General features: G+C 38.1%; 2 protein-coding genes and 1 long non-coding RNA gene across 5 annotated transcripts in view; 2 read left to right on the top strand and 1 right to left on the bottom strand.

Moving 5' to 3' along the window:
* The window catches only part of LOC148132816 (uncharacterized), a 6,367-nt gene extending 3,678 nt beyond the window's left edge, over positions 1-2,689 (top strand). The window contains exon 3 of the long non-coding RNA XR_015749510.1: positions 2,616-2,689. This is a non-coding gene — a long non-coding RNA (uncharacterized LOC148132816). The remainder of the gene's footprint in view (positions 1-2,615) is intronic.
* A 12,448-nt stretch (positions 2,690-15,137) lies between these two features.
* TOGARAM2 (TOG array regulator of axonemal microtubules 2) lies at positions 15,138-76,877 on the top strand. 2 transcript variants are annotated; one of them, XM_087965138.1, is made up of 19 exons: positions 15,138-15,273; positions 26,721-26,852; positions 35,068-35,334; positions 36,451-36,677; positions 40,863-41,041; positions 42,066-42,115; positions 45,502-45,683; positions 48,042-48,198; positions 51,625-51,789; positions 52,289-52,430; positions 54,971-55,076; positions 59,148-59,383; positions 60,027-60,185; positions 60,271-60,388; positions 60,767-60,870; positions 63,583-63,781; positions 64,971-65,187; positions 71,308-71,394; positions 75,144-76,877. In XM_087965138.1, exons 2-19 carry the CDS (start codon positions 26,825-26,827, stop codon positions 75,398-75,400), a joined length of 2,880 nt encoding a protein of 959 aa, XP_087821264.1. In that variant the 5' UTR covers positions 15,138-15,273; positions 26,721-26,824; the 3' UTR covers positions 75,401-76,877. The 2 variants fall into 2 exon arrangements, with proteins under 2 accessions (XP_087821264.1, XP_087821270.1); XM_087965144.1 differs by lacking the exon at positions 15,138-15,273 and adding an exon at positions 20,776-21,041.
* A 19,970-nt stretch (positions 76,878-96,847) lies between these two features.
* Positions 96,848-108,369, bottom strand: PCARE (photoreceptor cilium actin regulator). Of its 2 annotated transcripts, XM_087965129.1 has the most exons (2): positions 104,515-108,368; positions 96,848-98,797 (listed from the first exon to the last, which is right to left on the bottom strand). In XM_087965129.1, the coding sequence occupies exons 1-2, from the start codon at positions 108,117-108,119 to the stop codon at positions 98,668-98,670; spliced, it is 3,735 nt and encodes a 1,244-aa protein (XP_087821255.1). In that variant the 5' UTR covers positions 108,120-108,368; the 3' UTR covers positions 96,848-98,667. The 2 variants fall into 2 exon arrangements, with proteins under 2 accessions (XP_087821255.1, XP_026536048.2); XM_026680263.2 differs by lacking the exon at positions 96,848-98,797 and having other exon boundaries at positions 104,511-108,369.
* Positions 108,370-115,867: the final 7,498 nt, after the last annotated feature.

Below are 115,867 nucleotides of genomic sequence, written 5' to 3'. Positions count from 1 at the left end.
CTAAGCATTGGATTGGAGGTGCTTTAGCACCCATGTTTAGAAGGCATAAGTCAGTGTTTTTCAAACTTAGCAACTTTAAGATCTGTTGACTTAATGCTGTTTGGGAAATTCTGGAAGTTGAAGTCCACACATCTTAAAATTGCCAAGTTTGAAAAACACTAACACAAATGGATGCCACCTTCAACTTGCCTCAGACTCATCATGGAGGCAACTAAGAGAGAAACTAAAGAGATTGGGAAAGTAATAAAAGGCAGAATAAACTTAAACAATCATGAGATAAAAGGAAATTACCTAGGGAATTTATCATAGGCACTTTATTGTATAAAAGGCAACTCAGAAACCTAGGAACAATCATTCCAAATCATTCAGAGATATTCCACCTTCATGAACTCATTTTCAGTGGGGGGATAGAAAACCTTTTTGCAATTTCCAAGATTTGATATTTACCCCAAGACCTGCATTAAAGTACCATAATGGAGTCTATGTAGTTCTTGCTCTCTTGACCTTGCTCAGTTGTGTGGGCTTATCAGCAGCCTGTACTTGGGTTTCTACTTCCACTTCTAAAAAGTTATTTTCCAGTTTCTCCCAGAACAAGGTGCAATGGACATTTAACAGGCCTCCTACTGAAGAAAGTCAGGAGACAATGACCTGACATGCTCCATATTGGTCACATGATGATGGCATAGACCACATTTTTTCCAGCTTGGCAACTTTAAGAAGTATAGTCATCAATTCCTAGAATTCCTCAGCCAGCCTGAATCCTCAGATCCTACAGAAGTGATGACCCTATGGGATCAGAGAATATGCAGCAAAGTAGTTACTATACTTCTTTTCTGCCTGGAGGAAGATGCTAGTTCTTTGATCCAGCAGAGCATTCCCTTCATGAAATTGGAGAACCACAGCAGAACACTTTCAGGTTTTTTCTCCTACCAGTAGCTGGCATCCATAGAGACATTCTCCATCCCACCATGTCCTCATTCCTCCTTCGAATGAAAACAGAATTTTTATCCTGCTTTGTTGCTAAAGTAGAATAGAGATTGAAAGAATGGGCAGCCAATTTTTCCTTTCAGTTCCTGAAAATACTTAAACACAGCCAAAAAGAAGAGTCTATAGCAAAGATATAAAGCAGCAATCAGATCAGAAAGTTAATGCTCCATAGGAATTGAACTTATCAAGATGCCTCTCTTGATGTCTTGGGAACACCATCTGAGAAAGGGGGAGGGCATTATCACCCCAAAACATCTGGAAGATACCAGTTTGGGAAAAAACTAAAATGGACCTTATCTGTTTGCATTATAATAAACTGACCGGCACTCCAACGAACTTTTCAGATTCTCAGAGGCCTAAGCATGATAGTGCAATAGTAATGAGAAAGTTTCTTTATGCATACATGCAGATATCAATATATTTTATCTTGCATTTGAAATCTCTCTGTTTTAGAGGCAGAAATATTAGACAAGAGAATAAGACTCAATGTCAAATTTTCTGTGGTGGAATCGATACAAAGAACGACCAGCCCTTATAAAATTCATGTAATTTTCCCTGTTGAAAGTCTCAATAGTAGGGATTTAGTAACTGAAGCACCATGAGTCAGGTTTGTATTTGTAAGGATGCCATTAATTTCCAGAATTGCCGCTGAAATGGCAAAAAGGATTAGTTTTAACTAACAGCTACTAGGAAGGGACAACAGTGTGAGATTTTGGCTCACTCCCCTTTCCACCCTCCTATCCTTCATCTCATTATAAAGTATTCCTGCAGAAAAGAGCTGTTTGTAAACCAAATAGATTTTTCTTCTTGTCCCACTGTGACTGTCCTGCTAGAGGCAAAATGCTTGCTATTATTCTCTGTCTTTTCAGCAGTTTATTTCCAAATTCCATATAAATCTATCAGCAAATAGATAATTGCAATAGTGGCAAATATCTATAGCTTGGGTGTAGAATAAGGGTGAAGGAGCTTGTGGGTTGGATTCCAAACATTTTGTTACCAAGCTAGTTAATGAATAATTGCAGAGGCCTGGGTTGCATATATTTAAAAATATTTTTGGTCCAATCATCTACAGTACTTTTTAATCTTTCTTAACTTCCATGATAGTTTAAGTTTGGAGTTTGGCAGAAGCTTTTTTTCTTTTTTACTCTATTGGTATGTACTGTGGTTGATGGCCCGAGTTAATCTGAAAGACTAAAGGCAAATTGTTGTGATGGATTCGACCTTGAAGGCAACAGTTGCATACAAAATGGAACATAGCCTTTCCAGTTTACAGGGTGCAGATAATTCCACATTCCTAGGTTTTAGAAGTACAAAATGAAATTGGAAACGTAATGTCCGCTGGTGAGCCAAAGGATATTTTTTACGGAATATATAATTGAATATAAATAAACCTTCCAAATTGGTTTTGTATTGCAGTGGTGTTGAGTTCCATCTTGCTGCAGCAGTTAATATAGCCACTCACTCTGCTGGCCAGGGATAAAAGGACCTGTATCCTTATGCTATCGGGTAGAAGCACATTTTGAAAAGCTATTTTAAATACAGCCAAAACTTTCATTAGGGTTCTTACTATCTGAAGTCTAACCATGTTCAATCCGATTTACAACTGGCCATATTCAATTTCTCAATAGATTAAATGGAACAACACCGCAGTGACTGGATTCATCTTATGGGATACTGTTTATATCTGACTAGAGATATAAGGTGAACAAGATTTTTCTCTAATCCATAGACATTCATATTAATCACATGATAACCCCTATTAGGGGAGTGGCATGAATTTATGTACCAAAAGCATTTCTAAGATGTGTGTCTATTATGATGCTCTAAATATATTTTATATGTATTATAAAGGCTCAGTTCATGATCCTTCTAGAATGATAGAAAAACTAGGAACTTATTACCCAGTCTACTCTAATCCAGACTTCAGTATTAAAACCCTCCTTGTTAAATACACTGTATTTCTAAGTCAGCCCAAATTAGATTCTTCCATTGGCTGCTGAATCTCCAAAAATATACTATCACCCCTCCTTAATTAGTATCAATGGAATTTGTTCTGTCTGATTTTCACAACTGGAGGAGTCCCCATTTCTGAAGTTAGCCAAAAGAGCAGACGAAGCTAACTTTCTTCTTGGTTTTTCAGGTTGTGGTACAGGACAGAAATGGTGCTTTTGGTTATGTGCTGTTAATTTTTTTTGTGCAGACAGACTTGTAGTGCTGGGAGCAATGTGGAGAAAGCCAGCCAAAGGCCAGCTACATATTTAAAATGGTAGTTCAAGGTCCGTATTTCCTGTTCTTTTCCAAATTTACAAAGTTTGACAATGCAAAATTACTATTTGGAATGGAGTGTTGTTGATCAGCAATTAAATCAGGGAAGATATGAAGGATTAAAGCTAGCTTGAAGAAGGGTTAAAATCCCCCCCCCATTTTCCAATCTTAACTTTCCTAACTAAGAAAGACTTCATAATGTCCAGTCTGTAGGGGTCAAATTTACATGAATAGATCCTTAATGATTAGGAAATCTCATTTTTCACATCCCCTAATTTTAAGCATTGCTTTGTAAACAGAAAGTGCCTCATGTTCCATATAATAAATATTGGATATAAAAGATTGGCTCAGGCCATGTCCTAGCAACATCTCAAAAGAACAACAGGGAACCATTTCTTCATGTTTATTAATGTTCCAAGCTTAACTCTTTTTGGAACCGATTACAAGTCTATTTTCTCCCTCGCCCCTTCTGTCTTAGCCAGAGTGAACACATTCTTTCCAAGAGAAATTGGACACTGTGCAATTGGCTGCAAAGCTAAGCTAGCCATGCATTTAAGACAATACGTACAATTAACTGGATTAATGAAAGAGGGAGCCTAATGAGGCTCTCTCCAGATCATATGATTTCTATATCCACAAGCCAATCAAGTGGCAAGCCGATTAAAACATAGCTGGTGGGAAAGGTACCCTTGATTGTTATATACAGCCCCTGTCTTTCCAGTTATCTCCCATCAGTGAACTTGCTGTATTTACTTAGTTTAGAGTTTGGGCAATGATCTGTATAGAATAAAGACACGGCAAGCTCCTTCTGCCAACAGATGAATCCAGTGTAAAATGTAAATCCAATACAGCGTTACTGGTCCTTCTTCTTTCCACTGCTGTCCCTGCCAACATTTTCCATTGTTTGGGTCACGGGTGACCCTCTGTATAGGGACATGGGATGGGGAAGAGTCAGAAAAATCAAGATGGGGAAGCAAAAGGGAAAGGGCAAAGGTAAAAATTCCTCTCACTCTTATGGTTGTAAAGAATCAATCACATCACAGCTTTTGCCCTTCTTTGCAAGGCTTTTCTACTCTGAGCTGCTGCTTGTTTCCTGAGCGGAATTTGTAATGTTCCCATTATTTCTTCTCTCCTCCTCCCATTCTTTTTGTTCACATACTTGGTTGCTTTGTTAGCTCGTCACCACAGTATAAAGCTTTCTTGTTTTTCTTTCCTGTGTGTTCTTCCAGGAAAAGGCATTTATAAAAGCTGCAGCTTTAAATGAACATCTTCAGAGTTGCAAAAAGCCCTTTCCCAAAGGTTAATTCAAACGTCTGGCAACACATGGTTACTGGCTTTGGCTCTGATTAGATTGCTGCCACACAGATTACCCTTGATGAAAAATTGCCCTTGCTCGAATTAAAGATCACTAAGCCAGGGATATTCATGAGAAGCAGGGGATCAAGATGATGGCTTGAAACACGTAATCATGGATACCCTCTTGACTTTCCTCAGCCCTGATCTGAAGTAGAAGAACAAGCTTTGTGGAAAAATCAGAAATGTTTTGTACAATGTTACCTGTGGACTCTGCTTGATATTTCAGCTAATATGTTATTTTCATGAACATTGATATTAGCGCCTTAACAAAGAATGTCCTTCAGTCGTATCTCAAGCGGACATGTTCTTATATAAAGAATAGGCACCTGTTCTGACAACCTCTTGGCTATAGGAGAAAGTCTAGCAAATCCCATGGCCATTTTCTGCCAAATATAGGATTATTTATGTAAAAAATATGGGTATCAACTCCAGTTTTAACAGCAGTTACAGTACATTTCAAATTAGTGCAACAATTGAATCAATCATTAAAAATGTACATTCAAACATGATCTCATTGAATAAAGAACAGGTGCAATTCTGATTAGCATTTAGTACACCATGGTTATTGTTCTGTACGGTCATTACCATTCTTGTAGAACCGCGCAGCGATTGGACAAGACGCGCGGCGAACTGATTGGCCGAGTGAGCCGCCCGGATTTAGCCGCGAATCTCCGCGATTGGTGGAAACTAATCGCGGGAGATTCAAAGTGATGCCATTGGCCGCGAGGCCCGGCGCCAAAGAATAAAAGCCGCCGCTTTCTTTGGAAGCCGAGCCGATCTCGGAGATCAAATAAATGAGCTGAACCAAGTCACTGGCTCCGAGTCTCATTCCTTGCGACGGACACGACACTGGCGACGAAGGTGGGATACAAAACTGATCCCCATCGTACACGTGTCCAGAGGAAACGAGACCGACGAGATGGCCAGCATCGCACCGCCCGCACCTTTTAACCCGGCTACTGAGGATTGGGAATCATACACCGACCGATTCCTGATGTTCCTCGAAAGTAGCAATCTCAAGGATGCAACCGGGCAGAAGAAAAAGAGGTTTTCCTCACGCACTGCGGGCCCGCAGTGTTTAAAATGGCGAAAGCCCTCGCGAAACCAGAGGACGTGAAAACAATGGACTGGGCCGATCTCGAGCCATTGCTCCGAACCACTATGCCCCCGACGTGCCCACCCTTATCCAGCGGCACGACTTCTACCGACGAGACCAGCGAGCGGGCGAGAGCATCGGCGATTTCGTGGCCGATCTGCGGAATCTCGGAGGCATGTGTGGCTTCACGGACATGGACGAGGCACTCCGTGATGCGTGCGTCCTGGGACTCAGAGATCCAGTTCTCCAGAGCCGATTGATGGCAAAAGGCGACATCGCCCTCACCAACATCCTCACAGACGCCACCGCAGCCGAGGCAACCCGGGAAGTCAGCGGCCCGGATGCGGAGGCCCGACACCGGGACCGAAATGCGACCACCGAGGCAGGCACGGCAACCGAGACGCGTTCCGGCAAGCCGCCGAGAGACCACCACACACCATGGCGACCTCGACTCCGCCTCCGACACCACCGACAGAGAAGAGGACGTGCATCGGCTCCAGACAGACCGAGATCAGCGATCGACGGGTGGTAAGTCGGGCAACCGTGCGCCGGAGCGGAGGCGACCACCCTCGATCGGAGTGCTGATTCTTCGATGCAATATGCCAGCACTGCGACAAGAGAGGCCACATCGCCCGAGTCTGCCGACTCAAAGAGAACTACAGTCCCGGTGGCGGGACGACAATGACCGGGAGACGAGATGGCACCCCCAGGCCCAGAGACCGCCAAGCCGAAAGCCGATGGAGCCAAGATGGACGGGGCTGACGAGACGGCGGGAACAGGCGGAGAGAGGAAACCCACCAAACAGTCATCATCGGCCACTCCTCCAACACAGATGCCCGGAAAGTATATGTGGAGGTGGGCATCGAGGGCGAGCCATGCAAGATGGAAGTGGACTCCGGGTCCTACCTCTCCATGGTTGCATGGTGGGAAATCAAGCGCCTGGTGCCTGCCATCCACAGAGGAGGGCTGGAAAGCCAAAGCCTAATCATCAAGGACTACTAAGGGAATCGCATACCAGGTAGTTGGGACAGGCCAGTTCGAGGTAACCTTCAAGGGCGTGACAGCAAGGCTCCCCTGACGATCGTGGACCGAGACTCCCTAGCCTTTGGGACTTCAGTGGTTACGCGCCGCCGGAATCGAGGTGATGGGCATCGACCACATCGGGAGGCCGACTGGGAGGAACAACTCATGAAGGACTTCCAGGAAGTGTTCGACGGCACCCTGGGCAAGTACCGAGGGCCCCTATTTCATTCAGCCTAGACCCCAGCATTCCCAATTCGCCTGAAACGCTGGCGAGTACCATTCGCACTCCGCCAAAGATTGATGAGCAAATAGACAAGCTCATCAGACAAGGGGTCCTCGAGCCAATCGACCATGCCCGGTGGGAGACCCCATAGTCACCCCCAAGCCCGATGGGTCGGTGAGGATCGGTGGGGACTATAAGGCCACCCTCAATTGCGCCTTGCAGCAAAGCACCTACCCCGTCCCAGTAGTGCAGCATCTCCTGCACTCACTGGGGAGGCAAGGTCTTGCGAAGCTCGACCTGGCACAAGCCTATCAGCAGCTACCGGTCGACGCAGAAACGGCCGAGGCGCAAACCATAGTAACCCACCGGGGGCTTTCCGTTGTAAGAGACTCCAGTTTGGAGTCAGCGTGGCCCCAGGGATATTCCAGAGCCTCATGGAGAGACTCCTGCAAGGAATCAAGGGGTGGTGCCCTACTTCACGACGTACTGGTGTCGGCAACCAACCAAAAAGAGCTAGAGGGTCGCCTGAGGGAGGTCCTAACAAAATTCAAAAATGCGGGGCTGAAGGTTAAAAAAGAAAAATGCCAATTACACACCGAAAGGGTCGAGTTCCTGGGGTACCTCTTAGATCGCACGGAATTCACCCAACCGAGGAAAAAGTCAGAGCAATCAAGGAAGCCCCCAGGCCGAAGAATAAACGGAGCTACAGGCATTTCTAGGACTGCTTAATTTTTACAATGTTTTCCTGCCCCAGAAGGCAGCATCACAAGCGGAACCTTTGCATAGGCTCCTGAACAAGGCGGCTCTGTGGACTTGGGGAAACGCGAGGAAGCCGCCTTCAACAAAACCAAGGACTTGCTCACCTCGGATGCCGTCCCTCATCCAATACAACGAGACCCTATCGCTTAGCTGTCACATGCGACACATCACCCTTCGCATCGGCGCCGTCCTCAGCCACACTCTCCCCGATGGAAAAGAAGCACCCATCGCTTTTCAAGAACCCTCACCAAACCGAAAAGGAACTACAGTCAGATGGACAAAGAGGCCCTGGCCATCGTGGGCCGCCGTCAAAAGGTTCCACGAGTACATCTACGGCCAAACCTTCACCATCGCCACCGACCACAAGCCGCTGCTGGGAATCCTAGCAGGGAACAGGGCCACCCCGAACATTCTATCCCCTAGAATGACAAGGTGGTCCGAATTCCTCTGCCGCCTACAGCTACCGGCTCACGCACCGACCCGGTAAGACAATCACCCACGCAGACGCCCTGAGTCACACGCCGCTACCAGACTTCGACGACCCAGCACCCACGATGACCACCTCAGCATAGAGACTCTGGCCGATCTACCCATAACCGTGTGAGACATTGCCGGGAAACTAATAAAGACAAACGTCTGGCGGGTATTGCATTGGGTAGAGAAGGGTGGCCGAAAGGGACGACGATGAAAACTTCAGAACATTCCGAAACCGACAAACAGAACTGTCATTGCAAAAGGTTGCTTACTTTGGGGGACCGGGTTGTTATTCGGAAAAATTACAGGGAAAGGTTTTGGAATTATTGCATGAGGGACACCCAGGCATCGTTAGGACAAAGGCCTTGGCCAGAAGTTACGCCTGGTGGCCAGGGATGGACAAACAAATCGAGGCCTGGGTGGCAGCGTGCAGCAGGTGCCAGGAAACCAGACCCAGCCCTCCCGCCGCCCCAATCCTGGAATGGGAAACCCCTAGGGGACCATGGTCCAGAATCCACATAGATTTTGCTGGGCCCACAAAGGCCACACCTTCCTCATCACGGTAGACGCTTACTCCAACTGGTTGGAGGTAAGCAACATGAGAACTACCACCATGGAGGCTGTCACCAAAGAACTCAGCAAATTATTCGCAACCCACGGCCTCCCAGACGTCCTCGTATCCGACAACGGGCCCCAATTTACCTCGCTGGAATTCGAAAAATTCCTAGCGGAGCGGAGATACGACACGCGTTGACAGCGCCGGCACATCCGGGCTAACGGGAGGGCGGAACGGATGGTTCAATTTACCAAAAAAAACTATCCAAAAAATAGAAAACGGGAAATCCAAGAGAAAATAAACAAAATGCTCTTTATACAACACATAACCCCGAATACAACAACCAATAAAAGCCCGGCAGAATTACTGATGGGGAGAAAATTAAGGTCCCCACTTGACAGACTGCACCCACATACAACCCTGAAAAACCCCAAACTCCTCAAGCAAAGACCGAACCTTTAAAACAGGCGACGCGGTATACACAAAAACCTCACCAGAGACCCACTCTGGGTACCAGCAACTCGTAACCCAAGTGACAGGCCCCGCTCGTACCATTTACAGACAACCGACGGATGAGCATGGAAACGACACATCGACCAGTTAAGGTCTAGAACAGCCACGGGAAACACAACCAACACGCAAACAGAAACAAACACAGAAGGAACCCCCAACACAAACCAAGAGGGAGGAAAGCCCAAAAGACCAAACCCCACTAGAAAGAAACCAGGAATACTCACCAGCATACAGCCAGCTCGACACCTCACCAGGAAGAAGCAGCCAGGCCAGCTCAACCAGCCCGGAAAGACCAGGCGGGAGCGGCAACTGCAACTCAGCCAGCCCGGGTAGACCGGGAGGGAGCTGCGACGAAAGGCCCGGCCCAGCCTTCCAGACGGTTCCATCAACAGGACAAGGAGCAACACAGAACCCGACTGAACCGGCCGGGAGCCAAGCACCAACTAATCTGCGCAGGTCAAGTAGACAAGTATCGTAGCCCCGCCTACTGCTACGGGACTACGTTACGTAGGACCCTACCAAGAGGGGAGGGGTTCTGTACGGTCATTACCATTCTTGTAGAACCCCCGCAGCAATTGGACAAGACGCGCGGCGAACTGATTGGCCGAGTGAGCGCCCGGATTGGCCTGCGCAATCTCCCGCGATTGGTGGAAACTAATCGCTGGAGATTCAGCGGTGCCATACGAGCGCCGGCGGCAAAGAATAAAAGCCGCCGCTCTTTTCGGAAGCCGAGCCGATCTCGGAGATCAAATAAATGAGCTGAACCAAGTCACTGGCTCCGAGTCTCATTCTTGCGACGTACACCATGGTTATGTTATTCAAATTTAATTGGAGAAGGATATTTGTGATAATACATTAAAAGCTGAATCATACAGAATTCCGGCTTCTGTGAATTGGGAATGAACAGATAATGCAAACATATGCGTGGATGGGAATTTTATTTCCCCTGAACAATTTAGATGTGTATTTTAGCTATCTAAAGCATAGCATAAACAAACAAAACTGAGATTAAATGGGAATAAGATTCTGAAGGAGAAGAGGAATGAACTTACCTTCCCACACTTTTTAATAAACATGGATTGTTTCTTTCTTGTGGTGTAAATTAACCTTCAATTTTCATCTTTTGATCCCTCTGGATCTGCAGATTGTATTTGGAGAATAGTAACACCTTTTTCATTCTTCCGCTGGTGATTCATGGATGCTTCCATTTAATTTTATTTAGCAACAATAAAATTAGTGGGGTGATATCTCACTAACAACTTCTGAATATTTATTTTCAACTTCCCAGCCTGGTTTATGCCCTTAATATTTCCTGGTTCTTTCCTATTTAAGTGCTAATCAGGTCCAATCTTACTTTGCTTTTAGCTAAGATCAGCTAGATTCTGTCTACTCTACTACAGGTAGTCCTTCATTTAGTGACCATTCAAAATTACAATGGCACTGAAAAAAGTGACTGATTACTATTTTTCACATTTATGACCGTTGCAGAATCTTTGATCAAAATTCAGATGCTTGGCAACTGATTCATATTTAGGATGGTTGCAGTGTCCAGGGCTCATGTAATCAGTTTCTGCAAACTACAAAAGTCAATGGGGAAGCCAGATTCACATAACAACTGTGTTACTAACTTAACAACTGCAATGATTCACTTAACATATATTTCACTTAGCAACAGAAATTTTGGACTCAATTGTAGTTGTAAGTCAAGGACAACCTGCATAGTCCTTCTTTTGTTCCGTTCCATCATTGATCAAATGTCTGCAGAAACTCTAATTCAGCCAGCTGTTCATATTTTCTATTATAGCAGGGAAATATTGGTTGTGAGGGTGGAATATATGGGGAAATCAAAGAAGATTAAGACTTTTTCCTTATTAGTCCTGCAGTAAATATTAGAAATCATATTTCTAATCTGTTATTCCAGAACGGTTGTTTCTGTCAAAAGTTTATCTCCTGCTTTGCTACATAATAGGATGGCACAACCATTTCCCAATCTCCCCTGCAGGATTCCATTTGGCTTTCGACGGTATGTCATTGTTTTTTGGTGCTCCAGATGTATTAAACGGGTGTGCGGTATGAGAAATGGAATGAATATTCTTCCCTCCTGGTATTGTTTATTTCTTTTAATTAGGAGTGAAATTCTCTGCATGTCTGTTTCCAAGTCAGCCTTAACTGATTCAAGAACACTCGATGCATACCCACAGACATAAGATTGCAGCCTTACTTCTACTAAAAGAAGCTAAGTGGCTATATAACGCGTATCTAAAATAACAGTAAACACTGGGAGGTTGGAGGAACCTCCCAATAACCAGAAGTAGCAGTCTATCAGAGCAAACAAAACAATTCCTATAACCAGCAGCAAGGTAATTAAAAAGTAATCAGTGCCACTGATCACTGAAGGCATTCTTTTGACAGCAGGATTTTTGTTCTTCGGTCCCTCCAAGTCACTCTGAAGCGCGGAGAGGAAAATGACGAGCAGGCGAGGAAAATGGAGTTAATCTATGCTCTCCCTCTAGCTGAGCCACCAGAGTGTAAAAATTTATTAAATCACTACCTTGTTCCAAACGACGACAGACTGTAGAGCAACAAACATCCTCTCACCCTATACTCCACATGCAAAGTAAATATAATAAACCACTCTCTGCCCAGTCTGGGTTTCTGTACATTTACCTGGGCATGGTGGGGAGGTGTGTGTGTGAGAGAGAGAAGGGAACATTTCATATAAAGCTGTCAAAGCGCCATCCCTCTGTTACATTTAAAGCCTTTTTGCTACCTGTGGTGGTAAAAGATACGCCAACATTTTTGGCAAGCTGATGCTTTTGCCAGTAGCTATAATCATTCAAGTTGCTTTGGCAGCTACAGTGGAGGAAGAGATGATACTTGTCATGGGAAATTCAGAAGTACAGAGCATAACACTGAGGAGAAGAGCCATGTTTATTGTGCTGATAATTGCACTGCATTGAATATCAGGTGCCTGTTTTAAAAAAAACAAACAAAGAGGGAGCCTGCACAATGGCTCCCTTTTTACAACCCTTTAATCCCTTAATAAGGGCTGGAAAGAAAAGCAATTTTTTTAAAAATAAAAGTTGAGGGCTACAAGGTGGGAAATCCTAGGCATCCGAATCCGATTTTCTGGAAACTTCTGAGGGAGCTAAGCAGAGACTTGTCCCTGTACCTGCTAAGGAAGCCCATTATTATAGGGATGGGACTTGACTTGAGGTAACCACATTGATTGGGGTTTTTAGTTTACAATGCTATGTTGCAATTCCCTTATTAGGCTGCCCTTGGCTGCCCTTTGAGCCAGTGAGGAGGCTTCTGTTCTTCTGTTTAGATGGGATTGCAGAGCAGGGCAGGGAGGGTCAATTTGGGTCTGACTGGATTAGACAAAGAGGGGAGTTGAGTTCTACCCTGATCATGTCTAAAACACAGGGAGGAAAAAGAGTGCAGCCTCCATTTTGTTGGTTAGATTTCTTTTTCTTCATTACATATGCAGAATGTATACAGTAGACATGTATCTTTAGAAACAGGTACAAGCAATTCTTGTTATTTGCAGATGCCGTATTTGCGAATTCTCTTGTTCATTAAAATGGATTTGTACCTGAAAGATCAATACCCATGGTGCTTTTTCGGTTATTTGTAGGCACAGAGAAAAGGAAAACATTTGAGTTGCCAGATGCATACATTGCCAGGTGGTTTTAAACTCACTAATTCAATATATGTGGCGATGTAATAACTACAACAAGTAATGAGAACTGACTATGTCAGGAACAGGGTATTGATGGTTGCCTTATAACAACAGCAGCAACAAAAAAATATTTTCAACACAAAAGCAGTTGCTTAAAAAATGCAGGTGCTTAGCAGCAACTGGTTCTGCTGGAAGACAGGAGGGAATTGGGCACAATCCATTTTAACTTCTCTCTGTTTCTCTAGCTTTAACTACAGTCCTGGGCACTGGGGGAATGTTGCAAGAATCTTCATAGAGCCAGAATAGCTCAGATCAATGCAAGTTGTATTTTAAAGTGAAGTCAGCAGTGTTGCTATGCAAATATGTAAAACCATCAAGTTGCCTGGCCCTTTTTAAGGACCCATAGCAGAATACTATCAGTTGGAGCTGGGAGTGGAGAGGCAGGATGAGAGAAGAATTCTTGCTATGACTTATTTGAATACAGAGCTACTATATGACATTACTTTCTCTTTGGTTGTTAGTTCTGATATATTTCTCCGAGTAGAATTAATCAGTCTAGCAGCCAAACACTAATGACTGACTAGGAACTAATTTCGGAGAGGCGCAAATACCCAGATGTGTATTTGTGAAGGATAGTTACATTTTTTTCCTCACATAATATATTTGTAAGGTATAAGCTTTAAAAATAAACAGCCAAATAAGGCTGGCTGGGATGATTTTTTCAGGGGCAAATTCTAGAACAATGATGACATGATTGAAAAAGTTTTGTATCTCATGCCACAAAATGGAAAATTTTTGGTTTATGAGCCTATGTAGGGAAAAAAAACTTGCCATGATTAAAAACTTCAGAGTTTTTAGCTCAGCAGATTTTCAGGCCTTTTGTGCTGCCATGCAGTGGTGACTTTGATTTCAGTGGGTTGGTGAATGGGGGATGGATCACAAAAATGGTTTCCAAGATGTTAAACAACAGTTACATGATGGAAAAGAAAAAGGACACACATATTGTTGGTTTAACAAAGTGAACCAGGAAAATAAGATGACACCAACAAACAGTGCACAAAGACCTAGATTAGTTATGGGTTATCTGAAAAGAAATGGGTTTGGTCTTCCAAATCCATTCCATTCTCATTCAGAAATTACACTAGTAACAACCATAATTGTGTGGGAATCCAGTTACCAGAGTTTTTCCACAAAAAATACTATACAATATAATGTGCATTTTCAGTCATGGTACAATTTCAGAGGGAGATGAAATAATTAGGTACATTTAGTCCCCAGAAGAAATGACAGAGGGTCATATGATAGTAATCTTCAAATAGCAGAAGGATGTTGTCTCATAGAAGAAAGACTTACTATCCCAAAGGGCAGGACCTATGGGTTAAAATTACAAGTAAGGATGCTCAGGTTAGATGCAAGGAGGAGCTTTCTCACTGCATGAGCTCTCGGCCAGTGAAACAGACTGCCATATAAGGTAGGGAGGTCAGTTTTGCTAGAAGTCTTCCAACAGAGCTTGGATAAATATCTACCAGAGATATACTGAACTGAGCAGGGGGCCAGCTTAGATAACTTCTACTACCTCTCCCAGCTCCCTGATTCTAAATTTTTATGCAAAAGTGGTAAGCACTGGTTCAATGAGGCATAATCATCAATCTGTCATATTATCTACTTCACAGGATTATTTGTGAGATATGTGACAAGAGAATTGCAAAACAATTTGTTCCCTCAGTAATATTTTTATCCAGTCAGTAATTGTTATCTAAAAGAAAGCATGAATGAGGAAAGGTGGCAATTTTGTTCCCTCAGTAAGCAAAAGCTCTCTCTCTCTCTCTCTCTCTCTCTCTCTCTCTCTCTCACACACACACCCCTAGAGAATTGAATGCATCTTTGCAATGTACATTTGATCATGTTATTGGCTCCTGGAAGCAAAGGCCAAGTGCACACAATCCCCTTTCCTATTATTGTTGAGAGTTTTTCAGAATTATGGTGCTGCCAGGTCACTCCAGTGCTTATCATGCAAATCCCCAGGAGAAACAGGCCAGCAAAATCTCTTCCTCACGCCACCGGCATCTCAAGACTCCTTAGAAAACATGGTTGCTATGCAGCCTTGTTTGTTCATGGTAGGTGACACTGTTTGCTGCCCTGCATGTGTAACCTGCAAGTGCAAGCTTATTAGCCTAGTGCCAAAGAGGGTTGGCCTTGAAGAGATACCCACAACTTTTGAAAGCTACTGAGGAAGGACAAAATTATTAAGGGGAAAGGAAAGCACTTGTACCCACCTTCTGAGGCTCTGCCACACACAGCATATTTGTTCAGGATCCTGACATAAAAGACTAGAGCAGGTGAGTGAGAAGAACTGACTTCACTGCTATTTAAGGGATCAGCCCTTTCCTCTAAGGCTGTTTACTCTGCCACAAGCACACAGCCTGTAGAACTTGTCATGCAGCCCCTTAAGCTATTTGGCATTTATTTTTTAGTTAAGAAAAAAATGCTGTTCCAGATCCAGTACTAGGCTACCCAGGTGGAGAGGCTATTCAAACACTCCAAAGAGAGGAGAAGCTATTTCTGAAAAACTGGAAAAAAAGGCCACCCACAAGATCCTTATAAGGAGTACTGTAAGAATGTAACGTAGGACTGAAGCTGAGGAGGACATGACAAGTTCTTACTTCTGGTGGCTGAAAATTTGCAATGGCTCCTGTAAAAAAGAGTGACAATATAGTAGATCATAGGGCAGAAAATAATCTCAGAATAATTTACCAGCCATCCAATAGTTTTATTTATTTTTTTGTAAATCTCATAGATGGTGAGGTGGAATTCTGGAGGGAAAAATCATCAGGTGGAAACATACATATATGGGCTTGTCTACTGTGGCTGAGGGTTATGGAAGCTGAAGTCCATAACCATCCTAAAACAGACTTACAACATCCAGGATTAGGGGCTTGCTCCAGTGGAACCTTCATTTAATATTCATAAGTTGTATTAGGCAGTGTTTGTTTGCTCTTGTCTTTATGTAATGAACAAATTTACCAACAGTGGATTAATATTATGCACGATTTACTTTGGTATGTTCAATAAATCAAATCTATTTAAATATGTCCAATTGCTTTCATCAAATATATGAAAAGTAGAAACCCCGGAACTCTCTAGAAAGCTAGTTTCTGAAGATACTTTGTGTTATGGATGATTTGTAGCATTTTTTCTGGTAAAGGGAAGAACATAGGAGTCTCCAGCCCATGGTACCAAAATTCCTAATAAAAAAGTAGATAATTTCAATTTCCTTTCTATTAGAGTTCAAGCAATCTAAAATTTAAACAAACAAGGGTAATTTAAGTTATATTGCTTTGAACTATGAAGCTCTACCAAAAACCTCATAAGCTTCCTATTTTTGTTAGAGATTTGAATAATGTTTTGATGGCTGTGTTACTAAAATAATAATTTTGCAATTTCTGATAGTCCAACAACATGGATTAATGTTTTTCGTTTTTTACTGAGGAGTTTGAAAAACTTGGCAGAAATGCCATTCATCTGTTGTTTGTTGCACCTTGGCAATGTAAACACACTTTGTTTTCTGCTTTCTTCAAAAGATTCAAGTCTTTCTTATTGTGTCTAAACCTGGGAATGATTTCTCTGAATGTCTTTCTAATCCTACTATTCTTATATCCTTCGAGCTTTTTCTCAAAGTCTCTTGCTTTCCATACTTTTTCTCAAAGTCTCTTGCTTTCCATACTTTACTGCAGTATTTTGCAACTTTAAGACGTGAGGACTTCAAAAGCCCAAAATTTCTCAGTCATATGACTTTGCTGGGGATTCTTTGAATTGAATTCTTAAAGTTGTCAAAGTTGATAATCGTGGCCTTATTGTACCTGATGCCTTGAGGAATTCTAAGTGTATGAAGGAACTCCAGATTCTTCTACTATTCTTCTACTATTGACCTCACCCCTTTCCTAAGAGGTCTGTAGGGGGCGTGCATAGCGCACCAACGTGCCTACCATCCCTGTCCTATTGTTTCTCTTATTCTTCTTTTATTTTTCTTATATGTACCCATTTCATGTATTCACAACTATGTATACACTTATACTTATTATCTTGTAAACAATTGGCAAATCAAAAATAAATAAAAAATACTTCCCATCCATCTCTACTTCCTGTGCTATTTCTCTCTCTTGAATTTTAAAGTCCAGGTTTCTTTGGAATTCCCTGTTGTGTCAGTGCTGCATAAGTATAATAAGTGACCTGAATGAAGACTGAAGTATTATTCTGTGCATCTTGCAGTCTCCCTAGTAAAGACTGTAAAACCCAGGCCCTCTGTGGAGAAACTGATTTGACCCATAGATAGAGGCTGCAAGATCTGTGAGGCAATGCTTGTTCTTTCCTTCTGGAAATCCTTGTGAATTTTTTGGCCATTCTCCTGCCATTGACAAGAAAGCTCCAAGATTTTCAGCTCCTCATGGGGTATGAAGCAGACGCTCCCACAGCACATTATTAGAGATGTTTGCTGGTACTCTTTCTCCCTCTGGATTATTGCCTTGCTGCTTGCTACTACCACAGAGAAGATGTTCCTCAGCCCTGATGCTAGAAATTACTTGGGAAACTAGAGAGGGGAAAAGTCTCTTGTCCCCAAGTACAAAAAGCAAATAAGAAGCAGAAGTGGGCAAAAAAAGTAAAACAGCCCTAAGGTCTTCTTTTTGATGGTAAGGGGGAGCAACAAAATGTCTGAGCAATTTAAGATTGACAAGCTTTTTAATCAACTAATCAATCTATCTTTCATGAATAGTGTGAGTCTGGTTAGCTGTTTCTAAGCAGTTGACCATTCTGTAATGGTCTCTTCTGGCTTTGCGAAATGTGTGAAAATCAGAAGTTATAGACCTGAGAGATGATCCTTCTTGGTTCACTCACGTAATAAGTGTGACATAGTCACACTCTTCCCTGATAAAAGTCCAACTAAAAACTTCTCAGGCAACCTTTTTTCTTTCTTGTACTCTGGTTAAACCAAAGTGGCAGATCTGTGCTTTAGAGTTTGGCTATACATATTTATTTTAGAGTTATTAGAACATAATCATGCAATAATTCTTCCAGGATGTCTGAATGGACTCTGTCCAGTCTTACTTCTGAATTGTAAAACAGAACTACTGATCCATAATCTTGACTCTTGTACTCCTTTGATCCAAAGCTGCATTATTACTTCTGTCCTCACATTTATAGACAAGAAGTTGGAATGGGTTTTCCCTGTCCTGGTTATGGAAATATAATCCAAAATAAATAAATAAGATTTCTGATTCTTCATTATGTTAATCTAAATCTCTATGTTAAAAAACATTGAAAAAAGCTTGCTTTGGATGTCATTTGGATTAGTCCTAATATATGTATATTACTCAGTATGGGTTTCATTTGTTCGTCTTCCTTGTAATGTAAAACATATCTATATATTCATCTAGCATAATATATTTGGCTTTTATTCATTAATAATGGGAGGAGCAGAGAACGATTCATCCTGCCTTCAGCTCCTACATAGACTGCTGTTATGTCCTTTTCCTCTGAATGCTTTTACCTGTTGGAACTTGACTTTCTTATAACATTAGAAACATGCAATTTGCATTTGAGGAGAACCAAGGTCAATGGCCTGCTTCTATAGAATCATAGACTATTATTTTTCTGGAACACATACTGTTTCAAAATGCTCAACTGTTTCTTTCTGCCTCTTTCTTGACTGTTCTATCTCCTCATCTTTTCTTTTTACATGTACACCTCATTCCCTCCCTTTAGTTAAAAAAAAGTTTTACATGCCAATGCGTTATAGGTTAACCCTAAAGCAGTCCCTCTGCTTGGTAAATGTAATGGCTATATTGATTAGTATGGCTTGGCCAACATTCTGGCTACTATTATGCTTGTTTAACATTTATATTAGCAGCAGCATTACACAAGATATGAGATGGTGCCTACTCATAGGACTTAACCAGTTGGAAAGGTATGCAATTTTATTTTAGTCCCCTTTTTTCTTATCTTTTCAGTGAGTTCACAGCTATTACAGACAGTTCATATCTGCAAAGCAAAATTGGTAGCCAGATGGTCTCTTTATCCATTCAGCAGCAAACAGCTGTCTCCCTATTATTATCTTGGATTATAGTCACTATGTCCAAAATCGAAATCTTATTCTCCTATGTACAATGCAAGAACATTCAGTATAAAATAATCAGGAGAGATTAAATGTTAAAATAAGAGATCTCGCTGCAGTTTTCATTGTTAGTGAAATATATTTTTAGGTGAACTCTATCTAGCCCATTGCGGAAATTATTTAATGAACATGAATTTATGAGGCATAGAAAGTGAGGTTTCAGCTTGTGGAGTCATGCAGAAAGGAATAGGTAGGAAAATAAAATCATGAAGGTAATATACAAATGGCCCAATTTTTGCAATGAAAGGATAATTAGGTGGGAACTTGATTTTTGCCCTTCCTTCCGAGTCCACTCTTAGAGAGCCAACTGAAAACCTCTCAGAGGAGTGACAAATTAAAATAATGCTGTAGTTCCTCAAGTAAATGGTGGGCTGAATGCCAGCAGGCCTATGCCTCAGCATTGATAGACAAAGTGATGAAATCAGGTTCAGAAGCTTTTTGTGCTGACCTTCATTGTATACCTTAGCTCAGAACAAAAAGTGTTTCACTCATGCAGATGTCAAAATGCAAAGCACAAAGAGCTCACTGCTTCCAGTGTTTCAATGGTAAATTCAAATACTAAAATTTAGAATATGAAAGGTTTTCCAGCCAGACTTAAAATGTAAATATAGTAGAACCTCTGATCATGAACGTTTCTGACCAGGACCAAATCAGGTTCCAAACAATTTCCCCTTCCGTGCCATTTTTTTTGTAAGCACCAAATTTCCAAAATTAGATTTGGGTCATGACCAAATTGGGTTGCAACCAAAGTTATGGAACGAATTATGGTCATGGCCAGAGGTTCTACTGTATTTCTTCACTTTTTATATTAATTGCCAAATCTCTCCCCTTTTCTCTACTCAAAATCTATAATTATTTTGCACTGGTTTTAATTGCTTTAGAATTGTTTGGCACCCAGGGTCACTTGGTTGAGATGGATGGCAATAGAAATTAAATAAATAAATAAATAAAATGTAATATGTAACTAGCCTGCACTTGAGATAGTTGCCTATTTACTGGTATGTCTGGCTCAGCTTTGAGGAACTATATTAAATACATATCCAATACAATGGGAGTGGCTTTAAAAAAAACCAGAAAGTGAATAGAGAGACTTGATATTCAGCCTATGATGGGCCTGTATTTGTGGTGAACATACCTGTATATCATTACTAAATACTGAAATAATAAGAAAGAATGTATGTGTTTGAACCAGTCTTCCTTCTCACAAAGAACAAACACTCCAACTCATAGACTGATTTAATTTTGAAATGGGCAATGAGAGGAAATGAAAGTTGTTCCCATCATGAGCGTCTTCATGACAAGATTCTGATCTAAAAGTCATTGAAATGAAAAGAAGCATGTCATTGATTGCACGGTCCCTACGAAGAATGAATGAGAATATACTCTCTGTCCTTGCCTCTTTGTTTAACTGTGAAAGCTTGTTACACAATCCATCATCAGTCACCTTTCAGAAATCCGTGTGTCTTGGCCACAACTCTAATGGAGACAGTAACAATATGTACTCTGAAAACATTGGGCAAGGTGTTTAAATAATTTGCAATGTCCTAAAGTTGCCGCTCCATAGACATGTCAAATTACAGTGAGAAGTGAGTGTTTGGATTCAAAACCACTCAACCTCTCCTCCCCTCCCTTATTCAAATTCATGCTTCTGCTTACAATCAGTCTCAACAATAGTTACTCTGTGATTAACTTGCTTTATGCAAAGTCTTATTGTAGCTACCCTTCTAAAGAATCATTTGCTCTGGGAGCTCTTGGAGAATTAAGAATATAAACAAGGTTACAGTTTCCTTTATGGGAAAGCTTTGAATAAGTAACATTACTGGATTCTACGGTACTTCAATGCTACTATAAGTTTTTTGATATAATGGATTTTTGTGGCTGAGTTTGCATTTTTAATAATTCTATGCTTTGATATATTTTTTTTTTTTTGAAAGAATGGTAAGTCATGAAAACTCTAGCTGGGCATTTCAAAAGGTATTTACAAATTTACACAATTATACACAATGTGAAAAGGGGGTTGTGCTGAGTAACTTTGCTTCCAATGTTGGTTGTGTGGTGCTTAGTCTCCCATTCAGCCTGTTCCTGGTAGCTTTGTATGCCACAAGGATTTTACCATCTAGAAGGTATTTATATTCCCTAAAATCTATTCTCCTATATTATAAATTCTTTTAAATAAGCTCTGGGCTGTTTTGCTTCCAAAGAATGTATCTTTTCCCTTTTTAAATAAGCTCTGGGCTGTTTTGCTTCCAAAGAATGTCTCTTTTCCCTTTTCTCGGTGAGGGTCATCCAGGAATGTCTCTTTCTCTCTTTGTTTTCTTTTTCTCCAGGCTGAGCATACCATATATACTCATGAATAGATCAAGAATCATAAGGGCCAAAATATATCCTAAAAATTAGGTTTGCCGTATCAATGGATGGGCTTATCTGAAAGTATATATAGTAACCTTTTTCAAAAGTATCATTATACTGTATCCTGTACATACTTGTATATAAATACACCTGCAGATAAGCTGACCTGGAATTTTTAGCCAAAATACTACCAAAAGGGATTTAAAAAGATAGGGGAAATCAGGAGATTCAGGCAGTTCAAATGACCATAAAGATTTATTGCAAGTTTAAGCTATCTACAATAATCTGACCAACTAATGGTCAAGAGAAATAAGCAGGAAATAAGAGAGGCATTCAATGTGGATGGACTTAGATCTTTTGCAGGCACATAGTGACTCATGAGTTATGATGCATTTGACCCTTCCCTTAGGCTCAACCTGATTATCTTCTATAGCCAGTCCTCACCCTGGACATCTCCTTTTGTACTTAAAGGCTTTCTGTGCCACTTGGATCTTTACATTAACATTTAATCAATCAATCAATCAAAAAGCACAGGTGCTAGTTCTAGAATTACCTTTATTTTTGAGAATGTCACTGATCCCTAAAAAGCCTCATAACCTACTTTAAAGAATAAAAAAAGATGAGCCACTTACAAATAAATGATTTTCTTTGAAGTGTGACCATATCCTTAAGACTGAAGAAGAGATATGGGAACTTTGATCGTTTAGAAACTTTCCATTGCAGAAGTTTCCTTTATAAAATGTGCAGGTATTTTTTTTAGCATGAAACATTCAATTTGTCTTGGCATTTGACACTATCTTATTTAATCCTTCATATGATCAAATTTAGTGATTCACAGAGCAGAGTGCTAAAGAGAAGAAATCTTGCACAGAGAAGATGCCTAAGCAATGGCTGTCAGGTTATAGCATGATAAATGGATAAATAAATTATATCCAAATTCATAGTTAATTGGCTGACTTCATGTTGAGACATACATAGAAGCACTCTCAATATTTCATTTTTATTGGAAGAATGAATCAATACTTATTGTTCCATCCCAGGTTCCTATTCTATTGTCATGGTTTAAGCAAGCATGAAGCACTCAATTTGTCTTTCCAAATTTTGTCTTCACAAGCCAATCCCCTTGCAATGATTGATCAGGTTGATTTGTTGTGGAAATGTCTCTTTTTTTAACTGTGGAATTAAGATACTTTTTATAATAATCATGCTTGTCCTTCATTGAAATATACATTACAGGCTCTTTCTATACTCTATACTCTAATATCCAAAGAATTTAGTCTCTTTAAGCAAATGCTGCATGTGGACCACTTTCACAAGGGACATTTGGCATTTATTCTGAAATCATCACATGTTATTTTTGCCATGTTTTTGGGTTCCCCAGGGTTCTTCCACCCATCTATTTTCATGCCTTTTTAATAAAGTGGAAGAGTCATACAACTACAACTAAACATGAATTAATTTAAGTTGCATTCAAGTCAGTTCAATACTGATTTTTGATGATTCCTTGGGCATTTAAGGAGGTTTCTTTCCTGCCAATTACTAATTAGTTTGGTGGCAATTTTTAGTGGGTTCTTTTGTGTTAGGCATTTCATAACCCTAGTGCAAATCTGGGGCTCATATCAGGCAAACCTGTTATAGTAAATCTGACTTAGGAGAAAGAATGCAATAATAGTGTCATCTTGTCATGAAACAATCACTTTCTTGCTGCTCTTACTTATTCTTAAAGAAAGCATGATTTATATCTGGGTCATTAGATAGAGTGAATTGGTTGCTTTAAGTGAAAGACGCTGGAGAATGGTGGCAATAGCCCCCAGATAGCAACCTCACTTTGAGGGCAGAATCATGTATTTTTCAGGCACTTTGTCTAATATTCACCAAGCTATTTTTCTGCCCTCAGTTGCAAAAGGGTGTTTTTTCCAAACAAGAGTCAGTAATAAAATTCAACTACTTATCTGTAGGATGAATGGAAAAGAGTATCTTCTTGTTTGCTTCAGACAGAAAAATGTATTGGAGCAGTCTTGATGTATGCAATATTGTCTACTAATAAATTTTATGGATTGTGAATCATGGACCTTATCAACCTTTGCCTTACTACCCACTTTCAATTTGACAGACAAATATACCAATAAATCAGAGTAACACCCATGGGATCACTGTTCTCAGGACTCATAGCAGAGACCATAATAGAGCATGTAGAAACTGTAGCAGTCTCACACATACCATCAAAAGTATGGATTGATATGTTGAAACAACACCTTTACCATAATAAAATGGGAACGACTAAAGGTAAAGACACCTGAAACAAACAACATCATCTTCAAAAGAATATAATTCACAAGAGAAGAAGAAAACAATACATTGACCTTCCTGGATATCTTTATCAACAGAAGTAATGGCTGTTTAGTAAAGTTTATGTAAAACCATCCACACTAGCCAAGTGCTCCACTACCAAAGTAACAGCCCAACTTCCCACATGAGAGGCTGTCTAAGAATACTTTTTAGATCAGCATAAGCTGACAACAGCAACCCTAAACATCAGGAAAAGGAAATAGATTGGAAGATTGGAATAGTTTGGAAGATGTTGTAGAAACCTCTACAACAAAATGGATCATTCAACCCACTACTACAACATGGTATGAAAAAGGATAGCCATAAAAAAACAGGAGTCATCTACTATCTACAGTATAAGGACTGTAATAGCCACTACGTAGGACAGATAGAAGACTAGAAGAGCACATCCATGAACATAAACTAGCAACGAAGAGACATCATGAAAACTCCTTAATTGCATAGTACAGGGACAGACTTCACCATGGTTTCAACTGAGCATCCCAAACCAAGATACATTTAAGTCCCAAATGCTAGAAAATTCCTGGAAGCCTGGCATTCATACAAAGAAGCCATCAACAGGCACGTGGAGATAAATATATCCCATTCAAGTGAGACAATCAAAAAGCTAAAAAAGAAAACAAACTATTTCTTCATCAGCAATCAATACTCAGCTAAGCAGAGAGAAACATCCAGCACAGTGGTTAGAATGCAGTACTGCAGGCTACTTCTGCTGACTGCTGCTGCCAGCAGTTTGGCAATTTGATTCTCACTGGCTCAGCCTTCAATCCTTCTGAGGTCAGTAAAATGAGGACCCAGATTGTTGGGGACAATATGCTGACTCTGAAAGCTACTTAGAGAGGATTGCAAAGCACTGTGAAGTGGTATATACATCTAAGTGCTATTATTATTAATATCAGACCAACAATCAAGCAGTAAACAATGCTCCAATCAAGGAACAACCAACTCCGAGAAACAAACAATAAACAATAACCTAATCAGGGAACTACAGTACCAAGGACACTTCTACCAACACTGACATATTCTGTATATAAACAGAGAGCAACACCCACTGCTAACATTGATGGTACTACCTAATTAGATAATGAAAATAATCAAGTGCAGAGAGGACCCCATAAATTTTATTTTTCTGAAAATGGACATAAATTGACCTGCTTTGCATTTCCAACAGAAATGTGGTGATTGTGACCTAGTGATCTTGTGGACTTTGCATTTCTATAAAATTCTTGATGCAATGGTTCTTGATTGAAAACTTTGTAAGAATGTATATTAAAGTAATATTCATTTGCAGATTTTATATCCCTTATGTCAACAACTGTAAACATTATATCCAGTGAAAAATAAATATGAAGCATAATAACATAAAATAATAGGCTACTAAGCATAAACACATTAAAAATATGGAAGGGAAAGAAAAAACTGGATTCACACATTAGTCTTTAACAAAGTAGTTAAGAGATAGGTTGTCTCCTGAATGACAAGGAGGAAGAGCCACTGCAGAAAAGGCATATTTGTCTTTAACAGTCAGATGGATAGGTAGATGCAGTATGGCCTCTTCTGTTGATCTTAGTGACTATCTGGTTCTATGAGAAGAAAGGCCACCTTCAATTTCTTATGTTTCCAGATTGCATCAGGCACTATAGGTCAAAAGCAAAAACTTTGACTCAATTACTAATAGCCATCATCTAAAACTAATAATACAATGTCTATTGAAAGTCTGTAGAGATTTTGGACATGGCTGTCCCAAAGGTGCTTTTTCAGGAGGCAACTGGACTTTCTTGTTTTTTCTTTGAAGACATTTTGCTTCTCATCCTAGAAGCTTCTTTAGCTCTGACAAGATAGTGGGAATGGAAGGATTTAGATTCCTTGAAGATAGCTGGTCATTTGCATCCTTTTAGGGAGTCGTTGAAGCACTTGGAGGTTTATCTGTGTCCTCAGATCACCTGAGTAGTGCTCCTGGTTCCTGTAATCTGCAATTTTTTCTCTGGAAATCCATTCCTACTCCCATACCATTCAAAGGTGTGGGTCAGATAACCTCCAAGTGCTTCAACAACCTTCTAAAAGGATGCAAATGACCAGCTGTCTACAAGGAATATAAATCCTTCTATTCCCCACTGTCTTGTCAGAGCTGAAGAAGCTTCTTGGCTGGTGTCTCATTCAACACATTGACTCTTATGTTCTGCTCAGCTGCAACCTCAGGCAAAGAGCAAAGGTGACTCTACCTAGAGTCCACTAGAGTAGCTCAAGTTACCAGTGTATGTACCTTTGTAGCTATTTCTACTGTCATATCTCCTGTACAATACCAATTGAAGATGTTATTTTTGTCTTAGTCTTTTATGAACATTTATAATTATAAATCTGCTGTTTTTGAGGTGTTACATGCTCCACCATCATCAGACTTCTCAGCCAAGTACAGGCAAACTTCTTAGTTGTCATCTCTGAGCAATATCAACCAAAAGAGTTTCTGATTTATCAGGTTCCACGAAGCAACATAAAATGTCTTCATTGCAAGCAAGCAACCCATCTAACTTTCAGTTTCACATCCACATTTACTTATCACAGAATTCCATATCCTGCCACCACTGGAGAATTATTGTCATCCATACTAAAGACGAACTTCCTATTCTGTATTTACAACTTGATTAATAATTCATATGACTATTTCACTCAATATGGCAATTGCATGATTTTTAAATAGAAAGATTATTTTTGTGTAGGTTTTTTTAAAATGTATGAAGCAATTCTCAGTTCTTTATTTATATGTCATAAATTTATGCACTACTTTCTATTAAAATATTTAATGGTGGCAACAGTTTATGGCTAAGTCAAAATAGTTGATAGCAACAATTATGTATTTCAAAAATTCTCTGGCAGTTGAGAATGTAATAGTCATAAAGATTATGCTGTCCTTTCATGCAGAAATTGATATATTCTGGGAAAGAAGCAACAGTTCTGGGTCCAGACAAATGGAGTAGAAGTTGCAGCTCCTTACCTGTACAGGTATCTCAGGCTCTTCAAGGCCCATGGCAACACATGATGATTTTATGGCAGGTAAAGACCTTTCTTCTTTCTTTCCTTCTCTCCCACTTTCCCTCTTTCCTTTGTTTGTTTGTTCGTTCGTTCCTTCCTTCCTTTGCTTTTTTGTGTGAATTATCAGAATGGAAGTCTGCTTACACATTGAGTTTCCTGCTCCCTCCCTGAAAATTCTTTCCCAAGTGGAGCCAACCTGAGGCAAAGCAAGGAATATGCAAGATTGAAGAATTATCAAATGATGGTTCTCTTTTCTCCCTTCTATTATTCTTTTATTTTATTTTATAGGAAAATATCAAACTCAGGTTGTAATATATTGTGGCAGCATTCCCAAACTAAAATTTGGATGCAAGCCATCTAGAGGTAGAAGCATTGATTCTACTTTGCAGCTCCATGGAAATGGATGGAGGACCACAGATGAGGGTGAGGACACTGCCTTGGGTGTGATTGGCAGCCTAGAAATGGATGTGCTTGGTGGACCCCAGTAAATAGGAAATGAGACTTCAGCTGATTTTCTCTGATGGCCAGTAGAGCTGGCAATTTTTATTGACCAATTTGTGTGTATGTTCACACATATTTCAGTGACTTTTATGTACATACAGATCTCCAAGGTGTTACAGCTTGAGCAGTAATCTTGGCATTACCTAAAGCCAGGAGATAGCTATTATCAGTATAATATGGGTGAAATTTTACAGGAACTTGCAAGTATTGAGACAATTTGAAAGAAGAATACATTAGACTGGAAGGAGAAGCAGAAATCGTGAGCCTTTTATACTGGTGCCACAAATTTAAGTCTAGCTCATGGAAAACCTGTCAGAAGCAGTTCAACAATATACTGCATAATTCTGATCTGCTCTCAGACCAGGAACATATTACAAACACAAAGAAATTCGAATTTTATATAGAGATATTGGCATTATGATATTGCTGTTTTGATTTCTAGATAGTATTCATTTTTTTAAATTTTTTATTGGTTTTTAAAAACAAACATAAACAAACAAAACATAAAAACATCAAACCATCTTCCATATGTATACATACAGTGTGCCGGTTGGTTTACAAATTGTTTTGTGCTTCCATTTCGTAGTCTTCAATTACAATTACATTGCATATAATCTCGTATTTTCAATCAAAAATTAAATACCTTAGTATCATTATTAATCAATCATTTGACTATACTTTTATTCATTCATGTTTTACAAGATAATCATAATTTACTTAGTTTGTTTTATAACAGTTCATATTATCATCCCAAATCTATCCTAAAATCATTTTGTAGATATAATAAGAAAGAAATACATCTTTATATATTTATTATTTTCTAAGAGTCTACATATTTCATTACTGTATTTTTTTTGTCTAACCATTGATAGAAAAGATCCCAGATTTTATAAAATTGTTTATCCTCTTGTTCTCTAATTTCAAATGTCAATCTACTCATTTCAGCACATTCCAATATTTTCTTAATGATTTCCTCCTGTGATGGTGTTTTCTCATTTTTCCAGTTTTTGGCAAATACAATCCTAGCCGCTGTTAATACATTTACAATCAGATATTTCAAGTCTTTACTATATATTTCAGGTAAAATTCCCAATAAAAATATCTCTGGTTTCAAGTCTATATGTTTTTTGTCATTTTTTCCAACCACATGTGGATTTTAGTCCAGTATTTTTTGGCATCTGCACAAGTCCACCACATATGGTAATATGAGCCAGGTGTCTGATGACATTTCCAACATTTTTCGGATTTATTCTTGAACATTCTTGCTATTCTTGTCGGGGGAAAATGCCAACTGTAAAACATCTTATACAAATTTTCTTTATATGCTGTTGACATTGTCAGTTTATAATTTTGAGACCACAATTTTTGCCATTTCTCTAAATCAATCCCATATCCACAATTCTTCCCCCAAGCAATCATAGTTTCTTTAACTTGTTCTTCTTCTAATTTAATTTCTAATAAATATCCATACAATTTTTAATCACCTTTTCATCAGTACCTGTCAAAATCTTATCTAAATCAGTCAATTTATCATAGAAACCTTCCATTTTAGAATCTTTATCATACCTTGAATGTATTTGCACATATGAAAACCAATTCATCTTTATATCTTGTTCCTCTAGTTTTTGTATAGATTTGAGTTCACCCTTTTCATTCAATATTTCACCATATCTAACTGTTTGTTCCTTTTTGTATATTATAGGATAAGAAAATGCTTCAATAGTCGATAGCCAGACTGGAATTTTCAAATAACATTGTCTTTTAATCTTCTCCCAGTTTAACCACAGAGACTCCCGTATATAATGTCTTCTAAAATACCCCTGTGTTTTAGTTCCTTTATACCATAAAAAGCATGCCACCCCAACAACAAATCATGTCCTTCTAATGTTAACAATCTAGTATTTCTTAGTGTTATCCATTCCTTAACCCAGTGATCCCCAACCTTTTGATGCCGCTGCCCGGTACCGGCATCAGCTGGGCGCCGCGCAGTCCGGCATCAACTGAGCGCCGCCATCTTTTTGACAAAAAGTGCTTCCGGTAACCTCACCGGAAGCACTTTTTCGTCAAAAGATGGCGGCATAGGCCCGTGAGCTTTTTCGGTAGAAATGGCTTTCTACCCGAAAAGCTCACGAGTGTAAGCGCCGCCATCTTTTTGATGAAAAAGTGCTTCCGGTGAGCTCTACCTGGAAAAGCTCACCGGAAGCACTTTTTACCAAAAAGATGGCGGCGCCCAGCAACCAGCGCCCGGTAAGACTTGTTCGCAGACCGGTACCGGTCCGCGGACCGGCGGTTGGGGACCCCTGCCTTAACCCACATCAGATTTGTAGCTTGGTAGTACAACTCCCAATTAGGCAAACCAAATCCTCCTCTAATTCTAGCATCTTGCAAAAGTTTTAACTTTATTCTCGCTTTCTTACCTTGCCATATATATTTCAACACAATTTTATTTAAATCTTCAAAGTAATCTTTTCCAAGCCTAATTGGAATTGTTTGAAACAAATATAAAATTCTGGGTAATATATTCATCTTGATTGTTGAAATTCTCCCTATTAGTGACAGTTGTAAATTTTCCCATTTCGCTAGATCTAGCGCTATCTGCTGTTTAAGTTTGATATAATTATTCTCTTTTAGTGTACTACATCTTGCTGTCAAATATATCCCCAAGTACTTGATCTTATTCGTGACCTGAATTTTCAATAGGTCTGCCAGTTCTTCCTTTTGTCTTAATAGCATATTCTTTGTCAAGATCTTTGTCTTATCTTTATTTTCCAACCAGCCACCTTTCCATATGTCTCTATCTTTTCTATCAATTTTGGTGCTGTTTCTAGAGGGTCTTCTAAGATGAAAACCAGATCATCTGCAAATGCTTGCAGCTTAAATTCTTCCTTTTTGATTTTCATTCCTTTTATATTCTTTTCATCTCTAATATTTCTGTTTAGCACTTCCAAAGTTAACACAAACAACAAAGGTGATAGTGGGCACCCTTGTCTTGTTCCTTTTCTTATATTGATAGAATCTGTCAGTTCTCCCTCTATCATTACCTTTGCCGTTTGCTTATAATATATAGCTTCTATTGCTTGAATAATTTTTCTAGCGAAGCCCATCTGTTCCAGCAGTAATAACATGAATTGCCAATTCACATTATCAAATACCTTCTGTGCATCTAGAAATATCAGAGCCATTTGTTTTTCAGGATGTGCCTCGTAGTATTCCAAGGTGTCCAAGATTACTCTCATATTGTCTTTGATTTGTCTCTTTGGCAGAAATCCATTTTGATCAGGATGAATAAAATTATTTAGATATTTTTTAAGTCTTTCTGCGAATATTGAAGCAAAGATTTTATAATCTGTATTTAGTAGAGAAATGGGTCTATAGTTCTTAATTTGTGATGGGTCAGCCTCCTCTTTTGGAATAAGTGTAATATAGGCTTCTGACCATGATTTAGGTATCTTCTTCTTTAACATTACTTCATTCATAACTTCTAGCAATGGAAGATTCAACGATATTTGTAATGTTTTGTAAAATTCTTCCGGAAGTCCATCTGGGCCTGGTGCCTTTCCATTATTTTGCTTCTTGAGTGCTTCAGTTAACTCCATCATCGTTATATTGCTTTCTAACATTGTTTCAATCTCTTTACGTATCTGAGGTAAATTAGCATTCTGTAAGTACTGTTTAACTCTTTCCTCATCAATATTCTCTTGCATATATAGTTTCCCATAAAAGTCTCGAATGATTTCCTTCTTCTCTTTGGCCTTGGTCATTTGTTAATTGCAATATTTTCCTTGATTCTTTCTCCTTTCTCAATTTGTATGCTAACCATCTACCTGGTTTGTTTGCGTCTTCAAAGTAGTTCTGTTTAGCACCTCTACTTTTCTGTGCTAATTCTTCTTTTTCTATTTGACCCATTTTATGTTTAACTATATCCATTTTTAGCTTGATGTCCTTTTTCTGTGGCATTTTCTGTAGCTCTTTTTCAAGTCTTTTATACTCATCCTCTAAGGCCTTAGAGGCTAATCTTTTCATAGTATTTCTTTTCCTTGTATAGTCTATTATCAAGCCTCTAACATATGCCTTCATTGTATCCCATACATTCTGAATTGATGTATCTTCTTTTTTGTTTTCTCTAAAGAAAAAAGCCAATTCTTTCTCCATCCACTGTGTGAAGTCTTTTTCCTTTAAAATAGTATTATTTAACATCCATCTAGACCTTCTTTTTTGTCCTTTCCATTTAATTGTCATTGGATTGTGATCTGCCCAAATACTTGTTTCAATATTTATTTCTTGAATATTAGTTATTAATTCTGTTGACATCCATATCATATCTATTCTGGACCATGTCTATTTGAATAGAAGGTGTATTGTTTAGTTTTGGCATTTCTTTCTCTCCATGTATCTTTTAAATTTATTTCATCTACCATTTCAAAAAAAAAAGATTTAGGGAGAGTCTTTCTGTTTTGCTTTATTGTTTTCTGTGCTGTATAGTCCAATTTATTGTCTACAATTCCATTGAAATCTCCCATCATAACAATATAAGTATAGTCCAGTTCAATTATTTTCATATGTAATTTTTTGTAGAATTATTCTTGTTTGTCATTCGGGGCATAGATTGCAATCAGGAGTGTTTTCGTATTATTGTCCATTATTTCCACCATTAATATTCTTCTGTCATCATCGGTATAAATCAATTTTGCTGGGATGGTCTCTTTAATATATAAAACCACTCCTCTTTTCTTACATTGTGTCAAGGAAGTAAATATTTTCCCTAATTTTGGCTGTATCAACAATTGTTCATATTGTTTTTTAATATGTACTTCTTGTAGACAAATTATATCAAATTTTAATTTCTCTAATTTATGAAAGGTTTTCCTTCTTTTAACGGCTGAGTTAAGTCCATTTATATTAATTGTAATCAGTTTTTTCTCTTCCATGGTTATATTTTGTAGTTAGGTTTAGCAGCTCTCGTAGATCTTGGTTCACGTGGTTCTTTGGCTTCCACCTTTCCACCTACCGCACCTTCTTCTTTTTCAATCGCCATTTGGCAGTCCTCTTGGAATTCAGTTAGTGAGATTTCTTTTTCTGCCTCTTTGAAAAAACTCGATAAACCTCATCTATTCCATCCATCATCTTCTCTTGAATTATTTCCAAAGCTTCAGCCAGTATTTCTATCATTATCTCAGCTAGATTTTGTCCTTTTTCTTCCTCTACGTTTTGGAATCTAAGATAGAATTCTGATCTATCCATCTCCCATCTCAACATACCATTTTTATCCTGTTCAACCACTGTTAATGTATTATCAATATCTCCAATCTTCTTGTCTCTTTGTTTATCTTCTTCTTCATTTTTTTGGAATCTCTCATCATACGTCAACATCATTTGTTGGATGTTCTCCACTTTTTCATCGGTTTTCCCTGTTCTTTGTTCAATGTTCTCTGTTCAATGTTCTCTGTTCTTTGTTCAATGTTCTCTATTCTCTTTTCAATATTCTCTGATCTTGCTTGAATATTTTGAATTCCTTGCATAATCATCTGCAGAGTCACTTTTTCTTGTTCTTTTTCTTGCTTTAACATTGTCTGTATTGAATGTTGTCCTCCAGATGGTGGAGAGGAGGAAGTAGAAGTTGAAGAACCAGGAGCTGTTAGTTTCCTATTCATTTTAAGCAATTCAAAATCTTCAGGTTCTTCTAAACCTTAATCCAATTGTGAAATAACCAATTGTAGTTCGAAGTAAAAATAGTAGAAAAAAGAAACCAAATAGTAATGATAAAAAAAGAAGAAAAAAGAAAGAAAAAGAGGACAAAATTTCTTCAGGTTCTTGTATACCTTAATCCAATCGGTGGTTAGATGCAGAAAAAGGCTTGGAAAAAAAAATAAAAGGAAAGGAAAAATTCTTCAGGTTCTTCAACACCTTAATCCAATTGAGAGGTCTCAAATAGAAAAGAGTACATAAAAATAAACCAGAAAGGTAGATGAAAAAACAAAAATACCAGGAAAGGAGAAAAAAAGGCTATTCCCTTAAAAAAGGGGAAACATTAATACTAAAGCTTTCCCTTTAAGATAAAAAGCAAGCATAGAGATTGGACTTCCAAAGAAAAACAAAAAACAAAGACAAGCTCCAACAAAGCCAAAGATCCAAATAGCTATTGCAAAAAAAAAAAAAAAAGATAAAATGAAATAAAATAAAGCTAGTGAGGAGGGATAGCACAACTTAGAAAAAGTAAAAAGAGCACACTGCACTTTGTTTAATTATCCAAGGCTCTTATTATAACTCTCTTCTCCAAAAACAAACCACCTTTTTTTCCCTAGGTTTCAACACCAGACGCCAACTGTTGATAGAAACCCAGAAGAGCACCTGCAATAATACTCTCCCATGCTCTTCCCTCTATCTTATCAAACAAGCAGTGTCCTTGAAAAAAAGTCTCAATTCTTTCTTAGCTTTGTCTGGTCAAAGGAAAAGTAGAGTATTTTCAAGGCTCTAGTTGGCAGTGTTACAAAGTTTCTTTAGCTTTCACTTTCCCCCTCCTTTTCCGGCAGAGTATAATAAGAATTAGTTGAAAAAGGAAGAAAATATTTTTTTTAAAAAAAAAAGACTAAAAGGGAGTCTCTGGCTTAATATATTATAAAATCAAAAAGGGGAAGAAAAGAGTAGATTTTTAAAAAAAAGGAAAAAACCACTCCAGTTTCGAAATATAGGATCATCAGCAATAAGAAAAAAAAATAAAAATATTACTTTGACATTCCTGTTTAAAATCGCCACTTATTCACTTCTGTCAAAAAACTTTTACAGATTCTTTCTTTCCCTTAGGGTGTCCTCTCAAATCTTTAAATAAAGAAAAGTTCTCACCAAACCGGCACACTTTCTTTTTCGTTCTCTTTTGTTTCAGAGCTGTCCCAACTTCAGCAGCTTTAATGGCTGCCTCTTTGCCGCTGGCAAAAAGAGCTTCTCCTGGATCTACCAGGGACTTTGCGATATCCCTGGGATCGACAGGATGCGCTCTTTACATTCACCATCTCTTCGGGACGGTTTAGATCCACTTGGACCGTCCAGGAGCAAAGATATCGGCAGCGATCTCAGACCTCCAAGATCGCATGCCGTATCATCGTGACACCAGCTCCGCCCTCTTCAGATAGTATTCATTTTATCCCATTCAATAGCCCTTCAAATTGTAAGACCTTTCAGTAACTCTTTCCCCCCCCCATCCTTGCACAATAAGCTATTTTTTTTATTATTGTATGCAGACTTTTATTACTGTATGCAGACTTTTGCAGAAGGAAGAGAAGCTACATTTTACTTTGCATCTGACTAGGGAACTATCCTTGCATCTGATATTCTTAGTCAACCTCCTGACTTCCTAGTTATCTGGAGTCCCAAAGGTGCTTTTTTCAGGAGGCAACTGGACTTTCTTGTTTTTTTTCTTTGAAGACATTTCAGTTCTCATCCAAAAAGCTTCTTTGGCTCTGACAGGATAGTGGGGAATGGAAGGATTTATATTCCTTGCAGACAGCTGGTCATTTGCAATCCTTCCATTCCCCACTATCCTGTCAGAGATGAAGAAGCTTTTTGGATGAGAACTGAAACGTCTTTAAAGAAAAAACAAGAACATCCAGTTGCCTCCTGAAAAAGCACCTTTGGGACAACCATGACTGAGATGACTGAGAATCTCTACAGACTTTTAGTTCTCTGGAGAAGTAAATTTCAGCCTGAATAACTAAGCTGCTCTGCTTAAATTGTTCCACAGCATCAGTTTTAAAGACACAATCATGTTTATGGGGAAACAAAGGAGAACCTTCAAATGTTTCTTCTCTGAAGAGCTGGGATAGTAGAAATGGCCTTCAGAAGAATCCAGACAGCACAGTCATGAATGGCTCTTCACAGATACCTAATGCCCAGCCAAAGTACAGTCTCAGTGAGTTGGAAATCAACAGTGCAGCCATGGAGACTGCTCAAATCAAGGATAAGCTCAAAAAAAGAAGAATGTCCGAAGGCCTACTGGCATCAAAAAAAGGTATGATGAATTCTTGTAAGAAAACATTATCTGTAACCTTTATATATAATTGCTATAAATCAAGTATAGCTTTCAGCCTTGTTTGGATAAGTTGTCATTATTCTAATTTTATGGCTGGAGGCTGAGCCAGAATAACTACCCAGTGAAACCATAATTCTTGAATCATTGGCTCCGTGGTCTAAAGCTCAGGTAAGCTACATCATTAGACAGAAGAAATACAGAGTAATTAAAATCTGCCATTAGTACATACAATTATCAATCTGGCAACAATATCTGCAAGGCAACTAGACCAAAATGATGAAGGATTTATTTAAAGTTTAAAGAACGGTGTTGGATAATATGTGGGGTTTAGTGCCGGTTTCTTCACCAATAGTCTAACGGGTGATGCCATAAACATACTGACTTCATTATGCTGGTCTATGATTGCAGTAAAGATTTGATTTGATTTACTGACCTCAATATGAAAGCAACTGAGAGCCATTTTGCACACCAACTATTTTCAAATCAACCTGAAAGTTGTTGCTTCAACTGAAATGAGAGTAATGCTTACCAAATCCTGTAAATGGATTAGATGGAATGCAAATGCAGTAGATAGAATTACCAATTTGGGCTCTTTCTTGCATTGACTTATGTGCCCAGCCTGTGAGTTTGAATACACCTGATGCAAGGTTTTTTTAAAGGCCCAGTTTACTAGATCCCTTTTCATTGTTTTAGGTATAGCATACCATTAGATCTTGTGTTTTTGAATTAATTGTGAAAGGTAATGATCTTTCTTTCCACAGTTCAGTTAGGAGAAAGGCCTAGTTGCTACTTATTCAGAAACAGGATATAACTGTTTCTTGAATTCATTTCTGGAAGTTCATAATTATTGTAGGAGTTGGATTAACCTGGTACCTTGATCTCTGTATGCATAGAGATAACTGCAGGATAAGAATGCTCCATGCACTTATTCAGGGCATTTCCTGGTGTTGACAATAACCCTACGATGGTCAAAACTGATCTGGAAAACAAGTGACAATTCCATCAGTTTGGTGCTGCTGAGACACTCTGCCTTGAAGTTTGACATTAGTCTGCAAATATTTCTACAGCCATGTTTTTTATCTTTTGTATTTGCAGGCTTGCTGGACAAAGCTGTTCCCAAGGGACCTGCCCTGAAACCAGCTGTTTCCAGATCTGCTTCTCAAAGACTGCTGGTCACTTCCAAGCCCATGCCTCCTATTCAGAGCATACTGAACACCCCAGAGACCAACAGAGCTCAAGAAACTGAGCAACAAGTTAGAGAGAATGGTTCAGACTCTTTACAGGTTGAAGAGGATAATCCAAAATTAACATCCACCCAGCAGGTATAAAATATATATTGCCTGTGCTTAAGAAATGGAAGCTTGAGCAGGGGGTTGGACTAGAAGACCTCCAAATTATGTTCCAACTCTGTTATTCTGTTTTTAGAATAACTTCCTTTACTTTATACATCTGCTATTAAAATTGAGGATTTGAATGTGTGAGTTATATAAAATCAAGTTGCATTGTTCCAAAAATAGCAAAAAAATTATATTCAAGGAACAAAATGAGCAGGTTCTAATGAGATCCAAGATTAGGAAAAAAAATTAATCATAGAAGGAGTAGTTCAGACCAGTGATCTGAAACTGCTTTTAAAAGAAAGCTTACTGCCTCTCCCAGTAGTTGTATACATACATAAATGAACTGCTCTTATCTTTAGGAAGACTTATTATTTTACCTAGCACTGAACTAGTCTTGCTTCATATAATGGAAATCCATTATTCTACAGAGTTAACAGCCACTGTAGCCCCTAAACTCTTCATTAGGTCCATGCTTTGACCTTCTGGTAACCCAAGCCAAGCAGTCCTTGCTTAACTCCCATTTCCTTCATTTAACATTAAATCCTTTTAGAAAGTGGGTAGTAGTGTTATGATTCTATTTTTCTTGGCTCTATACTACCAAAATGACCTCTTGTTAATATGAAACAAAAATAAGCTACCCCGTTTGCTTTTGGGTCAAATGAAAGACCTTAACAGATCACTGAGGACTGGCTTATAGATTGAGAGCATGCAAGTATAAGAATTACATCTATGGATTGTTGATTCTCCTCGCAAGTTATTGTTTCCAGAGAAGGCACAGCTCAACTTTGTCCTACAACTCCCATCATTCCCGGCCTGCTAACTAATTGGGAGGTGGATACCAGATTCAGGAGGCTGATGCAGCCGTTGGAAATACTAGAGTAACATTTCCTGGGGACTTTTGGGTTGGCAGTTTTCCAACAGATCCCCCCCTTGTTCTCTTGCTTTGGTATCATTGGAAGAAGGTAAAGCAGCCTATGTAGAGAATCAAAAAAGTGAACTGCACTGCATTAAAAATTCATTCCTGATGCGGGAATAGTTGTTGAGGGAGACTATATATTTCCTATAGCACAGTCAATGCAATATGATGCTCTTCTAAAATCAATAACTTGCAGTAACTTTGATATGTCCATTATTAAATGGCATTTGGAGAAGACCAAGGGTTCTGTGATTGCATCTTATCATTTAGGCCAGGGGTGTGCAACCTTGGCAACTTTAAGACTTGTGGACTTCAACTCCCAGAATTCCTCAGCCAGCTTTGCTGGCTGAGGAATTCTGGGAGTTGAAGTCCACAAGTCTTAAAGTTGCCAAGGTTGCACACCCCTGATTTAGGCTGAGAAGTTGAAAGGCCAGCAGGAGGAGCACTAATACAAAAAAAAAGTAATAGGCTTCTCTTCTGAAAAGCAGACTTTGGTGGAAGGTCAAAAGAGTTGCAAAATTGGCCAGAACTCAAGACTACCTGGTAGGAATAATAATACATAGATATCTTGGAGAGTGAGAGTTAAATTTATTCCAGTAAAGTTTTTTAAAATAAGAATTTAAAAGGAGTCAAGAGCTGAAACTCTTGAGGGGAAAAAAAGAAGAAAAGAAGGGGGAAAAAAAGTAGAGGGAGCTCTTATTCCACAGCTAATATTAATGGAGTGAAAAGCCAGAAAAACAAGGAAATATTTCAGCTTTCATGTGATGTGGATTTTTTTTCTCTCATCTTTCTGCTTCCTGAGAATTTCTGTGCAACTGAAAAATGTATGTTCTGCATAAACAAAAGATAAGGTTTTTTGACCCTTTGAAGTTGAGCTTAAGTCCTGCTGACTTTCAGAACACATTCCTATAGTTTTCTTGGCAATGGTACAGAAGTGGCTTGCTAGTGCCTTATTTTGGAATGATTTTTGATTTTCCAGTGTAACCTACAGCTCTGATGGTCTCCCGCTCAAGTTTTCAAGTTTCTCAGACTTGACTCTGCGTAGCTTTTCAACTTGACAATGCTGGCCAAGAGTTGCTACTTTCTGAAGCAGAGCTTGGTTTAGCTGGGGATGAGGGGCATCTTATTATCCCCTTGGTTTTTTTGGTTTTAGTAAGAATAGTCCAATTATCCTGTCATTTTCTTTTCCATTGCACCACCTCCTAAGGGCAAAGAGGTATTACACTCTATATGAGAACATAACGTGACCTCTGATTTCCATTATGGAGTTTTATATCCTGCATGATTTTTCTAAATGGTCTAATCGACTCTTAGCTATGCCAGTATAGATTAGTGTTTTAAACAAGAATTATTCAGTTCTTGATACCTGTGCCTGAAAACAAGTCCAAATGAATCAACAAGTCCAAATAAATCGCAAGAACTTTCGTTTATGTGGTATTGACAAGTGAGATGTCAAAGCAGCTGCTGGTTCTTGCATTAAAAGTATCCCTTGTCTATCAAAATAACTTGGCTAGTTGAAGCTTGTTTGACAAGGTGAAGCCTTTGAGAAAGTTCAGCTCAGACAAAAGAAAGCTTAAGGCAGCATGGAGCTTCGAGCAGGATTGGCAGGCTTTAGGACAACTCTCAAGCAAATCACTCACTTTCTCCAGCCGGTGAAATAAGTGCAGAAACTTTCCTGAAGCCTCTCCATCTAATTAGAATTATTGCCTCAGCTGAAATGTTTAGTTCAGTTCCATTTCAGGCTTCCTGAATGTGGTCCCCCAGGTGGCTTGAGTTGATAGTTTTGTTATGAGCTACTGATTTTATGGTCCTTTCTGAAGTGTTATCTGTCATAGATTTGACATAGGTTTGCTCCAAACGGAATATTTAAATCTCCTCAACTCAAATGATCTCTGTAATTCCATCCCCTTTCAAGCTTCTCTTAGGTGACAGGTCTATATTTCAACCTAGCAGTTCGAAAGCATGTAAAAATGCAAGTAGACTAGGGACCACTTTGGTGGGAAGGTAACAGCATTCTGTGTGCCTTTGGTGTTTAGTCATGCTGGCCACATGACCACGGAGACGTCTTCGGACAGCGTTGGCTCTTTGGCTTTGAAACAGAGATGAGCACCACGCCCTAGAGTTGGAAACAACTAGCACATATGTGCGAGAGGAACCTTTACCTTTACTTTAGATAGTTATGACAGTGGCTGTGTCCTGGGAGACATGTGATCACCACTTGTGATCTCCCCAGTTGGATTCTGACAAGCAAACTAAATGGAGGAAGCTGGATTTGCTTAAAGACTATGTTATTCACTTAAAAACTGCAGTGGTTCTCTTAAACACTGTGATAAAAACTGTTATTAAATTGGCTGCAACTCCGTTAACAATCACCTTGCTTAGTAACAGAAAGTCCTTGTTTAGTAGCCACAATTGGGACTGGCAACTCCTTCACAAAGTACAACAGTCATAAGTGGAAAAATCAGAGGACTGTGATGGGATTATGACCTCGGTTCCTGTTCAGTCATTATGTGAATCAACACAGTCATTAAATAAAACATCACATGACCAAGACTTAGGATTTTTACTTCTGTGTTCACCATTAATTCTGCTTGTCATGAGCCATGGTAGCGCAATGGTTAGAGCGCAGTACTGCAGGCTACTCCTGCTGAGTGCTGGCTACCAGCAGTTTGGTGGTTCGATTCTCATCGGCTCAAGGTTGACTCAGCCTTCCATCCTTTCGAGGTGAATAAAATGAGGACCCAGATTGTTGGGGGCAATAGGCTGACTCTGTAAACTGCTTAGAGAGGGCTGGAAAGTACTGTGAAGCAATATGTAAGTCTAAGTGCTATTGCTATTGTCACAAGCCAGTTAGGAAGCAGCTGAATAGTAATCACGTTATCATGGGACGCTCTGTTGGTTGCAAATAGGAAATTTGGTTCTGAAGCTTTTTTTTTTTTGTATACTGTCATAATTTCAAACAATTACTCAATGGGCAATTGGGAAGCAAAGACTACTTGTATTGCAATAAGTCAATATACACTTAAGAATTGCTTTAACTAATTGATATGGCTGCACGTATAATAGATAGGTGCCAAATAAATTTGATAAGTATTCAGATAAACAAATATGACTCTAGACAGCATATAATAAAACAAACAGTTAAAAACAGTAGATAAAATGGGAAGAGGCGGTTGCTCAAATAACCTGGTTCTCAAGGTTCACTTTCAGCAGAGTTTTAAAGTTATTTTTTTCTCTCCTTTCCATCCCTGTAGATAGGGATGCATGGTCCTGATGAGAATCCAAAAAAGTCTTTAGGTGCTGCTTTGATCCCACCCATCCCCAAGTTAGCAAAGGCATGTGAAGAAAATTCCCAGAAGGCTGCACAACCCTTTCCAAGCTTACCACCGACAGAATGTGTCCCACTTGCCGGAGATGAGTGTCCCAAAAGAAGGTAAGCCTCTTCTGCTTTTCCTGTTCCTTTTTCTCAAAGTCACATCTAAAAAGCCTCATTAGTTGATTTTAAGGCAGCCTTCACCAAATGGCACCTTCCAGATATGCTGGCATTGCAATTCCCAGCAATGTTTTGATAGACTAGCTGGGGAACCCTGGGAGTTACGCTTCCCATACTTCTGGGTCACGCTGATGTTGTTTTGGAGAAGGCTTCTCCAATAGGTTATAAACTGTCCTGTGTAAACTTTTCTCAATTTCATTAAGAACATTTTAAATCTCACTCATTCAACTAGAAACACGAGTTACACTGCAGTGCTGTATAACTAAACGAATTTCTAAGATTCTGAATAAAAAGAGAGTTTGGGCTCAATGAGACCAAAAGCTTTCTAGTTCTTCAAGTGGAAACCAAATGCCTCTACGAATCCCACAAGGCAATTGTCCTCTCTTGTTCTTGTTTGTAGCAGCTTGTGAAGAGGGACTGGACGCTTATGGCATTGAACAATAGCTGAATGACGGGTTGGGAAATTCTTGGTTCAAATTTCTGTTTTGCTTGTGTTTGTAAGCTAGTTATGAATTAAGCATTTCATTGTCTTGATTAGTTTTACTTTCTTGGCCCACTTCAGACACTCCCTGCAAAATGGGAGTTCCAACAACTTATTGTACTTGAAGTTTCTTCTATAGCAATAGCACTTAGACTTATATACCGCTTCATAGTGCTTTACAGCCCACTCTAAGTGGTTTAAAGAATCAGCCTATTGCCCCCAACAGTCTGGGTTCCTCATTTTACCTACCTCAGAAGGATGAAAGCCTGAGTCAACCTTGAGCTGGTGAGAATCAAACTGCTGAACTGCTGGCAGCCAGCTGTCAGTAGAATTAGCCTGCAGTACTGCATTCTAACCACTGCAACACCACAACTCTTTCTAACTAAGAGCCCCCTAAATTATTATATTTGCTTTTTTGTGTGAAAGACAGTTTAATATATATATCTCTCTCTTTTCATTTCCCTCCACCCAATTATCTTTAAGATCATTATCAAAGTCTGGAAATGATGAAGACAACAGCAAAAAAACACTGGGTAGGTACATATAATAATTTATTTGAACTTAAACAATGGTTGGATATTTCAAGATAAGTTAAATGTGCTTCAAACTTTTGCAGTGGAGATCCCCTTTCTCATTCAGTACTGCTGGGCAGTGAGTAGGTAATTCTCTCATTTTTCCTTCTTATGTGAGAAGGATGGGCAAACTCCTTCTGATTGGTAGGGTCAGTAAGAATAGACTGTATGAAAAAAATCAACTGTACTTTAATCAAAGGAAATTAATAACGAAAATTATTTATATAACTTTTGGTGACTTCTTGGAAACATCCATGCAGAGTAGCTTTCTTAATGACATTGTGGAAATCATACAAATGATATTCTTGGAATTTTTGTTGTAGCCAGGTTGGACCCTGCTTCGTTTCCCCAAGATTAACCAAGTTTGGCAGAGGGTTCTCATCTTCATCTTATTAAGATGAATACTAGGAATTTTTTATTTGGGTAATATCTGAATTTTATTTCTCTGTCTGAGCTACCTGATTTTATGAGAATAGATCATATGTGCTACTTTGAGCACTATGGAGAAAGGCAGTAGATAAATATAAATGAAATAAATAAAAATTAATGAAGCTGAAATAACCTATTTCTATTGTCATAGTGAAAATGATAGCCCCCTACCCCCCATGGCAGCTTTCGCAGTAAAAGTGCTCCAGGCTGGAATGAATTAAACACACTAAAATATGTTATTGATTTTTAAACAACATTGTTGTATAAATTATGATTGGCTTATAGCTTGAGTTCGTTGGTTTTTTTTTTAAGCAGATCCTTTTAAATTCTCACTGGTATTAAAAGCTCAGCTGGATCATTCCTTGTTGTGTGTTAAAATGAAATGTCACATTTTATCCTGGGGTGACTGCTTGGTCAAAGGTGTTAATTTCAAAGGGTAAAGCTGCTTGCCTTGATAATTATTCCACAGCAGAGATCGCTTGAAAACAAATTTATTGCGATAACTACTTTAAGCTAACTGTATTCTTTTACGCTGCAGTTTAATTTCTTTGCAAACAAGAACAGGTATTTCATCTGGATCCAAAATCTGGAGTTTAGATCCAGTATCTAGCAGTCAAAGATGTTAGAATGCATATTTAATATTTTTGCTGTTTTCACTAAACCATTCATATAGCATATACTGTGTTATGGGATACAGTAATATAGCAAAGCAACCTTTTTGTTATTTTTGTCTGAGGCCTTTACAGTTTTCTGTGGCTCATATTCATTGACTCTTTTCTCTGCTTCTATCTTGATCCTGATCTTAGGATAAATAGAAATAGAATAGAATATAAATATTTATAAATTTATAAACAAATAGAATATAACTACAAAAGCCATTTAGATTCAATTCCTGTTCACATTATAACATAATAATACTGGAAAATCTTGGACAGTACTTAGAAAATCTGCACGTTGACAAAATTTCCACCTCTCAATTACAAAAGGCCACAGAGCTTGGATCTGCTGCACACATGTTATGCCGATTCAGTGCAACATCCTAGGTTTTTGGAAAGAACTCAGTGTGTATGATGGCCAATACCAGCTAAAGAACTGACAGCTATGATTTCACATTTTTGTGTATATAATAATAATAGAACTAAAACAGAAAAGCTCCTGCCACATAACACTTATTAGCACCATTAGTTAACTTTTACTTATTCTCCTACCCAATTTTGTCCCTCTGTGACTTATTTGTGCACGTTATAGGATCAAAATATTGGTCTCTCTAGCTCAATAGGGTTGGTGCTCCCTGATCGCACCTCCTTCCAAGATTTCAGATGAGTTGCCTTGGAATTGAGCCTGGAACTTGAGAACACATATCTTCTGCACATGAGCTCTGTCTAACCTGGAGAGAGCACTTCTTATTCTAACTTAGGTTGTAATGATCAGTCCAGGGAATAAATAATTACTGTACTGCCAAGATAAAAACTTCCCTCATATAATTCAACTTGCCAGTTCTTGGCCGGAGAATAAGAAAGAAGGAAAGAGGCTACAGTATTTATTCTTTATTTCAGGAGCTGAAGGGAGGGAGGGAGAGACACACAGAGAGAGTATTGATGGGAATTATTATCCACTGGAACTAACACAGTTAGAAAGTGTGAACAGGTCACTCTGTATCAAGGAAATAAGTTTATTTCAACCTTCCCAAGGAATTGATGGTTGGCATCTGTACATTTTAAAATCCCAGGTAAATAGAATAGAATAGAATAGAATAGAATAGAATAGAACAGAACAGAACAGAACAGAACAGAATAGAATAGAATAGAATAGAATTCTTTATTGGCCGTGTGATTGACGTGTGATTGGACACACAAGGAATTTGTTTTGGTGCAAATGCTCTCAGTGTTCATAAAAAGAAAAAAAATACATTCGTCAAGAATCATAGGTATAACACTTAATAGTAGTCAAAGGGTACAAATAAGCAATTAAATCATAATAATAAGCGATCAAATTAAATCAAATTATACTAAACAGTCAATAAAAATCATAAGGATACAAGCAACAAAGTTACTTTCATGCAGTCATAAGTGGGAGGAGATGGGTGAAAGGAAGGATAAGAAGATGAAGGATAAGAAGAAGAAGATAGTAATAGTAATGCAGACTTAGTAAATTGTTTATTCAGAAGCTTATGTCAATTTAGTAATGAAATTAGAGTAAACATATATGTCAACCTACCTCTGGGTCAGCTAAACGGTCCCATGCTTGTAGAGATGGAAGGATTCTTAATAAATTCCCTCATTAGTGGGTGATAGTTATTGAGAGCCTTTCCCAGATCTGCTGTGAGCTGCTATTTAGTCTCCTTTGAAGATGGATTTAATGCTCTTCTGGAACTGTATCCTTTCATCTGGCTCTGAAAGGAGTCCATCAGCTGGCTTCTCTGGCAATACAATCATACAAAATATTTGCACAAGGCAGATTGAATTTTCACAGGTGATTAACCTGTCAGTCTAGCCCTCTGCCTTAATTCACTTTTTTTTTCTTAGCACGGCCTATTCTGTGTTTAGGGAAAGTGATTTATGGATATTTTCATGCGGGGTGAAGTTTGATAAGAGAAGAGGAAAAGAAAGTCAGAGGCAACACCAATCTCTGACCTTAATGTTTCCTAAATTCCATAAATAAGAACAGCAGCGTTTATCGACATTGTGTTTGTGGCAGGATGAGGATCATCAATGGGACAGTAAATTTTATACTGGTACAATACCTGTCTATGAACAAGAGCCCTTTATCTCCATCTACAGTGAATGATTCAATTCGTTGTAATGCCCCTTGATTTTTTTTCTTTGCTCTCACTGTCTTCACAAACTCTTTTAAAAATTGCATATATAATTACAGTCCACAGTAATACATTCCATTGTTTTTTAAAATTGGCTTATCAGAAACTAGATTGTCTGAACCTGCTTTCCATAATGGCTTTGCTGCACCTTTGAAGATTGTTGGGGGATCACTGGCATCCTTACTGCTACCGGCCACCTCCTCTCTCTGTCTGGCCAAGGAAGAGGACTTGCCTTCAAATCATCACCTGTTAAAAGATGATGAATGGAAAGAAAGCAATGGAAGGGTATGTTTCAGTTTCTGTTTCCATCTTTTTGCATTTTGGCATGAAGGCCAAGGTGCCTTTAAGGTTGGCATTTATCAGGAAAAAGTAAAGAAAATATTACAAGCACTCAAACTGGCATGAAGGGATATTGGGAATGCTATTTTGAAGGCGGACATCATAGCTGAGCTTGATAGGCTTGGCTCTGCCATTTGCAAAGCTGGCAATTATCAAGCAATGAGTGATGAATCTCTTCTGAGATAGAGCTTTGGAAAGGAATTTCTGGAGGAAACAGAAGGAATGGGGCCTAAACCCGGAAGTAATACTGGCAGGATGAACAATGCAGGATCTCAGCCATCAATATGAATGCTTCCCTCTCCAACAGAAAGGCAGTGATAATGTATTAAGTAATGAAAAACTTAGTGGCTTCCCCACACTTCATTTTGCCCAATAGGGCTGGCCTTGGCTGGAATTCCATCCATCTGTCCTTCCATCCATTTATCCACCCATCCTCCACCCTTTCTATAAAGGGCTTTTCTTCAAAAGCTCAAGGCAGTCTCTCTGCTCTAGCTTTCCTCTCCACAAATAGCTCCTTGAGATAGATCATGCAGAAAAAGCTCCTGGCTCGAAATCAACCTCTGTGTATTCAGGGCAAAGGCTGGATTAAAAGCTACGATTTTCCATTCCATTCCAGCATCTTAGGAAAAGACATTATATTGGTCTTTTCAAAGATTTACCAAAAAGGCTTATAAATAGCTTGACTCTCAATGGTAGGTAATAAAGTGGTAGGAATAAATTTGAGTCATTTGTTATTAATTACTGTGTAATATCAACAAAGTCTGTGTGATATCCGCACACTTGTACTCCACACACAGCAAAAGCTACCAGAATGAATACATAATTTAAGTATAGCATTGCATTTTATAGAATGCAAAAGAATACAGGTCACATTGAAAATGTGTGAACATTATAATAAATGTGAAGTAGAGAATTGGCCTTTGATACAAGCAATTTATGTTCAACACAATGTGATTTGATTAGGAAGGGTATCTACCACTTCCATTTTATCTGTCCCAGATCAGATTCTTTCTAATCAATTCAGAATTGTGTTGTTTAAGCTTTTCTATCTGGGGGGCTAAACAGCTTTAGGGTCAGTATGGGCTTAACTTCAGTCCCAAAATAGCAATACATCCACGTGATTTCATAATAGATTGCTTATATAATTTTTTTTTGCTGCAGGTCTTTTTTCTTGCTCTATTTTTTTCTGATGTTGTACAACATCCCTTGATATTTTTTTCTGATTCAATATCTGCCTCAAATTAAGCTTTGTCTAATAATTCCAACTTTGGGTGACAAATAATATGAGGTAAGGGGAATACAGGATTAGAGTTCCTTATGTTTTCCTTTGAAAAGCAGCTGGTGTGTTTTTATGAGTATAACAAATTCTGTATCATTAGGAACTGGGCTTTAATGCTTTTTCTCCTGCACCATTTCACTAATGTAAATTGGGCTTCTGGTCTCAAAACTGCTGTTAAGCATGAAAGAAACTTCAGCAGGTACCTGTGTTACATATGATCCATTTTCCCTTTCTTTGCTTTGCAATTAGTTTCAGACTTAAATCAAGAATTAAATGGCTGGCATTCAAGTCTCTTCTAACAGCGCTGCTCCTTCTTCCATCTTTATAGAAACGTGTAAAGATGCTCAGAGATCTAGTGAGAGAATCTGCCATGTCATGATTCATGTGTAATATGGCTTGAATCTCACTTTTTAAAAGCCCAACCTGAATTACACATGCTAAATCAGGGGTGTCAAATTCGATTTCATTGAGGGCTGCATCAGGGTTGTGTTTGACCTCGGGGGGCCAGGTAGGCATGGCCAGGGTGGGTGTGGCCAGCTCAATGTCACTCATGTTGGGGGCACCTGTGTTGGCCTGGGTAGGGTTGGGGGGATCTTCCTGCAGCCTTCTGCCAGCGAAAACAGAGCTCGGAAGGGCACCCTCCTGAGCTCCATTTTTGCAGAGGCACTGTGGGCCAGTCCTTCACTGTTTCCAGGGCGGTCTCGTGGGCCAGATCTAAGCACCCCACTGGATCTGGCCCCCAGGCCTTGAGTTTGACACCCCCATGCTAAATTGATAGAACTTACCATGGCTTACCATTACCATTCAGGTAGACTCCAATGAAAAATGAAGAGCGTGAAACCATCATTCACATTGATAAAATATTTAATTCGGGTTATAATAGATTAATAATAATAATGTAACCAGTTAATCTGTCTCTTTATTATTGGGTACAAGTTACTCTCTCTCTCTCTGTATGTGCCTGCACCTGCACCCATACACATATATACATTTGTATGACATGTGCATGCTTCTATTGCCTCCAGATTCATGTCACAATATCCAAGTCAGCTCAGGAGAAAATGCGTCAAAAGCAGCGAAAGGAGATAGAGTTCTTGCACAAAGAAAAGGAGAAAGTGAAAGAGAGAGAAAATGAAAGATCCACAAAAATCCAGGAACAACAGTCAAGAAATGTTCTGGACGGTATGTGATTAATGTAAAAGAAGAGGGAAATTTAATTTTGCAGATGGATTTATTTTGTCCGATCACATTAGAAATGGTCTGGTGCCAACCTTAAGGAGCTTACCCACTCCCCCTACCCCTGCACTCATGGTGAACTTAAGGTGGATTAAAATGGAGCCTAGACAGCAGTAGGAAAAATAGGTTAAACAATCCAGCTCTGTTAGAAAGCACATTGTCTGATTGGTTTGAAGTTGCAGCATCCAACGATAGATTAGTCGGGAATTACAGTATATTGGCAAATTAAAATTCTGATAGTAGCTGCTTTACAACATTTTTTTAAAATAGTGCCAGCTAAAATGAATTTTTAAAAGTTTTTTTTTTTAAATTATTGAAACAACTGTGCCGGTATTGGCCCCATTCATGCTGGGTTCTTGTCTTCAGCAAGAAAGACATGTGAAATTTCTGAGCAGTTTCTTTTATTCTTCTTCACCTATAGACAGAAATCTTGCCAAACCAAAGCAATTATTTGCATCACTATAGATATAATCTGAGAATTGCTAGGATGAAGTCTTCTTAATTCTCTTTCTAGACTATTTAAGCTTTGCTGTCTCTTTGCCCTCTGGAATTCAGCCCCTCCCTCCTGGGAATCCAGGTTACATTCCACTACAGTTCTCAATAGAGTTTTGCATAATCATAGATTCCCTTAACATTCAGAAACTTTAGCATGCAAGAAGAAGTGGAAGACCCCTAAAAACGTGGTATGTGATAATCTCAGAACTCTTTTTTCCTGAATAACATCTTGGGCTGGAATGAGATTCTGAAGGTTTGAGATTCTGCTTATGTAAACAATTGACATTAGATGAGATTGTCTTTACTCTGAATAAAGATACCAGAAAGGAAGAAAAATTCATGACATCAGGTGAATTTCTATGGGTTTTATGTTTTAAAGATAGAGAGTCCCTATCAGGGACAATGTTGGATCTGACATTATGTTTTGTTCAAACCATGTATTTTAAAACAGCAACAGCAACTGTCTGTCCAGCAATATAATTTTTCTGGGAAAATTATATTGCTGGAAACACACAGTTGCTTTTGCTGTTTTCCCAGAAACCCAGAGTACACGACACTTTCAGATTGAAGGCTACCTTTGGCTTTTGTGTAACATAACGGGACTTGCACATGAAAAATTATTAGGGTCCAGGATAAAAGCTAATTTTAATTTTACCCAAATTAAAAGTACATTAAATCGGTTAAATATAATAACATGATCATATTCAATGGATTTAGTGGTTTTCCTCTTCAAGCGCATTACAATTTTCACTTTCCTGGCAACTTTAAAAGGTTCTCCAAGGGCCATTTGAACAGCTTTTGAGACTGTGGGTGCTTTTAAGACCACAAGGTGCACAACAATATTTAATTTTAAAGAAATTATGACAGAGGGAACATATTTTGTATAAAGTGTTTATTTGTTTTAAGAATATGCATGCTCCTAAAGCTTTCAGAAGGAGCATCAATATTGCTTCTATGAAGTATGCGCTGTAAGTTTGGGGGCATTTGTAAGAAATTTTGGCAATGCTCTCTGCTGCAGCATTCTGAAAAAAACCAGACATTTATGCCTGGTTATTTATTTTTTTTGCTTTTTTTTCCTGAGAGGCTATCCTTTCAGAATTTGGGAGAAAAGGTGGTCTTCTGGAGGACAAGTGCCCATTATGATATTTTTTTAAAGTGTACCTCTAGGACCAACCAGTACATGTGGAATGAAGATTATCTTATTGAGCTCAAAATGCTATAATCTTTAGTTGATACACTGATTAATTCAACTTTTAAAAAAGCTTGCACTTAATTAAAATAGCATCCCTGATTAATTAGGTAGCAGCTTTTGTATTTCCTTTCTTCAAAATCTGAAACATTTCACCTTTTGATTCACATGCAAAAGAATGCCAGAATAATATATGTATGCATAATTTAAAACTGTTGAGCTGTTTCACGTGTGAATGTTGAAGTTCTTTCAGAATGGGATAGGTAGAAAGGATTAGACCCATTTGCTACAATGACTCTGTAGTTTCTTCCCCAAACCCCCAAAACTTTAACCTTAGACTGTCTACTATTGACCTCACCCCATTCCTAAGAGGTCTGTAAGAGGTGTGTATAAGCGCACCAGCGTGCCTACTGTCGCTGTCCTAATGTCCCCTTTTATTCGTACCCATTTCATGTAATCAGAATCATGTACTAATTATATCTGTTATCTAATACATGCTTGACAAATAAAATAAATAAATAAAATAAATAAAAATGACATAAAGCAAGGCAAACTAGACTTACCCCTTGGACTGGGGAAAGAAAGCAAAAGATGGCTGGAAGGTGCCTTACTTGATTGTCTAGATCCGGGTGTCCAACCCTGGCAACTTTAAGACTTGTGGATTTCAACTTCCAGAATTCCCCTACCCCCGTGCATGGCTGGGGAATTCTGGGAGTTTAAGCCTATAAGTCTTGCCAAGGTTAGACAGCCTTGATCTAGATCTACTTAGTTCCATTACTGATTTCCCTCCCCAATAATTTTCTCCCCTTCCACTTCTAAATGGGACTTGGCTTGCATTAAAAAGATAACCAATGAGAACCACAAACAAGGTCACAAAAAAGATTTACCTCTAAAATGGAAATGAAAGAAAAGAAAGTGAAATAAGATGCTCCGAAGCAGGGTTTTTCAAATCTAAGGGGTACCTCCCTTGGGGAAGTGCAGACAAAGACCTGGAATATGGAATATGTGAAGAACATTTTTGTTGTACTGTTACAATAAATCCATCTTTCTCAAAGTTTCCTTCTTGTTTTGATTTGTGTTTATTTTGGTATTTGTATTTTTAGGAGAAGCATGTGCATTAAGATTACACCAAAGGGAGGTATGATGGCAAAAGGTTTAGAAATCCCTGTTTTAAAGCATAGAACATAAATGTTATCAAACTAAATCTTTGATCAACTCACCAAAAAGGAAATGAAAAAAGGCACACGATTCAGAGTTACAGGCAGAGAATGGTGATTAGAATTTTTTAAAAAGAGCTTACATGGGAAATTGTATTTTAAATGCTGACATTGAAGCAAATTCCTCATCCCAAAAATGAAATCAAGGTGATATGTATAAAATAAAACCCTCCACTTTCTTGATCAGTTTACATTAACAAATACATACAGTAAAGATAATGTGTGGCCGGTGTGTCAAAAGGTGATAAGGTCATATAAGCAGTTTAATTCTTTTTGGATATTTTTAAAATAAAAAAAATAATAAAACTGGAATACTAATGAGGATAAGTAAAATAGTCTCGATCAATTATTAATGTGAACATCCATTGGTCCAACAGTGCATTGAATGAATTGTTTTCTCCTTTCATGGTGTGTTCTGGCAGATGTTTCTAGCTCCATCCTTCACTGACACCCTTAAATTACTTTCTGCAGGATCCAGTTGGCTTAATCACAATGGAGCCACCCCTGTTACCCTCAACCTGAGCAACCCTTGCAGAGCTTCTGTTGGGATGGCTTTAAGGAAACGAGTGAACAGGCCCTCATTGCCCAGCATTCCTGTTATCAGCCAAGAGAGCAACTTCCTGAGACATGCGTCAGGTGTGACATTAAAAATTTTTTGCCAGCTTTTAAAACGTACCCTTTTTGCTTTTGCTATAATATGAATGGAAAAGGATTTCATGGACTTCCTACATTTGTTTTGTAGGAAAAAGTTATAAAGAAGGTGCCTGCACTATGCATTATGTTAGATGCTTTCATGACATCAGTGCTGTCTCTCACTGGGTGAGAAGAGCCATTGTGAGGATGTACCTGTAGCCTGAGTTGTTGAGATATGATGGCTGCTTTGTTGCCAGACAAGGGCAACTCTATTATTTGAATCTTAAGTGTTTTCTTTCACACCTCTTAAACAATTAGGGAAGAAGGGCCTGGAAGGAAAAGATGTGCATTTTCTGTCTCTACTTCTGAGTCTTCTTCTTCCAGAACACAGCACAACCATCATGTTTTCAGTAGGATGTGACTTAGATATGTATATATATTGATAATAACATTTGAATGTACTATATTGTAATGACATTTGAGTGTAATGTTATGTTTACAGCTAATTCCCTGCCAGCAAATCTCCAACACTCTCCAGAATGGGAAGAGGATCTTGTAAATAGGGATGCCTTTGAGATAAGACCTTTGTCTCATCCAGAACATGAATTAATCGATGCTCTCAAGTGGCTCAGTAGCAATGATTGGTAAGGAAAAGAAGAACACTACTTTCTTAGCTGTGTGAAAGTCTGTGATGTCAAGACCTAGGATGTACATTGGGCAGAAAGAACTGCAGATGGCCACCAAAAATGTTTACATTTGTAATTTATGCATTAAAGGCAAGTTGGGTAGGAAGTGTAATACAATCATTATAATTTCGAAAAAGGAAATGTCTTCAAAATGGGGGGAAATGAAAAAAAAACATTGAGAAAAGGTTCTCAGATATGTGGGTTCCTCTAAACCACATCATTATAATGTCTGTGTGATGAGAATGCTATGGAGCCTGCAATCTTACCCCTACGTTCAGGAAGAAAGGCAGCATAGCCAGATTTACTGCTTTTTCCCCCTGTAAGAATTCATGCCTTCTTCCACCTCTTGTGATTTCCTTTCCATGGTGGTACCTTACAGTGGCTCCCCATAACTCTGTGGCTCTTCTGAGATTTGACTTTGCCATGCACTATGTCCAGTTGATGTTGCATGCCTAGCTTTTTTTTTCCTTATCACAAAAAGCCAATGTAAGAAGAGAGAGAAAAAAAATAAGGAAGAGGGATGGGTTCTATGTAATTGTAATTTTTAGTGCTCCCTCATAGAATAGCTGGTGGGTCTGACCAGCTTAGGGGAAGAAGAAGCTAAGGCGGAGACATCTATAGAAGGTATCAAAAAAGTTAAGTTGGTGCCACCATTGCATGGCAGGGCCCCGCCCTGTTTTTGCCAAATGTTGCATCTGCAATGCATATTTAAAAGGAGCTGGGCTTAAAGTACACAGCTGTACTTCTCTCCTCCTCCACCATGCTTCTCCTGAGGATACCCACAGTGTGTCATGTAACATGAACATGCAGCTAAGTTTGGAAAGCCAGGTCCAACAGTAAGTGTAGGTAATGAATAACATCAGACAAGCTATCTGGGACCCATCAGGACTAGATTCAGCAGTCCATCTACATTTAAAAGACAAAGGCCACTATTTTGAAGACAGCACAGTCCACAGAGAGAACCGCTGGTTTGAAAGAGGGGTCAAAAAGGCCATCTATGTCAAAATTGAACAGCCCTCTCTCAACAGAGGGGAAGGATATATGGCATCATCTATGGCTTCACATCCATTTGCACTACTCAGGTGACCTTGACAACACTGATAAACCTCCAGGTGGCCTCAACAACTCGCTGAAAGAAGGCAAGTGCCCAGCTGTCTGCAAGGCATATAAATCCTTCCATTCCCCATCCAGTGAGAGCTGAAGAAGCTTCTTGGATGAGATGCAAAATGTCTTCAAAGAAAAAACAAAGTCCAGTTGCCTTTTGAAAAAGCACCTTTGGGACATCCATGACCTGGATGACTGATAATCTCCATAGACATCAAGCTATCTGGGAGAATAAAAATTCCTTCAGAAAACTGAAGCATTGTCCAAATGAAGAGCACGAAGAGGACCACACAGAAATGGTGTAAAAACAGCATTTTGGTGGAGCATACTGCTAGTAAGTCCAAGAGTGAAACATCTTTAAATACATGAGAAGCAGAAAATTATAGAAACATGTTGGATGACAAGGAAGTTAAAGGAATACAATCATTTATTTTGGAATTTATTACCTATCTTCATTTTTTTTTGTCACCAACAGGCAAAGTTGTTAATGTAGTAAGATGGTGCTGGGGAGCGTAGTATAATAAGAATAAAGTGGTGCAAAGAATAAAAGCTTTCTTTTTCGGTCTCAGCCATTTCCAAGGATAGAGCCTGTTATGCAGAACTAGTAGATAAATCACCTTCTCTTGTCCAGCTTAATTCTCAGGGGATTCTGTATGGTATATACACTATATCCATGGGTGATAAAATGTTTTTATTTCTATTTATTTTATTTTTATTTATTTGTTTGTCAAATGTGTACAAGATAACAAGTATAAGTATGAACATAAACAAGAACAAGGGAGTAAATGGGAACAGTAAGACAGGAAGGTAGGCACGCTGGTGCACTTATGCATACCCCCTTTAAGGACCTTTTAGGAATGGGGTGAGGTCCATGGTAGACACTTTGAAGTTGAAGCTGTGAGGGGTTGAAGCTGTAACAGTGGACTCAGGTAGGGTGTTCCAGGCATTGACCACACTGTTGCTGAAGTCGTGTTTTCTGCAATCGAGTTTGGAGTGGTTTACCTTGAGTTTGTATCAGTTGTTTGCCTGTGTATTGTTGTGATTGAGGCTGAGGAAGTCATTGACAGGCAAGATGTTATAGCAGACAATTTTGTGAACTAGGCTTAGATTGGACCGCAGGCGGACCAGTTCCAGATTGTCCAGGCCCAGAATTTTGAGCCTGGGGGCCTAGGGAATTCTATTGTGAGTGGAAGTAGTTCTAAAATACACTGTGTATGAGAATTTCTGAGTCTTTACTTTTCTATAGTTCTATTGAGTTACTTTTGTGACATATATCATTTTCACACGCAGTCTTACCAAGTATGAGAAATGAGGTTTCTGCAAAATGCCAGGTGAGACTAATGATTTCTCTTGTCTTTTTCTCATTTTCCATCTTTCTGATAACTGCCTCTCAGGCACCTGAAGGAGAAAGGACTCTTCAACATCATATGCTTGGCTACCTGCCATTCAGAAGTTCTGCAGAGTAGACTTCATGATGTTTCCTTGGCAGCTACAAAGGAGGTTGGGAATGAATATTTAACATATGTCCAATCAATCTTCTCTGGTGGATTACCTGATGCTTTCCAATCTGTTTCTATTTAGTCAGTATGTCTCCAAGCAGCTTTTATACTTTTGTGCAGCTGTGTGTCTGCCCAATGTGCTATTTATGTTTATTTATACTAGAAAAAAGTTAATGCACTTTTTATTACCTTCAGGGTGGGAATAAAATTAGAGGAAAACAAGGTATACAAAGTAGTCAAATGTGCTCCTATGTGTATTTGTATAAAACTGCTTTTAAAAAACATACTTTAAGATAATGTATAATTTATGCTGATGAGGAGAAGGATAGGAGAGCAAAAGATGGAGAGGATGGAGCAGAATGAAGTGTGAAAGTCCATGGTTTCCAGCGGAAGATACCAGGGCTCCGCCTCTACCATTGCAAAGTGACAGGGGGTGGAACTCAAGAGGTATAGTTTTCAGTGCCCGTGCCTGTGCTTTACAATGAAAAACTTCCCACACATGGTTAACTTTTTGGAAGCTGCTAAAAACTACATGGTTTATAAAAACTACAAAAGGCTTATGGGACCTGAAGTAACACTTGAGAATAATATGTTTATTGAAGATCATGACAGTTTTGATTTTAATGTACTTTAAAAAAAATTGGGATGTTTTATTATTTTATTTTATTTGTAAAATTCTTGTAAACTTCCCAAAATCCAATTGTTTTCAGCACAACTAAAATGGCTGTCTGGCTGTCTGGACATGGTTCAGTAGGTTGGAAGTGCAGAGTAGAAATGAACAGAGCTGTTCATCTGCTATGTGCATTTTTAGAACAGCTTCCCATCCTGCTACTCTCCTAATATTTCTAATCAGGCAGGATGCTGAAAGTTGAATCCCAAGATATTTGAAGGGCTCTAGTTAAAGCAAGGCTACTTTAGAGTAACTTTTTGTGTCTGGATTGCATTTGGCTTTGCAAAGTGATTTTGTTTCTTCCTTCCCAATGTGTGGGAAACATTCTGGACTCTTCTGCACTCACTATTATTAGCTTAGGGAAGGATTCAATAATGTGCACCCTAATATAGATACTGTATATAGAGATTACATCAGGCACATGCTGTATAGGTTCTTTACTTCCAAACTCAAGTTACTGCTGGTGTAGAATCTAAAAATTATCTCTGCATTTTTCCCCTCAGCCCACTTGCTAGTGCTCCTCTCGTCTCATCAGCTTATATTCCTATGGTCAAGGGAGTCCTTCAGATAGCCAGAGTATATCCAATTGTGTTGTTTTACTGTCTGGTTGATTCAGGGGAGGTGCCTATGAACAAAATGAGAGAGGTCTGTCTTGAGAAAGGTCTCTCTTGTCACATTTAGGATTTTAAGATGTAAAATCTGTTCTTGCAGCTGTGAATATATGCTGTATACAGTATTCAGTTGTGTTTTAAACAGTAGCTGGAAAAGTACTATCATTGTATTCTGCAGAGTGAAATATGTTTGTTCAGGTAGCCTACTCATGATAAATTTCCCAGATCTTAGACAGCAAAGTATAAGCTTAAGAAACATGTCTTACTGTGGAAGCATATATCTTTCATCAAATCTAATGGAAACAGGTTTAGAAATGACATATATTTTTCTGCATAGAAAGCATATGTTCTCCACTGAGTTATGGATTCTTCTGTGTAAGATATATGACATAGACACTGTGACAGTTTTGTATAACAATTACATTCTATATGTAAAATAAAGTTGGCAAGTTATGTCAGAAAAGAGAGAATGAAATTGAACATTTTAGTTTTAGTACTTAGGAATATCTAAGAGTCAGTTTGGGCCAGTGGTTAAGTGGTTAAACTGTGAGTTATAGTCCTGTTTTAGTATGAAGCCAGCTGAAGGATCATGAGCCTTAAAAACTTGAGGCTGTCTGTCAGCCTTAGGAAGAATGCAAAGGCAAACCCCTTCTGAAAATGTTGCCAAGATAATTGCAGGGACTTGTCTAAGCAGTTGCCAGCAGGCAACACTGACTTTAAGTATCAAAATAAATAATAAATACAATGTAAAAATCTGAAAGTCTGGATCATTCATGTTATTATGAAGGACATAAAACAATACTTTGGAGAAGGGGAAGTCTTCTGCTTATGTGTATTTGAGATTCAATGAGGAGCATTAAATAAATCTATTCTTACATATACTGTATATTTATGTCATGTTGTATAGTTACATTCTGCATGTGCTCTGGTAACTAACCCATTGCATATGAAAACTAAAGTTTGATCAAAAGTAGTGGAAAATTCTCAAGTTGTCTTGTCAAATGCCTTGCTACTGAAAGTTATCCATGGTTACCATCAAACCATTCCTTCATAAACTTGGCTTGTGCACAATGCTGAAGGATAGTAGAATTTATTTGTTGTTGTTGTTGTTGTTGTTTTTTGCTTGGAATCATAGCATGCTACAGTGATATTACAATGATATGTCTTGGGCCATCATGATGTAAAGCCTGGTGTTTCATGTTTACATCCAGATATCGCCAGATATATTTAAATAATATAGTTTGCATACCAATGTTGTGATGCAAGTGATATTATTTGCCCCCTCTCTTGTCACCCTGCTCGAACCTCTTGCTTAGAGTGATATATGAACTCATTTATTATGGCTTAGTATTAAGACGCTAATTAATTTGATTAAACAATGCCATCTCTCAGGATCTAGGAAGGTGCCTTTTCTGTCTCAGCAGCTGCTTTTTGAATAGCATTTCCCCAAAGATCCATATGGCTCCCACCCTAATGGTATTCAGAAAGTCATTAAAAACTTGAGTTTCCTCTTAGATCTTACTATAGGATGGTGGTTGTTTCTTTGTTGTTGCTACCCAGAGTAATTTAGAATTTGGCAGTCTCTTAACTAAATGAATGAATGAATGAATGAATGATTTTTTGTATAGAGTCATAGAGTTCCAGGTTTTCTGAAGGACAGACTACTGTGTCTTAGCTACAAACGTCTACCAATGGAATTTCACTGATTCTTAGGAAAGGGGAAATATAACCAAAATTGCATGACCAATCCAATACTTGCATTTTCCATTTTCCCAGACCTAAATACAGTTTGGCCTTCTTATAAAACCCCTACTGGATGTTGGGAGCTAGCTAGTTCTTGCATTCCTGGGAGTTAATTTCATGGAGCTGCTTACAGCCGACTTTCTGTTTACTGTATTTGACCACTTAACAGAGAGGTTTTATTGCTCTCATTTAAAGCCTTCTAATAAAAAGCAAGAGCTAAGCAAATTCACAAGCCAACTCCACACTTGTTCATTGTTTGAACAGCTGATAGGCTGCTATCAGCAGAGTTTTCAAAGGCCATTATGCTTCCTCTCTTGGCAAATATTAGGAAACCATTGGCATAATTTTGGTCTCTCATTTTTTTCTAAAATTATAATAAACCAAGACCCTATCCTGGAGTTTAAAAAGTGTTAGTCAAGATAAAAACAAGGCAAAATTTGGCTGTCACATGGAAAATAGCAATAAAGGTTTTCTATTTTTTTCTATAAAGAAATACTGTAGTGTAGACCTAGGAGCTTATAATAGCTTTTTGGGCAAGTACATATAATCTCTTGGTACAAGTTCTCATGGAACTTGGAAAATATATTGTAAAAATTTGTACAATAAATTTCTGTATGTTAAAGTAACATGCAGAAGTAGGAGAAAAATAAGAGCCAGTTTGGTGTAGTGGGTATGATGCTAGCCTAGAAACTGGGAATTTGTGAGTTCTAGTCCTGTCTTATGCATGAAACCCAGCTAAGTGATCTTAGGTTAGTCACTCTTTCTCGGCCCAATTCACCTCACAAAGTTGTTGTTATGGGGGAAATATGGGGAAAAAGTACTATGTATTTATGCTGCCTTGAGTTACTTATAAAGTAATAATGGTGAGATAAAAATATAAGTAGATAAAATAAGAGATACTAGTTTTAGACATCTAATCCAGGGATTTTGCATATTGCTAAATTTGGGAATCTTTATTTGGATAAGAAAATGACCCTGTATTGATTCTCTGGCTGTTGTTCTTTACAATTTGCAAAAGTATATAAGATCATATGACTTTCTTTATCAGGTTAGCAACTTACGATCTAAAGTATGTAGATTTGCTATTGGGACCCTTGCCGAATTGTTCAAAGCTATGACGAAGCACATGGATCAAGAGGTTGAGGAGATATCTCGAGTCCTGCTTCAGAAGGCAGGTGATACTAGTGAATTCATCCAGAAAGCAGCTGACCAGTCCTTGGGGATCATGGCACAGAGTGTGACTCCTTCGCGAGCAATGACAGCCCTCATGGCCAATGGAGTGACGTATGTACATTGCCTTTTCATCTGCAATCTCAATCCTTGCTGGTCTATGGGCACGAGCAGTAAGTGCTAGCATTTACAAAAAAGAAAAGTGTTGGAGGAGAGAATTCCATATCTCTGAATTATTAGAGTAATATGAAAAAAGGTGTAACCGTTCAGGTGTAGCTGACTTCAGCACCTAGCATTCCTTACCAATTAACACAATGGAGAGGGGCATTGAGTGAGTTTAGCAGCACCTAGGGTGCAAAATTTGCCTTATCCCTGCCAGAGGATGGCTGAATTCTTCTGTATGAGTCTACAAGTGGAAACCAGAAATTTGGCTTAGCATTGCAGCTCTTTCTGCTTATGCTTATTCCTTAAACTGTTTGTCCATGAAATAGAGTGGCAGAGAAAAACAGAAAGAACACTAAGCAACCCTGTAAATTAAGCTGGAAATTGTGGTTGCCCATCACGATAGATGGCAACTCATTTCCTTTGCACAGGAGAATGTTTTACCATTCATACTCTAAGAAAAGCATACATTGTAGGATAAATGAAGGTGAGCTAGAAGAATTGTTGCTATCAGCCTATACCTTGGCAGGTTTCTACTTTGGCATGGAGACAAGAACGTACCCTGTGTCTGACAATGATGATCATTTTGTTGCAGCCACCGAAACCCTCTCATTCGAAAATGTGCTGCTGGACACTTATTGACAATCATGGAACAAATTGGGGCTGAGAAACTGCTCTCGGGCAACCGGGACAGTACAGAGTTGTTAGTGCAGACATTAGTGAAGATGGCTCAGGACTGTCATCAAGAAACAAGGTAACAGCAGGAAATGCCGTTTCCCCAATGAAGATGGCATTTTGTTCTTCAGTGATCTTAAAAAGATTTTCTTTTCCTCCATTAGATGTTATGGCCGGAAGATGCTGAACATGCTTATGTGTCATTCAAAATTTGATGGGTATTTGAAACAAAATGTGCCATCACATGACCTGCGGGATGTCATGGCTGCAATTAAACAAAAAGTAAGTATGGAAGCCCACGGACAACCTTGGAACTGCATAAGTTAACAGGAGACTCAGAAGATCTGATATTGTACATGGGCATTAACTGCACAATTGAGTATTTTTCAGAAATGATATAAAGCACTAATATACCAGCTGCATTCACTTGCAGCAGTAAAACCATTATTTTCTTAACTCTGCTTTATTAAATTGGCAGAGTTCACACAGGCTCAATACATTCACCATGGTTTCTAAACCACAATGGCTGGTTTTGTATAACATTCTTGGCCCAAATCAACCAAATGATTTAACATGAAGTATAAATCAGTTGGCACGAAAAGACGAGGCATGTGTAATTGGCCAGAATGTTAAAATGACAATGTGACTTTATCTGTATAGGGAACAGAAGATTCAGCCTCCCAAGCTCCTTCTGCCAAAAGTTACCGAAGATCAAAGAATGGCAGTTTGACAATCTCACTGGACAGCCTGTCTTCGAGCGAAGGGTATGGTGGGGAGCATCATTTGCTTCAGTGATTAGCTGTATTTTGGAAAGACATAGAGCATGTCACTGGAAGACATACTGTATTTAAAAAAAAAAAAAAACACGTTCAGGTGCCCATTATATTCTACATGCATGTTGAGAGGCTAAAGTCAAGGGAAAAGCTTGTTCCCTTTCTGGAGTCTTTCCTTGCTTCCTTAAGCATAATTCATTTGCTTGAGATGCTTGATGTTTTCCTCATAAAGTAAAGGTCCTGAGTAATGAACCCAACCAATTCCGCAACCCTGAGGCTTTTAGTTTTCTCAAAGAACTGCTTTATTAGGTACATTATTTCAGCCCAGTTGAAAAAACCCCCAGCTCTGGCTATTTCCGGCGCTTTCAGTATTAGATTAGGTAGCTCCCTCCTTCTTTGTCACAGATCACGTTGTCCAATTAGATGTTTTGGCATCTCAAATATTTTGGTTATGATGACCTTGGTTCTCATACGTAGTAAGTTGTTGATGTCTGGTCTGGTCTAACATTCCAGAACTCCCTCCTCCCCACAAAGTGTGTCAAGCTGAGAAACGGAGAAAATGGCTGTGACAGGCCCGATCCATTTTGACGTTGACACATAGTTTATGCCACTGCTAAAAACTCTTAATTTAGGAGAGCAGACTTTTACTTGTGAAAACTTTTGTCTGCCCTCTAGAACAGGGGTCTTCAAGCATGGCAACTTTAAGACTTAAGCATGGCTGGCCAAGGAATTCTGGGAGTTGAAGTCTACAAGTTTAAAGCTTCCAAGTTTGGAGACCCCTGCCGTAGAACAGAGTTTCTGCATCCAGGCAGAACACCTTCAAGAAGCCTTTAGTGATGCGTTATTTGGCTGTGTCTCTTTGTTGCCTTTTGATAAGCACCCAGACTTACTGTATATAGGGTGCTAATCTTCTTCTCTCTTTTTAGAATGCGTATAAGTTTTCTTCAAAGTTTGCCATCTCAGAGAAGCAAATTGCCAGCTGAATTTACTACTTGTCTTCCCACTCAAGCTGTAGAGAGAGCTTGATGGCTTGGGGAGAATGTTTTGGAAATACACACTGCCTGCTTGCCCTTTGCTGCAGAGCTCCACACCTGGTGGAAGCCATCTCTCTTGGCACTGAGTGAGCGACATCCTCTGGTTGGAATTGCCTGCAGCATGAAATTACAATTTTTAGCAATTAGCAGGACTAGCAGCATTAACAGAGCAGCAAGGAATAAAAAAACAGGATATATTTTATGGAAAGAGAGAAGGAAATTGCTAATAACCGAGGAAGAAAAATTATAGATTCTGTGTTTTTAATCATTTGAAATCATTTGCACAACCAAGAGTAGAGTCTCTATTCTCCAGACCTACTGTTCAAATTTACAATTGTTCTTTTGCTCTGTGGACTCCTGCTCTTCTTACCCCCATTTCCTTTGTATAATTCATACTCTTATTGTTGTTGTGGACTGCATATGAGTTCTTTAGCCTCTTCTGGAAGGCTAAAAGGATACTTCATCAAAGGAGTATGAGCAAAGGGACATATAATGGACAAAGAAGAAGCAGTCTTATGAGGGGAGGTAGAACCCATTCAGTCATAACAACTTCTGTCTGTAGCTTTTATATCCATTAAGTTTATCTGAAGACTTGGGCTGAGCATCTACAACTCTTGATACTTCTTTTTTTTGAATGCTATTTTGGTCTCTAACAAAAAGAATAGCGTGCCTGATCTTATATTAAGTCAAGGGGGACAACCAGATATGTTTGAAGGAGATGTATTCTTGTTCTTGACTGGTCACTCTGTCGTGAAGATTGGGCTGTTGCAGCTTGTTTTCCTCTGCAAGGCATAAATCAGATTAGATTCTCTTAAATCCAGTGTGCACATTAAAAATCACACAAAATCTGTGCCAAAGGCACCGTTTTATCAGTTTTGGTTGATAAACCAGTTGTGTCCCTATCTGGAGAAGAAAGATATACATCAGTTACATAAGATCTCAAATTTGATTTAGGGTAATTCATTTTGGTGGGGCATTTTGGAAGCTGCAGTTAGCTGTGAATATGGTGGGCAAGTTGAAGCTTCTCAAAAATCATCCCTATATTGGAATACCTACTCTTTGTGTCAGTTTATTTCCAAGACTAATTAAAACCCTTACTTTGCAGTAGAAAATCTTACACAGTTTGAGATCATAAAACCTATAGCACTGACTGCTTCTCTATAATCTACCCCACACCCACAGGACTTTTGAAGATCCCACTATAGATGTATCAAACATCAACAGTTGTCTGGGAGAGGAGGCTTTTAACAAGCCACCATTGGCCTACTTAGAATGTTCAAATGTTTTTTTTTAATGCTACTAATTGTATTGCATTGTTTTTAATTGCATACATGTTTTTATAATATCATATAATTAGTTAGCTTGATCTCTTATATGTTATTTAGAATCAATGAGGAATGTGTTCATGCACTTGTAAACTCAAGGAAATAAATTAAAAGAATCCCACCTCCAGCTTTGCCTAATTTTCCATACTATTCTGAACTAGATTCAGAGTTGTCCATATTGCATCTGGAATGACTCATGAAGGTTAAATGAACTTTGCTTAACTTGCACAATAAATTTTGGCATATCACAAATTGTGCTTCCTTTCAGGGCTTGATAAAATTGTTTACTGTAATATAATATGGTTGGCAAATGTGATGAAAAGCTTTTCACTTTTCAACTACAGGTCTACCTCAGATGTTCTTAATTTCTCGCAATCTGCAGCTCGTTGCTCCTCACTTCGCAGCATAGATGTAATGGAGCAGCTGAAGGACTTGAACAAACTGCTTGTGGCCAAGGAATTTCAGATACGAATTGATGGAATAACCTTACTAATGGACCATTGCAAGAAGAACCCACACTTTGTCTCCTCAAATATTGTGCAGGTATCCATTATGATTACCAGTATCCTTAATTAAAACATCAATATTTATTAAACTTGCAAGGGCAGTACCATCCTAGCACCCAGCCAGTTGAATTAATTTTACTCTTTTTTTAAAAATGTTTCTCCAAGAATTTTTATGAAGAATTATTTATAATAGTTTTATGAAGAATTATTTATAATGGACTCTCCTTGTTGGAGATCCAGTTTTGCTTTATCTTGTTAACTGTTAAAACATCAGGAATAGAAACAGTTCTGCTTTTATCTCATTTAGAGACTGATATTATTAGTCCAGGGGTGTCAAACTCCTGTATTGGATCCGGCCCATGGGGTGCTTAGATCTGGCCCGCGGGGCCACCCAGAAAACAGTAAAGGACCAGCCCGCAGTGCCTGTGCCAGGGAAAATGGAGCTTGGGAGGGCTCCATTTTCACTGGCAGGGAGATGCAGGAGGCTGTCACAGCTGAAAACGGAGCTCAGGAGCCCATTTTTACTGCCAGAGCTCTCAGGCCACCACAGGTGCCCCTGACACAAGTGATGTTGAGCTGGCCATACCCACCCAAACCCAACTCAGCCCCCCAAGATCAAACACAACCCTGATGCAGCCCTCAATGAAATCGAGTTTGACATGCCTGTATTAGTCCCTCAATTTAAAACTGTTTCCCATAGGAACATTAGCATATTTCCTCTACCTCTTGTTTCCCACCTTGAAGGTAGACAACTTAAAAAGGGAGCTTTCTTTCATACTATATAACAAAGGTGTCAAACTCACGGCGTCATGGTGTCATCACGTGACATATCAGGACTTTTTTCCCCTTCCCTAAACTAGGCGTGGGTGTGGCCAGCGCATGATGCTTTTGACCCGCAAGCCAAGAGTTTGACAGCCCTGCCATATAACATCCTTAATGAACAAGTTAACCTATTATACCTTAAACATGAACAATTCTACTTTTACAGCTGTGATCTTATGCTAAATGTGGACTTTGGTGAATGAATTGGAGGATGGTTGGATTTGTTGCAAATGACCTCTATTAACATTTGATAAATGAGGGTGAATACAAGAGATATGTTTCTCGCAAAATATATTCAAACAAAATGTTCATGTACTGGCTCATAACTTGTTGGAAGAATTCCCACATTTCTATATATAATATTTATGGTAAAATTTATTTGCTTATTTTCTTAATGTTAACAGATTTTTGACACTTTTACACTGAGGCTTCAAGATTCCAACAAGAAGGTGAACCAGTATGCATTAGAATCAGTTGTCTCCATGATTCCATTGCTTAAAAATGGCTTTAATCCAGTCCTGTTCTCTGTGGTGACTATAGTGATGGACAACTTAAACTCAAAGAATTCTGGGATTTACAGTGCGGCAGTAAAAGTTCTGGATACAATGATTACTTACTTAGGTAATGGTTATCTACTTGCAAGATAAGTGTATTTTTGTGTTAACGTAATTTTCAGCCCACCAGAGAAAAAGACTTACAGAATTTTAAAGAAGGCAGGCTGTGAATGTGCTAACATAATGCATAGTTTTGGGGACATACTTCTTTTGAGTTACAAATTACATCCAAAGACTCCCAAACTGTAGATCTCAGCATATGTGCATTTACTTTCACATATAAGTTTAGAAAATGTGATGTAGAGCAAATCTCCCCCAACAGTTCTAGTTAGCAGTGGTAGAATAGCTTGATTATATTCTCTCTCTCTCTCCCCCTCCCTCCCTCCCTCCCTCCCTCCCCCCTCTCTCTTGTGTGGTGTGTGTGTGTGTTCAAATCAGTGAATCACTGCTGATTCCTGATGGCTGCTTGGACAAGTAGTCCCTGCATAATTTTGGCGAGATTCTTTAGAGATAAGTTGCCATTGTCTGGGGTTGAGAGACAGAGAGAGTAACTGGCTCAAGGATATCCAGCTGGCTTCAAACCAAAGGCAGGACTAGAACTCAAGAGTCTTCTATTTTTTTAGCCTGGAACTTTAATCATTAGACATAAGTTTGCTGGATATTAAATAAACTCCTCTTGGGTTCTGTAAAACCACCATCTTTTACTTCCTCTAAATTCTTACATGAAAATGAAATTGTATATGTATGTATGTATATATATGTGTTATATATATATATATATATATATATATATATATATATATATATATATATATATATATATATATATATATATATATATATATATATATATATATATATATATATATATATATATATATAGGATGGAGGGATGCAGTATTGGATTTGAAATAACAAAGGCGTTTGTAGTGAATTATTGCAGATTGGTGGAAAATTATATCCCATTAAAAGTTGGTACTGCAGTAAAAACACATCCTACTCAAGTGACCTGGGTGCTACAGCTATGGAACTATTGTATGCCTATAACAAAGATGTCATACTCACAATGACACATTGTCATCACATGATGTATTACAACTCGCAATGACACATTGTCATCATGTGATGAATTGCAACTTTTTTCTCCTTCGCTAAACCGGGGGTGGGCGTGGCCAGTGTGTGATGCATCTGGCCGACAGGCCGCAAATTTGACACCCCTGCTCTATACTGTTCTTTGTAGGTTAGTCTGGAATCTCAAGTTTGCTTGAGTGGCCAGATCTGCATATGCCTTAGAACTAGGCAGTAGAATCACAAAATCACAAGAAGCTAATAATATAATTTTAGATTGCAGAAGTGGAAGTCCACTTTGATGCTCCACCATGTAAAATTCAGTGCTAGTAGAAGACTAAGCCATCTCTTTTTTATGATTATTTTTAACTGAAGAGAATAAGTTCCTATGTGCAATTTGATGTAATTGCTACTCGATTCTGCTACTCCATTTCTCAGTTGGCAGCATGAATATAGATATAGATGAAACAGGGGCATACTATGGATACTCTGCATTAAACAATGCCATCTACAGGTAGTCCTCGACTTATGACTGGGTTGCTTACTGACATTCTAACTTATGGGAAACCCCTCAAAAGGTAGTTGTGTCCTGAATCCAAAATGGTGAAGCATGTGTCCCTCCCCTGGTCATGTGATTGCATTGTGGGCACTTGGCAACTAGCCCCTATTTATGGCTGTTTGCAGCATCCCATGGCCATGTGATTGTGATTTATGACTTTTTTGCTGGAAACCAATGCATACTTCTGGTTTCCACCAAAAAATATCTAGACCAAACAATGGGCTCACTTGAGAACCACAGTATTTGCCCACTGACTGTGGCGTTCACTTATTGACTGCCACATTCGCTTTATGACCACCACAAAAAAGGTAAAGTTGGGTATGGTCACATGATGCCAAGCTTAATGGCTGGCGCAACTTAGTAGCATAATTGCAGGCTCAGTTCTGGCTGTAAGCCGAGAATTATCTGTAATGGGAACTATCTCTCTTATATTGCCTAATCCAGGGGTCTCCAACCCCCACTTCGTGAATCAGCACCAGGCCGCAGCATGTCAGAAACTGGGTCACACAAGCAAGTGAAGTCCCACCCACTGGATGCAGGCAACATGCAAAACCAAGCTCCTTCCAATCCATGCAAAGATCTCTCACCATGGAACCAGTCCCTTGTGCTCAAAAGGTTGGGGACCACTGACCTAACCATTGGACAGTGTATTCCCTAGAATTTCAGTGGCCTTGATGACCTTCTGAAGACTTACGGATCTTCCAATAAGCATTGGACAGGGATGTTAGCTAGACCCATTTAATGCAATGACTGTTTTTTTGTTTGTTGGATTTTTATCCTTGTACGTAGTGCCTTTTGTTTTTCATTATTAATGTGGATGTATGATTGGTAGTTATCTACCCATAGTAACATCTTGACCTGGCAGCCTTATAAATTGTCTTTTTTTAAAAAAAAGTTTGGTAAGTTTGAATCCTGGTTTGCTTTTTCATTGCTTATTGTATGATGTGAAGACAGGGTTTTTTTTTTGGTTAGTGTATGGCTCCATGTATTGTGCAAATCTAGAAATGTCCAGGACAAGGTTTTATGTGTGTTATGTGAATATAGCCCATGAGTTATTTTTGTCCTCTTGATTTGAGGACAATCTCCCAAATAAGCTTCTTCTGTGCTAGCTTTATAGAAGCCCTAACTTATGAGCTTCATCCAGCTCATTCTCCTATCTCCAATCCATAAATATCTCCAATGCATACTCTTCTTGAAAGAAAATTTATAGTTTACTGAGCTCATTTCTGAAGAACAAACAAGCATAAATCCATGTCTAAATGACGGCTTCTTTCAAACATTGTTCTCCAAAGGCAGAAATTGCAATTGCCAATAACTACAAAACCAAGGACTGCTGTAAATTTCATACCACATAGATTTATATCAATATGGAAATACTATACTGGGTGAATAAGCTAGACATATTATAGGATTTCATGAATCATGACTGAAGTTAGTACTAACATACAGATGTCCTAGTAGATTTACTTATATCCAAACCATGTCATATTTCTGACTATACTGAAGAACACGAGCACTGAATTTAGAATCAGACATTCATTTTACTGTGTTGTAATTCTGAGGGAACAGGGATGCTGTGGCTCAGTGGCTAAGATGCTGAGCTTGTCGATCAGAAAAATCAGCAGTTCGGCAGTTCGAATCCCTAGTGCCATGTAATGGAGTGAGTTCCCATTACTTGACCCGCTTCTGCCAACCTAGAAGTTCAAAACCATGTAAAAATGCAAGTAGAAAAATAGGGACCACTTTGGTGGGAAGGTAACAGTGTTCCATGAGTTTTTGGTGTTTAGTCATGCTGGACACAGGACCATGGAGAGTCTTCAGACAGCTCTCTTCGGCTTTGTAACGGAGATAAACACTGCCCCCTAGGACCAGAAACGAATAGCACGTATGTGCGAGGGGAATCTTTACCTTAATTCTGAGGGATAGCTAACGTGTGCCATTGTAGAACTACAGCTTCCAGCTTCTATAGGAAACACAATCAATGCTGGGAGAAGCTATTAGTTGTAATTCAGCAATATGTGCACAGATTACCTATATTTGGTTAGAGACTTGAGCATGCACAGAGTCTATTCTCCTTTTATCTAAATTCTTTGCTTCTTTATACTGGACCCCAGTGGATTACTCCTGAGAAAAATAACCTTGATACTGGAATTAAGTTCAAACATGTCCACCGATACGTCTATGGATCAGGATAATTGACATTCTGGAAATTATAATTCTTTGTGTAAATTCTTAGTGTGGAATAACATTATTTTCCTTCCTTGACTGGACTTACCTTATCCATGGATGCTTTAAGAGCTTCCACCACAAGAGGACAGTACGTGTATACATTTCTTTGTCTTCCAGGGAATGTGTGATTGTCATTTGTAAGTATGGGTCTCATATGACCTTGGAAATCACAGGGTCAAGATGTTACTGGATAGAAATTTTTATTTTGAAACATTCTTAATACCTAGCTTTTTTAGTTTTTGAAATTTAATAAAATTCTTTAAAAAATAACTGGCTTCATAAATGTAGTTAACTGATTGTAATATCATGTTATGGATGTTTCCTAAGATACCTTTTCCTTCCTGGTTTTGATTTTCATTAATTTACATATTCATTTTTTTCCTTGGTACTATATTCCGTGCAGTAACATATAAAACATACAGAAACCTTCTTTATACTGATTTTAGGAAAAGGCTATTTGAATCAGAACATCAGATGGAAATAGAGAAACTTTCCCATTTCTGTCAGAGCAGCAAGAAAAATTGCTTTAATATACTAATCAACATCAGCAATACTTTCAAGATATACAGTTAGCTTTACGTTTGCAGAAAGAGTCCTGTTTGCATGGATACAAGAATAAAACTCATTCAAAAGGATGTGTTCTCCTTTGACTGTATTTCAGGATTTGAGTTTTTTTCATCTGGTACCTGATTCCTCACTTTGTGAAGGCTGGCTGCAGAAGATTAAAAAAAAAACACCCATTGCTGTCAAACATTGCATCTCCCCATTTCTTGACCTTCTGGGAAAGCAGCTCTAAATTTATCTCCTACCAAGAGCTTATTGGGGCTTTCATGATTCTCAGATTTTTGAAATGTACAGCACATCTTACTGAAAGACAAAAAAAGGAGAAATGTGCCATGTTTTACTTTAGAATGAGTTTTGAAAGTCAGTTTTACAAGTGAGCAAAAATCTTTAAAGATATTAATAAGGGGGCAATGATTAATAATAAATAACACCCACCCTCCACATTCAATATTAGCATTTCAAAGCAATTGTTCTTGCTGCAGCAAATGGTGATACTTTCCATTAATCATTAAAAGGACAGAGTTGCCTTCCTCAGCACACACATCATTCCTCTTCCATCTATCACAATGGATGACATTGATCAGAACATGAATTTTTTGCTCCTTGCTATTTTGTTCTCTTTGATTCATCTTGGCTGCATAACCTGAGAAGGAGCAAGTTAGGAAAATGTTCTTTTTAAAAAAAAATAACCAGTCAACTAACCAACACTTGCCACATTTAATTAATATGTATTTATTTTCTGTACCATTTTCCTCCATTATGACGGATTGGAATAGATTCCATTTAAAATCAAGTAGGCATGCTACCTATTCACTACAAGCTGAAACCTGGACCATTGTTAAATGCCTGATTCTGGCTTGTCAGTTAACATACAAATGCTATACATGTCAGTTAACCTACAAATCCCTCCCCCCAAATGACTTCTAATGGTATTGGTTGTTATCTGAAGCAGGAATTCCATAGTCTTAAGGCAATCTGCCTAAAGCTACCTCATATTTCTTTATAAATTGGCATGGAAGAACCAGAGGTCATATATCTTTTGCATCAAACACTTGCATATTCGCTGAAAGAACTTTAACAAAAAGGCAATACTCCATCTTGAAGAGTTGTAGATACTGGCTTGAGTACATTAGTACATTGTTCAATAAAATAAATAGTTTGTACAGTAAAGGCATACTGAACAAACAATGTATCTTCACCATGCTTTTAAAATACTGAACAAACAGTGTGTCTTCACTATGCTTTTAAAATATCATTATTTAAAATAACTTGAATTTTTAATAGTGCAAAATGGATTATTGCAAGGAGTGTTGATTACATTTGGATACATTGGGAAAGAATGTCTGGCCAAGCAGGATCCATTGATGCCTAATTCGATTATTTGCAAACAAAAGCAAATCATGAACTTCACTGCTATGATGCTAACTGTTTTGTTATTTCTGTTTGTAAGTTGATTGCACAGACGCAGTGTCAGAGACACAATGTTCGTGCATTAGCCATATTGCTCCAAGCATACTTCCCCAAGCCTTCAATTCAATTGAATTAGTTACTGGCGATTCTGGTTACTGTGGTCCCAACACATTGGAAGCGTGCTAGTTGGAGAAGATTAGCATATGTTCAATAGCTTGTAGGAACAACATCTAAACTTGCAAAAACAATATCTTCTCAATTCAAGTATAACACGATATGAAATTGTTTGTTGTTGTTTATTTATTCTTGATTGGTCCATAATAATTTGCACCCAAACAATATGTTTGTCCCTTTCAGACAACCTGTTGCTGCTTCAAATAATTGCCAGCAGAGTGCGTTTTCTCACTGGCCGAGCTCTGCAGGACATCACGGACTGTCTGGCAGGTTAGAAAAGACTATGTATGGTGTGGAGTTTTTTTTCTGAACAATAATTCTGATAACAGTAGGAGGCAAAGAGCTCCTTTATTCACAGCTGAAGGCAGTATATTTCTATTTACAACTTTTCAAACTTGAAATGAGAAATGACTGCTTATTGAGTATATGGGCCAGCACTTTCTCCGGAGGATCTCTGACTTATTAGCACAGGCATGACTCGGTCTTGGAGGTGTTGTTTCTAACAACATTCAGGGAGGACAGTCACTTTGAAAAGATTGGTATTAAAAGAAGTTGAATCAATTGGGCTCATGTCTCCAAAATAGAGAAGAATATCTTGCAAAAATATATACACAATTTACTCCACAGAGATTTAAAAGTTATCCCATTCTATTTGTTGAAGGTATTAAGCTGAGTTTATTTCCAAATAAAAATACAAAATTCTTTTTCTGCAAATTTCTGTGTCAGGTTTATGAATATTGGATAGAATCAAATATTCCACTTCAGTTGCATTTTAGATACAAACCTATAAATAGATGTTATTTCTACTAGCATTTTCTTTCCCCTTTATTCTTTGAATTTTTAATATTGTATAAGTTCTGGTTTACAATAATTGGAAAACAGTGAAGAAACCATTGAACAAAGAAATTGATATAAGAAGATAAGAAGTCTAAATTAAAACATATGGTATAAAGGTTTAGATATACAACCACAATTTAAGAAACTCTGATTTTTTTTTTCCTAAGAAGGAATGAGAGGACGAAGAGAGATGTGGGTAAAACATTCTCAGTAAAATAAATTGGTTTATTGATTTGGTTTCTTGAACCAAAGTTGTCATGTCCTTTCCAGGTATTTGGATGACTCAGGAATTATTTCTGAAAACTGGTATTTTGCCTCCACCCCAAACCAGTTGCTATGGTCTCTTTAATCTATTGGACAATGGAAGCAAAAGTTTGCCAGAGGTCCAATCCATAGCTGTATCTGGCTGAGAATAGATCACAAGCTCCTTTTATCAGAATCCCAAAATTGAAACAAGTTCCTTCAATATATGCATCCGAAAGCTTATCACAATCATTCTTCATTAGCCACTGAGATGTAACTGGACCCAAAATATACTCATCAGATATCACTAAAAGGTCACCGGCGTCACTGGTGTTTGACCCAGTGCAGTACTCTTTAGCTTAGTGTTGCAATTTAGAAATTTGATATGGACATTTTAAATAAGTCTCTGTTTGAAATAGATAACCAAGCCATCTATTATGCTGTAAATCAATCAACCACTAAAAACAGACAGCATTCAAGAGCTATACTTTTTCCTGTGGGGGGGAAAAAAGCACTAAAGCCACAAAACAGCAATAATAATCATTTAAGATCAGCACAACTTCCATTTAGTAAAATTACCAAATGGCTTTATAATAAAACAGTAAATATTTACCCTACTCCTCTAAACCCCCATTTTACACAGTATACATGAAGTGGTACAACAATGACAGCACAGACTTGTTATTGAGGTATACTTAGAGGTGGTATTCAGCAGGTTCTGATCAGTTCTGGAGAACTGGTAATGGAAATTTTGAATAGTTTGGAGAACAGGCAAATACCACCTCTGACTGGCCCCGCCCCCATCTATTCTCTGCCTCCCGAGTCCCAGTTGATCAGCTGAGTCTTCTTTTGTTGCCCTGCACAGGAGAACGGAGCTGGAAAGCAGGTTAGTGGGCTGGGGATGAGAGGGGATTTTGCAGTAACCTTCCCCCAGGAGTGGAGAGGGAATGGGGATTTTGCAGTATCCTTCCCCTGCATCGCCTACCCAGCCATGCCATGCCCACCAAGCCACACCACAGAACTGGAAGTAAAAAAAATGAATCCCACCACTGGGTACACTTTCTCATTTTTTTTACTGCTTATGAAATGTTTTGGATGAAAATAACATTCTTTTTAAAATCTGTATGGACTATGCATATCTACTTTTAAAATTAATCAATAGTTACATTTTCACAATTTAAATTTTGAATACACTTTAGATTTGATGTAATAAACTGTCCTCCCAAATATTTGAATGAATAATGAATAATTATATTTCTTGAAAACATATACAAACCATTATTCTATAAGCATCCTAAGCAGGGGTGGGATTCTACAGGTTCTCACCTATTCGCTAGAACCGGTTATTAACATTCTAAGCAGTTTGGAGAACTGGTTGTTAGAAGAAATTACTGGCCTAATCCTGTAAGGAAGGCAGGAGGGAAACATTCTGGTGTTGCTTACAGAAACTGCCTCTCCATTAACTCTTATTACATTCTTAGCAGGACTAGACTTCCTGTCACAGGAACTTCTCTGGAGTTTTTTTTCCTCCTTTGCTGGTACTTTGCTTGTGTGGAGTGACCATTCAAAGTTACAATGGCACTGAAAAAAGTGACTTATGACTGTTTTTCACACTTACGACTGTTGCAGCATCCCCACAGTCACGAGAGGCCAGGCAAGGAGAAGCGTGCCTCGATGTGAGTGATGTTGAGTTGGCCATGCCCAGCCAATCACATGACCACCAAGCCATGCCCACCAACTAAGCCACGTCCACAGAACCGGTTGTTAAAAAATTTGAATCCCACCCCGATCCTAAGTCCCAGACAATAATGGTAACTTGCAAAAACTATATAGAGGATGTTGCAGAAATTATTATTTAGTGTTTCTATAGCTTTTATCATGAGCAATTAATTTAACATATGTTGTTCTAATATCAACCATATAAGATAGGTCATTATTATCTCATATTGCAGGCTAAGTGACAGCAATGTCTTTAAAATCACCATCAAGCTCATAGCGGCAATGAGAAGCCACAACAAAAATAACATCCAAAATTTAGCCAGTGTCTTTTCCCCCTATCCAATGACCAACTTGCCACAGCCAACTCGCCATGGGACAACTTGCTGTGGGACAAGAATTACACTAATATCAAAGAAAAGGTGGAACAAAATCATTAAAGAATGAATACAAAAAGAGGGACCAAATGAAATATGAATGGCAAAAATTTAAATAATTTTTATTTACTTTATATAATTAAATTGAACTGTTAAAATTGTCCTACGGTAAGTTGTTCCACAGTGAGTTGGCTATGATGAATTGTCCCATGATCAGTTGGTTCTTTTGAGTTGGCCATGGCATGGTGGCCATGGTGAGTTGGCTGTGGCAAGTTGTTCCATTCTTCAGATGAAAGATTCATTACAGCGTACTTCAACCATCCAGGTGTCCAAGCCAAGTGCATCGGGTTGGGAAAGGCTGGTGTTTTTGACTTACACAATCTGGTGTTCCAATTCCTAAAGCATGTAAAATAACCTTAGGATTAAGAACAAAATTAATGTCTTAATTCATTTATGGTTATTTGTTTTAAAATAATAACCAAACATCAATAATCAGAGGTGCTGCTGATAAGGTACTCATGTGCAGAATTCCACTTAATGTCCCCAAACAATTTTTAAATATTCAAAATGTACTTTAGGTATAATTACAGAAGGAATTCACAAAAAATTAGATTCAAATCACACGTATGTACAGTTTTTGTTCATTGAAAAGGAAATTGTCTCAACAGTTTTTCAAATTTTAGTGCTATGCCTGCAATAAAAAAAGTGAGCAGCTATCCTAGTTTACTATTTCTGAACTGTGACCACTTGAAGTTATATGGACTTTAATTCCCAGAATTCCCCAACCAGCCAAGATTGAGAATCACCAATTTTGTTATTTCAAGATCTGCAATCTTTTGCTTTCAGGTCTTGTGGCTGTTGCTTATCCACGGAAGCCTCAAGTTGTGGAACGTCAGATCCTTCCTGTTCTCTGGTATTTCCTGAATAACATGATTGGTAATGGGGTATTACCTGGGAAGAGTGGAAATGTGAGAACTGTGGTGTCTAAACTGGCTAAAAGCTTGCACAAACAAATGGGACTGAAACTTGAGGAATACGTTTGCAACCAACCACAACATGTGATCAAACTTTTTCAAGATCTTCTAGATATGGATCTTCAATGAAAAAAAAGCCTGTTACTATTTCTGGAACAATTTTAGTGGGACATTTCAAAGAGAAGCAAAAAATGGATAATGATACAGAACTTGCCATTACTTAACCTTTTTATTTTTGAAGTGTAAGAGTTTCCTGTTGAAAGCTTTTAGTAATAATCTACAATGGAAAATGTATATAATATATTTTGCTGTAGAATTAAATTATCTATTTTTTTTAAGGTTTAAGCTCCACCACTTCTGACCCATAGAGGTTTCATCAATGATAATAATGCAGAAATGGCACAACAGTAACCTTTGTATGTGTAAAAAGAGAAATTTATTTATGTAATATATATCAATATTGTGTGATAAAGTGATAGAGGTAAACTTTAAACCATAATAGTTCCTCTATCTCTATGGATTGCCAGTTAGGGAAGATGGATTACGTGACCACAACAAGATTCCAGTTTGAGTGAATACCAATTAGTGGTAGCTTCCAAACTACCATGTAAACTGCCCATAGAGTTATTCCTTAGGTCAGGGGTGTCAAACTCAAGGCCCACAGGTTAGATTGGGCCCATGGGGTGCTTAGATCTGTCCTGTGGGACCACCCTGGAAAAATTGAAGGACTGTCCCATGGTGCCTTTGCCAGGAAAAAAGCATCTTGGGAAGGCCGTGTGTGGCCTCCTGAGCTTCGTTTTCGCTGGCAGAGGGCTGCAGGAGGTTATTGTGGCCAAAAATGGAGCCCAGGCAGCAGCCATGGAACTTTGATAAGTGATGAGCTGGCCACATCTACCCTGCCCATGCCCCCCTGGTCCCCTGAGGTCAAACACAACCCTGATGCGGCCCTCAATGAAATTGAGTTTGACACCCCTGTTTTAGGTGATTACTGGAAAAAAATTGTGAAGGGATGAAGTGCTGGGCACAAAATGCATAAGAAATATTCCAAACAATATTTTTCTTCCATTCAGTTGACCTGTTATAGAGGCAATGATACACTTTTTCCACTTAGCACTGGCATGGCATATTCTCATTTCTTTCTTTTTTAAAAAGCCATCAAGGAGGGGGAAAAAATGGAACACCATACTCTTATCAGATTAGTTTGGTTGCAGTTTGGAAGAACCAAGAAAATCTAATTTATCTCAGTTCCTTACTGTGTTAGAAATTGGAGATGATATAACTTGTCACTACTTTCCATTCATTGTTTTTGATTCTGCCTCTCCTCACTTAATTAGCGAAGTATCTATACAGTGCTTCATTCAGTAATACAATATAGTAGAGTGGTTTGGAACATCTGGAATTGTTTAGTTGTACTCCAGAAGCACTAGCCTTCGGCAATGATTTCCACATTCATTCTGAAATACTGAAAGTCAAAATTAATCCCTGCAGCATTTCTATATGGACAGCTGTCATTTGCTAACATGACATGAATGTCAATCATCATTAGATCAATATTTTTTTAAAAAGTAAAATGTTTTAATTATTAAAAAATACATTTTAAACTTTCTTTATTTGCATTTCCATTTTGATCCTTCGACAAAAGACATTAAGTGTCAGCCCCAACAGGTAGGTCAAGAAATCAATGCCATATCAACAGTGGTGGGATTCATTTTTTTTTTACTACAGTTTTGTGGCTTGGTGGGCGTGGCAGGGGAAGGATACTATAAAATCTCCAGTCAGAGGTAGTATTTGTCGGTTCACCGAACTGCTCAAAATTTCCGCCACCATTTCTCCAGAACTGGTCAGAACCTGCAAAATACCACGACTGCATATCAGTCAAAAACTATTTTTTTTATCAGAACAGCTATTATAACAAGATTTTGCAAGTCTGAATGTGCTTCCCATTCTCTCATTTTATCTCCATGTGAATTAGGGATGGGCCTATCTGTGGCATTTTCTCAGATTCATTTCTTGGCATGGACTTAAACCACGCTTATCTGATTATTGCCTTGGAAATGGATCTTTCCTTTATCCTTCAAGGCCATTCCGTGTTGTCTCTACATTAACCTGAGAGTGAGTTAGGAAGGATTATCTGAAAGAAAATATTCAACCAACATGGGTATTTTGTCTGAACTAGCTGTAATCAGTAGTAATTAGTACCAGAGGCTTGTAAATGGCCTTAGATTCCTATTGGTTGACTCTCATGAAAGTCTGAAACACAAAAAGCTTCCTGCCTTAGCCTAGATCTAAGGTGTTTCCTCAGATCAGACCCAAAGCTTATATATTCCTGAACTATTTTGAGAATGGACCCATAGATCCTTTGGGATAGGGAGGGGGACAGCATAATTGGAAAGTGAATGCAATTCTAATAGTAATCGAGTTCCTTATTAAAGTCTTTGACAAGATAACACCAAAAGCATTTAAAGAAAAAAAAACCTCAAGTGATATTGGTGTTCTTTCTCGTGACATTTTAAGAGATTTATGAAGCCAAGGAGGAAAAGAATGTGTCAGTTTGGTGTGAATTGTCATAAGCACATTGAAGATATTCCGCTGTACCTCAGCACACCAAGCCATGTCAGGAATATTGTGGAGAGCTTGAATCAATATTCGAAGTCTCAGGTAAAATAAGCCCAAGCTAAGTACTTATATCCAGGATTAATTGCTGTATGTCAATAAACATCTGAAGACATCAGTCCCAGTAGTTACTCTGAATGAGGTTAAGCCCCCACCATAAGTTGGTGTCTGGAGCTTCTCTTGGACTCTTGGATACTGCCTAAATCAGGGGTCTCCAACCTTGGCAACTTTAAGCCTGGAGGACTTCAACTCCCAGAATTCTAGGAGTTGAAGTCCTCCAGGCTTAAAGTTGCCAAGGTTGGAGATCCCTGACCTAAACAACAGGTGGAGCTGTGGCTGCTGGTGGTGGGGGCTTCACCCAACTTTAACTGGTGCACCAAATGCTTACTTGGACCCAGATTTCTGGTAATTGATGCCATAATCTCAATATATCTGGATTACTGTAAAATGCTTTATTTGGGATAATATTTGCAATATTTGAAGACAGAAGTTGCTAGTTGCTAGGTGGAGCAAATCAGCCTCACAGGATGTCTAAAATTACTTTTATTGAGATTGATATAATCAATGGATTTTTAAGCTTATGGTTGCTGCATGTCCTCTTTCTTACACTTAAGTGAATTAGGGAGCTGTCTATCTGAGCTGGTTATAAATGCTATCTGGCTGTTTTGGACTTTAAAATGTTTCAGATCCTTTTGCTTAGGTAACAGTTCTTACATATTTCCACCAAGCTCATCTTCCTTATTCTCTAGAGAAGCTGCAATGGTCCAAGATGCGCTGCTGTTGAATCAGTTCTAGTATTGCAGGGCAGCACTACTTCTAATATTTTTGCACTGGTTACCAGCAGGTTTCCAAAATTGACTGAGCCTGCACATCTAGTAAGAACATCTCAAGAGGGTTTGTGGAAAGTTTTTAAGAAATTAGGTGGACATGGACTAGGTGATAGAGCTTTTCTGAGGGAGGGGGGTGGTTCTATGCTTTAAAACTTTTTTGGGGGGGATATGTTTTGGGAAATTTCTTCCCTCCTCATGTTCTGTGAGGCCAATAAAACAATCCTAATCTAACATGCTGATGGCATCCACAATTGATTTGAATGGCATCCACAATTCAGATAACAGATAACAAATAATCAGGGTTGGAAGGGACCTAGTAGGTCATCTAGTCCAACCCCCCACCCAAGCGGGAGACCCTACACCATTTCTGACAAATGGCAGTCCAATCTCTTCTTGAAAGTCTCAAGTGATGGCACTCCCACAACTTCCGAGGGCAAGCTGTTCCATTGGTTGATTGTTCTCACTGTCAGAAAGTTTCTCCTTTCCAGGTTAAATCTCTCCTTGTTCAGTTTCCATCCATTATTCCTTGTCTGGCCTACAGGCGCTTTAGAAAATAGCTTGACCCCTTCCTCTCTGTGGCAGCCCCTCAAATATTGGAAGACTGCTATCATGTCTCCCCTGGTCCTTCTCTTTACTAGACTAGCCAAGCCCAGTTCCTGCAACCGTTCGTTGTATATTTTAGCCTACAGTCCCCTAATCATCCTGGTTGCTCTTCTCTGTACTTTTTCTAGAGTCTCAACATCTTTTTTATAATGTGGTGAGCAAAACTGGATGCAGTACTCTAGGTGTGGTCTTACTAAGGCTTTATAGAGTGGTATTAGTACTTCCCTTGATCTTGATTGTATCCCTCTGTTAATACAATTTAGGATTACATTAGCTTTTTTGGCTACTGCTGCACACTGCTGGCTCATATTTAGCTGGTTGTCCACTAAGACTCCAAGATCCCTCTCACAGTTACTGCTATTGAGCCTGGTTTCACCCAGTCTATATGTGTACTTTTGGTTTTTCTTGCCTAAGTGTAGGACTTTACTTTTCTTTACGTTGAATTTCATTTTGTTAGATATGGCCCAGTGTTCTAGTCTGTCAAGATCCATCTGGATCTTGAGCCTATCTTCTTGGGTGTTAGCTATTCGTGCCAGCTTAGTATCATCTGCAAATTTGGTAAGTTCCCCTTCTATTCCCTCATCTAAGTCGTTAATGAAGATATTGAAGAGTACTGGGCCGAAGACGGAACCTTGTGGCACCCCACTGCTTACTTCCCTCCATGTAGACTTAGACCCATTAAGGACTATTCATTGACTTTGGTTTGCCAGCCAGTTGCGAGTCCATCTAGTGGTGGTGCTATCTATTCCACTTTTTTCTAGCTTACTAAGAAATAGGTTGTAGTCTACTTTGTCGAATGCCTTGCTGAAATCTAAATATATTATGTCCATAGTATTTTGCTGGTCTACTAATTTAATCACTGTATTGAAGAATGAAATAAAATTGGTTTGGCATGATCTGTTTTTAACAAACCCGTGCTGACTGCTAGTTATTACTTTACTTGTTTCTAGATGTTGGCAGATCTGGTTTTTTATTATCTTTTCTAGTATCTTCCTGGGTATTGATGTTAGGCTGATTGGTCTATAGTTTCCTGGGTCTGTTTTTTTTTCCCTTTTTTGAAGATGAGGAACCACATCAGCTCTTTTCCAGTCCTTTGGTGGTTCCCCGGTTCTCCAGGATTTTTGAAAGATATGGTGCAGTGGTTCTGAGATGACCTCTGCCAGCTCCTTCTATGCCAGCTTCTATGATCATACTTTTTAGAGTTTCCCAAGATTCTTGAGTTGTTTTCCCCTTTAGGATTTTCATCCATGGAATCTTTCCCAAGTTCTCCCTGAGTTTATTGAAATCAGCTCTTTTAAAATCCAAGACTCTGGTGTCATTATGTTCTGTTGCTTGTGTTTGTGTTATGTTGAATTCTAGTATGACACGGTCACTCTCACCCAAGGTTCCTGAAGTTAGGCATGTGGGCCGCTATCTTTCTCCTTTCTACTCACCTTCTGCTTCCTTCACAAGCAGCCAGCAGCTCCTCCCACAACCTCTGGGAATTTGAAATGCAATATCGACTCTAAACAAATCACACAATTGATTTGAATGGCATCCACAATTGATTTGAAATGCTGTTTGGAGGTGACTATGCCACCCAATTCTATGGACTGGTGTGAGTTACACAGTCTATACATGAAATAATGCTAATGTCGAATTGAAACAGTGAGAATTTGGCACAATTATACAGTAGAGCAACTCTTTCCTTAGTGTTGTTCACTTTAAATTCATAAAAGGGAAAGCAAGAGTATCTTTGCTCTGTAAACTAATTAGGCGCATGTACAAAGACTCTTGGCAATTTCTAGGTGTATAGCAGTTTTGAATCTTCTCAAAATCCCATGTATTTGGGCAAGACTAGGTTAAATTTTCCTTTCTCTAAATTCACATTGTGTGGCTTATGAGTTGACTCTGCATATATGAGGAAAACAACCCCGTTTGAATCCCAATCTCCCTTAAGTAGGTTTCTGCTCAGGGGATAATCCTGCTAATGAAAATAGACAGAAGTCAGTTTTACTAACAGTATTTCCTTTTTTAATGGTCTGAAAAAACAGGCAAGGTGAAACTGAGAAGGCAGAAGGAGAAGACAATACCAGGAAACAGCCTCTTTCCTTTGGATTGGAATGTTTTCTGGGAATAAAAAGACTGCTCAGGGTTAGGGATAGGAAACAGATGGGATTAGATGGAGGGCCAGGATTTGCAAAAGAGAATTGGTAAATGCTTCCTCCTGCCCTTGATTCTCTTCTAAAATAGTTTTTTCATAAAATAAGTAAACATAGGAAGATAGGATGAGGCACAGACACCCCATCAACTGACCCATCAACACTATATGAGAGAGAGAGAGAGAGCGAGAGCGAGAGAGAGAGCATTTGTTTTATTTATTAATTAGTTTGCTATTCCACCTTTTGCTACCCTGAAACCTGCATTGCAATTTCTAAAGTTTTATTATTTACTTAAAAAGGATTCTGCTCTGCTGCCTCATTCTCAGGATGCCTGAAAATATAGAACCATTATAATCTGAAGCTTTCTTTTTGAAGAGGCATTATGAATCACAATCACACTTACCTAGCACCCACCACAAAAGGATCAGTAAGTTTCAGGGCAGTTTAGTTGGCAAAAGTTGTGGGAGGGCTTAGGTTTCATCAGCCTCTGCTAGATTTATCCTGTTGACAGAGTGTGCCAGTTTCTACTCCAATTTTCTTGTTTAACCTTCACAAGGACACAGCAAGCAGCATTAGACATATACACACAGAGATGCATACTCACATGGGTATAAACACACATACATGCAGTTACACACAGTACAGAAGAGTGCAATTCAACTCAGAAAGAGCATACATAAGGGTATAATTCACAGTGTGGAAGTGTAGAAAAAAATTGGTTAGCAGTTTTAAATTGTCTTGTTATTATGCTACTACATCCCATTTTTTTCTGAACAAGACAAAGCAATATATAAAAGCATAAATATTTTTCTTACAGTGAATGTGTATTACAACAGAATTGAAAATTTCAAACTGGGCTCTCAATTATTTGTTCCATTCCTACAGATTAATTTTGAAATGGCCTTTTAACTTTGAAATGGCACCTTGGATGATTTTGAGACAGTCAATATCTCTCACGCCAACCTATTTCAGAGGACTGTTACGAGGATAAAATAGAAAATCCCTCAAGATTACCTTGAGCCTCCAGTGGAAAGCAGATATAAAGGGAATAATAAAATGAATAATAATCAGGAGGAGGAAGACTTGAAGAATAGAAAGAGAAACAAAACCATGCCAAACTCTGTCAAGGATCTTGGAGTACTCATCTCAAATGATCTAAGTGCTAGAGCCCACTGTAACTGCATAGCCAAAAAGGCATTAAGAGTTGTTAACCTAATCTTATATAGCTTTTTCTCTGGTAATATTACACTAATAACTAGAGCATACAAAACATTTGCTAAACCAATACTCAAATACAGCTCATCAGTCTGGAACTCACATTACGTATCTGATATTAGCACAGTTGAGAAAGTCCAGAAATATTTCACAAGAAGAGTTCTCCACTTCTCCGTTGCAGAATACCTTATGCCACCAGACTTGAAATTCTAGACCTAGAAAACCTAGAACTACGACACCTTTGGTCCGATCTAAGTATTGCATATAAAATCATACATTGCAATGTCCTACCTGTCAATGAATACTTCAGCTTCAACCATAACAATACAAGAGCAAACAATAGATACAAACTCAAGGTTAATCACACCAAACTTGATTGCAGGAAATACGACTTCAGCAACAGAGTGGTCAATGTCTGGAATACTCTACCTGACTCTGTGGTTTCTTCCCCAAACCCCAAAAACTTTAACCTTAGACTTTCTACTATTGACCTCACCCCTTTTCTAAGAGGTCTGTAGGGGGCGTGCATAAGTGCACCAACGTGCCTACCGTCCCTGTCCTATTGTTTCTTTTATTTTTCTTATATGTATCCATGTATTCATAGCTATGTTTTTACTTATACCTATTATCTTGTAAGCAATTGACAAACCAAATTAAAAAAAAAAAAACATACCACACGTTGCTAATAGTAGCATATAGCCCTTAATACTTGAAGGATCAAATAATGCTTAAAATATCAAATAAGCATATTGATAAGAATTCTTGGGTCCCAAATAGACAATCTTAACATTTTATATATTAAGGAAAAAATACAAATTTTTAAATTGCATCCAAAAAAATGCAATTTTTGAGGCACTTTTCTGTGAACAAGTTACATTATTCAGGACATTGGAACAGACGTTCCAAGTTCAAGTTCAAAATGTATATACATGCAATTTGTATATGCATGAGATATATTAGGTGAGAGTGAGACCCTCATTTGGGGAAGAATGAATGCTTTCTATAAGAACAGATGGCAAATGACCTGGGAGAGCTTTTCTGGAGATTGTGGATGTTCTATCGTCAGAACAAAGTAGACTCAAGACCGGAGTTGAGTTCAGCTCTTTATTAAACTGTCAGTAACTTCAACTAAAGTCGAGCCACGGCAGCCCTTTTTATAGCAGCTGATTGCGGCTCGCAACCAATGGCATTTATTTAAAACTCCCGCCGCTTAGGCGGCCAATCAGAACTGTTGTTATCTACCAATCGCTAGGCGGTAGTATCTGTCCAATAGGAATGCAGTATTACGAGTATGCAAAAACAAGTACATAACAGTGGAAATCATCCAGACATCGGTATAGTCCATTTTGGGTTAGATGGGAAGTGAGTCTGATTCTGCAGACTTGACTTAGGAAACACCTTCTCTATTCTCCAAAGATATTCAGCCTATCCTAACTGAAAGCTGAGACAACAAATTTGCAGGCAGTCTTCAATCTTGCCATGCCATTTCATACACAACTTCATGGAAAGAAAAATTGTTGTATGGAAAAGTCTACAATGGGAAGTTTTAAGAAGGAAATCTTTGTAGTTATTTCCATAGCATCTAATCCAGAGGACCCTATATATATCCTGTTAGTAGTTTTTCAAAAAGTATGTCCATGTGTGTGGGTGCGGATATGGGGATAGAATTTCCAAATCAAGTGCCTTTGTTGGAGGTGTAAATCCTCTTCCAAAGGCAATCAGAACAAATAAGAATAAATGCAGACAACAATGATGGGAATTGAAGTTCAAGGGCAAGAGACTACTTTAAATGTAAAAATAACACGAGGAGAAGGGAATATTTGTAAGATTTGGTCCTTGATCTCTTCAGTAAAGAGGTTTGACATTATGTAATCTAGCTTTGTTTCATTTTAGTTTGAGAAAGTTTTAATTAATGCTCATACACTACCTCTTTGAAAGGCTGGGTCTGCCTGCTTTGGATATCAAACACCTTGGAGTCTTTTCTCTCTCTCACAGTGCTAAGATAACACAACCCTACAGAGATACCAAAAATTACTAGTCTACAAATGTTCAGGGTCTTATGCTTCCTGCTATTGCTAACCCTTCATAACCTGAGAAAAAGATTGAAATGTGTATTTACATGTACTTGTTTATGTGTGGTTTGTAGATAGTTAGTTTATGGCCTATGTTTGTGTGGGCGATGCCAGAAATATTTTTAGCTTGGTTGTCTCTAAACCCTTCCCACCCTTTTGCAGAATTTCTTTATGAGCAATTGTTGTTCAGAGAGGTCTGCCTTCATTCGTAGGCATGATAATTATGCTCAGCAGTTAGCTTAAAGCCTCCTGCATAGATAAGAGAGAGAGAGAGAGAGAGAGAGAGAGAGAGAGATTGTCTCTATGCTATTTTTAAGATGAGATGTAAAATAAAATGATGGAATCGGGATAAACACTGTTCATATTATTAGTGCTGTGTGGGTCTTATTAGTATTAGGGGCCAGATAGGTGAACTCTGAATTGTGGTTGGCAGAGATGAAGAGAAACAGAATGACAAATTCAGCAATCCCTGTAGGGCTGACAAAGCAGCCACTGGAGAAGGAGGCAGTTATAAATAGATTGGAACAATCCTTTTCCACCTGTTGCTGAACTTAGAGCTGCTCTTGGTTTAGAATGTGTATAGACACCAAAGAAAAATTTGTTTTCCAAACCAGGAACAGTTGCGCAGGCAAGAACATTTTTAACCATTAGCCAGATATGGTATCAGCAAGAGTGCTCTCCCCCAAGGTCAAAATGGAGAATATGTTTAGTGACATCCGGTTTTCTCCCTCAGTCTCTTCCCTTTAAAAAAGCAATTGTGAAGGCTGCAGACTACAAGATAACCTCGAAAACAGTAAGAAATTGGGAGGAGATAAATTTTCAATTTCTTTCTATCTCTTTCTCTCCCATTATTGAAGAAAAGAAAACTATACAGATATATCAAATATTTCCCTGCAGAGTAAAGTGAAGGCAGTAGTATGGTGCCATAATAATAATAATAATAATAATAATAATAATAATAATAATAATAATAATAATAATAATAATAATAATAATAATAATAATAATAATAATAGAGAGAGGGAGGCAGAGAAAGCGAGAGAGGAGAGAATCAGAAGAGGGAAACAGTTCAATAGATCAGGAGAACTGTCTTCCATGGCCTTCTGCTGCAATGTGTCCTGAGGTACCAAGTTATTCTCCAAAACATGGGGTTGCCTGGTCACCTTACCATCATTAATTTTTTGTCAAGTAAAATGTCACTACCATGATGGAAAAATATATTCGTTTAAAGAAATATACTTAAAGTAAGTATTCCTGAAAATATCATGGATAGCCAAATAAATAGAGTTTAATCAGACTCCAATTATCATATTTTGGACACATTATGTGAAGCTCTAGCTCCTTTAAAAAGTCTACAGAAGGGAAGGGAAGAAGAGAATAATCATCAGCAGGGTGGATGGAGTCAGATACAGTGACATTGTACACTATTGGAAAATCTGAAAAAAAACTGAGTTAGAGGCAGATTGTCCCAAAGAAAATCCATCTATGTGGTCATTAAGTGTTAACACCAACTTGATATTGCCTATTCAATCAATTCAAAACCAGGGCATTGCATTATAATGCATTTATTTTAGGATCCTGCTTAGGATCTCACTTTGTTGAACCATGGTTCTAGCCAGAATTTAAAAAAAATGGTAGGGCTCCCTGAGTTGATAGGAAATAAAAACATTCTGGCTACTTATGTTTGATTTAGATCTCAGCACTGAGTTGCATGTTGTCCAACCTTCATGGTTTAAACATACATATATGGCCTCTGTGCCAAGGAAGCTATTGTACAGGTAAACCTTTACAGAAAAAAATGCTTTATGAAACCTTTATTTTGTGTCCTTGCCAACTTTTAGTTTCTGGCTGGGGAGGTGACACCCCATAAACTTTCATACAATGTATTGAAATGTGATGAGAAGTCAATGAACAGCCTCATTGTGTGTCAAGTTCCAAGCTATAATACTGTCTACGTATCCACATTAAAGCAATTAAACTTGCAAAGTGTTTCTGTTTATTGTGAAAATCACATATACCTTTTTGGTTAACAATAAAGCTGAAGCCTCATGAACATTTTGGAAACAGCTGTTAACAAAATGAACCAATTTTTTTAGTTCTAGAATAAGAACAAGCATAAAATGATACTGAATGTTGTTCTTTTTTTGGAAAGTGGCTTTAATGTGTGGTAACTTTTGAGTTGTGCATATGTTTTATAAATTAAAATATTCCTATTTTAATTTAGATTTCATAAGTTAAAAATAAATCCACATTTAAAAAAAAAGAAAATCACATTCTTCATTCAAATCAATGTTGCTAGTCTGAACTTTTATATTGTATAATACTACTGTTCCTTGGCAACTGGAGAAAACTTGAAGGAACTGCTTTAACAAGTCAGTGATAAATTGGCTCTGAAATTAACAGATATCTCCAACGTTCACCTAGTCCTTATTTTTTCCAGAAACAATTCAATCATGATCAGCAAGGCTGGGTTTTGTAGTCTGTAAAAGAGATTTGGATAGCATGGTTTTATACATAATCTGTTTGATCTGAATTACTACAGTACCAGGGAATAATGCCAGAGTTATAGTTAAAGTGCTTTGCTTACAGTTCTTGTATAAATGTTGAGATTTGGCGCCAACCATAGAAATTATATTGCTTTGCCTTATTCTGAAAATGAGCAATGACATTTTCCAAACTCTGCTTCATTTCAAAGATTTTTTATTTTTTATTTTTATTTATTTTGATTTGTCAATCACTTACAAGATAATAGGTATAAGTATATACATAGTTATGAATACATGAAATGGGTACATATAAGAAAAATAAAAGAAACAATAGGACAGGGACGGAAGGCACGTTGGTGCGCTTATGCACCATATGCATAGCATATGCATAGATCCATTCCAAAATGAGTTTAAAATTACCTATGGTGGATTGACATTTGAAATGAGACACAGGGAACTGTCTCTGAGAAAATGCCAACCCTGAGAGAACTCAGGTAGCAGTATTTATTGAGAAAAAACACAAGCAAAATACAGTATGCATATTCAGAAAACAATGACCTCAACAGGAGATTACTTCACCAGCATGAGAACACACAATCTTGGAAAGTCCCAGATGTTACCTTGCTAGGATGAGATCATACAGCCACGGAAAGTCTCATGGGAAAGTTTGGAAAGTCCCATGAGAAAGCACAACTGTGTACCTTGAACTTTCACCCATTTTCCTGTTCCTTCTAAACTTGCAGAATCAAAACAGGATGAGTCACTCTGAGCAAAGGTACTCCTACCCCCACCAAGAATGCCCACATCTCCCTAGACTTACTGCTAGTATTCAAAGGCCTTACAGAAAATGATAAAATGATTAATAAAATATATTACCACATTCCCTCCTTTTTATTTATTCAAAGATAGGGGTGTTTTAGTGGCATAGTACACAGTTCCCTCATGACCTGATCCCACACGCCGGAAGACTGAGGTACACATTTGTAATAGATTAGGAATACATTGAATAAAACAACATAATAAGATACATATAGCAATAATAATAACAACCCCTTGCAATAAGGAGCGAAACCATGATCCATCAGGAAGCCAGGACCACAGACTGTCCCAGAATGATGCATTAAACCCATCGGCTCCAGATTGATGCTGAGCAATACGATCTTCCATGTCCTGAACAGTCTTTGTAATGTTTGGCTCATAATTATGTATAAAAACACAACAATGCGAATGAATTAAAGCACAAACTCCTCCTTGGGCAGCTAACATAATATCTAAAGCATATCGATTTTGCAAAGTAACTGTACGAATTTCAGACATTTCTACATTAATCATCTTAATATTCTTTATAGTATCATTAAACATAGCAACAGTAAAATTATTTAAAATATGAATATCCCTATAGTTCATAGCAATTCCCAAAGGCGGGATAAGACCTCGAGAAATTTGTGTCCATAGATTACCTCCCATGGTTAGACCCGAATCCAATTCCCGACGATTTCGGATCCGAACATCAGGAGGCAATGTATCTAACTTATAGATAACCGGAATGACAAACCCCAAAGTACATGTCCCTGACCAATTTGCAGGGATTTGTCGATATGCCCACAGTCCGCATAAAAACCAAAACCCTTCCAGCTGTACATAACCTTGTTGACTTGCCGCTTGCATCAGCTGTTTCATGTCTAGATATTGATACTGGCCAAATGCGTCAGACTCATTTTTCCCATTTATCCAAGTTATGTTGTTCTCTGAACCATTTGTCCACTTAATAGTGTAATTGCAGACACTATGATTCCCCAAGAATTGTGAGTTTGTAATGTTTTGGAAACATAAATGTGCTGGAGACTGCAGTGCAGTCTTCACCTTGACCGTGAAGTTCATGGCATATGAAATTTTATGCTTTCCGGTCTGCAAAGTAGACCGATTAAATGGAACTCCATGTAGAGTCAGTCCTTCTCCCACTCTCCCAGGAAGGTGCATACACAACCAACAATTGGTGATGTTCAAGTTTTTGGCAGTTGTGCGCAAATCTTTAATGTAATTATTATCTGTCCACAAATCATCGCCCAAATCTCCGGCACGCTGAACATGCTGTCGCTGCTCTCTCCGCACCCGAGCAGCCCAGGACAGATTAGGCAGAATCAGCAGGATCAGGAACCACAGATGCACCATCCTGCTCCTCCGAAACTTCCTTCACAGGTGCCTGCGAATGATCAGGCCGAACACACCGACCAGGAACCCAACAAATTTGACCAAGATGTTCAACTGCTGCATAACCACGTCCCCACGTTATCAGCTCAGCAGGAACCCATGCTGGATCCGGAAGAAACCGCACCAACACCCGAGGTCTCACCGCATCTGTAGAAGGAGAAGAAAAATGCCTGCTGGCCGCGCGCAGGGGGTTACCAGACAAATTTAAAAATTTAAAGTATATAAAGCTAGATTTAATTGATCTTGAATCGCCGGAAGCCCCAGGAGCTTCCCTCCTTTTTATTTAATTTAGTCAACATGGTCTTGAGCGTGGCATTTGAGCAACAAAACACACATTCACATGCTGCTCCAAACATCCTTGTAACAACAAAAGCAATCTTAAAATATCAGGTGATATTCCAGGAGACAAATAAGAACCTGCTACAAAGGGTAACAAATTATACACATACAATGAATCCACTATTAAATTAAAATCCTGATTGTGAAAATTTTGAAAAGCCAAAACTACAGCAGCAAGTTCTGCCTGCTGGGCAGACTTCTGCTCTGATGTCACTTTTGTATGCCAAATTCCAGATTTATCTTTCCAAACACAAGCACCAAAACTTTCCCTCCATCAGTAAAAACTGTAGGAGCATCTGATATGCCCAATGGTATCCTTTCTTACATTTCGGACATACTGATTTAGGACGAACACCCTGTCCCATTGATCTCTTATTCTGCTGACTTTGACCTCCTCCAGGAGCCCGACATTGCGCTTTAAAATGTCCAGGCTTCCCACAATTGAAACAATTCCCCTTTTGAGCATGTCCTGTTTGTAAAGCCAGAGCTAAAGTTTCCATGTTAAAAGACTGACTCCCTACCTTTCTACATGCATTAATCAAATCTGCGATTTCTCGCTCTCCACTTGCTATAAGTGGATTTAAAATCTTTTGCAATCTGTGTTAGCTTGTTCTACTGCTAGCTTAAAAGCAACTCTTTCTGGGCGAATTGATTATCAATTTGTCTTTCTATAGCCAATTTCAGTCTGCTAATGAAATTTTCATAGGGTTCATTGTTCCCTTGTTTGATGTTAGTAAAGGTCTTCTCACCACCTTCGCCGTCAGGGAGAGCCCCTACGGCTTGAAAAATTATTTGTGGGAGAAGAACGAACCCTTCCTCAGGCATACCATCTCTCTGTTATTCCACTGTTGTAAAATTACCAGCTCCGTAAAGCTGATCTGGAGTAACATTTGCTGTTCCCCTCTGGACTGCCAGCTGTCTCCATTTCTGATCTAACACCAAATATTGAGCTGGAGTTAAAATCATATTCAACAGAGCTTTCCAGTCAGCCGGAATCATTTTATTTCCATAACCAACTGCTTCTAACAATGCCTGAGTATATGGCGATCTAACACCATATTCTTTTGCTGCTTGCTTAACTTCCCTCAAAATCCTGAGAGGTAAAGGCTTCCACTCCCGCTGCGGATTTAATGCAGCATCCATGACAATTTCCACTGGATTAAGTTGAACTTCTACTCCAAACTCCACCAAATCATCTCCTGATAATTCCCTCTATTCTTTGCTTCTTGAATAGCTGCAGTAACTGCATCCACCTGAACCCTTAAAGGTAAACTCTTATCCTCTGACAAAGTATTTCTAGCGCCGGACAGTTCCCCAGATTTATCTGGAGGTGCCGTCGGCGGCAACAAACGTACCGCATGGTAAAGCGGCAAACCTTCTTCGGGGGTGATAGGAGCGGTTGTTCATAAGTAGCTAACGCATCCATAATCACCCTCCAGGTTAACAAAATTGAAGAAGGGGCACGAGGTTCCTCGTGCAAAAATTTCCCTATCTTTTTCCAGGACTCTACTTTAATACTACCTCCCTCCGGATATGACTTAATATTTTTCCAAACATACTGTAGTAAGTCCTCAATTTCTTTCTTTCCTACAGCACAACCCCTACTGCCAATTCCAAACCCAAAACTATTCCCAATGATCCCTCTCAATTCCCTGATGTGCTCTTTCTGAGCCTTCGAGAGATCTCCCCCATACTCACGAAAAGAATCTATCTTCGTCCAGCGAAGAAGATGAGGGCCAGTCGGACGTCCGCGACGATGAGTATAGGATGCGGGAAACGTATAGCCTTCCAAGCTATCACGTCGGGGTCACCATTTATGGTGGATTGACATTTGAAATGAGACACAGGGAACTGTCTCTGAGAAAATGCCAACCCTGAGAGAACTCAGGTAGCAGTATTTATTGAGAAAAACACAAGCAAAATACAGTATGCATATTCAGAAAACAATGACCTCAACAGGAGATTACTTCACCAGCATGAGAACACACAATCTTGGAAAGTCCCAGATGTTACCTTGCTAGGATGAGATCATACAGCCACGGAAAGTCTCATGGGAAAGTTTGGAAAGTCCCATGAGAAAGCACAACTGTGTACCTTGAACTTTCACCCATTTTCCTGTTCCTTCTAAACTTGCAGAATCAAAACAGGATGAGTCACTCTGAGCAAAGGTACTCCTACCCCCACCAAGAATGCCCACATCTCCCTAGACTTACTGCTAGTATTCAAAGGCCTTACAGAAAATGATAAAATGATTAATAAAATATATTACCACATTACCAAAATCAGCATCTAAGATCAGTTTTAAGAGGAAGGTTAGGAGAAAGAAAGCGGGAAAGCCTAAGTGATTACGATGTTTGCTTTTTGCTTTCATTATAAACAATCTTTGAACCAGTTCATTTAGGGTTGTTTTTCTGAATGTCCACAGGGAGTGCAAATCATTTTAAAAAGGTATTATTTCTGTCACTAAACATAGAATACAGCATGCTTAATTTGCCTTTTTAAATTGGTATAATGTATCTTCTAAAGGGGTAATCTAAAATCACACAACCTTCATTCTATTTAGATTTAAATTGCCAGAATTACAGGTTTTAAAAAAGAGATCTCCCATTAAAAAACAAATTGATAGCTTAGTTCTTTTGATTTGCCTCTTGGATGGGGATTGTTAGGAATATAAGTCACATAACAGGTATTTGGGTTAGAAATATATAAACCAGGATAAACATTTTAAAACTGTATCTTTAAGAAAATGCAAAACTGTAATTAGGTGTGGTTTCTCAAACGGCCATAAGATGGAGCCAGAAACCTGGGTTGTTTAGTCTTAGTCTCAGAAGAGAGTGTGTCTGAGTGAGTCTCTCTGTTTCCTTCTGTTGGAAAGTATTGCCGTTCCTCCATTTCTTCTAATTGACTGATATTACTGGATTTAATGTAAGTCTGATACTGAACTGTTTATGATACTGGAATTTGATATTTGGATTATCCCTGGATTGAAAACTGACTGATTTACTTGTGAATGACTTTGGACTGATTGTTTTGAACTTTGCTTAAACCTTTCTGGAAGTAAAAATCTACATTTACTATACAGTGTATCTGTGTGCTATGTGTATTATTCAAACACTACTCTCAAATACATCTCCCTGTATGCGCTCATTCTCCTAACGGGGAGTTACCTCAACAGGGATCCTTGAGCATCTTCCCTTAAATTTTGCTTTTATGATGGTCTCAAGGAATAACAGAATAACAGAGTTGGAAGGGAGCTTGGAGGTCTTCAAGTCAGGCAGAATTACCATTTCAGACAAATGATTGTCCAATCTCTTCTTAAAAACTTCCACTGTTGGAGTATTCACAACTTCTGGAGGCAAGCCGTTTGATTGATTAATTGTTCTAACTGTCAGAAAATGTCTCCTTAGTTCTAGTTGCTTCTTTCCTTGATTAGTTTCCATCCTTTGCTTCTTGTCTTGCAATCAGGTGCTTTGGAGAATAGCTTAACTTCCTGGAGAATAGAAGTATGTCTTCAGATTTCACATCTGTTGGACCCCAAATGGTAAAGTTATACATTCATCTCAGATCAACATATGAAAAGTAGATGATCCCCTTAATTGTTAAAACCAGTTATTTTAAGTCAAAACTAGACCAGCCATGACCTATTGGGCCATTGTTTACCAAAACATAGAACCAAAATGACCACAGGTAGGCAAAATATCAGTTAGAGTGGGACTGTCTTCCAACTTCTTGTCAGCATTCCCATTGAGGTTCTCTGTGAAAAGCTTGCAGTGAGCACTGCAAATATTCCCTTCCTTTCCCTTCCATGCCCTCCTCTTCTTTTTCCAGCACAGCCCACAGGTAACAGCTGCTGCTATATGGAGGAGGGAGCGAGAAATTCATGGCTGGCCAGCATGGAGCAAATACAGAGGGACTGTGCTTGTATGGGATGGATGCACCATTTCTCTACTAACTTTCTTCCTGCAAACTTCCCACAAGCAAAAACTTTGCTAGGGGGATGGTGGCAAGGAGCTTCAGCAATCATATCAGTTCCTTCCAGGTTCCCCACAACTTTTGGGAAGCTCTGGGAATGTTGAAAATGAAGGAACATATATGATCATGTGACTTTGGGTAACTATGACAGCTCAGTAGCAGCACTGAACAGCAGAAGAAAAAAACAGCAAAAAAAGTCCCAAATCTCAATTCCTTTGGAGTAAAACGTTCCCGGCATTCTGTAACTTAGCTGTTTGAAGTACCTTGGTTGACAAAGTTTTGTTCTAAGATGCAGTGTTTCACCCAGTTGAAGGTCACGAAGTATCAAAAAGCGAGTTGTGGTAGTATATAGATGAATAATTTTCCTTGTCTGTAAAAGGGTACCCCAGATCATGTTGAAAATCGCTAGGCCAATTCTCCACAGGATGGGCAAAAACACACATTTTTCATTCCGTTTTCAAATGCTGAAGATGTCAGCAGCACAAACCATAGGCTATCGCACATTAAAAATAAAAGAAAGTCCTAATTGCTTCCCAAATGAGCAGGCTCCAAAGGCTTATACTTTTCAGGTTTAAAATGCTAGCTATCCAGAGGATGTGTGGATATTGTATTGAAAAGGATAATTTCTAAAGATATATTAGTAAGAAAAAGAGAGAAAAGCCAACCCAACATGTTTTTCTTGCCTTGTGAGTTCTCAGTGAAATTCAGGAATGGGTTAACCTTGCATGCTGGCAAAAAAAAAAAACCCCATTTTATTACAATTGCAGAAGCAGTCTGGGGAATTTGGTATAAAATTTATTTCACAATTTTTTCATTGAGTTCTGTAGTTTTCCTCTAAATTTTCCTTAGTTACTACTGTTTTCTCTAGTGGTTGTCTCTTTCTTTCTTTTCTTCTCTCTGCTCTTCTCCCATAGTTCCATTCTTTATTCATCATTGTGCTGCCAAAGTTGTCTTTTACCTCATTGTTCTGGTCTTAGGCTGCCCTGTCTTATACTGACTTATCAACTCCTCATCCAGCAACATGTCTTTCTTTCCTGATATTCTAATATCTCAAACATCTTGTGGACTTCTGTTCCCAGAATTTCCTAGTCAGCATGGAGTTTTGGGAGTTCTTGGGAATTCTGGGAGTTCAGGTTCACAAGTCTTAAAGTTGCCAAGACTGCCCCCCCACTTTAAAGTCACCTCCTCTCCCAGCCTCACCTCACTTTACAAAGAGTGATTAGTGGGTATGTCTTTTCTGGCAGGAAACACATCAATCATCACACTTTATTTACCTGGCACTAAACTGTCCACTTGCTGGCCTTGTTACTGAGACAGAATAGAGATATGCTTTGATAATGGGGCAAATTATAATGGCATACCTTTGTGTATCCTCCCCGGCTGGAAGAAAATCCATTAAACAGGCTGCTTGGATGTGCATTTAGTTTGAAAAGGAAAGAGGAACATCAGAATGATGGATTCAATAAATCTGTATATTTGAGTGGCTTCTTGGAATAATGTAATGAAATGGTAGATGACCTGAAGACCTAAGCTCTTCCCAGTTACACTGATGGGAAATAATAGGAATAGGTGCATTAAGCTTCCAGTAGGCATAACACATTTTAAAAATATTTTTAATACTAACTGTAAAAATATACTACTTTCCAAAGACTAATTACATCATCATTGCCACAGTATTGGAAAAAAATGATCAAATGTTATATATAATTTACCTTCCCTTAAGCACTCAAAGCAGAGAGATACAGATGTTATAATATGTCATCACTGGGTATAATATGTCATCACTGTACTGGGTTTTATGGAACTTCCATTCCCCCTCTTGAGGGAGTGGTTGGAAGGGAAAATTCTGTTTTACATTCTGTGTGGTGTTTTTAGTTTCATTGACCAGTGTGATTGTTTCGGTTTTACTGGAACCCATCACACGTTATTTTAATTAAAAATACTATACTGGATAAACATGATAAAAACAGAGAATTCTTCCACACTCCAAATGCCACTTATATTTTTGCCAAAAAAGATGAAACTAAATATTTATTTTATGAAATTTATAGGCTGCCCCAATCTGTTACAACTCTAATTTATTTAGCATATGGCACATGTTAGCCAAGGATCACTGAGGTAGCTCGCTGCCTCTGTGAAAGAATTTTTTTCGGGAGATACTATCTTTACCTGTGGGATGCCTGAATGCCTGTAGGCAATTGGGGAGGCTCCTTTCTTGTCCCTCTGCAGTTTACTCACTCACTGGAATCGAGACGCTGGGTCTGCGCACCACTGAGCTGTTGACCTCAGTGGTGCGCAGGCCCAGCATCTTACATCTTGGCAAAGCAAGAGTATTTTTTCCATTGCCTTCTTGTAATTGTCCAAATTTCTCTGCTGATTCCACAGCAAACAGCTGATATATTTGATAGCAGATTCAAACAAATGAATTGCAAAGAATAACAAAGTTGGAAGGGACCTTGGAGGTCTTCTAGGCTGCTTAGGCAGGAAACCCTGTACCACTTCAGACAAATGGTTGCCTAATCTCTTCTTAAAAACCTCCAGTTGGAGCCCCCGCAACTTCTGGAGGCAAAATATTCCACTGATTAATTGTTCTACCTGTTCTTTGAAATGTGATGTAAGGAGCCAGAGTGTGGCATCCACACAGAAGGAAGGGCACCAGTGTGATGTTTATTTTATACAATTTATTGCATAGGCTGCCTGAGCCAATGGCAAAGTATCATGATGCAAGCCTAGCCTCTCTTCCTCATGCATCATGATGTGTGCATGCACCAAAGTGGCTGAGTTTGCAGTGCAACATAGTGGACAGTTTTTTTCTTTCTTTCTAAGAAGAGCAGTGAATGTTTGTGCAAGTCTCTAAAGCTACAGTAAGTTCTACCCTGATAGTAGGGTTTTATTAGGTAAGGTTTGAACATTTGCCTATACAAAATCTTTAGTTTCAGCCTAGTGTTTGTATTAATCAGTCCTTGATTTAAAATCACACAAAACACAGACTAAAACACAGAGATTTAATAGTAAAAAAGAGAATTTCCTCCACTGTAAGGTTTCTTAAAGTAGATTTAAAAACAAAAAACATATATTTAAAATAATTATCAAATTATATTTATAATTGATTTATTAAGTCATGTTCATAATCATACACGCGTGGAAAAAACCTGTGGTGAATTTTACAAAAATATGCATAACTATAAAATAATTTTAAAATACTTTTACAGATTATTTTTAGAAAAAGCATCCTCATAAAACAGGATAGTAACAAATGACTGTGCTTACATACAGAAATTCTTATTGAAAAAATAAATATATGGCTTTCATGTTTTACAATATAAATTATTTTCTGTTTTAAAGGAACCTTCCTAGGCTGATGCCCTCTAACTCTGTTTGATTTTATACTGTTTTGGGATTACTGGAATTGAATAATCTACATGTCCAGTTGTCCAACCCATCTGGTGTATGCTACATTGGGAAAAGGATGCTTTAAATCACGATACATGATTTAGTATCCCATCAAACAACTTCATCAACATTACTTATGCAATGGGACTCTACTCTTTCTGCAATTCTACACTGCGAATCAAATAAAATTGGATGGAATATAAGAAAGATTTGGTTTATTGTGCCTTCATCTCTTCTGTCAAATCCACATGTTAGAGCTGCTATTATTGTGTGACATGTTCTCTAATCAAGATGAAGCCTGAAAGCTGGAAGCAGTGAGATTATACAATGACTGAGATTATCTCTGAAAAAACAGACTTTTAAAGAAATCATTATTAAATACAAATACTAAATTGATACTCTTGTGTATTGGCTACTTGATTTTTATTCCCTTATACATTAGCGATGGCACTGCAGAATAATACAAAACAAAGATGCATAGCTAATTAGAATACATGGATATACAGTCAAACACTAAGTGATATATAACCTAGTTTTGCAGTATATGTGGACTGGTCAAAGATGGGATCACCAAGCCCAAAATTTCCTTTGGGGTTACTATTCCAATACATAGTTCATCCTAGCTATTTATACTATATCATCTGCTTCCTTCACTTAGACAGAACTCAGCGCTCTTAATAATAGATATCATATCTATCTATCATCTATCTATCTATCTATCTATCTATCTATCTATCTATCTATCTATCTATCTATCTATCTATCTATCATCATCTATTTTTGTCCAAGAAAGAGTTATGTGTGCTATTGAATTGTGCTTCAAGGTTTTTAAAGAGATATTTCTGTTTTTCTATTAAGCTTTCTGTAGTCCAGCAGAATTCTGTTGATCAGAATGGAAAGTGACCATGACCATAAATGTGGCTGTGTATACCACTTTGGTGTTCACTGGACTTCCAGAAACTCTTAATTATTTTACAGTTGTTCTTAATGTGTAAATAATAGATGGCAAGAAACAACCACTGTTTGTTGTCTAATAAAATAGTTTGCAACTGACTATGCCTACTATGGCATCTTTTTGTTGAATAGGCATACCCACTTCCAATGGTAGTCTTTTTTCTTAGTTTAACAACAAACTTTCATAAAAATGTAAGTGATAAAGGAGACTTCTACACCATTGGCTACTTTCCCTTGTCATTTCCTAAACTATGTAGACTTCCTTTATTAGAGTTATCTAAAATTAGGTGTTGTGTAGATGTCTGGTATTTTACATGCTTTCTGTGGCTCACAACACTATTGATCTTTGCATATTTTGAATAGATACTCTTATTTTCTAAGCTGTGGGTTCTACAGCTTAGAATGCTGTACATATGTATTTTAGAGCCTCACAGTGTTCAGCTGTCAAATTCTACCCAATATCTTGTCTTCTCTGATATAGTTAGTAAAAGGAATGCAAGTTCCATAGGACAACATGTAGATATCCTCAGTCTGAGTTCCGACTTCTTCCAATCTTACTAATTCCATTTAGACCTTCTGAAGCCCTTGACCCACAATGTAGAGTTCAGGATAAGAAGATGACTTGCCTATCCCTTTTCCCTCAGAGAAATACTTGCTTTTCCAAAAGTCTCCTTCCTTTAAAAGGCCATTTTCCATGCTGCAAAAGGGAAAAAAAACCTAGTGAAATGTAATATTTCAAATAAAATAACAGAGAAGGCATCTTAATCTAGGAAAGGAAGAAAATTATCAGTTCATTTTTAATTCCAATTTCTTTAAAGAAAACAATCAATAAAGTTATCCCTGGAAGATAATAAATTCCTAGCACAAACACTTTGCATTCTAAATATCATTTCAGTGACCTGCATAAAACATGCACATATTAAACACATATTCATAGAATGGATTTTTTTAAATATATTCTTTTTATGTAAAAAGCAGGGTGGTCTGAAAGGCAGTGAAATTACAACTGTGTTAGAATTATTAGCAATTGCCCAGTTATGACCAGAACTGTTTAGAGACTTCTGTGCACATGTAGCGTAGTAGATCAGTTACTGAATTAGGTCCGGGAAGATCCAAGTTCAAGTTTATTTATAATCGTGAAAGCTTATTGATGATTTTTTTTAATCAATTGTACTTTCATCCCAGCCTGCTTCATCGGGTTGTTGTGAGAAAAAAATGGTATCAGAAAGTGTGATGTATGAACTTCTGGAAGAAAGATGTGATCTATGCTAACAGATAATATAATTTTTTTTTCAAGCATTCTACCATAACTTGGCAGGTTGAGATTATCAGGATGTTGAATTTTATACCTGACATTCAATTTTCCTGAATTTTGGTAGAACCATGGGATACTTATCAACATCCTACTTAAAATTGCCATACATAGTACCAGTGAAGGAGAATATTTGCAGCTCAGGGTTGAAATGAGGGGTCCTTGGTGCTCTCTGTACTTGGTTGTTTTACTTGCAGATGTTTCCCTACCCAAACTAGGTAACGTCATCAGTGCTGAATGACACATCTGGCATATATGTTTCTGTTAGAAATTTTAGGGGCAATGAAAAAGGGAATTTACCATAATATCTTCAGTAAAAACTACAATGAGTTACGATGGCTGATGGAGAAAAATAATCCAGATCTATAGTTCAGCATTACCTTTATTAGAACCATAAAACGACAAAAGAATGTACTCCATTAAGGTCTCACCAATGCATCCTCTTAACCACAGCATGAACCACATTTTTATGCTAGTCTGTATGTTGTTGCCTTCCTCTCATCCTCAATGCATATTTAAGGCAGTCTAAAATTGTCTCAAGTATTCCATTTTAGAGTAACACATATCTTCTTCTTACACAACATTGTTTGTCAATACAACCAAACATGCTTTAACAATAATGAGATTATTAATACATTCAAGGGAAGGATCAGTCTGATTCCTGTTAACCACCTTAACTGCCGTGGACATGTCCCTTCCTGCTTCTGAGATCCCTCTTCCATGTCTGTTTTGACAGGGGTACAGGAAAGATCAGACATTAAAACAAAGGGATAGCACCAGATTTGGCCAGCTGCATTGCTTGTTCTGTTACCATTGGTTTACATGATAGGCTTTTCCAGCCTGTACCATAAAAGGTTCTTATGTAGCCATACTTTTAATTGTTTTTATTGCTTTGATGGTGTGTGTGTGTGTGTGTGGGGGGGGAGTGATGCTGTTTTTCCTACTCCATTCAATTCCCAAATGAGGACAGCCTTGAAATTAAATGGCTGTGGAATATTTTTTTCCCTTCAAGGGATAAACTAGGTAGAGAAACTATATGGAAAAAGCCAGCCACTTTTTCAAAACCTACATAGCCAATTGTCCAAAAAGTAACCATAAAACAGAAAAATCAGAGGGCAGATGGACGATGAAAATCCTTTAGAAGCTGAGTGGCTGCATCACAATGTAAAAATTCAGAGACAAGTAATGATTTAGATATTAAACTCATGTCCTCCAATCAGAATTGCTTCTAGCATTTCCTCTTCCTGCAATTATATATTACCACAATTGCCCAATGTTTTCTTCTACAAATGTACACTTCCTAAAAATTGTCTTAAGCCCTTATCAACAAGGTAGGTTAATTTAATTAGGGACAGTCTAATGTTTTATACTGTTTATACAGCAAAATGCATATGTATGTTGATTCTCACATTTAATAAAATAAATCATAATAATATATTTTGGACTATTGGTGTAAAATATTGATAGGGAACTTTAAAAAATTGAATTATGTCAGAACAGTTTTTTTAAACTTCCAAAATAAAGAAAAACTTAGTATGGACATATATCTAACTCCATGTTTTGTACATAAATCAAAATTTTATGCATTTTATTTACAGCAATCTGTTTTATAATATGAATGATTTTTATTGAGCGATTTAACCTTAAAATAATATTTTATAATAACATAAGAGAATTTTACAGAACACTTTCATGATTTGTGATTTGGAAGCCTATTTCCTTAGTTTAAAGACGGATTTCTTGAGAATTTGGAAACAAGAACAATGATAGTAATTTACTCTGGTTATGTTTGGATATGATGCCTTAACATTAAGTGAAATTTTTGACTAGCGTCCCTTTTCAGCTCCTAGCTGAACCATTATATAAGTGGAAGATTTTAATCTGGTATTCATTAGACTAAAATAAAAGCTTTCCCCCTCTTTATACATGCTCAAATACTATATGGTTTTGTAGTGTTTCTTCATGCTGTGTCTGATTTTAACTAATGACCAAATGAAGAATAAAGCAATCTACCTCTTCTTTCCATACCATTACAGAGACTTACTGGCTCTCTTAGCTTTGAAGTCTGACAGTCTATTCCCTTGTTATTCAGGGAAAGGAAACTGTCAGGAAACTGTTAATGGACATTACTGTACAGTTCTAATTTGGAGCCATTGACTTTGTTCTTTGTTATACTGCAGAATCTGATGAGAGTGTAAATGTTCCATAAAAAAACTGCTATCCAGCTTGTTGATGTAATAATCTGTCAAACAATTTTTTTCCTATTTTGCTTACAAGTTGTCAAACTGAATCCAAGCTTTGGATTTATTGAGGATTGTGGATTTTGGGATTGTTTTGCCTTTCTCTCGGAATATTTGGTTGGTGTAAGAAGGAAGAGGAATAAAGAAAAGAAAAGATTTATTTATAATGGCTTTCTTTTTGAAGACTTGAGGGATGAATATGAGCAAACAAAAGCAGCCTGCAAAGATGGCATGGAAAAAGCTTTTCTATTTCTAGAAATGGCGCTGGTCAATTACCAACAGACAATGGAACAGATGGAAACGGAAGAAGAACAACAAGGAAGAGCGAAGACGCCATCTTCATTGAATCCCAAAACTTATCTAAGGAAGAAGGAAGGAAGAGAGCAAGGAAAATGAAGGACTTAAGATTTAAAAAACATTTGAGAAAGAGAAAAATATGATGCAAAATAAATATAATGATAACAAACAAGAGAGAAAAAGGGAACACAACAGAGAAGGGATCCCAGCAAGGCAGAGGTTAGAAGAAGAAGAAGGGGGTAGGAAGATTTGGTGGGGAAGAAAGAAAGGGAAAGGCGGAGAAAAGCCTCAAAGCTTTAAAATTGGATGGGAGAAGAGGGATTTTTTTAGAGACAAAGGATGAAATATAAATTTCTGTAAGAAAGATTCTGCTAAGGTACAGAAGATGGTATTGTAACATTTATATTTGAAATAGTAAATTAGAATGGTTTAAGATTTAATAAGAAATTAAAATGTTGAAGTTTAAAATTGAAATGTTGAAGTTTTTAATAATGATTGATTTAATAATGATTGATTTTTGAAATGTAATAAAATATCGAAGAAAAGGAGGATACAATGTATTTAAACATTTTTGGTGGATAGAATGTACCAAGCAGAACCAAATTGGGTATTTGTTATGTTGAATTTTAATTTTACTAACTTAGGGGAGGATAGAAAGGCATCATACTCTGATTAGTGATTTCAGGAGAAATTCTTTTTATTATAAGAAGAGATAGAGGGATAATGAATGGGCAAAAGATACAAATTTAATGATTTAATTAAGATGGATTAAATAAGATAGAATTGTGAAGAGTGATATGCGCTATTATTTTAGCCCATGCAAAGAGAGGTAACTGGGGCCAAGGTACTTTACTAAAAGATTTTTATGTTTGTTTGTGTTTGTTTGTGTTTTATGAGAATATTGGGGAAATTATTGTAGAAAGACAGGGAAAGATTTAATATGTAATGATTTGTTTGTTGTTGAAACTTTTAATAAAACTTGTTTTTAAAAAAAAAAAAAAAAAAAACTGAATCCAAGCTTGAAGATAGCTGATTTTTTTAAAAAAACCTAAGGCCTCTGTCCTCTTTCAGAAAAAATGGCCATAATAAAATAGAAGCAGTAACTACAGTATCGCCAAATAGTTTTCCCCTGAGGGTTTAACTGGTTGTCGCAGGATGAGCACAGCCCCAATTGTTAAAAATAATTTTTGCCTGTTTTTTAACATTCATTAATGTGATTGGTAAATAAAATGCATATAAACATATAATGTATAAGTTGGAAGAGGTTACTGTACATAATTTAGTATAGCATTTCTCAACATCAGCAACTTTAAGGTATATAGACTTGAAATACCAGAACTTCCCAGCCAGTATTCTAGGGAATTTTTGGAATTGAAGTCCACATATCTTAAAGTTCTTGAGGTTGAGAAACACTGATCTAGTTCAACCTCTTCTTTAATTCAGAATTCACGAAAGTATCCTCTTCTTCACCTCCTGTTTGAAAGCCTCCAATTAGGAAGGGGGCCACCACAATTCTTGGTAAACTCTTCCACTTTCTAGCAATGATGGTTAGGAAATTCCTTTTGTTGAGCGTAATCTTTCTTTTAATTTCAATCTGCTAGTTCTTATTTTCTCAGAAGCAACAGAGAATAATTTTGCTCTCTTCTGCAGGTGACAAACTTTAAGATATTCTGGGACAACTATCATATATCCTCTTAGATTTCTCCCTTGCAAGCTAGACCTGCCCAAGTCCTTAATTATTCTGGTCATCATATTCTAATGTGGCCTAGCCCCACAAAGAAAAACAGAACAGTAATCTTTCATAATCTGCATTTAGGGGACTGTGCTGGTCTTTTTAGTAGCTGTATTACACTGTTTGCTCAATTTCAGTTGGAGGTCTATTAGTATTCTTACATTTTAAACATTGGAACTTACTCTTTACATGAAGAGCTTCCAGAACAATCAGCAATAATGATTGTTGATGAGTAAGGAAACAATAAGAAAATTCATCACACTCTATCAGCCATGGTAAAACAGTAACACTACTAAGAGGAATTTATACTATCAATTATTGTATATTTAAAACACCTAGGCCAGTAGATATACCTTGACTAAAAGAAGAACATTCTCAAGTAAGAAACAAAATTTCTCCATCTGTGCTCATGTGTTTATTATATCAGCACACTGCCTTTTCTTCAAGAGGTTTCTTCAAGAGGTTAGCTTCAGCATAAGTTTGTGAAATGTAGATACCAGGAAAGGACTATAGCCAGGTAGTTAGTTTCAGAGATGAGAACATTTGAAATCCTTTCTCCCAATAACAAACCCAATAAGGAAGCAGCCTGGCCAATGCTGTTAAGTCTGCCTGTGTTCTCAGACTATGTCAGCAATTAGGGCAGGATGATTATGTACTATTAAAATCAATGTGCAGATGTGCCACAATGAGATGTGCCCCTTTTCTACAAGCCTTTATTCGTGGAAACAATTGCTTGTCAGAAAAGGGCTACTATATTATAAATCATATTGATCCTGACAATCAGGCTATACATCTAAATGTAGTGAAAAGGCTTTGAAATTAAGGCTTCTTACCTTGTTTGATTATGCACAGGGTCATTCTCTGCTGTAACAAAAACTGGCAGTGGAAGCTGGACTTCAGGCCTATGGTCAGAGAGGCTCCTTCTGAGGCAAGGCTGAGGACTAGCAGCACTGTTGATCATCCTCTGTTGACCTACAAGTTGCCTGAGCTGCATGCTATTTCTCCTTGCAGATGTTGGGGCTTCAGGCTGGGCCATAACCCCTCCCATTGGGCTGATGTTTAATGATACCACTGGCTTGGCTTCAAATAAAGAAGAAGTAGCTGGGCAAAATATTGAGTGAGCATTGCTAACAATCTTTGGGGAGGCAGAATGTGGCTCATCCCTGGAGTCCATATTGTTTTGTAAACATCTGTGAAATTGAGATGAGGAAATAGATGGAGTAGTTCCAAAAGGAGATGGGCTTATTTCTTGGTCATGGGATGGTAGGCTGGACACTTTTTGATTTTGGGAATTTTGTTGTTTGCGTATTACTGGAGGATTAGAGAGGTTTTGCTGGGGTGGTGGGGAAATCACTTTCCTCTGTACCGAGGGAGTTGCTGACCTGGAGTGAGTTGAGGGACTAGGTGGCTGATGTAGAATGGGAGAAGAAACTTGATGAATAGCTCTGTGATACAGTGGTGGACTTGCAAACCTCTTCTGATTAGGAGGTGAGGAAGGTGGTATTCTTACTGGTGATACTTGGCTGATAAAATCGGATGTTTTCTCATTTTTCTTTAATAAATCAGGAGAACTTTGCTTTTCAGGTAAAGGAGCTTCATTGTTACTTATGTTTCCTGGATTGGTCCCATGAGGTTCTGATGCTTCTTTAGGATTTGGAAGAGGTATTATTTTACAAGACTGTTTATATAGATCTGCAACTTTTTCCATTTCATCATCCCTTTTGCGGCAATCAGACATATGAGTTGCATTCAACTCCAAGAAATATTTATTTGGTATGGTATCTACCCCATTATTTGGTGCTTTGTTGACAGCTGGGGAATTGCTGAGATTTTTATTTGGTAACAAATCAAGTGAACAGATGGAAAGTTTCATCCGTGGAGAAATCTGAGTAATTTTCTTGGTGGTGCACTCTTCATTTGCCCTGGTAGTCCTATCAACCACTTCCAAATAGTTTTCTTCTATCTTTATATCTCCTGAACATTCAGTTGATTCAAGTAACATTTCCATTAACATTTCAGGTGGTGGAGGAGGAAGGTTTTCCATATCAATCTCACCACAATCCTCATTTGTATCAAGGCTACTTGCAAATTCCATTGAACTATTGTCACTAAGAGTACAATGTCTAGTTCTGATGTTTTTGCAACTGGTATCTTCTAATGGTGAAACTTTATGTTTGTGATTTAAGGGCACAAATCCTTTGGGAAGTGGAAGGTTGGAAGAAATGCTTTGAAGTCCAAACTTTCTGACACATTTTACTGGGCCCAATGTTCTTAAATTTGAGGGTTTCACCAGACTTTCTGATGGGCTAAATGTTTCAATTAACTTTTTCACAGATTTACGTGGTGGAGTGTTCAGTTTGGAGGTCCCAGAATAATTTTCTTTCCTAGCTATCAGATCTCCTGAAGACATGCCAGTTGTGGTCGATTTTTTACATTTTACATTTTCATTGTATCTACAAGAAGAATCAGGCAGTATATTGAAATTTTTAGCAAGAGATGCTTTCAGTTTATTAGTGGAAGTTCTGTGAGCAACAGGCTCAAAATATTTTAAGTCAGACAATTCTTTTGGATTCAATATTTCCAATGTATCAATGATTTCCTCTCTTCCATTTAATTGATAAAATAATTCTAACCTTCTGTCAAGATCTTTTTGAGTTCTTTGAAGTTCCAAAAGGGTTGGGTCCTCAGCATGACTCTTGAGAGATACCTCAGACCTAGACCGTTTCTGTTTAATCCGTGCCTTCTGTCCCCCAGAGGCTGTACTAGGTCTCAGAAATTCTTTTCCATTTTCATCTTCCATCCATGCCCTTTGCCGACATTTAGCTGGAACAAATTTTATCTTTTCACTAATGGCATCTTTCATTTTGAGAATTATCTCATTATCTGCGCTTTCTATTTGTTTGGTGGAAGGTTTCTGTCTATTCTCTAGTGCTGCAGGAAAAGACACAGATCTTTTAGATAAAGCATTTTTTTCTTTTTCAGACAGTCTTATAGAATCGCACTCTTCCTCAGATAAACTGTTGGCACTATTGTCTTCATTTGTGGAGGAAATGCTACCCAATTCACTCTGTTTGAAGCTATTATTTTCATGGGTTATATCAGGGTGCCCAGAGTTATAGGTTTTCAAGATATCTTGATGTTGGAGAAAAGTGGAACTACTTTTTGATACAACCTCAGATGATGATACTGAATTCCTTGTCTGTGGACATGAGTAAGATATATTCTTAAACTGCTTTTCCAGCACACAGTCTTGGGACATGGAATTGCATGGACTTTTGTGTATAGTCTCACAATTTGTTTCCATTCCATGCCAATCAATAATATTCAAATCTTTCACTGATTCACTGTCAATGCCTATTCCACTGTCTTCAGAATAAAGAGTCATATCATCAAGGTAATGATTGGAAGATCCAACTGCAGATTCTTCAAGGTTCTTTACTAACCTGACCAAGTGTTCATCAAGCTGTTGCTTTGCTTTTTTTTTTTTTTCTAAGCTGGTACTTGCAGACTGCAAAAAGCTGCAAGACTCCTGCAGGACATCAGAGGCTAAAGAGGCCACAGTTCCATTTAACAATTGCATTTTGTTAACAGTGTATTGTAGCAATTGCTGCAAAAGATCCGGCTGCTCTTTTGGATTTTCTTTGCCAGCTGGCCAAACCAGGTTCCCACCCACTTCTTTGAGCAGGTCTTTTCCATCTTCAATAATTTCTTCTAAAAGGTGGTTGATTCCGTCAAACCGAAAAAGCAAAAAGTTCACTAACTGTTGCACAATTAATTGTGTTTCAGTAACCTGATTTGTCATGCGTAAGATAGCCTCATATTTGGCAATATTAGGATTGAGATATGCATATGCGTTTTGATGGGCCTTAACAAGAGCGTCTGGGAAATCTATCTTTTTCTCAGGCTGACCTACAGAAGGACTGGATTTCTCTTTTATTTTGCAAGGACGCCCTGGTTTTCCCTGCCTATTCCTTTGCTTCTTCCCATTTTTGTGTTTCTGATTTTTGTTGCTTTCACTTTTATCTCCCATGTTAGCATCAATCTTTTCTGACTCAGAACTTTTTTGCTTTTTAATCATAATTGCTTCTGCCATATGTTTTCCTCTGTTTAACTTCATCGATTCAGAAATGGCTATCTCAGTCTCTGAGACTATCTTTTCAATTTCTTTCTCTTCCTGGTCCAGCTCAGATAGCAAAGGATCCTCAGATGAGGAATAAAAATTAACATCCTTCTCTTCATTTGATAAATTTTTGAAGAAGTGATATTTAACTTGAGCTTCCTCCTGTCTTATTCCTTCGGCATCATAAGAAGAGGAGCCTTTGATCAGCAAAGGACATGAAAAACCTTCACCTCCTCGGTCAACTAATGTAATTCTTTCATCCATCAACTTTGTTTTAGGATTCTGAACAATATCACTACGTGAAGGAGTACAACCCATTGTGCTCTGCTTTCCTACGTTTCTTTACTACTGAAAGATAGTCAATAGATGAAGCAAAGATGAAAAAAGAATGAAAACTTACAAGTTTAGTTGATGTTGGGAGCTGGCATTTTTGAGGACAGCTTCATCTTGAAGAACCCCTGCTTTGCAAATTGGCTAGCTGTTAAGAAACCTTCAGTCCCAGTTTGGTCAGTGCATTCTCCCCTGTAACTATTTCCCCTATGAAAAATATCTGTGGCATTTTCGACTGAGCTAGGGGATTAAGAGGGCTTACGTATCTTGCTCCTGCCTTAACAGATGTCAACCAGAAGGAAGGATTTAAGCTAATTAGGCTAAGAAGCCCACAGCTAGTTTGTTGCACTTATAACAGGACAATTCCTGTTACACACTGCATTTTACGAATTGGCTTTTGGTCCACTGCAATTCTCATTGTATTTCATTTCTAAACTTTCTTTGGGATCTGAAATTCCAAAGACAGATGCAGTTATAAGTCAGTTCCAAGAACACTGCCTGCAAGGCAAAATACTACTGCATGGTCACCTAAAAGGACTGAACGTGACCTTGGAGGATTAATGCCAATGAGGAACAAACACAATCTACAAAGCCAAAGAAAACAGCATTAAAAAGCTTATTAAGCCATTCAGTCTTATCCGATCTCAAGATCAGCACGAGCAAGCATTCATTTCCTTGAGGACTTTCTCCAAGAATGCTGTTCAATAGTTTTAGCTCTCTTCCCTGTTAACTTTCCAAAATGATAACGCTGTTTTGCATAATTCTATTTTTCAAAGTTAAATAATGATCCCAATTCAGCATGCACTTTCCCCCCAGCTCTGCTTTGATTTCTTCAAGTGCAAAAGCACCTGCAGCAGTTCATGGGAGGCTATGAATTATTCACCAGAGTGATGTCTCTCAGCACCAAAAGAGTACTCAGTAATCTTCTCTTGCCCAAAGGCTGGATTAACGCAACCAGGTGCAGTTGATTAGTCTAATGAAAATGCCCTTTATATGATCTTGGAGGGGTTCCCAATCACTTTACAGCCAGTACAAACAAGGAATGTTGTCAGTCTGAATACAGATCAGACCCTTGATCAAGAACAAGCTAGTGAAATACCTCACAGTCATGGTAGATCTATTCTAATGTAAATGCTTTGGTTATTATGAATAATCTTTATTTTTCCAGGGTCTTAATTAATTTACAAGTCTTACTTCACAGATCTGCTGTAGATTACATTAAACCTCAAAAGAATTCAATAGTGCGGAGTTAATATTATTTCTAGAGCAATAGACTCAAACCGATCATGAAATGGAGAAAATTAAAGAAGTTTGTCTCCCCTGTCATAATGCTAGAACTCAGGTCATTGAATAAAACTCGTCATTGGAACTCATTATTGTTACATTACTATTGTAAGAGATATGGATTATCAAAGACACCCAAGAAGTTGTAATATATTTGTATATTAATAACAGTTTCATGTTTCATAAGATGAATCCATCTGCATCTAAAAAATATTCTAAGTTCTGCACAATATACTATCCTGAAATGTTATTGTACTTTCTTGGGATCACTACTAGAGATTTTGAAATATAATTTATTTTCCACTGATCAGTCTGTTCCCTGCTTGCCAAGATAATGAAAAATGTTAATAGAACTATTCCACTCCCACTTTATAGGTACTTGAGTCTTACCTGCAGTGCAAACTGAAATTTGATGAAATTCAAGTGTCTTGAATACTCTATGGGAAATTCTGAGAAAAAGAATATTATGAAGTGTGCTGAAAATAGTTGGATCCTCTTTCTGCATGTCAGTAATCGTCTGCAACACTAATTTTATCAGGTACTTAGGAATGGAGGACTTGGTAGCACAAGGAAACAACAGCCAGTGATTTAATAGCTGGCCATCAACATTTCAATCAACTAATAAGCCACACCCAATCAGGCACCACATAAATACCACACATAGAACAATCCAAAGCGCACATTCCCATAGAGAGAAGTTCCCTGAGGGTGGGCTCCAACTTGAGTCTGAGAGCTCATGAGAGTAAACCTCTGAATCCGGTGACCGACCCAGACTGGATCCTGCAATACTAGCCTTTGAATAGACAGAAGTGAAGAAAGCATATCAAAATGCTTAATCGTGAAGCAGTTTTTCAATCTGTAGCTGACTTTAGTTCACAACACACACTAAAGAGTTCACATAAGTCTTATCAACTTATCAACTGCAAGCTCACACACAAAAGCTGGTGCCCCTGCAGAAAATTTGCGTTGATGTTTTAAATATTAATTCAGTTTCCTCCTTATTTCTTATGTGTCTGGACCTTCTATTTCTGACTGATCTGTAATTTGAAATTTAAAGAAGTTCTATGGGAAAGAAAATGTAGCAATATCTTGAATGCTAATTTTGGTGTATTTTAAAGTTACATAAATTGTATTTTACGATTTTTCATTAGCAGCAGAGAAACCAAAAGCAGAACTATATATGTGCCATGGGAATTTGCCAGCATCCAAACTGAATATGTAATATATATTACATAAGAATATAAAATTTATTACTCTTAATTCTGTTAGTATTAACAGCATCAACATATACAAAGCAAAAGGAAGTGTAATATACTTAACTGTTCACCATAAACAACTCTGAATGAAACGCTGTAATGGTTGCTTTGGTTAGAAAGCGACTTGGAATCTATTCCTGATTTTGACCCTAATTTCAAGGAAACTTAATCCTAACCCCAATTTCATTTTCAATGACAGTGGGATTTTCCCATATATTTTACTGTTGACCACAAACAACTTAAAAAAAACAACAGCTATCGCTTTCTTGAAAAAAAAACGGCTCAGAATCTACGGCTGCTACCCATTTTGGCTCTGACTCCAAGGAGACCTAACCTTAACCCTAGTTTCATTTTCAATAGCAATGGGATTTTCTCATGGATCACAAAAAACTCCACACAAAATGCTATAATTGTTATTTTCCTTAGAAAAATGATTCAGAATGTAATCTTAATATCTGTTTTCTACTCTAACTGCAAGGAAATCTACCCATTATTCTCTTTTTCAGTGGCAATGAGATTTTTTTCATGTATTTCCTTGCAGATCACAAACAACTGCAAGTGAAAACCTGTTACTATCACTTTGCATAGAAAATGACTCAGAATCTATCCGATTATACATTTTCAGTCAAGACTCCAAGGAGACCTAACTCTGACACCAATCCCAACCATAACCCTAGTTTCTTTTGCTATTTTCAATGGCAACGTATCTTTTCTTTTCAAACATTGCAATGATATGGTGTAGATATAAGCTTGAGTAGTGTAAGTATAAGCTTGAGAAGACCGAGATTTAAATTCCAGTGAAATATGAGTTTCCTTTAAGGTAAACAGTGTATTCTCAGCCCAGCCTAATGAAAATAATTTCTGCAGTGGAAGAAAATGAAGGAAGATTCCCTTGTATGTTGCCTTAAGCCCCCAAGAGACTTGAAATGTGATGAAGAAACACCTAAATATTATAGTAGCTGTTTCTTTAAACTTACAACAGAAAAATAAAATATGTCATAGAATACTTTATCACTAAGGCAAATTTAATCAGAGAAAGGCAGGTGTCAAATGGATTGCTTGAAAGATTTTTAAAATTTGTATTAATCAAAATATTTCATAACAACAAGTAATCCTCAAATTATAACAGTTCATTGTGACCGTTCAAATTACAACAGCACTGAAAAAAAGTGACTTAGGACCATTATTCACACTTACAACCATTGTAGCATCTCCATGGTCATGTGATCAAAATCCAGATGCTTGGCAACTGAGTCATATTTATGACGGTTGCAGTGTCCCAGTGATCCCTTTTGTGACCTTCTTACAAGCAAAGTCAATGGGGAAACCAGATTCACTTAAGCTTACTAACTTAACAACTGTAACAATTCACTTAACAACTGTGGCAAGGAAGATCATAAAATGGGGCAAAACTCACTTAACGAATGTCACGCTAAGCAACAGAAATTTTGGGCTCAATTGTTGTCATAATTCCCCAGATGCTCTGTGTCAAATGAAATATAGAATCCATGTAGCATACAGGTGTTTTTACATGGATTGGCTAACATCATATAACAAAGTTTCATGGAATAAACATTATCCAATTGTGCTTTGAATACAATGGGCAGTTTTGAAGAGTAACAGCTTTCTCATATACCCAAGAGTTTTTATTTAATGTGGACAAACTACTGTAGATAGGACCAGCACCAAACTAGGAGCACGTCTGACTGCAATAGGGATTTGGAAAATCCTATGTTGCCTCTTACTTCATCTTACTTGATGAAATTATAAGAAATGATGTATTGGTACACTATAAGACACAGATGACTCCATATAGTGAATGTGGTGGTAAATGTTGCTAAAGTCACGAAACTAAACATAGAGAAAAATTACTCCATGCTTAGTTTCAATAGACAGGCCTGCTCTTGTTTTAGAATCCAATAAGACATGTATTTCCAGAATTAGCGGTTAGGGTTGCTATATATGTGGGCCCAGCCCTTGTTTTTCCTGCAAACTATGCTGTCATAGAAGGTAATGCCTGCTCTAACTAGCTATGCAAGTTGCCAACCTGATTGTGCCTTTCTTCACTTTAATGACAACTGATAAAAATCCTTGCTGCAGAGCAAGCAAGAAAAACCTAGGGTTAATGCTTCCTACTCAAAAAATAGGTGGTAAAATTAAATAATGTTTCAGACTATCAGAGAAACCCACATTATTATTAATTACCTTTTTTCAATACTTTGAATTCAAGTTGCTCGGAAGGACTCAAGAGCATGATTCTGCCAACTAAAATTGTGTAGCAAATATTTGGGGGAGCTTCCTTGGTCCCTGATACTTCGTTAGGTAGGTTTAGATCTACCAAAATCAGCCAAATCAATAACGATTTGATATACTATGGCCTTTCCTTGCTAGCACTATAGTATCTACCCTTGACGTTCATAAGATGCTGACTGAATTAAACCAGATATTTTGGCACTTATATATTAAAACTGACAAATTTGACAAAGGACATTCAATGGCAGACCTTAAAATGACTGTTTTGGAAAAATGGGACTAAATGCACAATTGAATGAGAAGTTGCTGAACTCAAATACATCAAAAAGTTTCAAGCAATCTCATTGGTCTCAACCAACACAATGGGTTTTCAATATATTAGACTTATTAATTTAAAAAGTAATGATTTATCTAAAACCTCCCCAGAGCTTATGCCCTTTATTAAAATTTATTAGAAAAGCTGCCACCAAACTCCTGATTTTTTTTGCTACCTGGACTAACAGAATACTTTACCCTAGCACAAATGGGTTGCTACATGTAAGTACTCTTCAATTTATGACTGCTTGTTTAACAATTGTTTGCAATCAGAATGGGTGCTATATGGTTCGCAAAGCACTTCCGGCTCTTGTAAAACATTACGCTGCCCACTCTCCTGTCACATGATCGCATTTTGGGCACTTGGCAATCTATTCACATTAATGACTGACACCATATAATTGCCATTCTCCGCCCATTTCCCCAGAAAGTCAAAGGAGAAACATCCCGGTATAATTGTAAGCTGAGGGGATGTTGGATTTGAGGTCTGTTTTCCCCAGATCACTGAGGGAACTCCCCTCTTCCATGCATGGAAGGGAAATCCTCCCATGTGCTAGAGGTAGGGACCTCAAATCTGGTGAAAATGCTACTGAACTCTATAATTCTTAGCCTTCCAGAATGTTGGCAAGTGCCAGCGTTTTAACAAACACCATAATCTCCGACCCTCCAGAGGGGGAAAATGCTAGCCAATGCCAGTGTTCTGAATTTTCTAGAGCAATGGAATTTGCCAGTTTTGAAGTACGTACTTCCAGTGGGTTGAGAGATTGTCCAATGACAAAGGCCATCGTTTTCATAATCATTCCCACTGATGGGGTGGAGAAAGGGCCCAGGTTCTAGTCCCTCTCCCCACACCCACCACACCTGGAAGGCCGGCATCCTCTCCCTAGTGATCCACTTAACAACCTACTTGGTTGCTTAACAACTTGAACTGGGAGAGCCAGGATGGTGGTTATGATGTTTTGCTTAACAATCGTGTCACTGAATGACCAAAATTCTGGGCTCAGTTGTGGTTTAAATGGCCTACCTGGACAATGGGCCAGTGACATTTGCTTATGCTTAAATACAGAGGTTGAAACTGTACCATTATGCTTTTACAAAGTCCCTTATATTTCCAAGGCTGATCAAAACAGATAGATTCAGGTGCTTCTGTGGTTATGAGGTTATCACTCTTTTTAATTTGATCAATCATCAGAAACATATTAGGTTGCAATTTTTCCATTAATCGTTGTAAATTTTAGAACTCACTATTTCCTCCTTGTTATTGTTTCAGGATTTTTATATAATTTTATCCTTTAAAATTGTATCCTTATATAATCCTGCTACGTTTCTTTTTACAGTCTTGGACCATAATTAATTAGATAATCAAGAACCAGAAATGCAGAGAAATTATAATATTTTTAATTCTTAATAGGTTACCTAGAAGTCAGAAAGACCAAGAACTGGCTGTAGTGTGGCTTATAACTATTTCAACTTTTTATGTGATTCCAAAAATACAAAATGTGGTGACTCCAACAGAAAAATCCTACATTAGACGAATTTCATGTCACTTGAAGCTGAAACTTTGTATACTCCCTCCAACTACAAGATATTCAAGTTGGCTTTAATGATTTTTCTTCTTTAACATAGCACACCATGTAATTATCTCCATGTTTCTCAATATAACATTTTCCTCTGCTTTTACTTTCCACTTACTAGGAAAATTAGATAATTTGCCTAAAGGTTCAAGTTAATAGAGTTTTAAATGCAGATACCAGTCGCTTCCTTTTCATTTCCAAAATGGAAAGCAAGAGAAAATTGGAAAATTTGCCCAATTAAATGTAGTGTTCTAAATCAGAGCAAGAAAAGCCAAGAAGCTATAAACAAAGCAAGTGCATTTGCGTCCTTTTCCTTTTTCACATATACTTGAACATAGATATTGAATGGTACATTTTTTGAAAAACTAAAATCTTCACAGGGCTGTGTAGTGGGCCATAAAGGGTGCTTTGCATGATGCATTGATAGTGCACTAATAACATCTCTGCATGTCAAAATGTGTCACTCATATCTTTAAAAGGAGCAATCAACAGAATTGGGTAGATTTCAGGAAGCACCATGGAAGAGCTGCTGAATCCTGATGGGTCAATTTCCTGTTTTATAAATGTATTCTATGTAATCCCTTGGGGATTCTTTCCCTACAATTTTACATATAACCATATTTTACTTAAATTTTAAATACTAATTTTTGTAATTTTAGATGTTATTACATTTTACAAAATTTTTGAGTGTACTTTGTAACTTTATATCTGCTGTATAGATGTAGATTACTCCTTTTGCTCTAGTTATGTTGTTTTATAAATTTAACTAGTCTTAAATTTTATTTGCTATTTACCAAGATTTATAAATACTCAAATAACACATTGCTTGTACTAGTCTAAGACAGTCATAAACTGGCTCTCAGCTAATAGTCAGCTGATTTGCTGGGTGCCATTATATTCCTCTGCTTATTTTATTAGAGGATTTACTATCTGAATCTAGTTTTTCTTATTCAAGGGGGAAAAGACATTCTTTTGCTCCTCTTTAAATCCACTTGCTTATGGCCACAACTATTTCATTCCATTTAATAGGAGATAAAAGATAAGAATAGTTTTA

The sequence above is a fragment of the Notechis scutatus genome, chromosome 1 (genome assembly GCF_049901735.1).
Source record: "Notechis scutatus isolate UNSWTSFEM ecotype Mainland chromosome 1, rNotScu1.2, whole genome shotgun sequence".
Taxonomy (NCBI): domain Eukaryota; kingdom Metazoa; phylum Chordata; class Lepidosauria; order Squamata; family Elapidae; genus Notechis; species Notechis scutatus.
Note: the sequence above shows the minus strand (reverse complement) of the source record. Positions and strands in the feature narration are given on the sequence as shown.

Coding starts and splice junctions, on each gene's coding strand:
- PCARE (XM_087965129.1), bottom strand. CDS start 108,119: ATGGGTTGTACTCCTTCACGTAGTGATATTGTTCAGAATCCTAAAACA. Junction 98,798..104,514: donor CCTGTGCATAATCAAACAAG/GTAAGAAGCCTT, acceptor TCCCTTTTGCAG/CATGGAAAATGGCCTTTTAA.
- TOGARAM2 (XM_087965138.1), top strand. CDS start 26,825: ATGGCAACACATGATGATTTTATGGCAG. Junction 42,116..45,501: donor CAACAGCAAAAAAACACTGG/GTAGGTACATAT, acceptor TTGGCTTATCAG/AAACTAGATTGTCTGAACCT. Junction 45,684..48,041: donor GGAAAGAAAGCAATGGAAGG/GTATGTTTCAGT, acceptor TATTGCCTCCAG/ATTCATGTCACAATATCCAA.